At 38.4% G+C, this 128063-nt stretch overlaps 3 protein-coding genes across 8 annotated transcripts; all 3 read right to left on the bottom strand.

The window, feature by feature from the left end:
* Window positions 1-13446: 13446 nt before the first annotated feature.
* Window positions 13447-17250, bottom strand: FBXO5 (F-box protein 5). Its single transcript, XM_031504535.2, has 4 exons — window positions 16514-17250; window positions 16112-16202; window positions 14798-14959; window positions 13447-13698 (listed from the first exon to the last, which is right to left on the bottom strand). Exons 1-4 carry the CDS (start codon window positions 17233-17235, stop codon window positions 13447-13449), a joined length of 1227 nt encoding a protein of 408 aa, XP_031360395.1. The 5' UTR covers window positions 17236-17250.
* A 3228-nt stretch (window positions 17251-20478) lies between these two features.
* MTRF1L (mitochondrial translation release factor 1 like) lies at window positions 20479-32838 on the bottom strand. Of its 3 annotated transcripts, none has more exons than XM_077782165.1 (7): window positions 32820-32838; window positions 30639-30718; window positions 29286-29469; window positions 25592-25755; window positions 24254-24371; window positions 22330-22466; window positions 20479-21736 (listed from the first exon to the last, which is right to left on the bottom strand). In XM_077782165.1, the coding sequence occupies exons 3-7, from the start codon at window positions 29416-29418 to the stop codon at window positions 21521-21523; spliced, it is 768 nt and encodes a 255-aa protein (XP_077638291.1). In that variant the 5' UTR covers window positions 29419-29469; window positions 30639-30718; window positions 32820-32838; the 3' UTR covers window positions 20479-21520. The 3 variants fall into 3 exon arrangements, with proteins under 3 accessions (XP_077638291.1, XP_031360222.1, XP_021396248.1); XM_031504362.2 differs by lacking the exon at window positions 32820-32838 and adding an exon at window positions 31993-32365; XM_021540573.3 differs by lacking the exon at window positions 32820-32838 and having other exon boundaries at window positions 29286-29444; window positions 30639-30713.
* A 2565-nt stretch (window positions 32839-35403) lies between these two features.
* On the bottom strand, window positions 35404-106307 carry RGS17 (regulator of G protein signaling 17). 4 transcript variants are annotated; one of them, XM_021540570.3, is made up of 5 exons: window positions 106195-106307; window positions 65679-65822; window positions 44200-44289; window positions 41964-42198; window positions 35404-38873 (listed from the first exon to the last, which is right to left on the bottom strand). In XM_021540570.3, exons 2-5 carry the CDS (start codon window positions 65795-65797, stop codon window positions 38685-38687), a joined length of 633 nt encoding a protein of 210 aa, XP_021396245.1. In that variant the 5' UTR covers window positions 65798-65822; window positions 106195-106307; the 3' UTR covers window positions 35404-38684. The 4 variants fall into 4 exon arrangements, with proteins under 4 accessions (XP_021396245.1, XP_021396244.1, XP_021396247.1 ...); XM_021540569.3 differs by having other exon boundaries at window positions 106199-106301; XM_021540572.3 differs by having other exon boundaries at window positions 44200-44277; window positions 106199-106301.
* Between the last annotated feature and the right edge of the window lie 21756 nt (window positions 106308-128063).

Here is a 128063-nt window from a genome sequence, read left to right as displayed (position 1 = left end):
AATGTTGATCTCCTGTAAAAATATCTCAGCTGCCTTTGCTCCTCCAGTCACTGGAGGGAGTTATTGCCATGAGAGTAAAAGGGGAATACAAAAAGAAGGCAGTCATGACAGTCTGCCGGCTTTTCCTCCCCAGCCTCCAGGCTTCTGTCTTGGGCAGAATGGACAAAACTGGCAGAGCTCCCCATAGCAGTAGGGAAGAGGATGGCTGGAAGCACAGCAACTACTGCAGCCTTCTGGAGTCAGCTCTGAGTCACCACAAAATCACATCATATCATTATCACCACTTAGCACGCATGATGACCAGCACTTTCCACAAATGGCTAATAAATGTCTATCACTTCGATTTTAGCCTTCCCCTCTTATTTTATTGTGTCCAATTTCTCATGCCAGCACTTCACAAGCATCTTGGAAAGCAGCATTCAAAGTGTCTTCTTCCAGGCTTTCAGTTATACGTATCAGAGATAATTACATTTTCGGCAGTAGCCTGGAATTTGTCAGCATTGGGGCTGTATTCCAGATGAGGGATGTGTCTCTGGGCTGGCTTGCTCCAGAAGCAAATCTAAATGTAGAGCACATGGAGGTGCAGGACAAACCTGCTCTCCCACAGTTAGAGAGACTTGCCCTCTTGCCTTGCTGTGCTGGGAGATTTTTGAATGTATCTCTAGGATTACTTGCATTACTTGAATAACCACCCCTTTGAGGAGAGGTTGAAGAGCTGGGCAGAAGTATCCTGGAGTTAGATGGATTAAGCTGCAAATATCCACCTGGACTGTGCCACTCTAGAAATTTTTTCACCTTGTACAGAGAAAAACAGTAGCTGTAAGTAGTACAATGGTTGCAAAAGATACACCATGGGAAAACACCAGTTGTTAACACTGTTATTAAGGAAGCATCTCATAAAAATCTTTCACAGATCTGACAATTCCTTACTGAATTGTTAAAAACTGTAACCTCTCAGCACATTTTCAAGAGTATTATATAGTTTTCTTGCTTTGCTTTTCTGCTTAGAAAAAGATTGTTTCTTTCAATGTTCTCAGTATTTTAGCAGCAATTTAAATTTAAACTGACTTTTTAGTATTCAATTGAATTGAATAATCAGTGTTTTTTCCTCTGGAAGAGTACTAAAAAGAAAGACTTGAGTAAGTTTATTGTGATTTAGCCACAAATTTATAGTGTATTTAACATGATGATGTGCTCAATTTAACACATTTATCAATGGACTTAAATATATGCCTGCTGGGTTTTAAACTTGACAAGAAGAGCATAACATGGTCTGTCATTTATATATTTGTCACACAAATTTTGGAGCTAATTCACTTCTCATTCAATGAAGAAAAACTTTTACATTCACTGCAGTTATTCCAAAATGTGCTCACAGAATTTGCAAGAAAAAACAGCCCCATAATCCTTACAGCATAACAGAAATTATCTATACAAAATTTGGACTAGAGCCTCATGTGGTTTGAATCATGTAGGTGTTTTGATTTAGAACAGCTGAAAGATCTGTCTCACCAAACATAAATTACAGGCTTCATCTGAGAGGTAAATCCCTGGGAATCTTTGGCTGACATGGAATCTATGTGCTCTTTTCACATGCAGAGTCTGGGTATTACTAGCTAAAATCTTAACTTGCTGAATATTGCAGGTTATATTGCTCAGGCATATCTAGTGCAAGGTCAGGAAGTTAAGCCAATACTTTCAGCTCTTCACCACATCTTCTTCCTAACTTGCAGCAGGAATTTCAGAAAAAAAAAAAAGCTTTCTTTCCATTTCCTTGACATTGCTCAGGATTGAAAGTCTTTTTTCCCTGCCCTTCTATCATCACACACAACCCTCTTTATATCTCTGTTTACTCCTTCCAGAACAGGACAAAATACATCCTTTCTATGTGCCCAGGGTGAAACAGAACAGAATCCCTTCAATTCAGCCCAGTTATCTGAGGATGTGTATCATTCTTGCACTTTTCTTCCATGGCACTCTTAGAGAGCTACATCTTTCCTAAGGCAGGATCAAATCTATGCATGCATGGTAATTTATTCACTATAATTGGTTTTTAAGTTCCTACAGTCTATCTATCTATCTATCTATCTATCTATCTATCTATCTATCTATCTATCTATCTATCTGTCTATCATCTGTCTATTAATCTATCTGGTGTACTATCCTTTGGGAAACAACAGAAACTGCACACATTTGGTTAAAAATCTGAGTGTGAACTGATTGTTACCCAACAAATTATCTCAGTGCCATAAATATAATTAAGAATTTGGGGCAAATTCTGATCATTTTTTAAATGACATAGTTTCAGTAAAGATCACTCTGTATTCTAAAACCTCAGCTGATTATATTACAGAAGCTTAGCTGGTCCACTGTGGCTGTCTTGATGCAAGCAAATTATAAGGTACCTGAGGAGTTACCTGGCCATAGAAATATTGTCTTCTAGTGCTAGAACCATGCTATTAGCATGTACCAAGTAATGTTTTCCCAAATAATTCCTAGGTACTGTTCAAAAATTAATACTGAATGAACACTGCCACAAAGAGGTCTGACCACTTTTATTTTGCCAGCTTGCAGCTGTGGATATGTTCTAAACCCACTCATACTGCAAAGCAGAAAAAATTATTCTGAACACCACTGGATAGCCTTTAAACTAAAGTGTATCTTGAAAACCAGGACTAAGATAGAGTCCTGGGACTGTTATTGCACTCAGTAGTGGTTCTTAAACCTCTGTAACATACTCATCATACATTTGATGCCTAAAATTCAGCTATGTTATGAATGCCTTGTAGTGTAGTATATGTTGCTCTTATGGTGACTAGCAGTCCACAACAAATTAAGAACATACTCTAGTTAGGAAGCCTAAGCTGGGATAATTAGATGCTGAACATGGCTCTGTTACATAAAGATTGCAAAGTATCACTTTTTGAAGTAAGGGATAAGTATGCACATGTAGTCTGTGTCTGCAATTAATAATATAGCAGTGCTGTCATGGGCAATAGGATCAATAGATTAAACCACCCCCAACCTCATTATAATTCAACAATGTAGGAGGAGAAGGTCATGGCCATACTCAGGGGTTAAAATTAAGAGGAAGATTCATTAACTTTGAATCCACCTCATCATGCCTGCAAGTCTGTATACAGAGAGATGGCTTTACATTCTTAATAAGATAGGAAGCACTGGGAACTGAAAGAATTAGAAGTAACTTCAGTGAAATAGAATTTAAAACCAAACAGCATTGACTGTAAAACAAGGTAGTAATTCAAGAAATATGTGTGTTCTAAACAACACTCAAGAATGTAAATTCAATTATATTATGTTGAACTCTGATATTTTTCTGGCATTACTTTTGGAAATTAATGATAATCAACTATGTAGGAATGCTGTGCTTTAATTCATGACAAAATAGGACTCAAAAACATTATGCATGACAAATACCTAGTGAAAGAAAAATATATGCTTTCACTTGTTTGTTTTACATCCACTCAGAAACCAGGTAAGAAGATGATTCTGTCTTCTCTGATCTGATGTTAAAGCACTGATTGTTTTGGTTTTGTTTTGTTTTTTAAAAGATGTTATCCATACCAAGTATTTTCAAATTTAAAGGTGTAGTCTCCAGCTGCTTCAGGAGATGGGGTGGACACCATGATTCCAATAGTGTGAAGGTAGGTGGTTGCATTTTCCATGCTGCTAGGGAGGAAATGACCCAAACAGTGAAGCACTGCTGTGGGAATGTTTATACAGTGTTGGGAAACAGCACCACTCCCTGCCAGCCTGTTCCCACCTGTGTCTAGCTGACCAGAAATGGGGGAGTACAAAAGTACTTAAATTTTTCTTTGAAAACTCAGCCTTTGTTTGCTCTGAATATGATTCTGTCCAAGAGAAGAACCAAGTCTTCTACAGCCCTGCCTTTGGTTAAAAAAACAGTAAATGATTTTCAGTATTCCCGCTGTGAGCTTTGCATGGTAGAGTGTTGTAAGCTGAGAGCAGGAGAGTTGTGTATGCAGTACATGTGAATGATGGGACGTGAGAGAAATGGGGTGCACATGGTACATGCCAGTGTAAAGAGAAAAGCTGAGGGGCAATCCTGGACTCCCCAGCTTGCATTCAGGGTGATGCTAACTCAGTTGCATGTCTACTTTTGGATAGAACCTGTCATGCTACCTGTTTGTTAAGAGCATAGGAAGGGAAATCATAAGTCTGGAAAAATAGAAAGATAAAGGCTCTACAGGCACACCCTCACTACATACTTACACTGAAGGCAAAACAGGCATCTGAGGACTAGTTTTATATGCAAAAATAATCTCTTGGATGAGCACTCACTAATTAAGGAGAGACCCAGCTTCAACTCAGGCTTCCTTCAAGCCATACTGAGTTTTACATTCACGACGTGGACATTACACTGGTGGACTCCAAGTAATACCAACTTCAAGATGGCAACTTCAGTTTCATTTCATCATTTCTGAATTCTCTGGGATGCAGAAAGATTTACTAAAACTTTTTTATGCTGTTGGAAATAAGTGTTTTTCTTTTGGAGTTTTTTCCCTGTGGTCATTGTGAAAGTTTGAGTCTGCTGACTCAGATAGTCTTAGCTTGAAAGACAGTAAAATGTTCTGAAAAGTACTGAAATTTGTCATCAGCATTGCTAGAATAAGGTGATAAAAATCAAAGAAATATTAAACAGACAACTATTTTTAAATTGCACAACCTTTTAAATCAACAAATTTGAAATTACACAGCACATATAAAGAAGATAATAAAGTCTCATTATAGACATGTCCTGTACTCTCTGGACTAAATTCTATGATCTCTCACATCTCATAAATTATATATTATAGGTGCTTTTCATGGTGTTTAAATTTTAGCATAAATTAAAAAACCTACATGCTACATGAATTTAAGTCATGCTGAGGTTTAATACAAAAATTATCATGATGCCTTTTCATCCTCCTCAGAGTTAACATTTATTACCTACAAAACACATCAAGACTAGAATGACATTGAAAATACATATAGTAGGGAGTTTTGTGGCAATTTTGTAGCAGCTTCTAATACAATATAGCAGCATCTCTAAACTGAGTTCCTACAGAGGATATATTGTGCCTATGAGTGTTCTGACTTCACTGGCAGATGAAATCCATTTTTCAGTAACACAAATACTGGCTTAATTTACAAAGATTTATGGATCAATTTCTTGCCTGTAGGCTGTATATCACAATTCTGTATTGAGCTCCTTTCATGCCCTTAAGGGCAAGCTTATGGAGAAACCTTTTGGATCATGTTTCCTTCCATGTTAATTTTTAAAATGATGTGCTTTCTTTATGGTTTTGAACAAGTCTTGGAGATGATAGCCAAAATATTTTCTGCCTTCTTTTTATTTCTAATCCTTCAAACTTTTTCTACCAGATGTATGGCTAACTACCAGCAAGCTGTGATACTTGTGGTGGCCTGAAAGGGAACACTCTCACCTAAAGTTTAAAATCTGATTTTTTAAAGTAAATACCTCATACCATATTAGATTAAACATTTCCCCAACTATTCTGAGCTGTGTAATAAATAATAACCATGTATTTCCCCTATAACCCTAGGAAGATGGATTACAAACTGAAAGCCAAATCACATTATTTCTAGTTTTATATTTTTCATTAGAAACAAAGACATGGCATACATATTTTATTTTTCATACTTTCACAATTTGCTGTTCACAAGTTTATACAACTGATGTCTTTTCAGAAGTTACCACAGAAATTCCTGTTAAATACTAATAAAAGTGAAAGACAGATTAAACAAAGAGCAGGCATAATGTTTCTCTTTCCATTTCTCTGAAAGGATCAGAGGTAATGAAAAAAAACAAAAAAAGAGCTAAAACCCCATTCAAAAATGCAGCTTATCAGATAAAAATATATACCTGCTGTTTAGTTCATGTTTTTTATATATTTTAATAAGCTTATAAATGTTTAAAAAGATTTAATAAAATACATTTTACACCTTGAAATAGAGTCAAAAATATAAGTTTTACATGCTGCAAATTGAAACTAAACTCAGTACTTTAAAAGTTGTATTGTATAATGTCCCTACATGCAACGAAGTCCTAGCACAATAGTTTACAGAGACTTTCTAATTTCTATGTGCAATGTATTTTGTTTTGAAATTGAATAAATTTTCTGTGAACTGGAATTAAGTATACTGATAATTCTAGAATAGGAGAACCTCACTCCCTGAATAAAAATTTAGTTGCTTCATAAGAAAGAATTTATGTTCATATAGTAATGAAACCATTCAGATATATTTTTGAATTTTACAATTATATTTAATGATTTCTCTGAAAAAGAATCTACTAATTTAAGATCAAAGGAATAGAAATAAACAGTAATTTAGCTAATGGCTTTTCTTTTTTAGCGTAGAGTCCTTGTAAACCCTTATTAAATAATACACTTAATTTATTCAGGAAAGATACCAAAGGAAAAGCAATATTTACCTTCTACCATCCTCTCCATAATTAATATCTGTTAAACTTTGGAAGCTTAATCCACTGGTCAAATCACATGTGTTTTCACTTAGAATGACAACTATTTCAGCCCAGTTAACAGTGATAAATATTTATCCTGGCTCTATACAGGAGAATAAATTTCTAGTTTTGTCATCTGCATAAACAGTAGACTTATGTGATGTAGACTTAGGAGGGCTGTACAAGTGTACATCACTTACCTGCAATAAGAAGTTGCTTCAAAAGATGAATTTCATATGAGAAATAAAAATATAGGTATTTGTTACCTCTCACCTTTGCTTGGTCTTAAATGAGCTGAGCCTGGTTTTACAATTTCATACAATCTCTTTTGTATATCTATAGCTGTATCTGTCTATATATCTATATATAGATACATATTATTTCATCAATACAGTAACAAAATTCCAAACATTAATGAATTAAACGAGTAATCTATCTTTTGTAGACAATCCTTTACATTCCCAGAAGTTTCATTGCTTGTTTGAGCACCAGGTAACACAAAATACAAATTTTACTGAGACGTGCACAACCGGTTTTGGTCACCAGAATTTTAGAAATTTATATGCAGTAACGTACCAAAAAGGCATTTAATTTGCTTCAGTGTCAATGTGTATAGATAGGAAATCTGAAAGAATTTAATCATATTTGAGACTGGCATGTAAACATAATGCAATATATTGAATTACCATCTACATGAGATACATTGTGAAAACATTGCTACAGTGAGGATAAAGGGTTCTGTATGAACAATGAAAATCTTGCTCTTGATTTTAACTCCAAGGAAAGAATATGTCTTCTGTTCTGATATGTTAAACAGTAATAGAGTCATCTTAATCTTTTTAAGAAAGTCAGCCTTCAGGATATAAGCTATTTACAAGAGCGTTGAGAAAAGTGAAGATTATCAGTACTGACAAGAGAATGAATCTATGAGTATTAGTACGCTGAGAGTATAAATAGAAATACTAAAAAGTGTACTTGCTATCACTACATGGTTAATTCATAGCAGAGTGGTGGGGCTGTGTAAGACATTGAGATGTCTTATTCTATATATTTTACATTTGTATATCAAGTATAAATACTGAGACTATAACTGCTATTTAACAGAGGTGAAGAGATCAGAACAAACATGAACAGCTTATTTTGCCAAAAACCATAGAGTGTATACAGTGAGATTGGAAATCCTGTGGTATTCCTACTGATTTACTTATCTTAAACATACGACAGCTTACATGTTTTTTACCCTGCTTCAGAGGGCCCTTACGGCTACAGTTTAGAATCACAATTTTTTACACAACCATAATATGCCACAAAGAAAGGGGCATGAAGCTATTCAAACTTTCTGGATTTCTTACTGGCACACAGATTTTTTTATTGTTGAGTACATAAGTTAACATGTTGCAGAGAGTAAATGTTATGTTGCCTGCTGCAAGTATTTTTAAGGCAACACAGAGCTTTTTAATTTAAAAACAGCATATGCATTTTTACAAGCACCTGGTGTTTAAAGTATGTTTGTAAGCAAATTGCAGTTGATGTTTTCTCTGCTAATTTGGTACCGAGGGACAATCTTGGAAATTAGATCTACATATGACTAACAAAAATCTGTTGCACAATGTAATTAACTGAGCCAAGGTAGACCCTCAGAAAATGAAAACACAAGAGGTAAGTCTCAGAGCTCTTGTGTCATCATGTTTGCATTATGAGTCATGCGTCAGCCAGCTCCAGCGGAGCCTCTGGAAGCAGCCGTGATCCCTGCTGAGCAGGGGCGCTGCGCTCTCTGCTGGCTGTCTCATGCTTTCTCATGGGCAGGAAGCAGGGGGGCGTTTAGCTGTACCCATCCTAAGCACCTCGTGTGAAGGTGTCATTCCCATGCGTTAGCCCTGGAAGAGCTGTGCCTCCTCCTGAAGCACACAGGAGTGTCTCCTGAGCCCAGTCCCTCTGCACAGCAGCCAGGGGCTGCCTGACCTTTATATGGCCACAGCAAATACTTCAGGTTAGACATCCCTGACCCTTTCAGTGTGAGTCTGACTTGAGGGCCTGAAGAAGCCAGAGAGGCTTTTTAACTCCAAACCAGGATGAACTATTACTACCTTGGTCTGACTATGAGGAAACATCAAGTGCCCAGAGGTCTTTGTTTTTCAGCCCTGGCCTGGCCCAGTTATGCTTGCCAAGGGCAACAGTACTACTGGCACATCCCAAAAGCTAGCCCAGCAAATATGAGGTGGGAAATAGGGCAGTGGAGGGGCAGGGTTCCCTCCCTCTTCCCAGACATACACTGGCATGGCCAGAAGACATCTCTGGGGCTGTTCTTCAGGCCATGGCCTGGCCCTGACACTGCAGCTGGCTGAGGTCTGCAGATGGCTGGTTTGAATGCTGGACTGAGGTACTGTGAGGGCAGCTCTGGATGCAAAAAGCAGAACAATTTAAAATCCTAAAGGACAAAACCCCAGCTGCTGCTAAACCATATCAGTAGCCACTACAACATTTAAGTCCTGCAACTATTTCTGCCTGTGCCAGCAGGCTCAGAGCCTAGCTGCTTTTAGCTTGTTTTGGGAACAACAGTGCTATGTTTTGACCTTTATCCTTAAGCTCCCATGGACTTCTTCAGAGGAGAAACCATTCTGACAAGGTTATACTAAAAGTGAGTGGCCCTGACAATTTGTACATCCTTAGGTAAAAACTGACAATCCAGGAATTGTCCATCTCTGTAACTCCACATCTTCATATTTCAAATATATTAGAATGGAGATCTTTTCATCACAGCAAGTGTCTTCAAAAATCAAGCATCTATCACAGTAATGGCCTGGTCCATCCTTGCTTTCAGGTAATGGCATCTCAGCTCCAGATGCCAGCCCCTCTTAAGAACAGTGGAGACACTCTACAAGAAGTGGTGTATGCATGCTGTGACCATCAGATATTTTGCAAGTTGGCACCATTAGCTCCTGCCAGAAGACACGGCAAGGTGGCACCACAGCAGTTTGCTGTTGAGATGTTCACCAAATCTCCATCAGTCAGGAACGCTATATCCAATCCCAGGCCTAGAGCTCTGTTTGCTGCTTCCTCCAGACCTGCACCAATAACTCCATTGGATATCTTGCACCCACTGCTTAGGAGTGGTGACTCTGCTCTCCAGCTGTCACTGTGAGGGCCAAGGTGGGTAAAACAAACATCATGTTTGAGGCAGTTAATCACTCCTTGAAGAAGGCACTTGCATTTTGCAGCACAACAAAGCTTTTATGAAAGGCTCCTGTATATTTTTAAGGTTAGCAAAGGTGTACATATTCTACACAAATATGTTTGAAACAAATGTTAGAATCAGTAATGAAATTCAAGGTTTGGGTTTTATTCTGGTTGCAGATTTCATCATCTGATTCCTCATGACTGTAGTAACTACATCTTCAGCTACCGTTATTAAGGGAGAAGGGAATACACTCTCTGTGAACACAGCAAAAGGAACTCAATGAATCCAACTTCACACATTGAGTGAGTCAAGAGCACCATCTCGTGGTTTTCCCTTTCCAGAACAGATTTCATTTCTAAAAAATCTCTACTACGGCATAATTTCCTCAAAAGGGAAGTCCTTGGCTTCGGGAGGTGGGAATAGAATTCTTATTTAGAATCTTAACCTAGATTCCATCTTTTTAAAGTCTCTAAGTCAGGACAGACTTTATATTTTAGGGCTAAATATACAGCATTTTTTGAGAGTGGTCACTGATAAAACTATGATTACACACTTAAAAAAATTCAACATGCGAAAATTTTGCTTACTTGTAGTGAAACCTTTGGCTAGGGAGAACGTATCTGGCACTGCAGTTTTGCAACACGTTAGAAATCGGGCTCTGAGGTGACTAGCTGGGCTAAGGTGCCAGTAGCTGCAGAGTTGAGGGTTGTTTTTTCTCGTTTTGATTCTTACATGTCCCAGAGTCCTCAGAGCACAAAGGCTTCTGCTGGAGGACATATTAAACTGATAAGTGCATCCAAACTTGTCCCTGTTTATCCAAGTGACTACCATCACTTTCCAGCACTTTTCTTCAGCTTCTCTCCTTGCTGTGGTGAGAGCAGAAATTGTCTCTAATGACTTGCAGAAAGGTGCAAGCACCTCGAGCAGCTCCTTGGGTTTTTCAGGACAGCATCGTAAATGCAAGAAATAAAACCTGAAAAATGCAGATACTAAATATTGATTTCAGAAAGTCCTAAATGCCGACCTTTGTCTGTCTCCCAGCTAGCATTAGTATGAAGGAATAATCTGTCTTCACAGCTGTTCAAACTGGGGGGAACAGCTGCTAGACACAGCAATTTACACAGCAGAGAAACGTCCCACCCTTCCTCACCATGCTAGAGATAAGTAAGTAACTGGAAGAAATCTGTACTTGCACCAGGAGACTCTGGCAGCCTGTAGGCATTTATCACCCTCTGTAGATCTGAAAGGAGTATGCAGTGTGGGTAAGCAGCTTATCACATTCCTGCAAAGTCACTGGGGCTGCCAACTGCTGAGTTTGAAAGTGCTTTTTGACAACAGCTGCAGCAGTACCTGAGGAGTACTGATCTCCATGTGGCAATTGCCATGCTCTTGCCCTAGGTATGACTCACAACGATTGCATATCAAAGGCAAATCCAAGATAGCTGAGCAGAGACATTCACAATAATCTGCATCTAGGACTTTCACACCTTTGACACACAAATCACTCTCCTCAGCGCTCCTTGGGGCACCTACTAGTAGTAACACCCATCATCCTCACTCTGAGGACCTGCTTTCTCCCTCAGCAGCAGATGCTAGCTCGCCTGGGTGGGAACTGATTGCCCCCACAGCTCACCATTCACTGAAACGATGAGGAGACCAAACATCCTGCGACTTTCAGTAAGATGCATGGTTTTATTCAGGCTCCATGCTCAGTATTATTGGGCAAGGTTTGAAATGCTGGGCAGGATTATGATAAAGAAATAGCTGTGCTACCATAACAGATCCTATGCATAAGAAAATTGTAACTGTTGATAACAGATCAAGGTCCTTGAGATGTCACCCGCCTGTTGACAGCTGCAATCTTGAATATCTACTCTGATTAAAACTAAAGGTGGTAGGCAAGGCTCTGAGGATCATATAAATAAAAAATGGTTGGACAAGTGAAAATAGCAACAATGTTTTCAGCAGATCCGTTACAGCTTGGCCAAAGCTTCATTCAGTCAAATAATTTGACCTTTCCAACAAGGTTTCAAGTAAAAGATACTTGCTCCTTATCATTCAGAAGTTAGTGAAAAATGTCCATTTCTTCCCTCTTATCTGGAGGCAATAAGGAATTTTTCTCAAAATTCTCCATCAACAGATAAATTTCTACAGCTAAAAATGAAAAAAAAAAAGAGCTGTTCATTATTCAGTGTACAAATTGTTAGACCTACTAGAAAGTGTTGTTCCTTTAGTAAGCGCCAAAATATGAAAAGGTACTTGATTTACCACATTCAATTTGAAAACACACCATTTTAATTCACGATGTATCCTACAGTGCAACACCAGTCTGAGTGAATACCTGTGCCATATTTCTTCAAATTACTATAGGAAATAGCATTTCTGTTCATATCACATTATCTGCACTCTTCAGGACAGAGGAATTTCAGTAGAGATGAAAATTTTATCAAATTTTGCTTGTAAGATTTCTTATCTCTGTGTGCTCAGCCTAACACTTACTGTGGTTTTATATGTATCAAGATGGTACTATCTAAATACCAGAATAAAGTATAATAGGATTACAGATTCATAGAATGATGTGGGTTGGAAGGGACTTTAAAGATAATCTAGTTCCAACTCCCCCTGCTGCAGAGAAGGACACCTTTCATTAGAGCAGATTGTTTAGAGATCCATAAACACTTCCAGAGTTTCTCTAGGAAACCTGTTTCAGTGTCTGACCACCCACACAGTAAAGAATTTTTCCCTAATATCTAATGCAAATCTTTCTCCTAACTTTGAAGCCATTTCCACTTGTCCTGTCACTACACAGATTATTGTTCAAGAAGAAGGACTACAGCGCAGTACTCCCAGTCAGTTATTTACTTACCAAAGAGAGAAAAAAACCACCCTAGATAATTCCACAAAAATATTAGTCTATTTCTTGAAAGCTTGTCTTTCTTTACTGTGGCATCAGGAATATTTTGCTGACAGTGAGCTAGTTTGACAACAGCAGAATAAATCCAGCCAAAAGAAAAATTTCCATTGAAATGAAAAGGAAGTGATGGCCCTTTTGACACTACAGGCAATTACCGATAAGAGCCTTTAGGTAAGATTCAGGAATACAGCATGACAATGGATTCAGTACACTGTTTTACACAAACCCAGGAGGACTTGCCCTTTGTTGAATCAACAATTTAAAGAAGCACACACTAGAAAACTTGCAAAATGAGTATGAGAAGCACTCAGGATGATAAATAGGAAGGCCAGATTTGCCAACCAAGTTGAGAATAATCATTTATTTTCACATTTACAAGACAAATATGAATACTATTTACAAATATATACAAATATTAAAATTTCCTTGTAATTTCAAAAAAAAGTCAAAGTATTTTTTAGCAGTACAGCCAATATACAGTACTTTTTTTTTGAACTTAGAAGAGGTTCAATAAATGAAAGAAGAAATTAAGAGCAATTTCAGATTCACATAAGAGAAGCCATCAGAGAAAGTGTTATTATGAATGTCCACATTTTAAAATCAAAGGTAAAGCTTCAAAAAACCATAAAATCTAGTCTCCCTCACATTTTCACATTAAAAGGGGCTTCACTCACCTCACTCGACAGCACCAGAAATGCTTTTAAAACCTTTCTGAGCAGAATGATAAATTAACAGGAATAACAGAATTAACCATTTTCATGAATATGAATAGCAGAAAGCATTCTCTTCATGGATGACTTGAAAAACTTTTATGGGACATTTGTCAGTTTGTACTGGGGGGATGGATCACAATCTCTTTAGATTCTGTTTGCTTTTCTTAGTCCCAGGAAGTGGCCCTGGTTTAGAAGTGTGTTTCACTGGTTTGCTGCTCACACAGTCACTGGAGCTGTGGTAGCTGCACATGCACTTAGTGCAAAAGTCAAAGCCACAGCTTTCACGATTGCACGTTGCTCTTTGGAGGTAGGAGTCATACTTGGCAGGTGAGCCACAGCGATGGCAGGCTTTAAGGCTTTCAGTGTTTTTCAAGTTCCTAGCAGCCTGTTGGGAAAAGCACACAGAAAATCATGAGTAGAGGGTAAATACACTCTCCAAACATTTCCTGATATTATCTTAGTGCCACAAACATATTATAACTTCTAATATAAGGAGATAAATTAAAAACTTAGCCTAATTCTTGTTGCATAAAATTCTGATGGAATTCAGAACAGGAATAATCAGGATATAATTGCAGGTATTTTGAACTTGAATAGAGGTAACCAATTTTAAATTCTTTAAATTTAAAAGTTAAAGCACAGGCTAAATCAAGAGCAGTAAGGATAACAGCCTTCCTGAATCTTCCAAACCTCATTCAAGGATGGTGACGTAGTTGTGTATAGATGCATATATCAGGAATTAAATTTTATGACTGCTACTGAACAGTTGTACCTTTACCCTCCTAATGCTACAAAGTTCTATAAAGTAGTATTACAGCATCTTGATTATACTTTCCAGTGACCTATCACCATCTTCTCTTATTGCATCAATTTGCAGAATAAGACTTGAGCATAAAACCTTTTTCTAGTTAGGAAAATCTTTTGCTTAATAGCAAGAAAAAACTTTTGATAAGCATTTTTAAAAGTTTTTTAAGATACAGGTGCAGGCCTACATTGCAAGTATGTAGAAAAAAAACCAGCTTTAAAATAACAAGGTGAAGGGTTAAAAAAGTAATTTCAAATACCCCACAGAAAATTTGTTTTCCTAATTGTCCATCAGTTTTGAAACAAAGTTGACAGTTTTTGTGATATTGCTTATCTGGAAAATATGTGATTCATTATAATAAACCCACGGAAAACAACAGGAAATTACTAAATTTTTTCCTATCTGACAAGAAAAAATTTAAGCAAAAAAAAAATTCACTAAATGAAATTCTTAAGAAGGAAAAAGAAAGGTTGTAGGACATCCCAGTATATCAATATTCTCTCCACCAGCTTCTGACAGTGTCTTAAAATAGGCACACTAAGCAAAATTTGGCAGCTATACTAATAAGAATTACAAATACTTGAAACTGGAGATGCTACTTTCAAAAATACCCTCTACAAGGTGATTGTTTGCCAGACAACATGAGAGCAATTAAAGATCAGTGGAAATCACCACTTACCTCAGAAAACTCTGTGAGTCTGCTGTGATTCCTAGATGCTTTGGGTCTGGTGCTTTTTTTGTTCAAGTATTTTGGTGGGGTTGCTTTCTGAATGGAAGCTAAGGACACTCTGTAGAGAACGTACTCTCTTGTTGCAACATTTTCTGGCGCTTTAGTGACATTCTAATGAAAAGAAAAACAAAGACTTAAATTTGGGAAGAGAACTTACCTAAAATACAGTTTTTTGTTTAATAGATGTAAATAATGATTTTAGATTCTTCTTCCCAGTTTCCAATAATAAAGCATCACACCAAGAAGTGCTACTGATTTTACCATAACTTGCACAGTCACTTCTGTTAAAAATGCATAGAACACCTCCCTAGTCCTTGGTCAAAAACCAACCATCTTTTATTACGTAATTCTGCTTTCATATTAACACAGTCATTTAGGCAGAGCATGTAACTTATTCATCACAAGCTTTTAAAGAAAATCAGTACTTCCAATTCTTTATGGTGAACAGGAATGCTTGAAGCTTTCTTTGGGAAAAAAAAACTCTATCCACCAATTTTTCAAGTTTCCAGTTCAAGTTAAAAAAAAGCATACAATAGCATGGAAGAAATCAAACTTTATGGGATGAATATTCAATACAAATGTTTCACCCAACAGCATTGTAAAATACCACATAAAACTTAAACTGGTTAACAACCTTATCCTGTGGTATATCCTAAGCCTTTGTTCTGTCTCTCCATCTCTCAAGAAGGAAAAAGTTAATGTTTTAAGAGTCCTGATTTGATAAAACGCTAGTTTAGTGTGGATGGAACAAGTATTTTTATTTCACAGAACAAGGCATTAGGAATATCTCACAGTGCAAAAAGCTTTTCAGTTTCCATAGCAGACATGGTGGACTCTAGAGATTACTGCTATAAACAGAGACCCTGATTCAAAGAGCCACTTGTGGGATTTATCTCAGTCTTCCTCCCTTTGGATCAGTGGGGATGCTGAAGGAAGCAAGCCCCTGCAAGGAGACTCTAGGGCTTGCCCAGTGGGCTGTGCTGGCAATGACTTTCTATTTCCTGCCTTTCTCTGTAACACAGGATTTGTGGAAGTTTTTAAAAACATCTGCATTTCTCCTTGGGTCACCTTCTCAGTCAACCTTCCTTGGGGTCCCCCAAGTCCTGATGTAACTAGCAATGCTTGAGACAAGGTATCCTAACAGGACAAACTCAGACACTCCTGTGACAGATTTCAATCCAAGAAACTTTTCTGTGGTCACTTGAGTGTAGGAAGAGACTTGAAATAGCAGAAAACCACTGATGGTTCAATGCAGAAACTTACAGAAAGGTTTTTCACAGCTCTGCTATACATTTGGAAAATCCATTTATCTTCTTGTAGAATCTTCTGCCATGTTGTGCTGACTTTGGCAAAACTGCAACAACAATACAAACACATCAGTTGCCTCCTAGGAAAGAGATTTATTAAATAGCAAGAAAAACTGTAACCTGTTTCTTTTACATCAAGATAGAAGATGTTCACAGTTGCTGTCTTTAATTTGCCTTTTAGGGAAAAGAGAAATTCTCCATATGTATCATGGCTTACATTGGCAGTTCATGTTTTAATATATAAACACATAATAGTAAACCTTGAGTAAATGTCACAAGCTCTATATCTAAAACATTAAGGCATCTGTTTAGGTTTTTTTCCTTTCCCAGTGAAATACAATGATATCAATATACTTACTTTACTAAATCCATCTCGCTGAGATGCCTTAAAATGTTTGCTAATATATGCTTCAGGTCCTTTTGGAAGAGTTCAGCAAGAATGTCTATTCTATCCAGCCCCATTTTCTTTCCAATCAAGTTACAAAGTTCAACTTTTCCCCTAGAAACAATTCTGTCTACAGCAGCCCAAGACTTGAGATTTCTTTTACCATTTTTTTTCAAAGTTGAGCAAACCACTTCTTCATAATGGATTATTGGCAACAGTGTCTTCTTTGAAAACTGTTTTTGGTTTTGGTTCTTCATAAGACAATGATTTGGTGTACCACAGAGATTCCCAGCCAAAGGTAAACTATCCTCATGTTCTATTGCATCTGCATAGTGAGTACTTAACATAGAAGAATAACCACTGTCCTCATGAAGTTTACTGCTTTCCATTGCCTCTATTTCACAGATACCTTCACCAAGTCTCTGGATTACTTGGTTATTTTCTTTGTTATGTATGGGTCTTTCTGCATCTTCAAGATCTGTATTTCTGGTGGCTGCATGGTATGAGTCACTAAGGAGCATTTTCTGATGTTCTCCTGCAGAGCTTTTACAAAAGCATTCCTCATAATTCAAGGGGCAGGATTTTTCCAGTCTTGCTTTCTCCGCAGCACTTTTCAGTGGTGCAAACCCAGCATGAAGAGATGTGCAATCAAAATCACATTTCATTTTGCAAGAGCGGTTAAGGTTCGATTTCATTTTGTTGTTTGTATTCTGCAAGAGACAAGGGCAGTATGAAAACACATCATACACTAGATCACTAATTCTTTTTCTTATAAGGATTCTTATCATGCTTCCCTTCTGCTTTATGAATTTTATGCATTTATCTGACTCACCTTCTGGTGTCTAAAATACAACCAATGGAACTAAGCACTTGAATAGCCACTAATTAAATCTATGTAAGATCTTCCCAAAAACTAGGTTTATGCTGCATGTAACTAAGGAAAGAAACCTGACTGAGTGATTTGGTCACCATTTCACCAGCATAGATGAGACACACCAGTGCTTCCACTTCCTACCATAAAGGTAGTAACATAGTCAAGACACTTGAGGTCCCTGCAAGGGACACCAGTGGCAGAGGGTCCATGAGTGACCGCAGGCCTGTGCAGGCCAGAGAAGCCTGAAGTTTGCATCCAAGACCAGAAGCAATGCTGCTGCTGCTGAAGCCAGATATCTGGCATTTTTGAGAAGGGAGGAGGCTGGGTGGCACAGGAAAAGCTTGAGTGCTCACATGTGTGAGTAAAATACAAAGGAAAGAAGCCATACTTAAACAATGGTCAGGGAAATAAAGGTTTAAGCATGATTTAGAGAGGGTGGGAGATGGATAGATATCATAGGGGAACTGAGCTTTTCTTGCCCTGTTCCATTCCCCTCCCCCGCGAAATGTGGTGCTATCTATATTAACAATTGCGGGGGGATGGGCGAGAGCTGAAGGGGAGAAGGAGGTCATCTCTCCCCAGTTGAATCTAAAGGGAAAATAAGTTTCAACATGCTTTGCAATCCGTAGGAAATAAAAGACCCCGATTTGAGTAAGCATTTTAAAGTATTTAAGCACTTCCAGAAGTTTTGGAAAGAGCCAAGAGAAAAATGTACCCATGAACGACTTAGAGAAAAACTTCCCTCTTTGTACCTAGGTTCGGTGGGAGAAAGGAGCAAGAAGGCTCATGGCTTTGTATCGTGTAAGTTGGGAGATGAGGTGCAAAGCCCTTCCTAAGCCTCCTTGTCCCCTTCCCTGCGAACGGCGGGAGAAGCTTCTGGGCTGAAATCCTGATGATTTAGAAAATGTCCCCAAATCACATTTCGGTGCACCAGGGCCTGCCCCGACCCCCGAAGGCGCGGGCTCAGCCGCGGGGCCCCGCGGCGCTGTCAGGCTTCTCCCGCCCAGCGCTCAAGATGGCCCGGGTCGGTGCAGGTAGACCGGGTCCCGGTTCCGCTGTGCTGAGCACTACGGCCCCGGAAACTTTACCCATCGCCTTCGGGGGCCTCCCGCAATGGAGGATTTCCCCCGCAATAGAGGATTCCCCCTAAATCCTTGGTGGCGGGGCGGGCAGGAGCGCGCCGGGGGGATGCTCTTCTGACGGCGTGGCCGGCGGGCGGGAGGCAGCGCGGCGCGGCGCCTCCCCGCTCGCCGCTGCCCGCCGGCGGGAGCTGGGCTGCGATCCCTACCCCGGCCGGCTCCGGCCCCGCCAGTGCGGCGAGCAGCCGGGACCACCGCACACGCGGCTCGTTGGCGGGATCGGGGCGCTCCCCGACCGCCAGTGCGCCACCGTCCCGTCCCATCCCGTCCCGCCGGCGGGATAGCTGCGGGGCTACGCTAGGAGAGCAGTGGGACCGGGCGGCCACCAGGAATCCCCTTCCCCCCGTCCGTCTGGTACCGCCGCTAGCATCCGCACGGTACCGCCGCCAGCATCCGCACGGTCCCGCCACTACGTACGCCGGCAGCTCCCGCCACCCCAGCCAAAAAGCCCTGAGCGCGGAGCCCCGCTGCCCCCAAGCCGGCCCGAGAGCGGAGCCCTGGCCGTGGAGCCCCGCGGCCGCAGAGCGGCTCCCGGCGGGGCTCGCTGCCCGCGCCGCGCTCACCTGCAGGGCCGCGCCGGCGCCGCCGCGGGCAGTGAATGAGTCCCGCTCGCGCCGGCCGCTTTTTAAAAACTTTAAATTTGGTGTCCAAAACCGCGGCAGCCAATGGCGAGGCGCCGGGGCGCGTAGCGCGGCCAATGGGCGGCGGGCAGGCGGCGGGGGCCAATCCGCGGCGCGGCGGGCGGGGCCGGCCCGTCCCTCGCTTTCCCTCCTCGGCCGCCAGGGAGGGACGCGAGTGGCGCGGCCGCGGCTCCCGCGCACGGCCGCGGCTCCCGCGCACGGCCGCTCCCGCCCGCCCCTTCCTCCCGCCCTGCGGCCCCGCACCGCGCCCGGGGCCGGAGGAGCCCCCGGCTGCCCCTCCCGGCACTGACACGCGCCTAAGCCCAGCTTGGCGCCCAGCTGCATCTGGCTCTGCTGGTTTAAATGGACGCGCCTAGGATACCCACATCACCCCGGCACGCACCGAACGTGCAAAGCTCCTCTACCGGGAAAGAATTCTCACTCGCACTTTAGATATTCAAGAACTGCCCGGATGCAATCCTGTGCCATGTGCTCTAGGATGACCAGGCTTAAGGAGGGATGTTGGACTGCATGACCCACTGTGGTTCCTTCTAACTTGACCCAGGCTACTCCCCATAAAATAATTGTATTTATTTTACATAACCAGTGGTTGCAAAGTGAGCCAGAGAACTCCCGGGAGCTAGGCTGACTGGACACCAGTGCAGGAATCCCCACCACTGCTGGAAAGGCAATCTGCTCACAGCTCAAGGAGGTTGCATTTGCAGAGACAACATCCCTTGCATTAAAGTTAACACAGAGCAAGCAGGGGACTTCAAGTCTCTACACAGTAAATCTTGACATGATGGGCCAAGGACAGTGAAGTCCACCTATGTACAGCACTGTCAGACACTAGGTTTGGAATACCTCTGTCAGCCTCCTGCGAGAACTGCACAATGTCTGTTTTTTCTCACACTGGTCAAAGCCTGGTCACTTGCAAGGCAGTAACACATTTAGTGTTTGTTCAAGAGCCAGATGAGAATGTCTGCCCAGACAGAGTACAAACTGGAAGATTAGGGAAGGTCTAGGATGACGAAGACCCAAACAATTACCTAAGTTTCATGTAGAAGTCCAGTGTGCAGACCTGGTCAATGGCCCTTATTTGCTTGGAAGAATATGAAGCTGAACAGCAAACTTCATCTATCACTTGGCATAAGAAGATCTGGCTTTTAAAATCATGTATGTAGGACTGTCACAAGTGCTCTTCAGCATTCCATTTATCATACTGATCGGGTAAGAATGAAGACTTTAGTCCTAGTTTCTGCTCAAATAGGAATCTAATAATTTCACACAAAAATTGAGTCAATATTTCTTTTTACTTTTTTAATGTGACAGTTTGGAGTTATAAAACTGCTAGTAAATACAGACCTAGGACTCATGCTCATCAAAAGGAAATATGTATGCCTCATCTTATGCACACAGACATTCCTTCATCTTAAGTTAATGAATGCATCTTAAATTAAAAGACTTGGAACTTAATCATAGTTACCATGCAGAGTTTACTAGAAAAAAAATGGTAAAGGTATCAGATGTTTTAAAATGCTGTTAAATAAACAGACAAAACCAGTAAATGCTGGTCATAGCACATAACTTTTAGAAGATTAACAACTTGGGCATTCAATTAAAACCATAAAGGAGGCACTGAACTGAAGTCAACTGGACACTGAAATATCAATTGAACAATACTGTAACCATTACTTTAATTTTTGACTCAAGAACAGTAATATTTGTTCCAAAACCAATTCATATGATTCATCACTTGGCTTCCATGGCTTTTTTTCCTCGCACAAGGGATATTCCTAAACTTGTTTTGTATTTATAAATAAGGGCCAGAAGGCCTTGGAAACATGACAGAGATACACTTTGACTCCCTTTCCCATGTCACATGTAAGTGATTAATGAGTATGTGGACAGAGTGTGTAATTTATTTATCACTTTTTTCCAATCACTCAAACAAAATAGGACTTTTTGTTCTCTCAAATAAGCTATTTCACACTGTTGTGTGATGGTTAAGCCATAGTTTAAACGAAAATAGGAACTAGAAATAACTCCTTTTTTAACGCATGCATACCTTTTGAGAGTAGTGTATCAGTAGAAGTTGTTTAAAACTGCTGTTACTTCTGGTGCAATCAAGTAAACTTTTCAAAAGGACTACAGCAGCAATAATGTCTTATATGAAGATAATAAAGTCTTTTACTCAGCAAGTAAGAAAACTGTTTAATATTCATTAGGAAACAAGTTGTGATGATTTTCATGATGAGAAAAGTAGTTCCATTTTCTGGGTGGTGCTCTGAAAAGCTTTGCAGATCAAGGTCGACATGTGTTGTAAAGGCCTGAGAAAGAACAATGTTCAGGAGGAATTATTTTTTTCATTTTCTGAAATAATTTCCATTAGAGATTCATAATCAGCATATTCTCTCAGAGTTTGTATCATTTCATCTAGCATTTCTTCCCCTAGCATGAAAGACTCAACATGATGCACTGATCTGCTTATTCTGTGGTCTGTAATTCTGTCCTGCGGAAAGTTGTATGTTCTGATCTTCTCTGATCTTCCTTTAGTCCCAATCTGTTGAACAAGAAGAATCAGTTTATCATCATCTTACAAAAATGGTGAAATATTGATTAGGCATATAAAGCTATAGGTTTCTCTTCCTCACCTGACTATACAAAATTTGCTAGAGTTATATAGTACTCAGATCACTTCTACAGCTGCAATAATTGTTCTCAAACATGTAAAAGAACAATTATACTGCATCTTTTTCTAATACTATTCTGGTTCTTCATGCTGCAATCCAGTTTGTTTCACTGGATCTCTAGGATTTACCTACTACTGAAATTTTAAGTCTGGCTAATATATGGGCTTTATTGCTGCAGTAAAATGTAATGTTGTTGTTTAGAGAGCCTGGGGGACTCCACAAATTTTGCTCTCTGGAGTGGCCTAGTGGAAGGCATCTCTTCCCCATGGTAGGAGGGTTGGAGCTAGATTATTTTTAAGGTCCCTGCCAACCCAAACCATTCTGTGATTCCATTACTTTTTTTGTCTCATTTAAGTCCCTTCTGGGCTCCTGCTGTTCTATGTTTCCATTTACTACTTGCTGTTTGACAAAACTATTGAACATAAAGACACATGTTTGTATATCACAACTAAGTGAAACTTACTTGAATCTTTCGAGCATAGTTTCTCTTTTTGGTTTCTTCTTCTAATTTGGCATTGTATAGTTTAGCACACAGCATTTGCATAGCCTTCTCTTTGTTTCTAATTTGGGATCTTTCTTGCTGACATTCAGACACAATCCCTGTCAAAAATATCGTGACATTTAGCATTTAAGATTAACACATACTAAAAGAGCTCTGCAATTTCTGGAAGATTTTTTTGTATGTTATATTAGGCTGTTACATTTGGACTGGGAATGTAGAAGTCCAAGTTTATTAATAAGTAATGATACATTTTGGGAGAGATGTGTAGGCTGAGTTGTACAGGTGTTTTAAGCCATAAAACAAGAAATTTAATTAAGTGGAAATTTATTTCACCTGGATAACAGATGGATAATGAAATAAAAGATATGTGATGTGATCTGACTTATAAAAAACACCTTCATTAGTCATAAATTTTGGCTACAGTTCCAGAAAACACAGGATTTAAAGAATAGTAAAATACATAAGCAAGAGAGTGCTTAGCATATGGTCAGAATATAAAAAAGTGGGCACTATTTTATTTAAAAAAATAGAACAGTGTTCTTTGTCATCCCAAAACACACAATTAAAGGTAAGAAATGAAAAGCCCAAAAAAGGAGCAGGAAGAAGAAATACAGTACGAACTATGTTGTTATTTGGACTTGTTAAGTAGCTCTGGTAATATTAGAGGATGATTTTATAAGATTACATAGTATTACTTTCTGAAAAGACTTATTTATAAACAACATTTTGGATCGCAGTGAAGGTTTATAAAAAGATTTAGGATGAGAGAAATAGAAGAAGCAACAGGACAATTTTAAGGGAAGAGAGATCAGAGAAATAAAGAAGGGAAAGGTGGAACAGAAAAAAGTCAGGAGCTAATGTCCCCTGTTAACTTTGTATAAGTGCAAAAAATTTGCAACATACTTTAAGATTTCTATAAGACATCCTAATAACAGCCATCAGCAAAACCTAAGATCAATTGCTGGTTTTAGTTTGTTGTGTTTTTATCCAAACATACAGGCAATGCAAAACATTTTTAATCTGGGGTATCTTTCTGTCACCATATAGTGAACAGAATTTTAACCTCTCCACTGTTTGCGGTCTGCTTTACTAGAGTGCTGCAACAAGTGCAGAATGGATTGATGTTTTAAACAGATACAAAGAATTGTGTGGCAAAAATCTGGATACATGGATAAAGAGGGCTTGGGATTACCCTGAAACTGTGTAAAGTAAAGCCTGATGAATATTTGTGGTAGAGAAGAGGAAAAGTTAAAATGCAATGAAAGTCAAGAAGGCTGTTGTGAATTGCTCAAAGGGAAGTAAAAGGCTTAGGAATGGCAATAAAAAGCCCCCATACCAGAGTTAAAATCAGGTAGTGTTTGAGGGTGTATCTTATCCCTGCTATGTTTCCTAACCTGAGCCAGAGGGATGGGCCTCTTAATTATGTGTGTCATCTACGGGAAAGGAGCCAGCAGACGAAGGGGAGCTGGCATTCTGAGTAGACTCTGCAATTAAAAGTAATGTTTTAATATGAAAATAACACAATGTCTCTTTTGGAGACTAGTCAAGAAAATTCAGAACATTAGATTTCAACCTACTCCATTTTTCGGTTTAATTTTCATTATTTGAAAGTTTAAATATAATTTTTTGATAGAAAATGATCTGACTGCTTTTAGAGTGCCATGTTTAACAGCAAAATTATAGCTCACCAACTGAAGCCAGTAGTCTTCACTGTTAAAAACTGAAGTGATGATGCATTTTAGAGTAGTATGAATAGACATGAAAATTACATTAAACCTCTGCTCTACTGTTGCCCAGGTTTGAAAATAAAACCATTGTTTCAAAAGAAATTCTGACAGCAGTTTTGGAATGTGGATCTTGTACTAAGGAAAGAATGAAGCAGCACCTGTTGGAATGTGAACTATCCGTACAGCACTATCTGTTGTATTGACATGCTGGCCTCCAGCTCCACTAGCTCGCTTTGTTTCTATCCGTAGATCTTTTGGACTAATTTGCAGCCTCATCTGTCATGGGAGACAGGAGAAAAAGAAAAGTATTTTATGTTGCTTCTTTCTAGACAGATATCAAATATGCACAGTCAGTTTATTTTAGAAGGCACGATCATGCAAGATCAAACTTCTGAATGCTTATGGGTACTAATTCAAATCCTCTTATAAACGTATTAAGAAATCATGGTAATCAGACTTGAATGCATCACGATGGAACCCCAGAAATCAGCCAAATAGTAATTTAATGCATAACCACTGCTTAGCACTAATTTTCCTCTCTTTTGAGAGCTCTGCATTCTCTTCCAGCAGAGTCAACCAATATTTGAGCTTGATTAGATGGTTTTTAAATTAAATGGAAGACATTTCCTTTTTTGGCTTTGGAGTGGAGCAATAGTCTCTGTGAGGAAGGAGCAAGGTAAGAAAGTTCAGAAAGGAGTAACATCTTTGTCAATCTGCTACGTCAACATAAAACTAAGATCAAAACAAAGCAAGCAAATATAGCAAAACTGAATTATCATACATTTTAGAACAGGCAAGTAAGGACAGTACAAAAATGGGAAAGAGGAAGTGCTAAAAGAAGTAATCTATGAGCTTTGTAAAATGATTCCGTCTTTTGTTAGTTTGCAGAAAATGTAGTTTTCCACATGCCAGACAGTCACAGTTAATTTTCAAGTCATAGTTAAGTAAAGCCTGTTTACTTTATTGAAATTAGAAATATGAGAAAAGATAGCAATTCTTTATTTCATCCCTGTGATAAAATAACAAATATGACCTAGTTTAAAATTAAGATTAAAAAAGTCATTATGTGAAAATATCAAGAGAGACAGAAAACATTTGGCATCAAACATTGTTCCTGGTAATGTCTGTGTTGCTACTGGACATGAAATGAGTATACAGAAGCTTGGTAAGTTCAAACGAGAAAAAGAGCCAACTTTATTTCTGACCTCACAATATATAGAATTCCAAAAGTGACAGTGGATTGGAGGATGAAATTGCCACCTCTCCAACCACACTGGTCAAACCAACAGTCCATTAATTACTCCAACAAAGCAGAATGAAAAACAATCATTATTTACATGAACGGTGCATGAAAACGCCAGTAGAAATATTTAAACATCAGAAGGCATAGAAAACTTTTAAAAGAACTTTAAAACTTTCAAAAGAACTATAAAAGAAAACTTAACACTTTTACAAATCAGGGCAACATGTCTGTTATACTGAAAGAGAAATATTACCTCAGTGGGTTGGGGTAATATTGCAACAGTCATTGTGCTGGTATGAATGCGTCCTTGTTTTTCTGTCTTTGGTACCCGCTGAACACGATGCACTCCTCCTTCAAACTTCATGTATTTGTAAGCTTCAACTCCTGCTATACTGGCTACTGCATGTCTTAGGCCACCTTAAATAGAGAAGAAAAACAGTTGTAAACCTTTATAAACTGCTGGTACTATGCTGTTATACTTCAGTGCATTTACACAACACTGGCATTTGTTTCTTAAAATGATGAATTTACTATTTAAACATTTGGGCAAAATTATGCTGAAAATGCAAGAATAATCTTAAAACTGTGCATATTTACTCACACAGCAGTTCAAAAAGGAAAGGACTGTCAACTTCTGGTTTGTAGAGTCCAATTAAATTATTTTTATATACATTTTTAATACATTTTACATACACCTATATAATATTTTTCTGGAGCAAACAGAATACAGATTCCTGCACCTCTTACCAATACCTCCAGCAAAAAACTTGACAGCAACATCCTACAAGCACTGAACAGCTTGGAACTTGGAAGTCAAGTCCATAGCAATCACAGCTTTGGGACAGAGTTTGTTGCTCTACTACTTTATGACGTTCTTGATATTCCTTGTTTGCTGGTGTGCAGTATAAGTGAAGGATCAGAGAAGTGATGGCACTATAAATGAATATATCATTTATATATAAATGAATGAGTATATTTCACTCATATGTAATATATTATAAATGAATACATTTCACCCATTTTTGTTTTTAATGCAGCTCAATTCCCAAATCCCACTCTCAGCACAGTGGATGGTGTGCCATCACAGTGGATAGGAAATGACTGAAGAAGACACAGGTGGCCTTGAAAGAGTATTGCTCTTCAGGCCTTGCAATATGAAACAATAGCCGAGGAAAAGAAGAGGCTTCTCAGAAATACTGGTTTAAGCTATCTTTCAGACTAAGGAACTCAACCATAGGGACAAAACAACAGCTTTTTAAAAAAGTAAAATGAAGAGAACATGGAATCTGAAAATGCCCTGTGCAGCAGGAAAAAGTCATCCACCAGAACACAGGCCAGATTGTTCACCTTCATGGACATGTTCGTGTTCGTTCACTCATAACTTATATTAAAATATATATTGTTTTACAGCCATGCTTGTGAAAGATAGGAAGAGTAAGCTAGGCTATTTCACATCATTTTTATCCTTCTGCTTTTAAAATTCATATTGACACGTGCCTACAGTGGTTAGAATAGGATGACCACAAAACTGGTCCACATGACAGGTATTTAGATCATATTGCTTCAAACTGACTACTACCAACACAGGTTTACTGCACAGAACTGCAGCCAAATCTAATGAAATTTTGACAGACCTTTTATGTTGGCAGACATACGGTAGGCTTGTTAAATATAGTTAACTCTTGATAACTATGAATTTCCCCTTTCACATAAAATGTCCCAATCTATCCTGATATCTCATTTACTCAGAACAAGATTATGAGTTTGCGCTCATTTTTTTATGTGGCATCTTAGATCAGGGAAAAGGCCCACATGTGTGTCTCTGCCTGCCACTACAGGGTGAGAAACAGTGGATAAATAATGACATGTGAGTTTGTGCTTCAACATGTGAGCTGAATCTTTAACATGCTATTTTTGCACAGTGGCATCCCATGGGGTAGGTCAATAGTCATTTAAGAGTGGACTGTAACCTGTGTTTCATTGCAGCTTTATTTAATGAGCACCTTGTTCACACATGCTCACCTTCAGATTTCAAATTCAGAAATTCTCTGAAATAAGGGAGTTTGACATTTTAACATAGGACCTCACTTTTGCTCATGTAACTCAATAAAAATGGAATGTGGGTAGGATGTAACAACCTAATATCAACCAGCATCCTTAGCCCCACTCTTACTCAGCACAGCACAAACCATTTAAACCTGAGGGTTCAAATATCAATTTCATTGACCATGCCATGTATAGTGCCCCTATCTCCCAGTTTATCTCCAACATCTGTTTTGATAATATGTGGTTGTGCAAAATCAAAAAATAACCTGCAAGAGGCTGACAAAAGCTAGGGCTGCCTTTATTTTTCCTAAGATTTACATCCTAAATGTTAATTAAGGTGCATAAACAAACCTTCAGCAAAACAGACTTTAGAACAGACATATAACCATTAAAAAACCTAGCCCCTTCGAAGAGAAAATATGGACAGATTTATACTAGGTTAACATATTAGTTCAATTTCCCATTTAAGGCATTAATGAGAATATCTCTGAGGGTGTGGGCTCCTTGTCCAAGGACAGCTTTCACCAAAAGGGTAGCCAAGCCCAATTCCATTTTTCTTCTAATCACAGGACTGTAAGCTGAGTCAGACCTGACTTACAGCTATTCCATAACAGGACTTTTTCAGCAAAATCAGTGGAATGATCCAATTAGCACGGTGGCCTCAAAACTGCTAGAGCTGAGAAAGAAAATATATACAACTGGCTGGAAAATGAGACAAGCTATGCTTAAGCTGACTGAAACTGTGCCCTGAAGGTGAGGTGTATAGACTGCTGGGGTTTACCCAATCCAAGTCTTGCATCAATGAAAAGGCAACTCTCCTCCCCACCTCATATGTGAAAAAAAAAAAGACCCAGACCCCTCCTCTTTTCTGTTTACACCCATCTAACCTGTACAATGTTTATTCCATTTACTTTAAAAAAAAGAAATAAACAGATTTCTTTTGGCTTTGAAGCATTTGCCTGGTCATGAGTGGGGATGAGCATGACTTTGCTATTTCAGCAACAAGATGCATTCTAGTATGAAACTTCTTGTCCCTCTTGCCATGTAAACTGTAAAAACTTGGCACATGGGCTCTTAACAATACAAGAAGTTTATTCATATTAATAAATCTAGATAATAGAAAATAAGGAATTCAAGTGTGATAAATTTAAAAAAATATATATTAATTGAATCATTAGCAGTCACTCTAGAGGGGAATGAGCCACTCTAGAAGGGAGCCTGAGTTCACGTTCATGAACTTGAAATAAAATATTTTCTAAGAACTCTAAATAAAAATATTAAAACAAATATAACACTTTTGAAAATCAAATTCTAATAAATATTTTAACAGCTGTTACAGATGAGCTATATCCAAATATCCTATTCCCTTATATTATAGAGATATTATTACAAATAAATTTAAAATGTTTTATATTAAACTCCAAAATTTTTTTAAATAAAATTGATTCCTCTATGCTAATAGATCCATAATTAAAACCAGATTTTTCAATCTTCCACCATCCTAATCTATAAACAATAAAAAATTAGATAACTAAATAGAACACTGTAGCCAAATAGTTTACATAATCTTTATTTAAAAAAAAGCTAAGCTAATACATCTGTATCACTTTCTAAATTTCCTTCTGCCAAGCACTTGTCTTTCAATAGTTTTAAAATGTATAAGTGAAAGTACTAAAAGACAAATTTTCTTTGCAGCATTTTAGTATTTTAATAGTTTTTCTGAAATGGAGTTTCATGCCCAAATACAGAAGCTGAAGAGAACTGTACTTAGACATTGAAACAATATTCCACTTCTAAAATTAAGATAGTGCAAATTAGTCGCCTTTCCTTTGGAAATGAAAATATCATATTAATGAGTAATTCAACTTGAATTAGGAAGTTACAGCTTTTTCATTACTGACCTAGTTCACTGGGAAAGTATTCTAATACTTCAAATTTCCACTTTTTATAAGCAGCATATCGTTGATACATATCAAACATCTCCGAGGTGAACAGCATGGCTTCCTGCCCTCCAACTCCAGCAGTTACTTCCATGACAAGATCACTCTCATCTGTTTCTTCTGAAGGAATCAAAAGCAACACTATCTGTGAATACAAAAGCACCCAGCTAAGACTCCCCTCTGACACTGCTATCCACACCTGAGTCAGTGTAAAACGCCAGACACTTCTGTAACTGAGCCAGGCTGTGTTCTCCTGCCCTGAGGATGGGCTTCAGCCAGGCAAAGGTGTGCAAGGGTGATGGTGCATTGCAGGAAGGCTCCCTGCGTCTGTTCATGGTCACAGGAGCTACACAGGCCTCTCTTGAGAGCCACAAAACTTCACAGAAGTTTTCAATCCATCAAGAGCACTGTGAGGATAAACCACAGGATACATGCCTGCTCTTGCAACATAGCTGAATATCTCCGTTCTAATCAGATTCCCCTTTAATTCTATCTCAACTGCAGAGTTAAGAAGGTATGGATGTTCAGGAATACAGTCCTTCAACAACAACACAAATGTACTATTTGTTTATTAATAAAAAAAAAGCCTGATTTGCAGAAGAAAGATATACCAAAACTAAAAAATTATCAAAATTTTGCATGCTGAATCAAAATTCTGGATGATTCGCAAATGCTTTTAAATCCTCTTCCTTTACTAGCCTTAGGTGACATTTCTTTCCATAGACAACTTCTTTCGGCAGAATGAGAAATATTTACAAAAAATATTTATAAAGTGACTGCTGTGCTGTTGTTGGAGGAATAAATAATGTGACCATAACAGCTTCTACAGTAACATTAAGTTGAAACAGTATGTTTAAGATTTTTTTTTTGTGTAAAGTAACATAGACACTCTATAATGTATAAAGTAGCAGCCTAAAGTAGTTACATAGTATTATATTTTTATCAAACCCACCCGTGAGTGACAGTATGTATGTTTCCAAAGGCTAAAGAGTTGGACATCCATAAAGATACATCCAGACAAGACAAACTAGAGCACCTATTTAAAAAGATACTTTGAAACATTTTTGGGTACAAATAGGCACTTGCTTACACGATGTCTTCATAGCACCTGATTTTTTTCATTTTCCTTAGCTAACAGACACTATTTGAGGGGAGGAGAAGAACTTATCACATACATCTTGATGAGAATCATACAATGGGTTTGGGTTGGAAGCGGCCTTAAATATCACCTAGTTCCAACACCCCCAAAAAGACAATTTGGCTCTGTTAATTTAAGAATGGGAAGGAAACAGGGACTTTACTAGGGGATCTAACCTGTTGTTTCAGTTCAGCTATCTCTTCTTCACACGAAGCAATTTCTGTTTCTGCAAGCTTTCGGAAATCTTCATTCTCATCTGAAATATTTGAGTATGGTTAATCCTCAGACTTAGTGCCATTCTGAGAAAATCATGAAGAACTTACTCTACCAAAAAAAAAATAACCAGCCCAAACCAAAAGCAAATTACCACACAACCTTTCCCTCCCCCAAAACATTAAACCTGTTAGAAAATCAAATTACTAATATGCTCTGTAAAGAAGACTCTAAGTACATATTAAGTGTTTTCTAATTCTGTGCAGGTATAAGACATGAGAAAAATCTGAAATAAAAGAATTTGTGCTAAAACATCCAAAACTAAAATCCAAGCCAACCATAAAGAACAATGATTACTGTGCCGGTGGTCAAACAACAGCAACGTCTGCACAGATTGGTTATGAATTTCCATCCTCGGAGATACTCGAAACCCTGAGCAACTTGTGGGTGACCATACTTGAGCAGGACTGAATGATGTCCAAAGGTCCTTCCCACACCAGCCATTCTGTGGCTCTAAAAAACTATTTTCTGTATTTCAGGGTGGCAGGAACATAAAGGATTTAAAGAGTACAATGGCTCCAAAATTGGCACTCCTTGTTAAAAGGAATAATGCCCCCATCACGGTATGCAAAAATCAGAATACTACAGTTCTAGGGAATACTAAATCATCTAACGAATGTCAATTGATGCTGAAGTATTCCTCTTCTACATTTAGTTTTTTTAACTGTTATCAAAATGAAGTTTGATTCTCGGTAAAAAAAAAAAAAAAAAAAGCCCATTATTTGGCAGCGCTAAAAGTGTGCAGCTACTGACATACAACAGAATCAAATCAGTGTGGAGACAGCAGATCCAGGTCCTGACTTCTACAACTGCCAAAACGGAGACAGGCAGGTAGACTGGGCTGTCTTGACAGAAAGGGAAAGCTGGATTAACAAAAAAAAAAAAAAAAAAAAAAACCTTCACCAAAACTTGAGAAGTTTTCTATCCCCGATTAGTTATCTTTGTTTTATATTAAACAGGTTCCAGTATCGGCACTTCCCACGCCGGTGGAAGTGCTTCTCCCACTTGCACTCGCGAACTCGGCTCGGGCAGTTTCTTTGCCGCCGCTCCGGAATGCCCGGGGGGGCGGCCGCGGGCTCCCGCGGGTGACGCGCGTGTCACCGTCGCGGCCCCGCCCGGGGACCCGCGCGCCGCTCTCCCGCCGCCGGGCCGCGCCCCGCGCGCGCAGCCGCCATCGCGGCAGGTGAACGGCGCATGCAAAGGAAGCTCCGCCCCCCGGTGCCGCTCCCGGGCGGCGCCGCGCGCCCCGCGCCGCACCTCGCGCCAGCTCCCGCGTGTCGCGCAGCTCCCGCTCCTTGTCGCGCAGCCGCCGCACGCGCGCCGCCAGCTCCGGCGCCGCGCCGCCCCCGGCCCGCGCCTCCAGCAGGCGGCGCAGGGAGGGCGCGGCGAACAGCTCCTCCAGGCCGGGCCGCGCGCCCAGCCCGCGCCGCGCCGGGAGCGCCCATCCCGCCGGCGCTGCCCGGAAGCTCCGCGGGGGCAGCGCGGCGGCTCGGTAGCCTTGCGCCGCGCGGAGGGCCCGCGAGAGCAGCCGCATGTCTGGCCGGGCCGCAGCGCGGCCGCTCTCCTGTCGCCCGGCAGTCGCTGGCGTTCCGGAGACGCCCGAGCGCGCTTGGCAGCCTCCCTTCCGCGTTTCCGGAAGTTGCCGAAGCGTCTCGGCGCTGGCTTTGGGCGCAGTCGGAAATCATCGGGTCTCCGGTGGCGGAAATGGCCGAAATGGTTCGGCTTCCCTTGGCGCGCTGAATCCCGCGGCGGGGCGGGCGGGCTCTGATTGGCCAGCGCTGAGGGGGCGGGGCTCCGCCTCATGGTCCCTGCCGGGCGCTCCGAGCGCCCCCTGCAGGCCCAGGATGGAGGTTTTAGTCATTCTCAACCAAAAAAAAAAAAAAAAAAAAAGAAAAAAAAAAAATCAAGAAAGCGTCAAACCTCATCAAAACCTCCTTATCCCAAACTTATAGCCGGGCTTCTGAGGAAGAGCCTTGGGCGTACTGAGGTTTCTACCAGGGCGGTTTAAAGCCAGCCTAGCTAAAAGTGAGGTTGGTGGGAAGAGTGAGCCTGGCCTCTGGATATCCACTCTTACTCTTACAGACCTTCTTCCTCCAGAAGAAATCTTCCGAATTAAAGTACGCTGGGGAGGACCGTGCAAAAACTGTGGAACTGAAAACAGGTGCAAAATTAAGCATTTAGGAGAAAAGAAAATTGTCAGAAGGCAATTCAAACTGCCTTCACAGAGTAGCAGTGAGACTAAAAGACAGCCCATTTACAAAATACAGATCTGAGTACAGTGTTTTACATGTTAGTTTCAAGTGAGAAAGCAGCGAGGATGCAGCTATTTAGGAACTGTGTGTTCTGGGATGATCTGGGCAAATCCCTCCTGAAATGCAGATTGAGTGCATATTACCTTGTTTTAGATTACATCATTAAGGAGATTCTTGGCTAAACTCAAAATAGTTTCAAGAATATATTTTATTATAAAAATGTGCAACTTTACGTAAAAATTTATTAGGCAGTATTTTGTATTGCAGTCTTTGGAGGAGTCAGAATTTTGTCCTTGCCTTCCTTCTGTCCTTGTTAATGTCTTACCAGACCTAGGCATTCATATCTTACAACTAAATTGCAGTTAACAGTTACTTCCTTATGAAACATTAGTAAATTGTTATTTTCACAAATGTAATATCAAAAGCAAGAGTAATAATTGAAAACCTAAGTGGTCTTGGTAGTCAGAATACTTGAAAGTTTTTGTTCTATGATGGAAATCGAAAGGCTAGTGTATGAATTTGCTATTAAAATATTAAATATTAAAAGTAATGGTTAGATAAAAATATTTTCCTATGATTTTAAGTGCGCAACTTTAGATAAGGTGTATTGGTAAAGTGTAGCAAAATTTTTTACGTAAAAGTCACACTGGAAGACCTTTGTGGAGAATGTATAGCCTGTGTGAGTTGTCTGGCACTGATAAAAACCTCAGGCCATCACTATGAAATCTAACCCACCAAAAGCTTCCTTTGCAGCCACTACTGCCTGGCCATGAAGCTCCTTGAGATCTTCTTCCGGAAGCATAAAGGAAAAATGACCCAATTTATGCTTTAACAGACAAAATATTTTGATGTTCTGTAACAATGAATGAGCATCTAACTCTGAGTCCAGCTTGTGAATAGTCCTATGGAATACTCAGAAAACTAATTTAAGATAAAGTTTCTGAGAGAAATAAAAAAGTAATCTGAGTCAATGACAGATTGTCAGCCTTTGAATCACCTGAATCATATCCCTTTTATAAATGAGAAGGGTGGATTTCCACAGGGTGAGTTCATGGATAAAGGAAGGGGCAAAATCAGGCTTTTGGTATAAAGTTTATATATGCAGACACTGTTTCTGTCAAGTCTTTGTCTAACTGATTTTGGCACTATTATTGCTTTGTTCTTTCATCCCACCAACATCACTTGTTGGCAGAAGTATTCAAACGGCATGTTCAAACTGGGCTGATGCTTTGTCACTGCAGATGTACTCAGCATATTAGTGAACAGGATGGGACTTGCTGTGTCAAAGTCCCAGGCTGTGGTACAGCACTACTTTTGGGTCTCCTAAAAAATAACAGCACTATAGGCTGAGAAAAAGCCTTAGGAATGATTCAGATCAACTTGGAGGAGACATTGCATCTGCCTGCCTATGTACAACATTAATTTTTTGCTTTGTTGGATTTGATAAGGACTCGGGCTCTGTTGACTGGGTCAACAGTGCCAGGGAGCAGGCTCACAGATATTGTAGGAATACAGTCTTTACTCTTTGTGTTGTACTCCTTGTTGTGCTAAAATTAGAGACTTTCTTGTATCAGCTTTGATTGCTTTTGAATTGGTGTTGCGGAATACTTCTGCTAAATGGATTGTGCAACCACTTCCTGCATATGGAAGTTGTGGATTCCTAAGTGGGCTCACAGCATGGTCAGCCCAGCAAGCTGCTCTTACTGAAAAAGCCCCTTGCTTGATTTTAGATATTGGCTCCTTGTAATTGAGTCTGCTGCCTAAGGAATCAAGTTTAGCATGAGATGATGTCTTAAACCCTGGCTGTTGAAGCTGGACTGTAGGTCTCCTTTATTTGCTCAGTTTAGACCACAGCCTAGCAGCACTTCAGCATGCTTTTAATTTAAAAAGTAACTATTGCTAGCTGAAGTCTGGTTTGTGTCCACTTTCTGTTGTCCTGCAAATGAACTGTGTGGACTCCACAGGTACTCAAGTATGCTATGGACTGGCTGTGGACCTGGATGTGCTATGACCACATTTCCATAGTAGCATGCCGTAGCTGTTTAACCTGGATCACCAGCCTGTCTTTTCTCCAAACCTTGAATCTCCTTCACACCACACATGCCTGCAGGCTTATCTGGATGCTCATTATACTATCTGTGAGTTTTGCTTCATTCTGTGTATCCCAAACTACTTTAAGCTCAGTTATGTGAAAGCTGGTTGTAAACAGCTAACTTGAACACATGTGTAACAAACAATAGATTCAGTGTCTTTTCAGTCTAAAGGACAGGAGGGTACAGAAGTATTCTGCTTATTTTTGTCCCTTTGGCATTAGATTCTATTTGACAGGAATTTAAAACACTGGGCAAAAAGTGACAAAAACATAGCTCACTTTCTGTAGTGCGCTTGCTATATACATTCTCATGAAAAACTGAAATACAAGTTAAATACATACTTATTTTATTCCAAGCTATAGAATAAGTGTATTTAGGCAGTTTTTCAAAGTGTATTGTACACTGCATGCACAATAAATGAGTTTAATAGCTTGACTTTTTTACAGTTTGTGTTCAAAGACCTGTATGATAGGCAATGAGATCATGTTACTTATTGTCCATCCATTTAGACCACATCCATTTTTGCCATAAAAAAAATTGGTAAAGCCAAACCAATAAACGAAGCGTACATTAAATGTTTTAATATGAGCATTTGCTCCAAGAAAGAAATGTTACATGCTATTTTTAAATCCCTCCCAATAGAGGATTTTTGACAATAAACTTTTGAACATGATTTCATTGCAGTATTACACTGAAGATTGGTGTAATATTTTTCAAAATTATGTCACAGTTTCCAAATACAGATTTTGGAACCTTATGCTAGAAATCAAGGTAATATTTTAGGGCCTGCACATCTAGCTTTAAACCTGTCTTGAAAGGATGACTTGTCTTTGTTGACAAGAAGTTCTACCTGTGTGAAATATCTTATAAAGATAGCTTGTGACTAGCAGGTCACCATCAAATAGTAACATTAATAATATTCAAGTCTACATTTGTCAAGACTTATGCATGCAGTTTTGTCTCTTACACATTGCTTAGTTGTGTGCACCAAAGGTGTTGTGCCTCAAACACCAACAACTTGAAATTACACTACGTAAATATATACATATAGGATGCTGTATATGTTTAGTACCAAGTAAATATAACTAGTCAAATGATACTAGACATATGTAAGACCATAGTTAAATTCCAATTAAGAAAAAAGCAAGAAAAATTGTTTTTTTCCTAACAGCATTTCACAGTAGAAGGAGGCAGTCCTTTCTCACTGAATTTTCCCCCCTCAGGATTTGTAAACATCATAGCTCATATTCTATCAGTATAATAATTGAATATTTTATTCATAATTGCAAGTAGCTAACCAACATGAATAAAGTTGTCATAACACGGTAGCACTTTCAGACAAAACAGGTATTTATTAAAAGAAACATTTATAAATATTTTGTCTTGCATTTTAAACTACATTTTCATAAATAACAATATTTAAAAGTGCTGAATATGGTAGGATAGTCAGCAATGCCACTGTAAACAGATTTGTTTTTCCACTTTGCAGATTTTTGTTTTAGATCCCATTTTGTCAAACACTACAACAGTTAAAATATTTGCATAGGGAATAGAGAATAGCCCTTTTAATCATCTCCTGAATTCTATATAAATTACAAAACCAAATGAGTTTAAGAAACAGTTTGTTAAATTGTTCATATATATATCCAAAAAAAGCACACAGGTTTCAAGTAAAAAGAATGACTAAAAAATTCCCCAAACCTGCTATCTGAAGCATGTTCAATAAATTAAGAAAATGAGAGGTAGTAAAACAAAGGGAAAAAAAGAAGCCCCAGAAGATAAACTAAGACCTGCATCCTCCCAGTTACGGTGTCGCAGCAGACCTGCCTCAGCAGCAGCAGCTCCCACCAAAGCTGGCACCGGAGGCTGCCCGCAGGAAGTAACTGAGGGACTGGAGCCAACTGTGTTCAGGCCAGATTCCACTCAAGGACACAACTGCCAGACCTTCCAGGCCAATCAAAAGTGATGGGCTCGTGCCGTGTTTAGTCCTACATAAGTCAGAAGAACCGTGCCTCTCAAGTCTTAGTATGGTTGTCAGTATTAAATATATATATATATATATATATATTTAACAAGTATTCAGAGCAATTTATTGGTATATCTTTAGCAGTTTATGAGGGATGCTAACACTCATTTTGCTTATGTATGGTAGGTGTGAAGATGGGTTTTTTTTATGTTCCAAGTCACTGTCTCTTAAAACATCAAAATGTGTCCTGAAACTGGACATTCTTTGATAAAAAGGCCAAGCAAACACCTATTAAAAACACCATGGCAACCTAGTGATGGGAGTACTGTGCTGCCTTAGCTATGATTAAGGGCTCAGTACAGGAATCTCTACCCAGGAAAGATACCCATTGTGTTTCTGTAGGCATTTTGCTTGGGTAAGATCTGTGGTTTTAGAAGCCCTTAAAGTTTGGTTTAATATTACTCTCCAACCCTCTTTTTTTTCAAGGGGTTGTTCAAAATCAATGAGGCTAGAAGCTAAGATAAGTCTTCTTTAACCCGCCACCTCGTAAAATGTTACTTCATTTAAAAACATTTTTTACCGGATTTAGCTTTCAAAAAAAATATCTTACAGAACAGATGCAGTTCATCAAAATGTTCTAAAATGCTCTAAAATGCTACATGTAGGCAATCTTTTATTAAATTTCTTTATTCAAAAAACTAAATTATCAAGATTTTTGTGTTGTTTCTTGTTTCTTTTTTTTTTCTGAAGTACATAACATTATACAACAGTGTTAGAACTGGATAGCCAGTCTTTAATAAATCAATTACAGTATCTGACATCTGAAATGTACATTGAAAGTATTTCTTCTTGTAACAATTAAACAATATCAGCGCATAGCTTGTGTCACCCAGAAATGGATCCCTTTAAGTGATTTGTGCTTTTTTTTTCTCCTTTTATTTTTCTTTTTCTTTGACATTGCAAACTCTGTAATGAAAATGCCACAGTTTTGGCAGTGAACAACCAGAGGAATCCTCCGCTTGATTTATTTTAAATAAACAGTGATAAATAGCTCTTTTTCTCTATACAGAAATATTGGCTTCAAAAAGTCAGTTTATTGTACTCAGTAGAGCATGTAGAGTAATGCTACACCTTAAAAATTGGCTTTTTAGTTAGTGATGTTAAAAAATGCAAGCCTCTTTCTGGTTTGCTGTAATTGTTTCTATGTACCATAGGACTGTATTGCACAAAAAAAAGTTTTTAAATACAGCTATAATTTATGTTATTGGATTAAATATTGCAACAACTAAGTGGTAAGTGAAGCAGTTTTACCTTGCACATGCAGTGTGAGGATACACAAGGAGACTGTTCGTAAAACTACAAATACATCATTGCAATCTTAACTGCAGTAGGGTGAAAGGAGTGTGAAACAAATGTATTTTGGCAAATCCATTGATCCCCTCCTACGCCATCTTGAGCAAGGAGGACCTTGGAAAAATGTAGACAGAGACCATAATATGTATTTTTTTTTTCTTCACAGTAGCCTGAGTAGTGCTAAACTGTAGTTCTCCAGGAACCCAGCTCCAGATGTTATTAAACTAATTTTCTTCCTCCCACCCACCCAAAAAAAAATCAAGTTATTTTGTTTCAAAATTAAAACTAAGTTTCTGAAGTAGAGCCTGTAATACTTTCAACAAGAGACTTATAAATCTGAGAGTTCAAAAACCTTGGAAAAGAGTCTCTGTGCATCAAGGTGTATATCTGGAGCTGGGCATCTTCATACATGTGAGGGCTGGGATCCAACAAGTTTCTGTTGATCACTTCTCTCACCCGGGAATCAAGACTAACCTGAAGAAGATGAGCACAGAATAATAAAACAGTAACATTGAAAAAGCTGAAATATGTATCTTTATTTCTCAAGGCTCCATTGAACATGCTGAGTTTTTCAGTTATTCAAGCAATGCTCCGTGCTTCTTTCAGAACCATCACACAATTACTGGTTAATGCACTGAGAGCATCAATTCTATTTCAATTTTGACTTGGTCTTTGCATCCATCTTAAGATCTGTACAAAGAAATGCAGCTGTATAGCAGATTAAATGCAGTGCAACTGCAGTTTTCCAAAATATATTGTTTTACTTAAAAAATAATTTAATTTGTATGCATTTAAAAATGTTTCTCTTAAATTAATGTTGAATTACCCTCATTTGGAGAGCTGCAGTTTTTTTTTTTTTTTCTGAGCATTTGTGGTTAAACTTTTTGAAAATTTCTATTAATCATTCTTATCTGGCTGCCCTAGAGATTTTTTTTCTTTTTTTTTTTTTTTTTCAGGCGCTACACTTGTGCCTTACAAATTACCCAGGGATTTTCATAATTTTTATTGTGTAAATCTCCCCATTATTATTAACTATTTCAGATTTTTTTCTTCTTATCAGGACTCTTTAACATCTGATAATTCATACTTTCAGGAGATCATATATCCATATTGAAGTTGTTAGCAAGTTTCAGTTTTAGCTTCTCATTTATTTACCATTTGTGATGAACTCCTGTGCATAGGCAGAAAAGGGCATATTATGCTTGGAATGAATGCCTAGATAATTTTAGAATATCCTTTAGAAATCTGAGTGAATGTACAGTTTATCCACAAAATGCTCTAAAACTGAGTAAATTAATGCGTTCTGGATTAAATGAAATGTCATGAGCAGCAAAGCCCACTGGAACCAGCAAGGGTTTACTCAGCTAGGAAGAAAAGGGCTAAAATCCTGAGTAGATAAATAACAAGAAGAGGTCAGTTAAGATACTGTGATTTACACCAAGTTGCAATCTGACCCTACTGCTCTGCAACCGTACAAAGATATTCATATGGTGTGAAGGATTGACTTCAACCCTGGAAAGCTCCATGTATTAAGATACGTTGATACATGAAGGATGGTAACTAAGATGAAAACTCAGAATATGTTTGGATGTGTGAGCCTGTGCTTTCATACATGGTGAAGCAAGGTCTTTGAAATACGCTGGTGTGGTATGGTATAGAATGGTACAGCACTGAGAAGTAAACATACATTTTCATTCTATCTTCAGTACCAGCTGTAGGATCTGGCATTGTTGGTTTGTTGGCATATTGGAGTACACTACTGACAGAGCAGACAAGCTTTCTCCCCTAATATCTGCTGTCATTTGGTTATCAGTCACAAGGCACAACTATGAGAGACCAGTGGTGTTGCTCAGCCAGTGAGTGTGGGCAGGAATACAGTGCTATGGTAGTTTTGAGTGGCAGTGTTGCAGCCATGTGTCTTCAGAATATATTTGAATAGATTTCAAGCCCAGAACATTGCAATCTACAGCACAGAAAGGACACACTAAGATTTAAGCAATTCTCCCCCTGACATGCAGGCACACACATTTATATAAACCAAAACCAGTTTGTGCAACTATTTGGTACTTCAATATCAAACATAATATCTAGGAGAAAAACCCCTCAAATTTGGCAGATTAGTGGGGGTTTGAGCCACTAAGCATAATAAAAGTTAATTGCACTCAGAAAATGCAAAAAAACAAAATTAATTATGGAACTGTTAATTTGCATTGTATTTTTTCAGTGACTCACTGAAGCCAGATGGCAAAACTAGTTGGAATTACTAAAGGTATTTTCTTTCTAAACAGATGAATACAAAGTAACTGTTTATAACACTAAGACCTTCTGCCTCAATAACTTCTTTACTGTATGAGTCATGCTAAATATATCAGTTCTTATGTCAAAAGGTAACATCTGGAAAGGGATGCCTGGATGAACAAGAATTTTTCAGTTCCCATGCTGTTCTAAAGCATTGCAAACATTTCTTTTTTGCCTCCTAAGATTTCCAATATGGGCAGAAGCAACTAGATTGATGAGATCTGTACACATCCAGCACCAAGTTTGTGAGTAGCTTTGTTAAACTCTAGATCAAACAATGCTTGGTTAGTATTTGAATTTTAAATGCTGATTAGTCTTAGTTTATAAAGACAATTGAGCATTTATCAGATACCTATCTGGTAAAAATACAGTATTAGAAGAAAAACTTATTATTAGCTTGCTGTACTGGCAATTGTATTTCGCTCCAAAGCCAAAGTACATATTATGACACAAGAGAAGATAATGGAGCTATAATTCACTTTTGGCTTCATTCATATGAATGAAGTCGCAAATTTTTACTGAATGTAGTGAAAAAGGTAAAATGCAGGAAGAAAGGTACACAGCATAAATTAGCATAACACCATTGAGTAGAAATTCAAATGCAATGCACAAAGACAAGGCAAAGAAGATAAAGGTACATGATGTGGCCTAAGAAAAACTCTTCTACAGTGCTTATATATTTATGTATCTCTTTGTATTACAAAGCATGGTTTGATAGGGCTGCTTTTTACTACAGGTGAAGGTAATTTCAAAATTTGTCTATTTCACTTAAAAGTTTAATAAAGTCTTATAAAATTCCCTAGATATTATACATTTCATTAGATAAAATATGTCAGCTTCATTCTTGGACTCTCACATAGCAATGACCAGCAGAAATTCAGATTTTCTCCCAGACAATTGTAGCAGCGGATAAATCTACAAAGATTCTGATTTAAATTCCTTAAGTTTGGTGCTTTTTCTCCAGAAATCCACTTGCATTACTTATTTATTCTCTCTGTCAGATATGTAGCATTACTAAAGAGGCAAACCTATTTATCAGCTTTCTTTTACTGGGGTTTCTTAAGCCTTATAGAGAACCTGGATGTGTTGTGGCTGGTAATGGACCAGTGTCTGCATCTCTACTGTTTCTATCCCTTCCTTTCCTGATTTAATGTTCATATTGAGGCTTTCATCTGACAGCCTTTCAGACCCTCACCTGGCAGTCTAGTGTATAACATTTCTGCTCTGGGATTACAGAAAATGCAAATGTAACATTTACAGCTTTACCTCTTTTGGTGATAGTATAGAAATGTAATCTTCATATATAAGTCTTGCTTTTTCTTCAATAACTTTCTTGTTCTGTTCTTTCTTTAGATCTTCACATGCAAGCCAGAAAAGCAGGTTCTCCTCACTATACTCCGTTCTAAGAAACTCTCTGAAAAGGTTCCTCCCAGCTGGTGTTTTCATCATCTTGTCAAAATTCTGAGCCCAAGACAAAATTTCATCTGCAGTAGGGTTTTGGCTGCAAAAGAAAATATCATTACAAATATGCTTCTATTTTTGTAACAGTGTTTTCATACATTCATCCAAAAATTCTCCTTTCAACTGCACTTTAGTTCAAAGTGAAAACTAGAAGCAACAATGCTTCAGCAATAACAACAGGGAATTTTGTTTGCTCTTAATTTGTGCATACATTATCCCAATAGCCCACTAAATGTGTTTAACGTTATAAGATATGCACTTGGCTTTTTACAAGTTTTCTGCTGGTGCTCTTAGCCACGTGGCTTAGAGACAAAATCCTACAACAGCACTGAACTCCTGTCTCTGCAGTAAAAGGACTTTTTCATGTAGAGTTTTAGATGACACCTGATGTCCCTGCCTGCCTCTGATGATGACTGTACACAATTTGATTTAGGAGGAACAAGAAAAACAAAAAGCTCTTGGCAGCCAAAAGCATGCTAATGAGGCCAAACAAAGGCATAATTCAAAGAGATTTTAAATTAGCATATGTCTCTGTTCTTGTACCTAAGGGTTGCTAAGCTTCCCTGTTTCATGCTCTTGACATGAATGATGATTTTTTGACATGAGATGTGGTGGATTTTGCTGACAAAACAGGAAAGAAAAGAAATGGGGAGAAGTCCTTATTTCCATTTCCTGAAGGAAACTATTTGTGGCTTTTACCAGTGGATGCACTGGGTAAGTGATCAGAAGATTTACTGGCATCACTAATCCATTAATGTACCAATGAACAGTTTAAGAAAGTAATTCTCCAGATTACTCAACAACAATTAAATATAGCTTCAAACTTAATTTTGAGCACTCACCCTCTCCTTCCTGATTCAACACAAGCACTTTACTAGCTGTTGTCATTAGCTTCTGTGCAACCATGATGCACAATAAGTGACACTTGTCTATATAATTTGTACTCAAGTCAATTTATCAACTCCTACTCTCCATGCAAGGCAGACTGGATGCTGGGAAGCTATTTGTAATAAATCCCAAATTGATTAACTGAAAAGTAATTGTAAACTGAATGAAAAGGTTTAAGCACAGATTTGAAGGTGAACAGTCCTCTCAGGACTTTGCACTCTCCACTGAGGAGCGTGCAAAGAACCTGACGAGCTGAATAGGGCTGACAAACAACCTGAGTTCCCTTGTTGTCTGTTGGGAAGCTCTTGACTTATTATATTTTATAGAAATTTATGATATTGTCTTCTCATAAAAGACAAAGATTAACAATAAAGGCAATGAATTGTTTGGGTTGTTTTTGTTACCATATATGTCCTTTAAAGTTTGAATTTCCTTCTTATGGGATTAGAGAACTCAGATTACCATTTACCATTACCCTGACAGATTACCACTTTTCCCCACATAATAAACAGGGGCTCAAGTTTTAGACAGAAATAGAAGCTCAGACTTTCAGCGTGTTAAACCTAGTTTGCAAGGTATATGGTTTTTGTTTAATTCCAGTGAAACCATAGTTCAAAATATTTTATGAAAGGTAGCCAGATTAAAACTCTGATAATGAAGTACACTTGTGACTATTATTTTTTCTTCTTGTCAGGAGAGACAGGAAAAAATGCTGTCACAGGTAGCAGAGGCTTTTTATAGAGACCCACATAAGGAAACGTGTATGCACCTTCCATTTCTCCCTGTGGTTCTTCCCCACAAGTAAGAAACTGTAAATAAGCGTGACTTGTTAAATGTCTCTGCTGTCTTTTCATTGTCAGGACAGATTTTGCTTCCTTTTGTATAGAATTTTTTTGGAGGAAAAGCAATTAAAATGACATTCCCAAAGAATTAAACCCAAGACAAATGTTGATATTAGTTAAAGACAAAGCACTTATTAGATAACAGTTTGACCAACTTACCATTCTTCTATGACCTGGATACTCTCCAGTTGTATAGAATTTTTTTGGAGGAAAAGCAATTAAAATGACATTCCCAAAGAATTAAACCCAAGACAAATGTTGATATTAGTTAAAGACAAAGCACTTATTAGATAACAGTTTGACCAACTTACCATTCTTCTATGACCTGGATACTCTCCAGTTTGGTCGTATGTGTTGGCCTTCCTGCATTGTCTCCTCTATCTTCATTCCTAACAGTGAGGCTGCAATGTAGTACAACACTTTATTTTGTCTAGAGAAAGTTAATTTAAAACTATGACTATAGTAATGCAAACTTCTAAAAGATTAGACCTATATAGGGTATCATTTTTCACTCTTGTGTCCAAAATTTTGGAGAAAACTTTTTATAATGACTTTTCCCCTGAACTATGATGCATATTAATTTACAGTTGCTATTAGCACATGCAGTGTTTTAGAAGCTCACAGTTATCCACTGAAAGATGGGCAAACACTTAGAGGTCACTTTTGGAGTGATTTCACTTAGTTAACTGAGAATACTAGCTACAGTATGAGTAGGAGGATATGAATATCTGAACTGGATATTGATGGGCCTTTGATACCCCACCAGTTCTGGATAGTTTTTCAGGCTTTATGAATGTTCCCTTTTCTCTTTCCAAGATACAGTGGCAGTAGATGGCTCAGATACAGAAATTAGCATGTGGTAGCTCCTTATGATTTCCTCTTCTGACCTAAATGTGTTTTCCATTCCAAAAAGTAAAGCATATTGGCATCTGAGCAGAAAGGCCTCAATCACCCTCATATTACCACGAGCAAGGAAAAGAAAGGCTTCCTTTATGCAAAAATGTTTTTAATGTTTTTTTTTGCTTCTTTTTAGAACTGCTAACTAGAATCACTTATTGTTTTGCAAACATCTTTTTAATAAGATTTGCTATAGTGGTAAAGAGTTCCTCTCTGTGTGTTTTCTGTGAATCTTCTGGAATATGGTATTGCCAGCAAACCCACAATTCCTGATAACTACTGAAATAAAGTATCTTTTGAGTGACATAGATATTCATGTGGAAAACCTGGTTCTGATAATTAAGCTTAAGAAACAGAATATAGTAAGGAGACGGAAATTTCCTTTCATCAGGTGTTCCCTATGTGTTTGGTTGAGAGAAAACAAGCAACCAAGCAAAAAATCCCCTTTCCAATCTCAAGAGCTCATATTTTGAATATTAAGTATTCATCATACAATGATGGTCTCAGTCACTCCAAGTGTTGCTACAAAAATATATTTGTAGCATAAAGCTTCTCCCTCCCCCACTAATCTAAATAACTCCTGCTCAGCTCTAAGAAGAAATCCCAGCTCTGAGACATCTTTAGCACAAATAATCTTTTTTTATAGGTTCTCTGCATTTATGAATTTCTTCAACATTTTTTCAAGAATTTGGCAGAGCTAATAGGTATTCTCAAATACTCTTCTGAAAACTGGAAGTTTAAGCTCCCAGGTAAAGCAGAGCACATATTAAGACTTAAACATTACAGAGACGTACACTTGCAAACGAAGCTCTTTGGTACTGGTTGCTCCTTCACTTACCTGCCAAGACCTTAGTTCAGGCCCTTGGTCCTGCTTCCCCTGTTACAGCGTAGGAATGCAGCTCCAGTGCTGCTAAGGTTGTTAGGGTGTCATCAACTGCTGCAGGAGAAACAACACATCCTGAACTCTGGGGTTGGCAGGTAAAAAGCCTTTCTGTCTCCTCTGACCTGTTGTTCGTCAGTCTACAGAGGGAGCACCCAGGAAAGTCAGAAAGGAGTTCCACATACAGGAGAAAAAAAAAGGGGCCATCCACTTTCTTTCTGTCTTGTAATCTTTAAGTCCACACATGACTGCTTAGAGTCACCTTGCATGTGGCTAGAGCACAAAGTTGGAGTGAGGGAAGGCACAAAGCTCTCTCTCCCTCCCTCCTTCCTTCCCTCCTTTGCAGTCCATAGGTAGAGCAGCATTTGTCTTCTCTGCTGAGTGCAGAGAGCAGAATGTCCTTCGGTTCCACGGAAGAATTTCCTCCCTCCCACAGAGGGAGGAAACATCTTGTGCAGGTTGCGAATGCAACAGGGTGTTCATTTGAGTCTGCCTAAAAGAGAATAAAGCTGCCTGTTTTCTTTACTCCATCACATGAGCAACAGCTACGCTGCACTGAGATAATTTACTTGTCAGGCACTAGACATTCAAGGTTTGGATGCAGAGTCTTACTGGAAGTAGAAAGTGACTCATCTGAGAGCAGTCAGTATACACTGCTAATTTAATTTATTGTCTGAGATCAAATACTATTTGCTTTGCTCATGCAAAATCTCTGCTAGACTTGGGAAAATCATAATGGGTGATAAAGGGAAAGCAATGATAGTGAAATAGTGAGTGGTGAAAAAGAGAAATAGGAATAGGAGCAAGAAAGCCATGTTGACTTCATTGCAATGTTTGTTTATCAAAGGAATAACTAATAGACAGTATGCACTTTTATTTTCCTTTAAAAACCCCCAAACAACAAAACAAACAATAAAAAGTTCAGATTGTGGGCCTGGAACGTATATGCAGTTTTATGGTATCTGTACTGTAGCGACAATGCAAGGTACACACTTGGCCCTGATTCCTTCATCTCACCAGTCATAACGAGTTTAATGGCTGAAGTTAGTCAGGGCTGCAAAGCAGAGAACACTTCAAGTGTCACACTGGGTTGGGACATGTTTGGGTATTGCATTTAAAACGGTGATACTTTTGGAACACATCTTGGCCTAAATTCTGCATTATATTTCCTGTGACAACACTAGCACTACATTTCAACTTTTACTTATCTACATCTGTCAAGGCCAGAGTTCCATCAGATATGTTACTTTTGATATCTTTTTCCTGTGAATGAAACCATAATTTTTATACTGAAGGTATGTTCTGTTTTCACTCAAGGAACTGGTTCATGATCTCTTAGAAAAATAATTAAATATTTAAGCATATTTGACTGCAAAGCTAGCTTGAAAGCAGCCTAACTGATCACAATAACAGATTGCTACCTTTTAACTTGAAATGACAACATTGCACTGCTCTTTCCAATGTTGCTATATTCAGCTGGAAACACCCTATCTGATCACGTTCCTCTGTGGAATTCAAGCAGTTGGCAGCAGCAAAGGTGTTCTGCATACCTGGAGCTGATGTCATTGATACATTAATCCATCATTGAAGCTAGCTGTCTCTGTCAAAAGTATTATGCTGTATAGTTTAATACTAGACAGCCTAAAAGTAACAGGCTAAAGATTAACAAAATTATCTTAGTTAAGGGTTTAAGAAAAGGAAATTGCTCATAAATCTTATCAAAAAGTAGTTAAATGAAAGGGAGGTGCACTAGAGAGACATCTGATGCAAACTAACATCTTTGGTGCTATTATTATTTATTAGTTGGAATACAGCCAGCATATATCTTTAAAATTCAGAGATGCAAATTAACCATGATAAAAGCACAACAAGCTACTAATGCCTTAAAAAGGGAGAGCTTGGGATGTCTAAAGGCAGAGCTTAAATGAAAAGCACTAGTATGAGTTTATTCTTTGTTCATTTGGAAGGTTTGTTCTGCCCACTTCTATGCTGATTTTATTGCTCTGGAGACTACAGTAAAAAGTACTTCAGTGGCCTGAGCTCAGTGTACCTTTCGAATATATCTTGGGTTCCTGACTGCTACAAAACCAATAAGCTTCTTGAACTACTGCAGCAGTATTATTATGAGTAATTTCTGCTTGGAGCAAAGGTATTTCTATTTTGTAACTTCACATGCTTTGTAAGTAAAAAAGTTAATGATCAGGGACTACTTGAAGCAGCATACATATTGACCACAAAAAAGGGTGAGTGTGTCCAGGTTTCTAGCTGATGTGTTTTTGGGATGTAGAAAACTGATCTTTATTTATTTAAATGTTATTATTTGGCTGTTAATATTCAAGTAAAGCAATTAAGTAATTATTCTGTTGAGTAATTACATAGCTAAATTGGTATTGAAGCACCCTATTGCATGAGAAGATAAAAAAGCCAAGTTAATTGCATAGAATCATCAAGAGTTGAACTAATATAAGAGCATATATGTCACTGACTCTTCCTCCAGCTGATGGTTTTAGCCTTTTTGTAAGTTGCATCCCTACTGCAGCACTTGACTTCTACTGCCTTTAAGAAACTGAAGGTAATTTAGAGTTTGTATCTGATCTTTCATTCTCTGTATAACCAGTAAATAAATGCTATTTAATTGGTTCCCAAGAGTCACCTTCTTGTGTACCAGTAGCCTAAATCTGGTAAATCAGTGAAATTACTCTTTTCATTATGGCAAGAAAACCATGCCATTGTGAGAGGTGCCAGGATTAATATTCCACCCATGCATGGCTGACCAGGTCCTATTAATTCAGGTATTTTCTGTTATGTGCCTCACATGCAACATATCCTCACAGTATTTTGTAATTATTCTGGCACTGAAGGTAATGTGGCTATTAAAACCTCTTGCTTTAATGGTGTTTTTTTGTTCTGTTATGCAGATAAGGAGTAGAAATCAAGCTGGGTCACTGTGAATGGATATTGGTTTGGCTGTTTAGGAGATCTATGCTCAGTTTCTTATTTTTGGCTGAAACTTATAGTCTGTGGGCAGTGACTGCATTTTAAGCTGGACCTGTTTATGTCATGTAGTAGGGCCATGAGCCCTCAAGCCACAAATGTAACAGAAAAATCTTCTTTATTCTAGGTCAAAGGTCACATTAATTTATATTCATACATAGTCTGAAGGCAGAATTCTGCTTTCACATGAAAATCAGTATTCAGATAAGATTCTCTGGATAATAGAAGTGCTGATAGGTTTCCTTTGCTGATTAACCCTTTGAATGAATATATCTCACAGGCACTGCACTTCACCCTGTGCTACTCCTAGAAATTTTTATTAGCATCAGATCAAGAGACATAATATTTTTAGCTTTCTTAAAAAAACCCAATAACTCTCTCCCCACAAAACACCTCAAGAGATCAAGATTTACTTATGATTTTAAAATTACAGTAGATGTTTTAAAATGACTATTCCCCAAAAGTCTTGAAAAACACCATTTACCACATTTACCAAATAGATTCAGATAGGAAATATATTTTCTCTTCTGATTGGAAGAGGAAAAGCCTTTAAATAAACTAATTACTACACATTAAAACAAGAACATATGTTTAGTGCACTTTCCTGAAATGAGGGGAAGGTGGTTTTGAAAACTCTTAGTGTTGGTGCCCATCTTTGTCTCTATTTTGCCAACTGGGTAAATACCTTCACTCTTCACTTCAAAATGGCTGTGCTCCTTCTGATCTCCCTGCTCTCTTATTCCTTTTCTTTTATTACAAGTGTTTTGCTTAAAACATGCTATATGAACAATTCTTTTTTTTTTCTGGTTTTATTTCAGATGCAAAAAGCCTGCATGCTAATATATTTTTCATTTTTGATTGTAGTTCAATCTGATCAAACTGTTTTTAACACTGTGGTTCAACAGTCAGTCACTGAAAAATCAATTGTTCACACCATTCTATTCAGAAGCTCACTCCTAAATGCTGAGGCATGCTCTGTTAGATGTCAGAGATAGATGTAGCCCCAATAGCCCATATGCTGTGTGATAATGGAAAAGACAACTATACTGGGATTCTTTAATTTCTTTTATGAAACCTGATTTAACTTATGACTCAAAATCATTTTGTCACCTTGTTTTTTTCTGACACCTGAAATACTTAAGCTTGATATCACTGAATACTAGTCAAGACTGAGTTTGTTTATGCACAGATAATGATGATTTTTCTACACTTTGCAAAGCAATAATAATGAAAAACAGTTGCAATACTAATGTGATCCATTCAAAACGAACAACACAGCTATGTCAATCTCAAATTATTGTCTTCTATCTCCCTTTTAATGTCACAAAAATAGGATGAGAATGAAATGTTATATGAACAATATTATCCAATGATAGCTCTTTTTTTGAAGTTGAGGTAAAGGGTAAAAAACTTGCTTCTATTAAATTTAAGTAAAGAATTCACCTTTTTATTACAGTAATTGAATAGCATCCAGAATTAATATTCTGAGAAAAACTAGACCTAGAATAATTATTTTTATGATGAGGGAATGCCATGCACTAGACATTTTCAAAGGCTCAGATAAACTTGCAGTATATTCTTCAAGTCCCTGGCTGTATTAGAGAGAAAGGGGATCCATCTCTTATGTGACCCTGAGTTTATGTCCTTGTAAGAATAGTAAGAAAGACCAAAGCTCTACAACTCTTCCAATAACACCAGTATATTCAAAATGTCAGCCAACTAGAGTAGAGGCTTGCATGGATGCCTGGAGGTTTGCAAGATGAACACAAGTGATGTGTAGTAAACTTGTTATTCCCATATGTCTGTCTTGGTACCCTGTGAGAGACTTTGAAGGGAAATGGTGATGGAATAATTTGCTTGAACTGATCTTAACTCAGTCAGCAGAACATAACAATTTTTTTATAAATAAGAAACAGATCAAAAAACTGAAAGTTTTTTTATCATTACTGTCAATCCCAGTTTTTTAACAAGATAATGATTTACGGCTCTTCACTGAATTCAATAAAGAAATGTAGGATGTAAAATTTTATATTGAAAACAAGTTAGAAATTTAATGAAAAATAGCTACATCCTACTCTGAGTAAAAAATTGTCTTGTACTTGAAACTAAATTATGAGATTGTGTTTAGCAGACTGACATAGGAAAGCAGTCTGTTGGGGTAAAGCCAACAATTACCATAAGGCTATAATCAGCCCACTTGGCAGTGTCCACTGCAACTATAAACTGCTTTCAAAAAGTCCAGGTACCTGTGGTGCTGAGTCTTTTGAATGCCAGAGTTACATTTGCCTTAGGTGATAAGATGGTGCAAGAGGAATGATCCAAATTATTTTTAAAAGAAAAAAACAAACAAGCATAGACTCCAACTTGGACTCAGCTGTTTTAGAGCAGAAAAAAATATATGTTTGTAAGTTGAATTTATAACCTGGACATCTGCTTCTTTGAGTCTTACCTCATGTAACTAAAACCCCAAACAATTCTTTATTTTTTAATAATGCAAATATTTGCAAGTTAACCATCTTAGAGATTTTGTATTACAGCTAAAATGCCACCCATATTTCAAAGTATCAGGTGAGGAATGTGGAGTCACAAACATCACAGCTATTTTTCAGCTTACAGTGTAGTCTCATTGTTTTAGCCTTTAACTACAAGAGCTGCAGTAATAACTGGCCTGTTTTTTTGTTTTTTTTTTCTCACAGGTCACAAAAAGTAAGATAAGTGGTTTGTCTCTTTCAATATTTTGTCTCGGCTAGAAAGGCTACAATTTTTTCTTTCGCAATTTTTCTTCATTGTATCTTCCCCTTTGATTCAGTTTATGACGTGTGTAGTGTTGTAGTTCTTATTTTTCCTCTTTTTTCATTTCTATTTGAAGAGCACACAGCTGAGAAACAGTCTGTGACAGACAGTAGGGCACTTCTATGTGCCATGAATGAAAAAGCTTAGGATCCTCTGCTCAGGATCCAGTAATATTAAATGCAGGCAGACTTCTGGCTCCCAGGAGCACATTTCTGCATACCATAAATCCTGTGGGCCAAGCAGGAGTGCAAGGTGTAAACTTTCTGGTCTGATTTTCCCTACCCAGGATGGATGCAAAACCTGTTTCACATGCCCTTCCATCAGGGTTTTATGGAGAATGCAACTGAATGGAACTGAGTTTGTGTTTTGCACAGATTTGACATTAAAATTTATTTACTTCTGAATTGGGTTTCTAACAAAATAGTGTTTGCGGAAAAGTTTAATGACATTTCATAACTGCTTTTGATACTTCAAAAATAATTATCATTACAATTTAAAATTAAATAATCAGTTGTCCTGGTTTTATTCATTGCTAAATACCATTATTCTTACTACTCTTGTGAGTAATTCTAGTTAATGTAGTAAAATAATAGATTTAAATGAAATATTGCATTTAACTTTAAGAAGCTCTTTAGAAAAACTACGTTCTGCCATAGCATATTTCTTTTCCAGCAGGCTTTCTGATTAAGAGACAAGAGATTTTCTATTAAGAAAACAGCTTATCAGGAAATCCAGCAGCTATAACTCTTAACTTCATGATATATGGAGTGTTTGTTAAAGCCTCATCTCTCAGAGTGCTGCAAACGGCATCTCCATTTTTCACTCAGAATTATGTTTATACAAACAGCTATGGAGACAAGTGTGAAGACTAATTCCTTACAGCATTAAAATCCAAAAGCACAGCAAAAAATGCATTTGTCTTTTTTATTTGAGGTATCCTTTCTTCCCTAAAACAGTCTTGAGATTTCTAGAAGAGTAGCATTGACAGTATGGCTCTGGAGTGTGCAGACGCAGGAATAGAGATGTAGACAAAATCCTTTGTGCCTACAGATGGGTGTTTTGGCCCATTCACTGTCTTATTTCTGACACCAGTGCTATAGCAGCAATCCAGGATGACTGAAAGAATCACTTCCCATTCTCCTGTGTTTTTCTATAGTGCTGCTATTGCAGTACTATTTCAACTTTTCTGTGTGAAGGAATAGCTTTTAGCCCTGTGAGATATTTAAGAGTTCAGAAGGAACTACTACAGATTAATAAGGTCCTATCTTTCTTCCTTTTACAGACCTGGACTAAGTTCTGTGAATTCTTTTGTTCAAAGGTTTATTATAAGGCCAGATCATCTATGTTGAGGGCTGTGAACTTTCCCATGAAAAATAAGAAACTTCTCAGTTAATTTGAGATTGTATCTTTCTGCCATACTTTGAATGTAGGAGAGAGTGGGTTTGATTTCTTATCAGTTTTCAATTGCTATGCTTTCTTAATACTGTGCAGCATTCAGCCTAATTGGTCAAAAGTCAATATAGATTCAACTATAAACCATAAAAGAAAAATAAGATTGGTGGAAATCACAGTTTAAGATATCTGGAGCACCTCAGGCTATTAAGATCTAGTCCGTTAAGACGTTCAGCTCTGCCCTGATAGTATTATGTTGTGCTATTCCTCAGCGTGAGTAGAAGCAGAATTGAACCCAAATGATCTACTGCTTAAGAGTGTAATCATCCTTTGTTAATGGGAAGTCTTGGCCAAGATGTTTATGTAAGATCATTATATAAGGTTATTAAACTGCATCCCACATGGCACTGTGAAGGTAGATCATCTTTACTGAAATATGAGTGCTAAACTAAAGTAAGTCATAGAGGGATGTGTTCTGTAGAGCAAATACTTAAAAGGATTTAGCAAATCTGCAATGTTTCACTCTCTTCCCTTTCCTGTATATATAATATTTTAAAATGGAATAGACATAAAATCTGGTAACCTTTTCTCTTCATAAGGGACATTCAGATTAAGTCTCTTTGTAAAGCCAAGAGTTATATTTTCCTTCTGTATTTTCCATCAAAGTTGAAATTAGTGAATGTTTGGCAGACAAATTGTCAAATTTGTCCAAACTACATTTTCCTTTTGGACCCCATGAAAAATCTGAAAGCAAAGCCTTGTAGAATTAAAAATCCACATGTCAATGCTTCTTCCATCATAGACTGGTATTTGCAAAGTGATATTTGATGTAATTTTTATATTGATTTTTTTGTCTTTTAGAAAATGTTCAGAAGAGTATTGGTAATGGAAAAGCTAACCTGCTGGAAAACCCTTGATAAAAGGGATGCTCTCCTAAAATATGCAGAAAGACCATCTGAAATGTTTTGCAAAAATTTAAGATCTGTGTTTTGGTCTTAAAGCTGAGTTCAGTGCACTGAGTTCAGTGTTGAGGGAACCTCCTGTGTTACAGCTTGTTTTCCTTGCCTCTGGTGTCCTGTCATTGGGCACCACTGAAAACACCCTGGCTCCATCTTCTCTGTTCACTCACTTCAGGTGTTTCTATATATTGATAAGAACCTTCTGAACCTTCTCTTCTCCAGGTGGAACTATGTCAGGTGTCTCAGCCTTTCATTACAGGAGAGGAGCTCCAGTCTTTTAATCATTTTAGAGGCCCTTTGCTGGAATCTCCAGTATACCCAGGGCTCTTGCATTGGAGAGCCCAGAACTGGATAGAGTGCTCCAGGCATGGCCAGTAGTGCCACAACCAACACATTTAAAAAGAGACTGAAATTGAGGAATATTCTGGGGGGCTACTTAAAAATTGCAATTATATTTCCATTTCAGGATGACTTCAGAATGAGGGAAACAACTGTTCTCAAGGTCAGTGCAGGTTAAATGTTATGTGAAAGAAGACTGGCCCCTTTAATGGACAGCCTTGCTGAATGTGTTGTTTTCTTCCTCTGCTCTTGTGTGACTTATTTAATCTTCCTACCTGCAGATATTGCAGCTCAGCAGGAGCTCAAAGGCAGATGGAAACTACTAATGTGCACTGTACTTGAAATTCTGAAATAAAGGACAGTATCTCCCTTAGACTAACACAGAGCAAAATTTGTAACTGCAAGAGGGGAAATAACTAGTGATTCAAAGCAATATTACTTTCCTAAATTAATTTTTTAGTTACAATATTTCTCTTCTTCTGAAAATCTGCAAGAAAATATACTTTCTGCCACATTTTAACTTAAAGAGATTATATTACTTTTATATAATTTTGCTAAACTGCTAGTCCTTTCTAGGATATTTTTTTGAGATTTTTGTTCTCATATGTGGAATGTAATTTTTGTACAGGAAGAAACCTAAGGCTTGCTGAAGTTTGCTTACCAATGATTTCTAGTGGAGTTACTCCAGCATTCTTACATTTGTTTAGAGATGGTTTCTGCTTTAGGCAATATTCAACTTAAGGATGTATTTCTCTTGTCAGATCACCCAACAGATTGCTAGTCTGGCTGTCTGCTTCATTCCTTCTTTCAGAATAATATTACCATTCATATTCCATCTGTATGATGGATACATTTAATTACTAGACAAACTGCAGCATCCGTACTCCTGGCTATTTTGCAAGCAATTCCTTCGTATATTTGAGACAATTAAAAGTGACAGTTTTGTACTGTTCAAAGAAATGGAAATTGTATCCCTTCAAAGGGTAGATAGATGAATAAAAGCCCTCCAAATCACTAGGAAGCAAACCTAATGGTCTCAACTAATTCTGATAAATGAGCCTAGTCTCAGTTTCTGTAGTGGCTTTTTCTTTATTATTCCTAGTTTTCAGATATTAAAGTAGGAACAACAGTAAAGAATTGATCTTGAATAATATAGACTCCATAGATCTAATATAGACTCTAATATAGACTCCATAGATTTAGATGTAGTTTCCAATTGGGAAGGGATGCCTGGAAACATTCATACTAAATTCCCATTTTTGTTATCATAAGGTGTTGCAAAGTAATCCAGTGAAAGAGAGCTTTAGGAAATTTCAAAGGATAATTAATATAATGTTTATGAACACCATATTTTGTGAAATTAGCCAGGATTAAACTAGTTTACACTTATCCACATCACAGTCAAGTAAGATGGGGGATTTACTTTACATTCCTCCAGATAACAAACAGGACTGAGACCCTTTGTGCCAGTCTGTGTATGTTACAAACATCTGTTTTGTTCGTGCTGGTTTCCAAATTTTGTTAGACATGGCCTTCAGCTGGGAAGCACTTTCAGCATAGATGTCAACAAGAACTGAAATTACCCATTCCTTCAACCAGGTATTTCAGAAGAACCCTCTGGTTCTGCCATCCAGACAAATACATGTGCTATGGAATTATTAAGGGTGACTAGACAAGACTCATATTTCCTTTGCCTTTCTGACTCACATAATGAATGTCTGACCCACTTTTCTAGTGAGAGGATCTCCATCTAATACGTGCTTCCTACTAGGGGTTCAGACTCATTTCCATGAAATATTCTCATTTTTTCTCTTTAAAGCACTAGACATTTATTCCTGTTTTAACTGGCATTTTAAACCGATTTGGATTTATGCACAGTTAAAAAATAAACCTATGCAAGATGGAAATTCTGCTGCTGACAGATTTTAGTAGCCTAAATTTTTTTCCCTTTTGGTTTGGAGCTACAGGCTGCATTTATTCTTGCAGATAAAATGTTCTGGGAGAGTCCTGAGGTTGACTGGCACCACATAGTCCCAGCCCACTAAAGCCCATATCCAAAACAGGGTTTCTGCCACAGGTCATTGGCTGAGACTGCAGTTTGGCACTGGCCAAATCTCTGCCAGGGAGTTTAACACTTGCTAACAATTTACTGTACAGGCTGACTGTAACCCATTAGACCCTGACCTTGCTTAGTTTACTTAGTGGTATAGACACTGTTAGTGTGTTTAATTTTGATAAGGGTGTTTTGTTATTATTTTTGCATATTCAATATTAAAGTTTTTATTATTCCACAGTGAATAAAGTTCAGAGGGTCTGCAAGAGGACTTTGGCACCTTTAAAATGTCACCATCTATCAACATGCTTTACTTCAGCTGATATTTTGATCTCAGACCCATTGTGACCTTTAACGTACTTCACTGTTTATGTGGTTTTCCATGGACTTCTGAGTTAATTAATCTTTGTGTAAATATCTAATTACAAATTTGTCATAAGAAAACCAAAGGCAGCCCAAACCCTGTCAGGGGAAATTTCAAAGGCTCCAAACTCCTAGTATCTGTAATTCACAGCATAAGCTGGACTCAGGCACCCTCAGCACTCCTTAAGTTTTTTTATTTTCTCCACAGCAACAGTCAAGCTGTGCTCTGGTGGCAGAAAATCTGTCATGACATTACGAATCTTCCTCCAGCCAGTGTTCCACAGACACCAAGCTGAACAGCATTTTGGCACAGGCAGGTGGGAAATGGGTATGAGGGGTGAAGGAGAGCCAAGATGCTGATGCTCTGAAGCAATCCATCTCTTAAACAGCCTGAGAGGAGGCATCAAGCTGCTTTACACCAGTGGAAGTGAGTCTGCCACTGCTTTCGCTCCCTCCAGTCTCCTCAAGAGCAGTTGTCCCTGAATACACTCCTGTGTGCTGTGCTAGGACAGAATCAAGATCATTTTCTAAAGTTAACTAGATTTAGTCTGGTCTCTCCTTCTAAGGAGCTACTGTTGGTATCTTTTGCACCACAGAATTAGAATGAGCCTTGTGTAATCCCAAATCCCCTCTGAGAATGTATTTATTCTTCAATTTAGAAGAACTGGAGTTCTGATTTTTTTCACTGTAATTTTCTTTACAGAAATAGGACTATTTTCTGCAGTTAGACTGATCGGGGTTTGTATCTTAGGAGTACTACACACAAAGGAATCTGCACTTTATTTGTAAATCTTCAGAAACATTTATTTAAAATTTGCTAGTCTATTATGTTTACAGTCTACTCATTTTCTAACCTGCTTGTGCTATCACAGACGGGAAAAAATATCAGTAAACACATGAGTCTCCATCTGTTTCTCAAAATGAAATGAACTTTCGAAGTTTAAATTATTAAGAATAAAATCCTGACACTAAGAAAGCTTGGCACAGAAACCCCAGGGCTGATTTTGATGTTAATGAGGATTCTACACTGGCTTGTGATGAAAGTTAACAGACCAGCTGCAGAAGAAGCTGTCGCTCCACTCTTCACATTAGCCTTCTATTTTTATTATTTTATTATGGGGAGAAACAAGTTTTCCTCATACCTTTGAAAATAGAAACATTTATCAGTTTGCATGGACTTAGTTTATAGTGTTAAAAGTTTTTTCCAACCAGGGTTCTGGATTGGAAACTAATTCAGAATTATTTATATATGCTGAATGTCTGTGTAGTGTCTTGTGTATCTTTGTGATTCCACCATGATTTCATGGTAGACTGGCAGCATTTTAGTGATTACCCCTTTGCACCACTTGCCAAAATAAATGCAGTGTGTAGCTTACAGCTTTCTCCCAGAGAAGGTCATGATTTTAATTTACTTTACATGTCCCAGAAAGCAATGGCCTGCATCAAATCTACTTCCTGGCAAATTTCCTATGGAAACCCCTTTCTGCTGTGGGAGTTGGTTGATCACTGTCCTTTCCCCTACTCCAATGCTGTACAAGGGCTTGTGTCCAACAAGAATTTGGAGGTATGTGGCAAGAGGCTGAGAAGAAGAAAGAAGACAAAAGGTGGTGCATTACCTTGGGTTAAGGGTTTTCTTAGCTGCTTTTTGATGAGGGGAGGTGAGATATATTTGATTGATTCAGAAGGGGGCTCTATAGTGACCTAGGCAGGTTCTCATGACATTGAATAGGGTAACTTTAAGCTTCCTTTAGTTGTTTCTACATTAAATTTTTGTTTTCTGTAAACGTCATTTCTAAAGTCCTTTTGGTTTGCCAATAACATCTTATTTTTCTGCATTCACATCTTACTCTATAGAAGCAGATGCAGGAAAAATTACAGACTAGTAGTTAGGAGCAGTTAGCATATCTGTGAGCCCACCTACCTTTATACCTTGTGGCAAAAAAATGTGCCCTCCTCTTTTGAAAAGGCAGCATTTCACATCTGCTTCACAGGGAGGTGCAAGAAGTGGTCAAACCTGCCTTTACTTGCCAGCTCTGGAACTTTGAGATAAGCTGTATATTGAATCCCATATGAGGTAAATTTGTGGTCTGGCTCAAGGAGAGAGCAGGCTTCCAGGAATTATTAGGCTAACACTGACAATCTGGACCAGTGTCACAGAAGGGTACAAGCCCAGAGGTTGGCAAGTCAGGCTGTGCTGCCCTAGGAGAGTTGTGTAAACAAGCATGCACAGAGCCACCTGTCTCCAGCCTGCCCTGAGGACATAAACTTCCACAAATTTCCAACAAAATCACTTCCCCTGTCTTAATTGTAAAGGAGAAAGAGCTTATTAAATTTCATACTTATTAGGAAGACATGCTTCCCTGCTCTGATTTTTTTTTCAGTTTAGAGATCATTCTTTTCTTTTGCTTTAGAGGGAAAAGAAATGCTTTTCTTGGGTAGTATTTAATAAGCACTGTTAACTTACAGAAGTATGAAAAAAGAAACAACTTGACAAGCTATTTTTAGTGTGTATTCTGATTATTTTTACAAATGCTGAGAATTTAATTATTTTATTTTAAGTATCTCAGAGAACTTTGAGAGGCCCATTTCTGAGGACTAGATATTTAAATCCTCGGTCCACAGTCCCCCCATGGTACATTCCATCAACCACAGGAATGTCTGCCAGCTTTCTCTAATGGGCTCAGCACTGAGGATATGTGGATTTAAAAGACAAGGTGATTTAGGACTGATTTTCATGAATATCAGGTTCAGTAGCTTGAGTGACAAGACAGATAATGGATTTTATCCAGCTTTAAATACTATCCATCAAAGAACTGCTGCTACTTTCCTAAGAAAGCACCAGTACTGCCCATTTCACTCTGATAATAAGATGAAACTGTCCCATAGTTGCACAAAGCACAGGTTCCTAAGCCTTCTCTCCCTCAGAATAAAATTATTCTCCAGGAAAGAGATGGAATGTTTTCATCTTTGACCTCTGCAATATCAAGTAGTAAAAATGTAAGGCTGTTCAGTGATATTGTAAAGTATAAAAAGGCTCAGATTGGAACATATTTTCCCATTAAATATTTTTTAAAATATCACCTTCTATTTCAGTAGAGTACAGTAGCCTGCACTTCTGTATTCTATACTAGAGTATAAAAATTCCTGATGCACTTTTCCATATTTGCTTTTTTACAGATGTGATATTTTGAGAAGGTAAAACACAGAGATTTGAGTTTCAGATGTGCTGTCCTACGTTTTCAGCGAGGAAATGAAGAATTAAAAACAAAATTAAAAGCCAAAATGCATTTTTCAAAATCACTGCATTTGTTTCAAAGATAAAAAATTTATTTTCTTGTCAGAATCTTTAAAAAATCCTGGAGCCTGGGTGATTTTTTTGTACCAGTTCACCTCTGGTCTGCTCCTAGTCTAAAAGTTCTGCTGCAGAAATGCATGGGAAAAAGGATATGGGTTTTGTTTTTGACATACTTATGTACATGTAGCTATAATGTGTTTAATTAATTTTTTTCTTGTATAGACTCACACAAAGCCTTGGCACAATTTTTTGCTAGCAAACTAAGAAAATGCCAGGAAAATGTTATTCTTCTCAAAGTACTAGAGAGGTGGGAAATGCAAAAAAGAAAAAGTGTTTCTTTTTTGTTTTTTGGGGTTTTTTTTGTTTGGTTGGTCTTTTGGTTTTGTTTTTGGTTTTGTTTCATTTAGAGCACACTGTTTATTAGGAGGATACCACCAAACCCCATACAGAACAAATATTAATGCAATTTGAAATAGTTCTTAGAACTGTGTCTGCCATTTCTTAGTCATGGCATAAGTGACAGAAATATTTTCTTGTAGGCCCAAGTAAACTGTGAAACTCTTGCAAGGAAAATGTTCCCTTTAATAAAGAAAAATATTTGTGTAGCAACATCATCAAGAAGAAATTTCAGAATAATTCACAGCAGCCATAGACAAGTTATAGGAACTGAGGAGAGAGATTTCTTGCCAAGAGCAACTCTTGTTTACTGCCAAGATGGCAAATACCCTATCTTCCCTGGGATCTCTTGTGTGTGGGAAACTCTTCCACAAGTCTTCAGCAGTTTTAATGGTTACATTTTTGTGTAAATACCTTTCAGCTCACTCACTTCAACTGAACTACAAGTGAAGCTAAGTCATCACTTATCCTCTGGAAGCCTTTTCATGTCCCCCAGACTGCCATACTGCTAAGGTCTCCTGCAGGATAGATGTCAGACCCCTTCTGAGCCTTCTGTGTACAGTAAAAGAAGACATTGGGAATGACAGTAAAAGATTATTGGGAATCAGCGTCCCCCAGTTTTCAAACTCACTGAGCATCTTATGAAAGAGGGAATAAAAAGATATTACTCCTGCTCTGGGTTAAGAGACAAAGGAGAAAGCAAAATAAAACTGGCAGAAAAGCCAACCTCCCTTTGCTAGTGCCTGAAGAGTTTTTTTGAAGAATGTAATTTACAAGTGTTTGCAAGAAAACAACTAGTTTCATGTCTGCTCAGGAAGCTGGAGTAATGGATTTCTAAATAAGGTTGGGGACGTGAAATAGCAGGATTACTCCTCTAACCTTGTCAAACTGAGCTCAAAACTACAAAGTCACAGCTCTAAGTACTAAATGGGCAGCTCTCTGGAGAAAACATAATTGAGGAAATTGTCCTCAACTGAGGATGACTGTCATGTTAGAAGACTTACTGAAAATTTTGCAAGTCTCAGGTTGCCCAAGTCATTGAAATTATGCCTCGTAAAGAAGCACATTCTTCTGTCCTCTATTGAAATGGAGCTTTGCAGAAGCTTAAGACATGAGGTGATTCAGTCCAAGACCACAGGAACATGACTGGTACTTGTCTGTTAGCTACTTTAATTAGACAGTCTTCCTGAAAGGAGTGCCCAAAGTCTATGTCTTGTCAATGAAGAGAGGAAGGTCTACAGAAGGTCTTCACAGGGATGTATCATCTGCTTCTGCTGTAAGGGGACACGTGTTTCCTGTTGGGAACTTCAGAATCACTTTATTTTTTTCCGCTGAGGAGGAGTGTTTCCTTCACTACTTGTACTCAGAAACAAGTTCAGAGCTTAAACTAGTTGGGCAATGTCATGAGCATACTTATTAAAATTAAATTGCCATTTTAATAGTCCTGTTAATCTCCATTAGTTTTTAATCTGAGCAAACCTTGGTAATAAATCTTGCTTTGTCCCTGTAAACTGAGCAATTTACTGTCCTGATGATTTACAGTGCCAATAGATGTACTGAGTCTGGCTGAGATGGAGTTAATTTTCTTCATAGGGATCCTTATGGTGCTATGCTTTGGATTTTTGACCAAAACAATATTGACAAACACAATAAGGTTATAGCTGCTGCTGAGCAGTCACTGAACAGCATCAAGGATTTCTCTGTCATTGTCTTGTCAGTGGGTTCTCACTGGCTGGGGCTGCTTAAGAAGCTGTGAGGAGACACAGTGGGGACAGCTGACCACAACTGACCAAAGGGATATTCCATACCATATGACATTGGGATCTACAATAAAAGCTGCAGAAGAAAAAGGAAGGATGGAGGTTGAGAGCTGTAGCATGTTTCCCCAAGTCACTGTAACATGTGATGGACCATGGCTTTCCAGGACATGGCTGAACTGATGGGAAGCTGTGAATGAATTTTTTGTTTTTGCTTTACTCGTACACACAGCTTTGCTTTATCAGTCAAACTCTTTATCTCTATGAAAGAGTTTTATTGCTTTCACTTTTCTGATTCTCTTCTCCATCCTGTTGGTGAGGAGTGAGTAAGCATCTGCCTGGGGCTGAGCTACCTACAAGGATTATCCCATAACAGTAGAGAAGTCCTTCAAATAGCTGTTATCTTTAAGAAATATATATTAAAGTAAAACAACAACAACAACAAAAAAAGGGTTTCAATAAGATGTACCAAATAATTTCTCTAATTTTTTGCTCTTAACAAGGGTCTATTAGGCAAGATACTATTTCCCCAAACAAAGGTGTGAATATTTGCCTATGCTGTTGTGCAAACAGAAGACTTAATGCCTATTCTGATTTTAACATGGGGTAGAACAGAACAAAACAAGCACCACATGATTAACAAAAGATATTTTCAGAAATCTAATTATTTATTTGGATATAGGAACTACTGAACTAACTCTTTGAACAGTAAAAAGGGAACATTTTTTAATAAAACGTTCACAGATTCCTCCCATTTCTGTGAATGGTGAAGAAGTTGAGGCAATAAGTGGTTAGTGATGTAAGAGTTATCATCAGTCACACACAAGTGGAAAAAGTTGAAGAAAATTCTAATCTTTATAGAACATTGCCTTCCCCATTAATGAATCCAACAATATTTGCAGACAGGTATCTCTTGAGAAATTAATGTTACTCATATAAAAAGACCTGTGGAACTAGGGAAAGCATGTAATTACATTAGGTCCAGAGAACGTGTTACAATTGTTGATTAGGCTTTTCTATTACAGAGATCTACCCTAGAGAATTAATTAGCTAGAATCCCCTATGCATGAGAGAGAAATAAAGTTAGTTACTTCTTAAAAGTTATTATTTTTGTAATTTTTTAGTGTAGACAACTGAGGCAAGAACAATTACCTGTACTTTTCCCAGACAGTTCTGATTTACAAAACAAATTTGGCATCACAATCAGTTACTTAATTTTAACTGAGATTCTGAAACATTCCATACTTCATTTTTCCAAGTTTTGTCCCATCTTTCCTCTAATGGAATTCCTACTACAGAATCTTAGAAGTTAAAGCTGGAAAATACTTATTACATCACCTTTTCTGTCTTTTTGATTTTAGCAAACATGAGTGATGTAACTATTCCTTTGATCACTTATCAAAGTGACTTAATCTTGAAAACTAGCTAACAGGATTTCTCCATGCTCTTTCTAATCTACTTTGCAAAGAAAAATCCCAACCTGAAGCCCTGAAAAACCCTGAAAGACAGTAAAAAAATTGCTAAAGCAGCTGAAGGTGCATCCTGTGTTTTAAATCAATAATTACTCTAATTTAGGTTTAACATGCATAAGCTGTTTACATATATAATGGTATTGCCTTCTAAGGACTGGAAGCACTCCAAGGGTCACAGGAGCTTCAAAATAAGAGTATCATTGTCAAATTTAAGATTTCTTGAGTTGCAGCATCCTTAAAAAATGAAATCACTTGTTTTAGAAATTAGATAGATATTGTATTGAATACTATTAATATTATATGAATAGTATTGATATTACATGAATATTATGGATATTCTAGTATGCAAGTCAAAAGCCAGCCTTAGCAGTACATGCACAATTATGGGTTTTATTTTCATTCAGGAAAGAGATGTTGTATTCAGGGTGGATAATTCCATGAAAACATCATCTCTAGGGCTGCTTAAAAATAAGCAGAGTGCTAGGAATTAGTAACAAAACTCAAGAGCAAACACAAAACATGGTGCACCCATGTCTCAACCACAAAAGCAGATCGAGTCACGCATCTCAGACAGGAAATAGTAGAATAAGAAAGGTACATAGAGAGACACAAGGTAGGTGAGTAAATAGGACAGATAAGATCTGGGTCAGTTTCTGTATCACAGACATTAGAATAGAGAAGACTGTGGAAGACAAAACAGGTGAAGGGAGATACGAGAGAGCTCTGTAAAATCTTGACCATCCTGGGAATGATTAGTCACTGTTCTTCACATAAGAACAAGGAAGCATCAAATGAAATTAATTTCTAGTAGGTTAACACAAATAAAAGGGAGTACACATGCCCATTGTAGAATCTATTGCTAGAGGAAGCCCTGGGTGCCAAAATTTTAGGTGAGTTTAGGAAGTCACTTTAGAAAATGGTTTGACAAATTAAGGAAAGCAAATTCCACCAAAGTCTATAAACCACACAAAAAGGAACTCCGGGCCAGGAAATCCCTAAGTTTCAGATTAACAGTTGTTGTGAGATGTTTTTCTGTGGGTAGTTTGAGGAGGTTCATATCTACTTGTTTTATCATTATTTTGTGGCGTCTGATAAAGTTCACTTCCTGAAATAGGATACTGAGGTAAATGAATCTCTGGCCTCTAACAGTATAGCTGATATTGTGCACTTGTCCCAGAGCAGAAAGGAAAGTGACAAAACACCCTCTCTTTACTCCCTGTTTAATAGACTTCCACCTATTTCTCAATTTGGATTGAACATACTGCAAAGTAACTTGGTAAAATATGAGCTCTGGCTCCTCCTTGCTCCAAATACACTCTGTAACAGTAAGTAACAGATAAGGCAGGTCGACCCTGCCACAGACTCCAGGTTGTGGCAGGATCTTTGAAAAAAACTTGTCCCTAGTGTATATATACTGGTATGTATTTTTAAATATACTGAAGAAAATAGCTTCAGGTTTTAGACTGGGGCCAGATGGGTGATTGAAGTGAACATAGCACAGAATACACAGAGGAATGGTGACTGCAAACAAACTGAACTGTCTGGTTAATATGATGCACAGTCTCTGAAGAGTACTGCATGCCATTTACCTTATATTTCAATACTGTGTTCATAAAAATAGGAAACAAAGATCTGATGTATCTCAAGACACTGACAATTTAAAGCTATTTCTGAAACTGACCTTAAATCTTTGACTTTCTCCACTTTGTTGAGGAAGGGACAAGGAGCTTCTAAAATTATGCCACTCCATTTAAAAGTGGAATTTAAGGCTCATGTTTTCAGATTCACTGAATTTATATTAGTAATATAATAGGACACTACATATTCACATTTGTGACCATCTCCCTTTTATTCTCCTGAATGCAGAGAACTGCACTATCCAAAGGACAAGCAGAAAAAAAGTGTTTTGAATGCAAGCTAAAAAATATTAATTATTGAATCTCTCGCTCACAAATAAAAGTTTCTCTTGAAAGTACCTCATTTAGTTATGGCTTAAGTAGGATAAATATAGCTTGGATTTACTATTCTTTCCTCTTGCCCATCATAAGATGTTCAACCAAATCAGGGAATATTTAAATCAACTTTTTAAGTGAAAAGTTAAATTGTGTCTCCTCTCCCAGAAGTTTACATGTTCCCAGTGCTTTCCATTCTCATTGTTTACCTGTGTTGGATATGGAAACAAATATACTACAGGACATACCATGAACAGCTGCAGCAACAGCACCAACAAAAGCAACATGTGTTGTTGGGCCTTTGGTTTCCAGGTGCTTGAGACACAGCTGATGTTCCTTCATTTTGTGACTGCTGCCTCTTTCTCATTTCAGCTACTTCAGTGCCCAAGTGGCTATAAGAACACAGACATAAGAGATGTATAGAATTACTATAGACCATCATAAATTACATTCACATTTCTACAGCAAAGCCTGATGAAACTGGTTCTCACAGCACACGGCAACAAAAGCACATGACCATCAACTGAGCCAGCCAAGAAAGAGTTTCACTGTGTTAAAAGCAGTTTCCAGAAGAGCACCTCTCAGTGACACGCTTACACTCCTGTGCTGCTCAATCACACCCGTTCTTGCTGCTTTGGCTGGACTCAAAGAGCTGTTTATTATCAGTGATTTTAGCAGCAAGCCATACAGCTTTTGTAGCACTTGGGAGAGACTGCCTTGTTTCTTACCATAAGACTATTACAGCAGTTTCCATTTCACTAAATATACCACTAAAAATACAGCAGAATGGTTATCCACCTTCAAATGAGTTGGCAACTCATTTTTTTTTTTTGCTTTTTGACTTCTTTATGCTAAACCAATGAAATTGATATAAGTGATATTATATTACCAATATTATATTGAGGGCAGTTCAATATAATATTGGTAAGGCTATTGGTATTGGTATAATTGGTAAGGGCCAAGATTTTAATATGTCATAACTGAGAGGCTTGCTACTGAAGAGTTATTCTTGGCAAATAAAATGAGTAATAGATATGTATTTATAAAATACTTTTCCACCTTTGAGACAATTTTTTGGTCACAGATCTTCTTTGCTCATTGCCAGTTTTTCCTAGATTTTATTAGGCCAAGATTTTTTTCCTCTCAGTGACTTAAAACACGCTGCTGGAAGTAGTATATCATACATTATCTAGTCTTCAAAAGAAGTTAAACATTTACTGATAAGGTACATTATTTAGGAAGGTTTAGATGTCAAGATCCTTCCAATGACTCGCATCTTTCTACAACAACTTTAAGTTTCCCAGAGTAACAGCAAGTACAAGCATAAATTAGAGTAAAATTTGGTACTTTTGCCTTTGCAAAAGTACTAACAGATTACTATGGGGAGTAGCTAGGTTTAAAACAGAAGTGGGTGGAGATTGCCTGGTGTGAGCAGCATGCACTGTGTTCCACACTCCCAAGGCATCCTGCTACAAATAGGGGTGCTGGGGAAGGGCAAAATCTGACTGATTTGCCACCTGGGTACACCATGCACAAACAAGAGACATGCCACTTCTACATGCACTCAAGCAGCAGCTGTGAGAGTTATCATTTACATGGTCGCTAAAACTCCCAAGGCTTTTATTCTGCAAGTGTCCTTCCAGACAGCTTACACACAACCAAAGACAGCAAGGGTACTAAGCTTCACAACTCAAACCTGTGCTCTAAAATTCAATGTTGGTGGTTATTTTGGCTTCTTGCATAGCTACCTTTTCCATGCATACTGTCACTGAGTAGATCAAGTAATTTCTGTAGTGTTTGGTCAAATCAAACAATGAAGAATTCTTAAACCATCACTGGTAGTTGCACCTGCTTATGCCATTGATATGACTTATGGTTTATAATAAATTAAAATGACATGCAAAAAAACCCTACACCTTTTTTTTTCATGTCAAATACAAACCTCTGGTGTTTAAAAGGGATGCTCTGGTGTAACTGGATAACTGCCCATATTTTTTTCAACAGATCGGAAGGAAGGGAAATTGTTGAAGCATAATATGTAGCTCAGAGAGTAAGTGACAGTATGAAGACTTTTTCTCCAAATTACAATGCAGAACTTCTGCTGGCTGTGCATTATGCAGTTAAATTATTTCATAGATAGCTGTGTCATGCTGTGAATTGGTATTTCTTTCAGCAAGTGCAATGACTGTAGTAAAAGGAATTAAAGCCAGATATTTTCAAATGGAATGTTAATTTCTTTTAAGTAAGACAATGATTCTAGAAATATTTGCACAACAACAAAAAAAAGCCAAACAAAATTTATTAGTTTCAGAAACCAGTAAGTTATTGATATTTAAGGATTTGTTAGGGTGTAATCCCATTCATTCCACCTGTGTACCTGAAGTCAAGCATTTTTTTCACCATTTTAGCTATATATATATATATACACACATATGAAATGTACTATGGCTAGAATATGTGGTACTATAATAAAGGGGACAGGATGAAAGTTATCAATTCAGACATGATGATGACAGTTGGTGACTTTGCTGTAGTTTCACAAAAACTTTACCATATGCTGCTGCTGCTAAAATAAATACCCCTCTCCTTTTTCTCCTGCACAGCTCACAGTCACTCATTCCCTCACCTGAGCTGTCCCCCTTCTCTGTGTTAGAAGCAGAATTTGTACAGGGACCTGGTGAATTTGATAAAAGAATAGTCATGATTGAAATTTAATCTAGAGGGGAAAGAAAAAAACATAGGTTTAACTTGCTTCAAGTAACTTCCTCATTTTCCTTGGGAAGATGTGAGCACTTGGACAGAGCAGGGGAGAAAACTGAACCTCAGGTAGGCAAGGAGAATATGGGGAGCACTTTCTTCCATCACTGTTCACACTGTCAGCAAATGATGGTGAAATAGGTGGGAATTATGCAGCTGCAGAAAGGTAAAATCTGCAACTGCAGTTCCCAACACACAGAATATGGCACTTAGGGACAGTCAGAAGCGGGGTTTTACAGTAGTGGTTTACACCTTTAATCCCAACCAGCAACCTCAACCACTGAAAAGTCTCCAGCATTCATCTTTTGGTATGAACTACCATGGCCCAGCTGTTTCAGAGGTTTGCAAGTTTAGCAGGACACAGAATTGTGAGGAAATATAGGTCTCCTCTGTAGAGCATTTCAGGAGAAATGTCTTTCTCCAAGGTTGCTCAGAGACAGTCTAGCCAGTCTTTAGAACAGAACTGCTTGCTTTGCTATGTTTTAACAGCTCTGGAGTATGGAGGGGCACATAACCCCTCCCCTTTCTGGCCATGCATTATTTGGTGAAGGAAGAGGGCAGTCCTTGATTGCAGGTAAAGTCATATTTATCTATTTATGCTGTATTTGAAAAAAAAAAACAAGAGAAAAAAAAAGGGAACAGATAAAAGAAAGAAAGAAAAGAATCACAGAGTCAGAATCATAGAATGGATTGGCAGGGACTTGAAAGATCATCTGGTTCCAATCTCCCTGCTATGGGCAGGAACACCTTCCACTAGACCAGGTTGCTCAATGCACTATCCAGCATGGCCTTGAACACTGCCAGGGATGAATGGGGACCCACAACTTTTCTTGGCAACCTCTTCCAGTGCCTCACTGCTCTCACAGTAAAGATTTTTTTGGTTTTTTTCCTAAGGAAGGAAGAAAGAAAGAGCGAGCAACATCCCCAAATCCTGTATGTACATCCAAGGAGATTCTGGCTCTAACAGAATAAAGCTCTAACGGCAATGCCAGTGAAGTGCTACAATGGGATATATTTTGTCAACATGGGTATTATATAGTAGGACTATCCTTACCTGCGAAATATAATGGGGAAAAGATCTTACTGGCACAGTGGGAAACAGTTGTATTTAATACATTTCAGATCCTCTCCTTTCCACAGCTGACATTGGTGTTCACTCTGAACCTTGCTGTATCTCATGGTACAAATAAAGTGATTTTGCTTGGCATGACTGCTCAATATTCTGCTCAATAAAAGCATGAGTCTGAAACTCCAAGCAATGGGACAGTGTTCTCAGTGTATTCATGAGGTGTTCACTGGCTTAACCAGCAGCTGAAGTCAAAGTCATCAGCCCTGTTCTTCTCTTTGTGTTACTTGCTCTCACAAAGCTTTAAGCTGAAGTTTATAAGAGATATGAAAAATCCATCCTGTGAAGCAAAACTATTACATTTACTGAGGATGTAGTTGGATGGCTGGAAACTTTAATTTCATGTTTATTTTGGTTGGATATCATGTTTCATGTTTTATTTGCAAATACCAGATGTCATCTACGCAAAACAGTAATTGATTCCATTAGATTATTTAGGATGCAGAAGCAGGAATATCTTAATTCTTGGCTATATTTAGAGACTGAGCAGACAGAGGGTTTATTTTTGGTGCCTTGGTCCAAGGCATAAAAAGAAACTTAGAATCTTTGATTCAGCAAGTTACAGCAATGAAATGAACAATTTTTCTGAAGTGTGAAAGTTAGTACATAATTATTAAGGACTAGAATGTTGTGAATTTATTCTGAATAGAACTTCTAGAATAATAGTACAAATAATACACACTGTTTCCAAGATCTCAGTTTGCCTTTTATCTTTTTCACCATTTTCACTCTTCCTGAGACCCTCTAGCTTGGCAAAAGTACCAGGTGGTGAAGGTGGGCCTTTTGTCCAATGGAATGGTTTTTCTTCTTGGTACACTATATATCATCTCTCAGACCATCACTTCACAGGTATCAATTTCTTCTGCTAGTTTTGCATCTGGTTCTTTGCTTCCATTTTGTGGCATGGTTTACTAACTCTGTTGTGATTTCCGTTTGTACTGATAGAAATAAGAATAGTATTCAAGCTTGCTTGACTGACTCATTCTCTTGGGGGTGGGTTGGTATTATGGCCCTTTGAGCAACCCCATAATAATGGAGAACCTCATTTTGCATAACATCTGCTGGCCCTACTCTGTAGCTGAGGAAAGGAACCCAAGGGTACAGCAACTGTTTATTATACTAGTTATGAGACAGGTGGCTCTCATAAGTTGTAGAGTAAGAAAGTCTGTGCAACCCCTCTTGCAGTGCTGGAAGATGATGAATACTAAAAAGCCCTTGGAAATTTGGAGTAAGGTTTCCTATTAGTTCTAGTACCAATGGCACAAGGATCTATTTCTGTGCTTAGATAGTGTAATTACCACTGGGTTCCCAGGAGTAATTATTACAGAAATCCCCTTATGCACAGAGCACTGTCTTGGGAAGACTGCTCAAAAGAAATAACTGGTGGAAGAATTACTCGTTTTATTACATTTATACCTGGGAAGCCCTATTGAATACAGACTACAGTCACTTCAAATTCCACAGAGTACCTCTAGAAAATTAAAATAAGGCAATTTCTCAATTGTTGCATTTCCCTGACTCTCCACCTTCTGTAAGATTTGTGCTAAGTTTTAGATAGGTTTTTATGCCTTTTTTCCCCCAGAGATTCCCAAGGTATTTGACATGGCAAAAAACCACAGACTGCACCATTTCAATAATTTAATTTGATGTCTCTCTTCTGATAAAGATTTTTTTTTCTTTTTTCCCCCTTTCCTCAAAAGGCAGTCATTACAGTACTGCAATTTTCTGAACTTTTGGCACTGTCCCATATGACCCTTTTTGCTTGTTTTGGAGCCTCCACTTGCACATGACCCCCCTGCAATAACTTCTGTCCCCCTCTTAGCATTGTGAAGGCATCCCTGGAGAGGCTCCTGTGCCATGAAATCTGAGAAAAATCTTGAAACTCTGCAGGGGGTTGAGAAGAGTTTCCATTCTATCTTCTGGAATCATTATCTAACAGCTACTTTGAAAGAGAGAGATCATATAAGGGTGAGGATAAACATTTTATACAGCCAGGAAGTGGCATTTTGCCTTTTGTTGCAGGTAGGACACATAATGGCTAAGATTTTGGGACAGAATTGGTGCAGAATGAGCTGGAGCAATCTGTCCTTTTTCAAACTTTGCAATAGGCAAGAAAGATCACCTCACGAAAGAAAGGTGCAGTCAATGACTTAAAGATATAGAGGGTGATTTACTCTGCAGGCAAGAAACTTAGCCTTTAAAATATCTCTTTTTTTGTGATCTATCACATCAGTTCTCCCACACTGCTTTTCTTCTTTTGACTTTGAAAATAAAGAGCCAAAATCTCAACTGTGTAGTTTATATAAATTTGTACCTTATACCAGTTTATTTCAGACCCAGATGTGAATCTATCCATCTCTTAACCATACTTGTTTTCACTGTCTTTACTGGCATTCACTTGATTCCTAATAAATATTGTTTTTAAGTTTAGGGAGTTTGAAAGCCTTTAAAACCTAAGTATTAAGGTAAACAATTTCATTTAAGGCTCCATCCAGGCTTCACTGTAAGAACCAAAATGTACACTGAGGAAAGCTTTGTACCCTGTGGATTCAAGACTTCAAACTACCATTTTGTAATATATTCCATATATTTGGAAAATCTGAGTGTTTATTAGAACTGAGTTACATTAACACTTTCTTGAATATGTTTAATGAGTTATTTCGGGTAACTGGATGACCTTTACAAGATTTTGATTGGTTGCTTGGATTTTAGTTTCCTAAAATAGTAAGCAGGAAAGTGACAAAGATAACCCTGAAATATTGTTGCTTTTTTTTTTTTTCAAATAGTTCTTTTTTTTTCAGTAGTTAGTCAATTTTTAACATATAGACTTTTTAACTGGAAACACTGAGCAAAAACTCTCAGAGAATGCGACAATGTGACACATCTAATGATCTGTGATGTGCTATTTGTTTTAAATGCAGTGTGATATGCTATCTCTTTTAAATCCATAGGGCTTTTTAAGAACAGGCATCCTAGAGTAACAGAACCATGCAACACAGTCTGGATACAGCTGCCAGTTAAATAATATCACTGATGCATGTGCTGCACTTGCAATGCAAAGACAGCCCTAACACAACATCGATTTTTTTATTTGTGCTGTCTTCATTCATCTGGAGGAGTGTTTTAAAGGTACCACAAGCTAAATGAAGACAGACCACAAGATTTTACCAGATGTCTCTGAGCTACAAAATGATTTCCATACTCCCCTTGCAATGCTGAGTGAGCAGCAAAATCAAGACAGCAGTACAGCAGGCACCCTTTTGGGTGCTGCCAACCACTTAATAGCCATCATACAGCAATGGTACTCATACTACTCACTCTGCACAAGAGAAACCACAACATGGGTACATTCCCTTCATTTAATAAATCCCGAATGTACTTCACAAATAAATTCATACAAAGTACTTCACAAATAAATTCATACAAAGTAATGGAGAAGAATAAATCTACCAAAAGAACTGCAACTGAGTTATATTGAACTTTTGACATCAGAAGTTTTGATTACCTGTTGGCTCAGAGAACAAGTTATTGCACCTACTGACTTTTGCTTTTGGAGAACTGACTTGAGTTCCTACAGCAAAATATCTTCCTCTTCTATTAGTTACTGAAGCACAACAAAAAAAAATTCAAGACACATGATCTACTGCTGCCATACAAACACCTTTCTCCTGTCAGGTCTTCTGACCAGGAGATGTAGGACTCTTTCTAAAGTCTTTTGCAGCAAGCCCTGAAAAGGTCATAAAGTGGACATTCTATCCATTATAAGATAGGACAAAAGTAAAAAATCTAGTGGAAAACTGGCAAAAAGTGTTTAGACATTAAATGTTTTATATAGGGTAGAACACTCATATAAAAATATTAATTTAAATTGAAACTGTGCAATTTGGCTGAACACTATGAAATCCTTGTCTTTTTTTCAGTCATATTCTTTTTATGACTTTCCCAGACACCTTCTGTACTCATAAAGGATGTCTGAGATTTCTTTTTATTATGTTATGGGAACTTGATATCCTGGAGGAGCCTTGCTTAAATCTTTGCATCATCAAGTAGATTTGCATTTGTACTTCTGAATCAGACATTACTGTTCAGCAACAAAACATTAAACCTGACAGTAATGCATTATTGAAAAGTTTGAGATGGCTGCATGTGGTTTTTAAGAAGCATCACTAAAATTATGATTAAAACAATTTTATAGTCTCGGGGAACATTTTATAAAAAGCAAAATATAAAACTCATCAGGAAACCTTTTGTTTATTTTTAAGTATATTATTTTTATTTGTATGTGTTTGAAAGACATCTAAGAATCCTGTTTACATGACATCTATATACCTATCCATTGTAGCTAGCATGGCTTCCACTGACTTACACACAGGAAGCCAGTACACTTTAGAAAGCTGAGAAGATAATTTCCTTACAGTGCAGAAATACATACCTTGACATATTGCTGAAAAGAAATGTTTTGTTAAAGTCTCTGACATTCTTCATTAAGAAGACACTAAGAAGACACTTGAAAACCCACAGAGCTATATTTTATGCATTAACATTGTAATTTCTAAATAAGTTTTCTTATGCTCAAAACCTTTTCTCTGTATAAAAAGCCATAAATTCTGAGGTTATTTGAACTGCAAAGATTCTGCACAAATTTCTGCAGAAATTTAACAAAAAAAACCATAGCCATAGCACAAGAATTTGTAGCCAACATAGGCTAAACAGATTTGCAGATGCAATCCAAGCGTCAAACAAGCTTTATTTTTGGTGAACTATTTTTGTGCAGATAAGACCATTCTTGAAAATTTTAACTTGCAGAAATGGAAGCTTTTAATCAAATAAGTGGACATAAATTTTGTTTATGGTGCACGTGCTACTAAGGGCACAAAGGAAAGGATTAGGAAAACTCTTTTAATGTGAGAAGAGCTTTTCTGAAAGCACATTGGACATGGTTCTAGTCTCTGAAATGACAGAATCCACATTTTCACTGTAAGATGAAGACTTGCATCCTCTACTTCAAAGGTCCTTTATTTTTTCAATTTCCTTTTCAAAATGAAAGTCTCAAATTTGAACAGAAGGAGCTTCAAAAAGGCTTCCTGACTATAGGCTTTTTGAAGTAATTCAATATTTGGTAGTCATGCTGATTTTAGTTATACTGACTGACTTCTGAGATATCTTCTGACATGATCTCTGTGTCTTCCAGCCCTCCTTTCCTCAGCCACCCTCAAAAGGAAAAAAATAAAATGTAATAATAATAAACAAAATTAAGAGAGTAGTATGGTGTAGAGAAGGTATTTGGTTAATATGGTATAACAGAGGGAGAGGAGAAGAAGGTGGCATGAAGTTGAAACAGCCTTAAAGTGTTTCTGATGCCTTGGAACAATGGGAGAAGGTGAATGCAAGCTCTACACTCAAATAGGCTGCTTCCAGCATGAAAGGCAGGGGCAGGGCTTCCCTAGGTGCTATGTTCTGCTCACATTACAGTTTCTATGAATTTCATGACCACAGAACTAAAGAAATATTTGCCCTTGGCAGAGAGTGGCCAGTCTGGCCACCCATTACAGTGGGTGCATACCCACTTGCAATGAATCTCCATTTCTCTCCCATTAGCTGTGCTACTTCTGTTAGACTCATAGCAAACTCCTAATATTGTGCTTTTATAGACAGTGCTGATACTTGCTGGTCTGAGGAAGTAAGAGAAGGCCAGTTCTACTTGGTTCAAGTGACATGCTCTTTTCCACCATGTTTGCTGGCATATGGTATTAAAACCAGATACTGTTACCATACTTGGAGCAGTTTGGTTTTTGGTTTTGTTTTTTTTGTTTTTTGTTTTTTTTTGTCTGAAATCCTGTATTTCTACTTTCTGAATCTTTCACTGTACTTGCTTGTTCTGTGTTTGATACTGTTTTGTTTACCTGCATGTTGCATATAGAAACACTCATTTCTCCTTCTGCTGATACTAAGCATCATGTCCTTCATGGTCTGTCACATGTGCGGGTTTCCCACTTATAAAAAGAACATGGCTCTTTTCCTTAGTAGCAGAATGGTTCATGAATGTATGGATGTACTGGAGTGAGTGCTGTGGACACATATTTCCTCGAGGCTTTGCCACATGCTCTAATTGGTGCTCTCCTTTCCCCAGGACACCAGCTGTGTCCCTTACAGCTGGTTTTGAGACATGGATGGGATCTCATCAGTGCAGAGAGAACTAGGAAACTGCTCACAGCCACCAGATGGGACAGTCAGAAGTTATCAGGGGCTCTTTATGTCTTCCTGCTGTTTTGCAAGTTACCAGGAAAAACTGGCATGAAATAAAAAGGGTAGCTGACTAGAGTAGGAAAATGGGAAGACAATGAAAAAATAAAGCTGGAAGACAAAACCCATTAATTTACCTGACTAAATCTTGGATTAGAACCGTTTTGGAGCAAGAAATCAGAGTGGATGTCTAAGACAACACAAACTATATGGCTTGAAAAACCAAACCTTTAATGGGAAGCTTTTTTAATATGTAGAAGAACAGCCACACAGCTTTCAGCTACATTTCAGCAACAACATTTATATATGGTCAAATATATAAAAATTCTGCCTAGATCTCGTGGAAAAGACAAGCCGTGCCCCAAGCCCAACACATCTCATGTGGTGGAAGCCACCAGTCTAGGCCCTGAAGATGTTTGCCTCTAAGGTTCTCTGACAATAGAAAAAAACCCATAATTTTTAAAAAATGATGACACTGTGCTTTTGAAGCCTTGATTTGTACTCACCTGCAAACAACCCAGGGCAGTGATACAGGATGCACTCAGCCAATGGCAGAGTGAGAGGCTTTCATGGGACCATCTGCCTCCTCCTGATTTGTACCACTGTCCTAGCTCAGTTCCTTTTCCATGGCTTCCTTCCCTCTTCTAAGGTCACGTTCTTTACCTGGCTAAAGTGTCTGCCAGCTCTGCTGTGAAACTGCTAACCTGCAGAGCAACACAGCAGGCAGATGCGTGTCTAATGCTGCTGCAGCAAGACTCACTACAACTCATTAGGCAGCACAGAAAATAAAAACACATTTGTGGAGAAAAAACCAAACTCAGACTTCCAGGTTAAATCTCCTTGTCATTTTAAGAGCATTCCAGAACTTACTGTCTTTTCAGTGAGAGAAAGCAAGTTTCCTTTCTTTTGGCTTAAGATGTTCTGAAACTACTGTGGAAAATTATTTAGCATGTTGTGTGTTGGAGGGGATGTATAGAGGTTCAGAGAAAGATAACAAAGCCAATTCTTTCTTCTCCTCTCTTTTCTCTTCCCATGGTCATTATTTAATGTGTCAGTTTGAAAATACAAAATGCCAACCGTCCAAGTAAACAAATTTTTTATAGCAAGCTGTGCATATGTTTTCATATGCACAACCAGTAAAGAAAAATTACATCTTCCTGCAGAATATGACAGTTATCGCTATATGGAAAACACAATATTAAAAAACAATACAGGAGTTTCTATTTACTTTTTTCTCATTTTTTTTATCCTACCAAGTATGTGAGTTATTTTTCCTATAATTTCTACAAATGCTAAATAAAAATTTTGATAGACTGAATCCATCATTTTTCCTTCTCAGAAAGGATATTTTAATTTGCAGAACAAACAACAGTAGTAATATTCCAGAATTATTTTCCCCCCTCTTCTTTCTATGATGTTTACTTGAAGCAATATATGCCTAGGGAAGGCTGTGGCACTACTGCATTTTTTCAAAGCTTAAGAAGAGAAAAAGAATTATTAATTATTTGGTGACCAGAAAAGAGCAAAATACCTCCAAACACTGAAAATCTTCTGAATACCTTCTGAATATCTTATAAGTGAATTACAAAAGAGTCTTATATAAATTATCTACTTTTAACACTTTATTTTTATAAAGTTTAATGCCTGGAACTTAAAACTATTCTTCCACAATATGAAGTTTATAATTTTTCATTATCTTTATATTATACCAATGTAAAAAAAAATCTGCTAAACTGCAAGGAACTGAAAATATGCTGTGAAAACCAAAAACCTTCAAAATTTCTGGAAATATGTAAATTTTGTATGGAAGTTTCACTTCTATAGTCATATCCATACATTTACAGTCTCTCTGCTCTTACGTTGAGCATTAGAACAGACTGCAATCACTACTGTGTTACTGCACAGCAAGGCATTGAAGTAGCTCTTCCCCTAAAGTATGCAATGAGATAAAGTGAGTTAACTTAAAAAATAGATTTTTGAAGAATTCTTGAAACACTGCTGTCACGTGACTGAGTGGAGCTTAACGCCAATGTCTGGTGTCTCATCCCTCCTCCCATGAAAGCTCTGCTCACTGGCAATACAGCCTGATGTCCTTGTTTCAGATTCCATGAGAAAAGTTCAGAGTTCATCCTTTTAACCAATGTTTCATAATGTAAAGAACAAAAAAAAAAAAATTATAGAGCTTTGCAAAAAGAGAAATATGCCCTCTAGCCAGTGAACTATACTTAGGTGGGGGATTTTGCTGAATTTTAGAAAAAATATGCCTATAATGATAAGAAGACAAGGCAATGATTTAATTTAAAAGAACTGTGCAAGAGGAGCTTGGCGAAGCCTGCCAACTGTATGTTTGAGCATTAAGTGGATTAAAAAAACTATGGGCATGGCAGATCTGGCCCGTCCAGCCATCTGCAACTCCACCTTCCCCACAATTTGCCTCTCCCACATACTCAGATGCGATTCTCTTCACAAAAGCTTTAGTAGGACCTCTCTTGGTTGCCTGACTTTTTCCAGGCACTTGGCTTAAGCTTCTGCCTTTGAGATTGCCTTTGAAAGTGTGACCTGTCATTTGGTTGAAACTGAATGACACACAAGAAATTAGTGGAGAGAGAACAGCAGACACAGCAAGGATCATCTGTTGGGAAGCCAACATGAAAAGTCAGAAACAAGATGGATGGTGAAGAGCTTTGAGCTCTGGACAGCCCACTACTGTATTTCTGTTTTTTTCCAGCCACAACCGTGATCCAGGAGCTACCTGCAGCCATCGAGGCAAAGAAGGAAGGCTGTTACTGGAAAAGGGTGTGGAAGGAGAATAGTGCTCACTTTCTAACCCAGCTACATTGAGTTTAGCAGAGCTATATCCCTCTGTGGTTTTATTCCCTATATCAGGAGTATTTAGGTTAGATTCAGTCCTGTCGATTGTGCAGTTTCATCATGTGCTTTGGGGAGGAGAAACAAGCTATGAAATAAAACTAGAAAAGATGATTGAAGCTACCAAGCTTTGCAGCAGGTGAAGGAGGAAGCTTAATATTAGAAACTACCTAAGTCTCTTTTTAAAAAAGGCATAAATAAGAAATATGTTTCTTTAGGCTTATTTTTTTAGTCACATAAGACATAAAAATTTAAAGTTTTCTGTCTGAAGGGCCTGATCTAGCTCTCATTTCAGGTCAAAATTCTTATGTTTTGTTTTAATTTGCCTCAGCTGATTATTTTGAGTCAAAAGGTAGAGTATATTCTATATTTATATGCAGTATGGAATCAGTTGCTTTAAAATCTACCATAGCAATTTCTAGTGTATTTTCCTCTAAACCCCTTTACAATAAAAGAATAATGAAGCTTTTGTTGAGTGAGCAAACTGGAAATTAGGGCACTGTAGCAAGCAGAGCTTGTTATGGACCAAGACATACTTTCCTCTTATGAAAAATACAATATGTTCTGTATGATACGACTTTCAAAAACACCCATATTATTGCAGTACTTTCTGAACTGAATCAGGTCTTAAAAATTCTCTAATTTGAAGCAAAGTGAAGACAAGGCTGTCACTCTGAAGAAGGTGACATCTCTGAAGATACTCTAAACACCTTACTTATAAAAGATTTTAGAAAAAGAACCTAGGGAAAAAAAAAACTTAAATCACAGAAAACTGCATTAAATTAATTTTATTTACTGCAAAGCTATCTATGTTTTAAGTATTAGACATAAGATTGTTTCATAGTAGTGGTTTCTAAGGTTTCATTTTGTGGAGCAGAGATTCATCTGACATTGTAGTTTTTCATGAAGCAAAAAACATTACATTTGCTACAGCTAAATAAATCCTTATCCTTTGAGACAAAAGATGAATATTTTACAGAACTGTGCAGCCTCAGAGTTCTACTTGATGTCTTTCCTTGTTGATATCTGAATGGTGTGCAACTAACTGCAATGACAAGTAAGAACAGAGGCTTTAGAGAGCGATATTAAGCACAATATTTCTCAATAAAGAGACCACTGCTTTGTTTCAAGAGCTTTCAAACAAAATTGTTCTTCCCTGTTATGTTTTATATTTGACTCATGCCTCTTGCAAAGTTTTAGTACATTCAGCTGATGCACAACTGAAACAGCAAAACTCAGCATTTCTTTCCAATACACTTGACACAGGTCAGAATGCCTAATGCCCCTCTGCCAGTCCTTGCTAGTTCTAATACACATCTCTTGGAGTGGCTTCATTCTACATTACAGACAAGAAGAACAAAAAAAACTCAGTGGAACTACTTGGTTATGCTTGGAGACAACTGATGGACAAGAATTGCCCTGTGCTGCAGAGAGGAGCTCCCAGATGTGGAAGAAATGAGGCCGATATGGCAGGCACACACGACACTCACGGAGCATGTGGGGCAGAGGTCTCTGGACCACCATTCCACTGGAGGTCACTTGAAGCCTCTTCTGAAGGGAGAGCAGCTCACAGACAAAAAGAAAAGATGTAACAGACATAAACCCTAAAAGGCATACCTTTCCCAGCAGTACTGCAGGTTTTAGTTACTCTTCTGTTTATTGTCTAGCTGTCTTCTTGTGGGGGAAAAGTCACATGGACAACTCTTTTTCTGGTTACTTGTTACCATCTACTGATTTTCTCTCTGAAATACTGTCAGCACTAACTGTGCATCAGCATTCAACATTGGATAACTGAGCACTCCATATATCTGCAGTTAATAATCCATTCATCTTTTATTTCAGGGCTGTCTTGGACTGTAAGGAAGCATTCTTCAGCTCATTGCATTTCCTAAAATTTGCAGAGTCATCCTAAGGGCAAAGTCCAACACAGATCATTTGGTTTTTCCACACTGGCCAGGCCTACTTATGCTGTTTGTGGGGTGCTGCCCATGGTGGACTTTGACACTGCGGAAAATGAGGACATAAATAAAATGCATTTGGAAATAGACCTGAAGTAGAATGGCATTCAGAAGTCAAAGTCCTGTTTATCATTCAAAACTTCAAGCAATCTTCCTTTGCCTATTAAACACATTGATAAGAGTCAATTTACGCATCTTTCAGTAAGCCAACGGATTTGTCTCAAATTGCAGTCCTAGTGGGGTTTTTATCTAAATTCATCTTCCCCAAATTACCTTTGAAATCTAGGCCAGTCCTTAACTCCATTTTTACTTGCATGTAATATCTTGTTATAAAATTTGTTGTTTCTGGGGCTCATCTTTGTGCATTGCTCCTGCTTTGAGCATACCATAGGTCATTAGCCACCTCTACTTGAGTTGTTAAAAATAACAAAACCCAACAGATTCTTTGGTACCATCTACTTCTGGAAACATCATAATGCTCACCTTCCTTTTTAAAATAGCACTGACTCCCGTCAGAATAAAAGAATACCTAAAACTTCTCTATTAGCCTTTCCCATTTCCAGACTTCCAGCTCTCAGTGGAGGATGACCCTCTCCTTTCCTCCCCTAAGGCATTACGGTTCTGTCATCTCTGGTCTGGTGCCTGGCTGAGGTCACCATCCCTTGTGAGATCCCTCCGTGTCCTCCCTCTTCCAAACCCAACATGTGGCCCCATCCCTGCTTCCAGTCCACAGAAGGATGCTGTTCCATAGAGGGAACTGCAGGAATAAGGTCCCCCAGAATGGGCTGAGAGAACTCCATGAGCAACTCTTACTGCAGGAGGCAGGAACCTGACAATATGAGGGACATTTTTTCCTATTTCTATGTGAATACATCTGCAACCCTTCCCTCCCATGTCAAGACAGTGCTTTCAATCACAAGCTGGAAGTGGTTAAAGGCAGGTTGCAGGCAGTTCTTTTCAAGTTGATTAATCATTACAAGTAATCTGAATCTAGTTAATGAAAATTATGAGAACCAGCTGAGTACTTCATTAGTAACATGTGCGCTGACAGGAAAGCCAAATCAGCTGAACCAAAAGATGGCTTATGAAAAATTATTCAGATGCTGTTGCTGGACACTTTTGCTCAGGTTCTCCTGAAGTCACCAGGTATCTCACTTGTGAATTATTTATCCATAAACTACACTTCAAAATAACCTACTCTATCCTGAAACACTTGTGAATTACTCAATAATATTCACAACTATGACTGCACATTTTTCCCCCAAAAAAAGACTCAAATCAAGTGTTGCTGCTCATAGCACATATTAGGAAAACTTTTTGAGAGATGTTTGAGTTATATAGTTCAAAAAATACAAAAGATTCTGCAGAAGCCAACAGTTGTGTCTTGCTGCAAATTACTGAACAACATGTAATATTGTTCTACCAAGGACAAATAAAAGTTTCCCTGTGACTGCTGGAAAATAGAATTTTTTGCAACACTAAAGGTTTCCAGCAGTGTGGTAGTGTTGGAAAGATTTTGCTAGTAATGTTCTAAGTTTCTGGATGGGGAAATTCTCCCCAACCATTGTTCAGTTCAACATTAGACTGCTTCTGTCACTGATGCCATGATTCATCAATTTCCCAAATTCTGGGACCATTTGGTAGATTTATCTCCTCTGATGTACTGCTTTTCCCTCACTGCCTAAACACCACAATGTATCACTGAAGTCCCATTACTGGAAGTGCCTCGTAGGAAACAGCAGGTAGAGATCTTGGTACAATGGAAAGGTGCTATTCTGCAAGTAATGCCTGAAATACTTTGACTGGAGTTGTTATAATTAAAGGTCAGAAGTTTTGCAGAGTTATTTCAATCATCTGAAATGAACACAAATATTTAAGAAAGGCAAACTACCATTAGATTGAAATTCTAATTTTTGTGCAAGTTAATTTATGTTATAGAGCCAGAAAACATGCTCAAAAAGTCCACTGTCACTTCTATCAGCATTGTGTTATTTTCAAATTAAAATTAATCCAGAAAAATAATTTTAATGGAGTGGGTCCTTTCCTAGTCTCCTCACTTGTAATTTTAATTGCCTGTATTGAAACTATTATTTGTATTAATGAATTGACATTTTAGTGACAAAAGGCCAAATTCTGATCTTCTTGTTTAAAATGCAATTACTTTGTTGAGTCTATTGTAGGTGTTCCTCTGCAGAGATGTGGTGAGCCTGGGTGTTCTTGCACTAATCAGGACTGCCAGCCACTTCAGCACTTCTAATGATTCTGTCTCTGTCTCCTACTTCTCATTCAGCAGTTCAAGACTGCAGACTTTGTTTCATTACCTATTGAGGCTGAGAAAGTGATCTGTTATACTCTTGGTACATCCAGGGCTGTAGAGTCATCAAGGCCTATGCAAATGAGACTACTTTTGCTGTTACGGTTGAGAGAACAACCTCTGCCATTACACTAAAATCCTGAGTACCTTCTATCTTTTTGTTCTATTGTTGCCTAAAATTCACACTGAAGAGCAGCTGTTGTAGTGAACCAGGTATCCAGGTATTTTTGTCATTGGTTCAGTTCTCCTCTGGAATTACACATGATGCACACCTTCTCAAGGATAGTTTGTTTTCTTTTAGATGAAGAATTATTCACCAGAGGTTTCCAGCATAATTTATTAAAACTCCCTTGAAACATATCGATTAGGATGTTCAAAGTGAATGATTTGTGGCAGTGAATAAATTCCCCCTGAGGAACAAAGGTGTCTGCTCAAGATGAGACTTGGAGAATATCCCAAGGCATTCTCAAGTGCACAAGAAAGAGATTATTTATATCTGCTCCCCAAATGTCTGTGGCTAGAAAGGTGGAATTGCACAGGGAGACTGTAATCACTATTCTCCTGCTGTACTCTAGAAGAACAAAGAGGGGGAAAAAAAAAAGGATTTGATTTGGAAGAATAAAAGGTTTGAAATCTCTCCAGCATCTGATTTCCTCTTCCTAGGAATGCAGGAATTCCAACTTATCCTACATGTACCTAACTCTTTTGATACTGTTCTTATGATTGCACTTTTTCCACCTCCACAGGTACAACTGCTGCTGCAAGTGCCACTGCAGTCTGTGGCAGGGCACCTTACCACCGCCTCTGCTCAAGCAGCAGTGAGAAATCTGGTGGGAGGTGCAACAGCAGCCAAGAACAACTCCATTTTTTTTCCTTGAAAATTCAGCCTGAAAATGAGGGGATGCTTTATAAGCAGGGCTATTTTGTAATTGGCAAGGTAATTATTATATTAAGATATTCCAAGAGGAACAGGAAGCTCTGCAAGTCTGTTCATGTACAGAGTTTTCTGTAGCTCTGCAATTAGCAGAACATAAACTTTTTGTTGGGCATCACTGTCACAAAGGCTATGCCATGGAGTAAAGGAAAATGTAGATTTTAATTATTTTTTTCATCAGAAAGAGATACTGATGACACCAGTCTCCTGTGAAATTTCAACTTTTAACTACTGGCACTGTGCATGTTGATATATTATGTCCTTCAGAGCAGATACTATGTCCTGCAGAGCAGATGCTTTCCAGGGCAGGGAAATAGCCAGGGCATTAAGCAAGCCCACTTTGGCCATGCTACTTCCCCTTGCAGTCACAGCAAACAAAATCAGTAATGTTTTCTGCTCACTATGAGCTTTTTCTGGGAAAGAAGTTGCCTGAGACAACATCACCTTAATTTTTATGCCCTCACTCCCCAGCTTCCTTTTCTTCCTTGAGTTACACAACTGTCATATTTATTTTGCATAGTGCCAACTTCTAGCCAACTCCCATATCAATTTAGCAGAGATATGGTCAGGAATTTTTCAATTAAATATTTATTGCAAAAAACTACAATTGTCAAAATCAAAACTGACTGATGAAACAATTGTTTCTTACGGGCATTGTCTTAAAAAAAAAAATTTATAGCAAGTTTGGAAGTTGCCAAAATATCTCACTGAAATGGTTCAGTTAGTTTTGTTTTGCATCAATGAAGAATAGGTTTTAATTTAAAGAAATCTTTAATTCAAAATTAAACAGTTTATATTCTGAATTGAAATAAAGAAATAACAAAACTTTGTTTTAATAAGCCAAACCAAATACCCACATTTTCCCATGTATGAAGAGTGTTTATGTTTAAGACTTTTTTTTTACTATTCAGGGTAGAAACAGTTTTGAAAATATTACTATGCTCATGGGACAGGCTAAATCTTTCTGGCCCTAGACTGGAATCATTCAGGACTCTGTGTCAACACATTCCAAGAGATGCCAGCAAGTGAAAATTAGAATACAAAATCTTTATGATAATATAAATTTCCTACTTGCCTATAAACCACTAATTTCATAGATTCAAAAGTTTCCTTCTCCCCTGGAATCCAATTTATTGTGTTTTCAAGCAGTTGTGCTGAAAACACCCTGAGTGTTTCCACATGAATAGTGAAAATGGCTGCAGTATAGCTAAAAATGGGAGAACAATTCAGAGGAGAAAGCAGAGCTCAAGCTATAGAACTCATAAATTCTTGGTTAAGAAAAAAAGCTAAGCCAATACTTAGTGAATACATCAAGAATCCTTCCTGTACCCAAACCATATTTACTTGCTTTTTATGTTGTGAATAAATACCTTAATTTTGTCTCTAATCAACTGATTGCTACTGATTCAGTTGGGTATACCTTGTTATTTTACAGCGTAACAAGCTTAGTATTTAGCTTAGAATGAATACTAATGAAAGGGTTTTAGGTTACCAAAGCTATTCTATTTAATAAAACCATTATATTTGAATGGTAATGTACAAAGGCAAATAGTGGCAGCTAGAAGTAAATTGGTTATTCTGAGTATCTCACAGTGAGAAAAAGAAAAGACAGTATTTAGAACTTTTTGACAATGTAATCTCTTCTGTTACAGACATCTAGGCTACCTCTGCTAATTAGCTTAATTCGTTTTGAGTGCATCAGTAGACAAGTAGATGATTTATTAGCTGAAGGGATGGAACACTTTGGGCATAATGGAGAGGAAAAGCTAGAGCTTCACACAGTCAGGTAGTGTAAAATAGTCAAGAAGTATGTGGAGAAATATTATAATAATATAATACCTGACATACTATAATAATTATAATATCTGGTGTTTATGGCAAACCTGTGCAAAAAGAAATCTTACACATGATAACAAAAATTACTCCTCTTGATGCATAGAACAATAGAATGACTGCAATCACATTTGCTGCATGTTATGACAAGATATTTTGTCCTGACTAAACCTCAGCACTTGAACTGGTGCAGGTTTCTTCTCTGGGCAACAGAATGGATCAGGGATGCTACAGTGAGTGATACAAAGTGACTGGTGTCTGAAAAATTCTGGTTCAAAGATTATGAAACTACCCTGGTTTATTTCTTTCACAAGGCAGGTATCTGTTATTTGCATTGCTGTTTTCTAGTGTTGCTGAATCATAAATAATTCTAGAAATTATTAGGCACCATTTACCATCCCTTTACTTATAAACTGGAAAAGCTATATAAACTGATACTTTAAAATGAGAAAGTGAACAGTGAGCAAAAGTGAGCAGCAACACTTTACATGAACTGTTAGAGAAGAAGAATAAAGAGTAGTTGTAGTGTAGATCAAAGAATAATAATTTCAACCAGTCACCCAATAAAGCTACCCAGATGTATTTCTGGTTTAACTCCATCTTAGCCATTGCAAAGACACATTTGGTAAGAGAACAGCTTTATGCATTTGCATAGCATTTCCATCAGATTCCAAACACATGAGATACACATCAGCTTTCCAAATAACCCAAGTAGGGGTTATTCCTTCCTATTTGGTTATTCCTTCCAAGTAGGAAGCGGAGTTTTGGTTTCCTGTAACTGTCCATCTAAACATACAAACAAGTGTGTAAGGCTTTGGTAGGACATTTTGCAGAGTTATACAGTCACCAAGTATTCTATTACAGAACACAAGGTTTTCTTGAATTACCCAAAGTTTCCCAGATAGAATTTAATATATTTCATAATGGACACAACTAAAATTTTGGTGTTTTTCCTCTCTTTTCTTCTTTTTATGGTAAGGGGAATGAGGGACAAAGTTTTTAAACCAGAATGTTTTTTTTTTTTTACTTGCACCTTTTACTCCTACAAAGAATGCAGGAATGGTATAGGACTCAGATTTTTGACTTATTTTCTTGACAGTCAAAAGGTTGATAATGAGATATGAAATTGCTACAGAACAAGCAGAAGCGAAGTGATTACTTCTACCAAAAACCAAGTAATAGCTTGGATACACCGTATCTCCTAAATGAGTCAGGATTATTCCTGGGCAAGTGCAGAGGACAGTTTACTCCCCACTCTGGCTCAAGAGAATGACATATGCCATGATGGAGAGGTTTGTAGGTACTCCCCTTGTCTTCCTTTACAAAAGCAGTTCTGCCAGCTGTCTCAGCTTTCTCAGGTCACTTTCTCTATTCTCTGTCCTCCCTTGTCATCCAGTGAGTGCTTATGCTTCAGTCACAGAGATACCTACTGTGAGGCTCTAGTGAGCAGCTCACAGACATTTGGCAAAAAGAAAGACTGTTTATGCTTTATCATGTCAGGAAACTGATTTGAGTCAGTGAGGTTCAGCAGCCATGTAGTTACAACAGACTGACCCCAGATTTCAGGAATAATCTCAGCCTGGTGTCCTGTTGAAGCTATGCCTTTCCGGTATGTTAGCTATCAAAGTCCACTAGTTCAAGTGAGTTTATGAAGGATGAGCTGCAGAAAGCAATACTCAATTCAAGAGAACATGGTTATTCACACCATGTCATATTTGGTCCCCAAAATTATACGACTGAGATTCAGAGTTTTCCATCCCATGTTAAATGGTCTACACCATTGCACTTGAACATTTTCTTCAGTGGCAGCTGACATTAGTTACCCTGTGGGCACACTTGCAGTTTACATGGGTTACTTCAGTATGCTTCCTTTGGGAAAGGTTGAAGGATGATGTTTAAAATGAACCCTAACACCAAAACCCCAAACCCAAGTCTAGCAACATACTTCACATACCACAGTTTCTTGAAAAGATGAATTTCTTTAAATTTGGAGTTGCTAATCCATAATCTACCAGCTATCTTATACTAACCTAGATGCAAGCTGAACACTAATAGTTTCCTTCCGATGCAGAGGGTATTTTTTATCAAATGGGGGCAACAAATTAGTTTTTAGATATGATAGTGAAGACATAAATGAAAGAAAATCAGGAACTGCAATAGAAGGAGAAACTGAAGTAATATATAAACAGTTAATAATTATTTAGACATGCTTAGCAAATTTTCCTGGCAAGAATGCTATCACTTTGGAAGATAATTTAATAGGCAGAGAAGACAGGAAAAACAGTTTGCTTCTAATGGCATTGCTATGGTGTAATGGGGCTGAGATGGCTATATTCAAGACAGATGCTATTATTTCTTCTAGTTTTACCATAAGTGACACTATGACAATTCCAAAATCAAGCCTGAAAGCCCATTAAAAACATTTTGCTGGCTTGACTCATAACAAAATGTAGGAACTGCTTTTTTGAGTCCTCATGAATAGAGAAGCTTTCAGAACACTCAGACGGATGATCCCTAGCTTTTACAACAAAGTGCAAGGCAAACTTAGTGGTCTAGGATATGCTTTTATCACACTTTCTCTTTTAATGGTGTGGCCTTTTCCATCTAAGTTATTGTAGCAATGGATAGAAATATTGCTTTCCCATTTATTTATTTATTCCAATTTCTGTCCATTTGTGTCACTTTCATGAGAACCTTCAAAAAATTGGTCAGTCTGCTTCTTAGACTCACACAAAGATGCTTGCATGTTTTTTAACTGAAGAAGTAAGTTCTGAGCTCCTAGTGCAATCCTTATAATTAAAGTTTAATTTAGCATAAATAAGCCTCTCACTTATTGCACTTTGGTTTTATCAGCGTTCTCTGCTGTTGCATTCCTGTAACAGACCACACAGTTCTTTATTTGATTTGTCTTTCAGTGTTCATCTTCACTGCTCTCTCATATCCTAAAATTTGTCAGTGTATAAGCAAGACATTACTTCAAAGAAGAAAAATATCCAACAGCATACAGTTAATGTTTATATTAACTAAATAGAAAATCTATTTATGGAGATGCGATCACTTTCTCAGTTTTTGCAACTCTTCACATCTGGCAGTGTCTCAGTAGAAAATCCAGAGGCATTTTCAGAGCAAGTGTTCAGATTCCCCTAAAGAACATGAAGCATCAAACTTTCTAGAAGAGCTGGCCATTCACGACTAGATACTAACAAAGGAAGTAACACTTGTGCCTGTAGCACATTGAGCAGAGATAGTCAACAAACTGGAGAGGAAAGATGATCCAATAGCTGAGGACTATCCTAGAATTTAAAAAATCTGACTAAATTGTTGCTTATTGTGATTTAGTAAGCTACTTCTTTCAATAAGAGTTGGACACTATAGAGATTGTTAAATCATGTATTTCAAGTATTCTCACAAAAACTTAATTTTTCCCTTTCATGAAACTTACATATTATTTAGAAATCTTTTGAGGTTTTAAGTGAGTGGCTCCAGACTTCTCTCTTGTGTGTAGGTTGCACCAAAGGGGATGCAGCTATTAGCAGATACAAAGCTAACAGGGGATACAAGAGATGTAGGTGTAAGTACCTTTTCTGCTCATCATGAACCTTGCTTTCTAAAACCAGTGACTGATGATGAGGAGAAAGATTTTCTTTTTGATTAGATAGTCAAAAAGTTGAGCTCGGACTTGAGCAGAAGATCTTTAAGATTCTGAGTCACTTGGACGAGATGATAATGACAGATACAAAAGAAATGTAAATGGCAAGAGAAAAGCTTCAACTTGTAAAAATTTATTAATAGCATTTCTCTAAGCTGCTGTGTGGGAGGTGCCTGTCTGTATTAAGGGAGCCCTGTCTGGAATTACCAAAACTGATGTACATTATTTGTTTCAGCCCTACAATAATTTTTAAACAACAGCTTTTATCTCCCACATATGACACCTGTCATACTGATAATTTCATGGACTAGGGGAATATTCTCTTTTCTCTTCCATGGGTCTCTGGAACCAGGGACTGATAGATAATTCAGAAATGCTAAATGGAGTTTTCTAAATCCATCCACATTCTACTTGTATCAGAATGGGTCTTGACCCCAGGAAGTGATTTCCTTACAGTTTTGTTTGATGTTCTCATGGCACTTGAAAGATTAAAAAAAAATTTGTTTTTTTTACAGAAAGAAGCAATTTCAAAATTGTCTGACACAACTCTGAGAAGAATTCTTCTTCACCCTGACTAAAAGCTGTTGTAGATAAAATGCTTAGAAAAGGTCTGCCTTCAATTCACCCAGCATCCACGTTTGGTGAATATTTTCACCCAGGTGAGGTTTAAGGGACTTGATTGTAGTATAACAAGTAAACAGAAAAGATAAAGAGGCTATAGGATAAGAGGTGTAGGATAATCACAGAGCTGCCAAACTTCTATGGAAGGATAAACACCTTTTAGGATGTCCAGATTTTTGAAGAGAACATGGTAGTCTGTCTATTCCAAGCAACATTTACTGTAGGTTTAGTCTTTGTCCTATGTAGGCACCTGTGCCAGTTTTAATGTGTACCCTAATTACATTTTTCTATTTATTTGGTAAGTTGAGCACTCTTTTTTAGCTTTTGATTCAGTTATTTATTATAAGTTAGTCCTATTGCATATGATCATATTTTTTGTAAGATAAAAAGCGTAACTGTGAAAGTTATAACTGGAGCCCAATAAACAGAACACAAGAAGAAAAAAAAAATCAGTTTACATGCAAACTTTTATCAAAAAAAGGAAATAAGAAAGCCAGCGTGATGCTCCTTCTGCTTCTAGTGTGCACTGTGCAGAGTTCTGGGTTCTTCAAAGCTGCTCCCACTCAGACCAGACAGCTCTGGGTCCAGAGAGGCTATGAGACATTTGCTTTTAGAGCTGTTTTTGTGGGGTTTGGAGGTGTGTGTGTGCGCGCGTGTATGTATATTTCTGTAGGTCTTCTGTTGGATTTATATTTTTTCCCCTCTCATAGAAGACAACAGGCTTGTGTAAGGTACCTGTGAATCTGCAATACTTTGACAACATGAGACACCTCAAAATGAATTCTGAAAAGCAGCACCCCAAGCATGGCAACTTCGGTCAAATTAAGTTCAAACCATCAGTCCTTCAACTCCTGCTTTCTGGTTGATGTGTTTCTACCATGTGGTAACACAAATCAAGTAAGTTTTGTGGCAGAAAAGAAACTCTGTAGAAGCACTGATTAGCTGTCAGGAGGATTAACTCCAAATTTATTCACTGCAGTCACTTCTATGTAGCAGGAGGAGAGGGGCAGCAGGTCTGGCTTAGACTAGCATAACATGTTGCATAACTAGGAGGGGAGGATAACTAGGAGTGGTGACCAAGAGAGTGCCTTGCCCTTGTCCCTACCCAGGAGAAACCCTGCCTGGACTGCAGAATGACTGAGATTTGCAGCCATGGCCCTCACCTAGATTTAGCACCCTGAGTCATTCCTTAAAAAAAATACATTATGGACTAGAACATGCTTTGTAAAATGAGATGGTGGATGTGCTTTCTTGCTTTTATTCAATATTGCAAAGATTAAATAATGTGGCACCCACACTCTTTAGCACTTAGAAAAAGGCAGAAATCAAGGTGTTCCTGCTTCTCTCCTCATTGGTGATGCTCTGCTGTCTCCCTGGCTAATTTCTCTTTAATTGTTTGATGGTGTTTTGGGTAGATTTTTTTTGCAAAACAGCACAGTGTCAATGGTAACAATGGAGACTATTTCTGCCCTTGAATATCTTCAAAACTGGTGATTAGGGCAGATGTTTTGTGGTGGGAAGGGGAAGGTCTGAATTCCCCTTCACATTGGATGAATGCAAATGTATCACATTCTGGCTGAACCTGACCCTCCTCCTTTATTTTATGAAAGAAAAATTTTGAAAATGGCAAGAGTTTTGGTGAGGGCGGAAGGGATGAAATAACCCCAAACCTTACATCTGACCAGCCTCCTTTTCTGGCTGTGTTTTGGACCAACAGTTCATTTGTGTCCAGTGTTTTGAGATGAGTTCAGCTCTTTTAGAAAATGAGAAGCACACTCTCAGCGTGCCCTGTGGACCAAGCTCCTCTGAGATCTCTGGCAGACAACACATCCTGCTGAGAGCTGGTTGTGACCTAGTTAGCAGGATGTCATTTCAAGCGTGAGTAATAGGCACTCAATGCACATGACTGGGGAAATTTGGGTACCTAAGGGTAACAGGGGAATGGGACATTGTGTTTTCTTAAAAACTGAGTCCTCTTAGAGGAATGAAAGCCTCTAAGTCCTAGTTTGGATGCCTAGGATATATAGCAGTTTGGGGTTGAGGTGCATACAGCAGCTACTGTCATCCCAGTCAAGAAGATAAATTCCTCCTTGTCTATCTCTCTGCTAGGCCAGTTCTAGGTGCACAAATAACTTGCCCTGGAAGACTGCATGGGAAGAAGGAGCTACAGAAGATGTTTAAATTAAGAGAAATATTTTAATCACATTTTTTAATTCTCATCTGAGCCCAGTGCTTTCCTCAAGAAAATGGCTATTAGAAATGCCTGTATCCTCTGATTATGGAGTTCTTAGATTTGATCCCTGAATGTATATTTAGGCTTTACTGAAATTGCCACTTTTTATTTACCAGAGTACACCAGTAGTGACAATAAGTATGCTACTCTAATATTTATACATATTCTGTAAATAGAATTGCTGAAAATAATTTTAGGGAAACTTGGGATAGTAGAAAATTGCCTCTTTTTTTAAAAAAAAAAAAGCAAAAACAATTAAACAAAATTAGTTTTTAAATGATAAGGATACTGATCAGGATACAATGAAATTTCAAATTATCTGTAACAGCAATAAAATCTTTTGGAGACTTGCAGTTGACTCAACAGTACCTTCCTCATTAGGACAATAGTGTTGTATTAGAAAGTGTGCTGCAGGTAAGAAAGGCCTTCAGTAGATTTGCCACATGCAGCAAATACTGTGAACTTTCATTGCCATCAAAAGTTGTCTGCCTTCTTTCCTCTTCATGTGCAGATCTCCAGATCCAATGAACACACATCACTGGGAAAGCTGATCTCCTTTCTTTCCAAGATCATTTGCTCCTGCTTAGACAGAGGCATTTTACTTATTCTGATCCTATGGTATAGGATCAGAAAGGAGGACCAGGAATAGAAGCATCATCTAATTGTTGGCTCTTATCTCCTGTTGTCTCTAGATGAAGGAAATTTAGTTGAATGGCACAGTTTTGAGTGTTTCAGAAGCAAATTCTAGTTGCAGATAGAAAGAGAAAACAAGCTGGGTTTAGCGTGGGTTTTTTGTTGTTGCCCATATGCCATTATCTATTGCATATAAAGGAATTATTTTAATTTTTAACACTTTTTTAAGGCAGGACTTCTGTAATATCTCTCTTAATAATCAGGCTGAGCAAATTTCTTATAAGACTGAATTCTTCAAATGCTACAAACATATTCTAATAATCAAAAACTATTAGAAATCAGCTTATGTATTAAAAAGTGTCTCTAATACATTTATTTTTCAGTGTCCATCTCTGCTATTCCATACTTCCAGATTTTATCACTGTAGCTTTTTAATTCACCTGTTCTTTACTAATTTTCTTCTTTCTTCACTAACTAGCATCCAGATCCATGTTACATTCAGTACTCTTCACTGCTATCTACTGAGATTTCAGTCTCACTGTCTATTATGCCTGCTCCTTGCCCCTTCAGATTTTAAAGGTCCTTTTCAATTTCTCTGTGTTCTCTTAGTCTGTGGTCGTTATTCCTTCTGCTCTTGAGATTTGTCCCTTCACCTGGAACATCTGGATAACCAATTCTGGGGTCTACACACTCTAAAATTGTCTGTTCCTGTCTATAATTCAGTCTTCCTTCTCCCCAAGTTCAGCAGTTCTTGCCTCAGGATGTAAGCAGGAAACAGCTGGAGAGCCAGGGGCAAAAATCTCACAATGAATATAAATGTGTCATAAAAAGTTCTTTAGATCTTATGGAAAGGCTGTATGGAAAGCAATGAAACAACATTTAGCATCTCAATAAAAGATTCATCTCAGCCAGTGAATAGGATAAACTTCTGTTCTCTGTGGAGCTGACTCAAGCACTTCTTCCTTCAGGGAATTTTTTTTAACTTTGTGGAAAGAATTAGTGAGAATTAAATTGAACCACCTGCATGTCTGGTCACAAAGTAAGATTTTGCAGATTTTTCTGCTAGGGTGAACGCCTGTGTCCATGTTAATTGTTTCATTGGGGGTAAATGTAGGAAAGAATTTTGGTCTATAATTACTGAATTGGAATAACATGTTTTTTCACTGGGGCAGATCTGTAGGCAAGGATTGTGATACTTTCATGGAGAATATTTTTCAGTGCTTCTCAAAGACAGTCTAAATGTCTACAAATGTCTCAAAACTCCTGGAAGTTCTTTCTTTCTCTGGCTTCACTTCAACTTACAGCCTTACTGCTATAATTGTGCAATGACCCATGACTTCTGGATGATGGTATGACATACCTGCTATGACAGGTTAGACAAACTTGCCAACAGTATTCTGTTTAGATAAATACCTGACATTTTCTTTTTGGAGAGTTGCAGATTAGAGTCCTAGCAAGAATAAGCATGTGCTGAGGAACCCTTCACTCTCTGGGGGACAAGCAGAAAAGATTAGTTGTGCCTGTGTGTGGCATCACAACAGCAGCAGGACCAGGGAGGCCCAGCACTTGAGTGGGATGTGCAGTGCCTGATGGACAACCATCCACTGGATATTCAAAAGCTAAAGGCTAATTTTGGGCAGCCAGGCCATCTCAGTGTTGTCCCAACTTGCTTGTTGGGAGTCTCTGAGATCCATAATGCCTTTAATAATTGTGTGCATGCCTACAACCTTAGAGTAGCTACTCCTTCTAAACAGGGAACACACATAGATAATACATGTGACACATGTTGCCTCCGGTATTTCATCCATGCAACATCTCTAGGAAGGAGGTGCGGATGTAAATGTTGTCAATGTCAATGTGTTAATAGCACTGACCTTTCCATTTCCAATATACATCACTCAGAAGCACTGACCAGGCATTCAAAATCTGAGTCTGAAAGCCAAATTTAGACATTTTCTGAATGGTTTTATTTTTGTTTGAACAATACAATTATTTTTAAATAGAAAAAGTAAACTGAATGTTATAATTGCAGGAGAGCGTGGGAGGCAGAGCTGCCTGCTGATCACATTAAATGTTTGATCCTTATTCAGCCATCAAAGGCTTGGGTGCAGCCAACTTTTTTCTTCTAGTTAAGTGCCTGTCCTGAGATGGTGCTATTTTTCACAGTGCATAGTTAACAGGTAGGATTACAGGCTAACAAGTGGAATAAAGGACATGGTGTGGTTATTGTCATTTCAAACCTCTCCTTGGCTCTAAAAACAACTTTTTAAATATAACTCTGAAACTCTTATAAAGAAGAATGATCAGTTTCCATTCAAGTCTGCAAGTGGGTCAGCATAAGAGAACTGAAGTCTGAGAACAATCATCAACAATCACCAATTCTTCTTAGTGGCTCAGATTCTTAATTTCCTTGACAAATGTTTAATTTTCTTTTGTGATCTGACTTCTCTTTAGAAAGTGAGTCATGCACAACAAATCAAAGTTATGATATTTTTGTCTGTCCTGTGCAATCTCATGTAGGTGAACCAATGCATTTGCAATGCAGTTGCTACTGCTGGAACGCTTCTCTTCTAGACTAGGACATGTCTACACTAAAATTTTACATCTTTATCTAGTTCCACAGGATACCAAGACTGAGAAGCACTTTTAAGCAACATACAAAAGAGTTTCCTGAAAGAGTTGTTTTGAATCCAAATCAACATGGAAATGTATTTTGATGATAGACCAAAAAAAAAAAAAAAAAAAAAAAAAAAGCCTTTAGGTTGCCCCAAAGTTTATGTGGGTATGTAGGTGAATCTTTTCTTATACACATGACCTTATGTCTTTTGCTGCCACTGTTCACAGTGAGGATCATAGCAGATCACACAGCACTGAAATTCAAACAGTACATTTCTAAGATCGCTGCAGGTGTGAGCTGCACCTTGAATATTCCTTATTTCCTTACTAAGGGATTCCTCTTACATAAACAGGAGAACATGCTCATGGAGCAGTCACACAGGCTTTATTGTCTTCCTACTCCAGGGAGCTCCACAGATGAGTTTTGAAGGGAAAAGGCTGGAGGAGGGTTGTGACTGGGAGGAGAGCTGTTGCCAGGACATTTGAGCCCCCTTGTTTCGCAAGATACAGATTCTGCATTCTGAATGTTCTCTCCATTTTTTCATGTCTGTTTGATCTAAAGAGAGTCTCTTGGACAAATGTTTAAAGGGAAGGGATATGAATATGTCAGGTGAACAAATGGAAGGGAGGAAGAACAATTTAATATGGATCATTGCACAAGTGCAAGTGGAGAATGAGCAGTCTTTGAGTGAATGTGACCAGAAATGAGAAAAAGGTTTTCAAGAGGAGATCTGGAACAGCCTCTGGGTAAGAATAGATGTAAAAACAAACAAACAAACAAACAAAACCCCCACCAAACCAAATTAAATAAGAAAACCCAAACAACCTTCTCCTCTCTCCTCCCACAAAAATCCCCACAAACCCAACCCAACAACAAAACAAAACAAAAACCACTTCCTGCATTTAATACCAACTTGATCAAGAGAAGAGAAAAAAGTTAAGAACTGGTTGATGGAAACAGAGTTTGGGATTAAATTAGCTAGGGTTTTTCCCTCAGCATACTTTCCTATTTTCCAGTGTTGTTACTGTGGCACCTGCTGGAATCGGCCATGGCACTGAACAGCAGCCTAACCCAGAGTGCTGCTGAGCACACACTGCCTGGTTCAATAGCAGCTGATTTCCTTGGCACCCTGCTGGACACACTCTCTACCTCAGAGGACAGGACTGTAGCATAATTTTAAACAATATGTCAATTAAACAGCTCAGGGTTTAATGTAGAAACAAACCAACAAAAAAAGTCAGTCTGCTGTATGAATAGCATCCAACTTAGTTTAAAAACATAAAATACTATCTTTAGATTATTCCAGATGGTACCTCACCAAATATTAAGCAGTCAATATCAAGGTGTCTCTGGCATTCAGTCCCCTTGTGTATGATCTCACTGCCTAGCAGGACAATTTCTATTAACAGAGCCTAAACAGAGCCTTACAATCCTATGTTTAAAATGTGAATGATGATTACCATTACATATAAAAATAGTTTCTGCCATAGAAGTCCATTAAATTTAATGGAAAAATGTCTTGAACATGAATAGGAATTCAATTATTTGGAGTCTTAAAACCCCTAAGAACTGTCTCCCATCTGTAGCTGGATCTGCAATAAATTGTGCTTCCTGATAAATTTAGTCTTCTTACATTATAGCTCTTTCAGACCATATTTTCTGGAATTCAAGGAGGCCTCTCCCCCATCTTTCAAGGGACATACAGTAATTTATTTATTTTCTTTACAAAATAAACTAAATTGCATTTACTTGGGCCATTAGCCTACTTCACAAGAAATTTACTAGAGAAGCTGATTGTTGGTAGCTACAGCCCATGGGTGTATCCTCTCACCAGGATAACCAGAAGGCAATTAATTAAAAGTTTCTAAGGCTAAATTACAAATGAATATATATAAGCATATATAAATTATATGCTGATATGGACTGAGTAAATCATTTCCCCTAGTCCTGATTGCATCCAAGATTGAGGTGTTGATAAAATACAGAGTAATTTGGGCTTAGAAATTGTATGCTGCCTTCATTATTAGAATTAGGTATGCAATGTTCTCTCTTATGTTTATATATGAGCATTACTTTGGTAATAAGGAACCTGGAGTAGGAGACAAGATTCTTAATGTAAGATTTTAACCTTTGAAATCAACAAGAATTTTGCCCTGTATGTTTAACTTCTGCATCTGCCAGTATTTCGTGGTGTGATCCTCTAATTGCTTAATTGATATGTATCTGCATTTCTGTTCTGTGAAAAGCAGTGCTGGTGTCTTAGCATGCAAAGGTAATTTAGTGGTTGCTTGAAAGGTGAGCTTGTAGAAAAGACAGCATGATGGAATGATTAAAAAGCACTAATTAGGTCTAAATTGCAAAATCTGGAAGGACAGGATTAGTCTTTTCATAATGTGTTCTTTATTTATTCTTAGTGCTTGCTAAATTGCTAGATTCTCAGAATAATAATATGATGATGATGAGTAGTCACCTCTTCTGTTACTGTTTTCATCTTTCTGGATTCTCTATTTTCTTAAAAGTTCCTGAAATGTCACACTGCATGAAACCAGGACACTGTATTTGCCACAGCATTATATACCTGACCAAGAGAAATGCTCAGCAGAAGCAAGGTCATACAAGATATATAACTTTCCTATTACCTCATGCACATACAGATACGAGCAACTCACCTTCCCTAAACTTCACACTTTCTTTAAAAATATGTTCAAACAATTCTCTCTTCTTTTACGCATAAACAAAATTAATATTGAACATAAATCATAACCTCCCTGTCCCATGGGTTTGATAGAATATTAACAGTAATAAATGCGTGAAGGACTTGAGTGAACTCAGTATAGTTAAAGCCATTCAATATGAGTTATGTTAAATGGAATTTTTAAAACCATGTATATTTGAGATGGGTTTGAGATGGTGATATTTTATATATCAGATTTCCAAATTGATGGTATTGTCAATATAAGTATGTTGACTTCTGTTAGTGAACACAACATTGTGATTCTAGAATAAACATGGTAAAAGTCAACATAATGAACATTAAATGTATTAAAAGCTGATAAATCTCAATCTGAAATTAAGCATGAGGAATAACTATTAAGTAGGTGTGTTAGTAACTGGATGCTTCAAGCATATGTTTATTTATACAATTTGACAATGTACCCCTCTGTTGTGAACAAAACAGAAAGAACTATAAAAATCTGCAGTGTTCTTGCTTGTAGTAGGCAAATATCAAGGGAAAAACATAAACTCAAAAATCTCAGCAAACACTGTTTCCTTTGGTTAACACCATATTCCTGAGAAGAAAGAATGCAGGGCAGAGGTAAAGGCCTTCCTGAAGAGATGTGATGGGCCTGTACTGTAAAGAAACAGTTCCTGGGCTTGTTCTTTGGCTCTGAGCCTAAATGGCCAATTTACTTTCATTTGTACAATTAGAGTGACCTGCTTTGCATAACAGGACGGTCTCATATTAGTGTTTTATTGGGAATGATCCCTGAAACGTGGTAACTTTCCAGTCAGGTCTAGAACCATCCTAAAAACTCACATAGACAATCAAGTTCTGGTGCAAATGCTCAGGCTTCTGTTAGTTTGCAGAGAAAAACTCTGGGACTCTTAATAAAAACAGAGTCCTGGCAACTAAAAGAAGTGCTCACTGCAACCTTGCACTCACAGAAGTTGTGCTACCTTGACTACATAAAGTCAGAATCTTAGACAGCCACGTGAATGATATGTTACTTCTGTATTTTAGCACTGACAACAGTTGTGATTTCCTTGGATGGTTACTGATCAATTGAAGCAGGGTAAGAAAAGCTAAGACAATGATTGAAGGAGTATAGAACATATTTGGTGGTAAATGTCTTCAGGAGCCATTTAGGTTAAAAATAGAAAAATTTCAGGAGTGTATTTCTCCGTTTCTGACTAGTCTGTACTGCAGGATGCAAGATGACATACAGATAGTAGAGGTAAAATAAGGTAACTTTCTTGTTAGTTCTTTTTTGAGTAGATTTTTTGAGTGTCTGAACTTTGTCAGCTATCTCTATCCTAGTCTGCAATTAGCAGTGTAGGCATAGGCTTTGAGACAGATGCTGGATATGGGATGGTCCTTCCACAGAGAGAGCTGAGAACAAATTCAATAAACAGTCAGATTCCTGTGTTCCCAATCACTGACCAGTGCCCAGTCCTACATGAGCTATCAGCTCAAAGCTGCTACCTTCATAACTTCATAGTTTACAAAATAGCTGCATTCACTGGTTATAGGTATTCCCTCTATCCTTTCAAGATTCTCACCACATGAGTTCTTATTTCTTTTGTGGTTGCTCTGTGACTTAATTTTACATATCAAATAATCAAAAATTTGAAAACCGCCTCGTCTATTCTGGTCAGCACAATGCTTACCATATAGCTGAGATTCTGTTTTTTAACATCATCTGGGGTTTGTACATTGTGAGGGTCATTAAGTGTTCATAAAAATACTTTGGGCAAATGTAATACATATAATAGTGAAAAAATTTTACACATGACGTTCCAGTTATCAGATATATCAAACTGTATCCATTAGATTATCAGACCATTATAAAACCACTGCATTACAACACAGTAGATACATTTTTAAACCATTCTACATGAATGATAAAAAAATAACTTTTACATCTCACTCTTCCCAAATCCATCTTGAAAGCTATGAAGCATCCGATTAATATTTTAGGACTTTGTAATTTCTGAAGATAATAAGACTTGGAAATAAAAGTACCTTTTGGACACTGAGTAATTAGGATGACACTTCCCACCTACATTCATTAAATCAAGGCTACTTGTGAAGCTCTTGTACAGGAAGTTATTATTCACTGTTCTCAATTTTCATATGATGCAAATCATTGAGAGCAGAATCTACACTACCCAAAGGTCTGGTGCAATGTGAATATCAGAGAGCATGTGCTGTCTGCAGTACTGTCAAAATAAAGCAGAATGGATAAGAAATTCTTTACTTCAGAAGGTTGTTCCCATTAAGCAAACCATAACAGTAACAATGATATTAAAAATTTACTATACATTTCTCCACTATGAGGCCAGTGAGGCATTAGAATAGGTCGCCCTATGAAGCTGGGGATGTCCTGTCCTTGGAAGTGTTCAAGGTGAGTTGGATGGACCTTTGAGCAACTCAGTCTTAGTGGAAGGTGTCCTGGGCCACAACAAGGGGACTTGCATAAAATATATGCAGGGGCCCTTCCAGCCCAGACATTCTATGACTTTCCTCTGATTTAAGCTTCTATGAGAGCAGCAGATACACAGTGATGCTAATCAAGCAGTGGTACTGTGAGAAATGTCAGGGCTTCCTGCAGCTCCTTGCCACAGCTGTGTGCCTAGGACACGCTGCCTCTACTGTGCTCACTGTTCTGAAGTCTCTCTCTTGAAAGCTGTCTGAACTACAGCATTAGACAATCACAGGATCACGGAGTGGTCTGGGCTGGAACAGACCTTAAATATCACCTAGTTCCAACCCCCCTGCTAGGTTGCTCAAAGCCGTGTCCAGCTTGGAAGCAGGTATAAAAGTGCTGTGCTAAGGATACCATGACATCCTTCATCCATGCTTTCTGGGCTTTAATTGCTATCCCTCACAGGATTATTTAACTTCGAATGGCATGAGTTGCTGATAAATAAAGACATTGTTACAGCATACCATAGCACAGGAAAACATATACAGCAAAACTGCCCAAACCATATTCAGTCTCCCTAAAAAAAACCCAAAAAACAACAAAAAAAACCCCCACTCAAGTCTTGCTTAGCAAGGTATCATAATCAATTAATCAGGGATTGAGACAGAGTGGCTGTGTCCTGTAAAGGCAGCGCTACTGTGACATTCCCCCTGCTAGCCTATGTGTACAGAGATGGGCTATATACACTGGTTCAGCTTGTGGTCTCTCATATTTCAGCAACCACAGAGCTGGCATCACTGGAGAGAGCAGACAAACTGCTTTAAATGAAGCTGCTTTGGTAGCAGAGGCCACAAAGCTGCGTTAATGCATCACTGTCTAATTTACCCCTTTCTAACTGAAGAACCTATACTAGAAATATATTGATTTTGTTTGGAGAAAGATTATGCAGCACAGATGTAGTGTTTAAGGTATGTGCATGCTCTTAATGCTTGGCTGCTGGATTTAAGATTTTATTAAATTTTATTTCTGTTCTATCTCCCTACCTGTAATTTCCCACATACATCCTACTTAGATATTTATGGATTTCTAAGAACTTGCTGCTATTTGCTCACAAAGTAAATAATGTATGAAAATTTCTATTGTATGGATGTTAAGATGCATTTCATTTATATTTTATAAGCAAAAAATTTAAAGACAAAGCTATGATTCAAATTTTTTTATGATGCTATGATAGAATCAACCTTAAATTGATTAAAATACTCTTATATTTAAGTCCACATTCATTAATATACTAGAACAACACAAGTTTATCAAAGCACACAAGTCATTTAAATTGAGTTTACATCTATTTTGCATCACTGGAGCAGTGCAAATCAGAGAAAGCACACTAGGGAATCGAGCCCTTATATCGGTGTGGTCAAGGCACAGGTTACATGGTGGCTGGGCAGGAGGAGCAGAGCAGACCCCCAGTGCATCAGTTTGTGTGCTTTAAGCATTCCCCAAAGTCCCTGCCACAGTCACACCGCTTGGCTGCTTCCTCTGTGCACGCTAGAGACAGCAGCCATGCCAAGGAAAAGCTTTTGAGAGCAAATACCCAACTTCAAGTAGAGACACAAAATCTCTGTAGAAAAGACCTCTCTGAAATGGTTAACTTTCCAGAGAATCAGAGTGAGACGCATATGCAGCTCACTTTCTCAGACCCTCTGTAGCCAAGACCTGCAGAAGTGCCAAGCTGAAGTGCTTTGGAGGGTTCAGTGGACACCCAGGAGTCAGCAGCAAAGCTATTCACACAACTCTACTTACAGCCTGTATAGCTATAGCCATTAGCTGTAACCACAAATAGATAAACTTAATTACAACTTAATCTATTCATTTGTTTTTATACCTTATGCACAAGCTTTTAATTAATTAATGGTATGGAAAATTTGATTGCATAATTTAATTATAAAAACTACTTAGAGCAAAAGGGTATGTCAATAGAAATACAAAATTTTGTGAAGGATTTAGTTTTTAATGAATTTTAGCTCAGACCAATTAGCACATGAATTTTATGTTCATCTGGTATTCACAGAATAGGCACTAATAGTATGGTAGGGATATATTTTCACTAGAAAAACTGAAATCTTGGTACAAGTGCAAAATAAATGCCTGACATCATGAAGAGATGATCAGGAGGGAGCTAATGGAACAGTAATGAACATCTCTGTAAGAGCTAATACTGTTTCACTTAGTTACACTTCTGGTGTATTCCTAAGAATCTCCATATGTTCATACTTAAAGGCATGCATGCGAAGAAAACAAGCAAGAAAGTGCTACTTAAAAGTACTATGATTGTAAAATTTGTTTAGGATAGTGTATTTTTAGTGAATAAAAATGTATATACCATATATATATCTACATATGTATCTACATATATGTGTGTTTTGCTACATATACACATACAGACACACATACACTACTTGTAAGTAGAAAATCATGTCTGAGACTGGCTTAAGTCTGAGACTGGCTGACATTCCTCCTATCCTGTCCCCATAACAATACCACTGAGCCTCTCCTTCTTTTAGTCATTTGGGAGATGGAGATTAACACATCTGAGATTTCAAGCATTTTATTTTTTGTGAAGAATTTCACAACTCATGGGTTTCTACCCTTCTCTACTTCATCACGTTCTGCTGTGTATTGTGTTGCTCCAAGTAGTGTCTGCTGCCAAATTAAAACTGTAAAGACACAACTTCTGTGCCTTTGGGTCTGGGTTGTGTTTTGTAGTTGTCTGGTCTCTTATTCCTTTATTATTCTTATGACAAAATCAAAGAGTGGCTACCACTGAGATCAGGGAAGTATTCTGCAATGTTGATCTGATCAATACCTCCTCAAGCAGGACTGAACTCAGGAGTACTCTTCTGAAGAAGAATTTGTTTTATAGCTCCTTACAAATCAGCTACATTTTATGGGACATTTATACTTTCCTTTTGAAACTGCATGTTGATGCACATCCTTATAATGAACATTACACAGAACAATTAGAAAATGATGCTACTTCAAATGCACAGAGTTTATATATATAATATATATACACATACATACATATATGTCCTTGATATATAGTTTTCATTTTGTATTTAATATAGTTATTAAAAATAAGAGTTGAAATTAAGAATAAAATATTTCATCTTTTTTTCAGGGTAGGTAGAAAACTGCATTGGGATAGGGAATTTTTCACCAAGCTGTCAGTCAGATTTCAATTCAAATCAATAGTGGAGGGAGTATTTTTTCAACAGACAGCTTTTCAGTAGCCTTCTTGAAACAAATATTTTGTGCATAAGTGTCCATGTTGCATAACAAGAAGAAGAATAATTATCCTTATCTGTAGATGTCAAGATAAGACATCATATAAGGGCTGAGTACAGTTTCACACTCCTGGGCAGGCCTCTCAGCTTGGTGATAGGTAAAATGAACGGACCTGACCTGCCAGGGCTGTACCTGCTCTGGTTTGAGAGGACACTCCTGGCACCTTACATAGACACAATATGTGCTCCTTGTCAGCTCAGGAGCACTGAGCGAAATTACCAGGCAGCAGGTTCATAGCAAACAAAAGGAAGTACCTTTTCACACAAATCATAATTAAATTGTGGTGCTCATTGCTACAGAAGCAGGTTGAGAATAAAGCATAAACAGATTTTTTTAAAGGGAGTAGGAAAACTCAAAGTTTATTATACATGATGGTCAGAGAGCAAACTCCAGTTTAAGAAATCCATGTTCTGTGTGTTGCTGAAACTTGAAAGGATATGCCAGGAAAAGATCCCTGTATGCCAGTCCTGTTTCTTACGTTTTTCTCCTTCAGCATCTGCTAATGGCTGTAGTCAGAGCCAGGATATTGGACTAGATGTTCAACTCACTATAGCAATTTATTTGATCGTATTCTTTTAATTAAATTATGTTCTTATTTTGGCTACTTAAAAGGATCTAAGGCCTTGATGGAGAAAGGCATTTAAATGCTTTAATACGTTATTTCAGGGAGGTGAGTACTTGAGTGTATCATACCATTTGCATTTTAGGCCATAAACTTACTGGGGTGGGGCTCACTCATCTTTTAATAGGATTTTGCTTTTTCTGGGTATGAGCTAGAAACAAAATATATATCTGATAACAGTGCATAACACTGTTTTTCTATAAGGGTTAAATAGTATGTTTGCCTAAATGGCTTATGCCACAGGTAAATTTCCCAGTGATTTATGTAAGAATGATGACACTAGCATCAACTGATGTGAAAAGGAATCAACTTCCTTTATATTTGTAATGCACGAATATTACATTTATAGGAAGGTATTTTTCACCAGTTACCCATAATAGTATTGCCAGCCAATATGTAACTTACTTATATTTACCTAGAAAGGTATTTCAGATTTCATCCATTTTGCAAAAGCATCTGGCTGCCACCTATGTCACACATTGGTGAAAATCCAGATACAGACATGAAAGAAACCAAATACTGAAAACCATAAATTTCACCCCTGCTGCTTCTAAGCCTGACAGCAACAGTAAGGTTTCTTTCTACATCAACAAGAAGAGATAGAGATGAATGTTAGGTTGGCAGCCGAGCGAGCGAGGCAACCTCGGCATTCTTAATTGCGAGCGGCTTCATCCCGAGGAGAGGCGCAGCCCCGCAGGAGCAGCACACGGCGGGTCTCGGGCGCCGGGCAGCGGCTCCGCATCCCCGCCGCACCGAGCGCGGCGGCGGCGGGTGTTTCCCCAGCGGCGCAGGGAAGCCCCGCTCCGCTCGGGGCCGGGCACGGCGCACCGGGAGCATCCCTGCCCCGCCGGCCGCGCCCGGCCACCTGCTCCTCCCGCGGCCCCCGCCCGCGACATCTCCAGGGGAGGGGCGGGAAGGAGGCCGGGGCAGAGGGATGGCCGTGCCGCAGGGTACGGCGGGCGGGGGAGGCTGGGTGCCGCCCGGGGCTCCGCGGCCGCTGCCCGCGGGGGTTCCCCGGCCCCGGTGCGGCCGGCCAGGAGGGGCAGCCGGGAAAGGGGGCAGAGGGAAGGAGGGATGGGAAAGCAACTCCTGATCTTAGAGCAACGACTCGCTTGTTCACCCTCACCGTCTGCCGGCTCCTCGGATTGAAACAACAACAACAACAATAATAATAAAAATTACACCACCTCTCCTCGCGCGAAGGAGACCCACGTTACAGGCAGTGGAAGGTCAAGAGGAAAGACAGGAGGAGCGCTGTCTCGCCTCCGATCTGGCGGCTGTCACACCGCTAGCCCGTGTCCCCGGCTTCCCCGGGAGCGGCCCGATCCCTCCCCTGCTCGGGCTGAGCAGCATCGCCCGGCGCGGCGAATGCCCCGCGGCACCCCCAACACAAACCGGGGAGCGGCGGAGATTGGGGGCGCGGGTAGAGCCCGGCGACACCTCTTCCCACCCCTTTGTGCATCGCGGGCAGGACATACACACATACACACGCACACACACGCACACACACGCACACACAGACACAGACACACACAGACACTCCACCTTGCAACCTCGGCGCCGAAGCCGCCCGTTGTTACACACACACAGGCACGTTTACACACACCCTGTCACCCCGGTGAATACATTTTCTGTTGCGCTCTACCGCCCGCCATCCATCCATCCATCCATCCATCCATGCATCCATCCATCCATCTCCCTCCTTCCTTTTCCTCTTCCCCCTCACCCCCCTCCCCCTTCCACATCCCTCCCTTTGGTCGGTATGGCTTTCCCCACACACACACCCTTTGCATCACTATAAAGCAGACATTTTGGTGCCGTTTATCACGGTTCAGGCTGAAATGAGCGCGGAGAGCCTTACCCACCCCCGCCCGGCTGCGTGCAGTTGGCGCTGAGCGATCCCGGGAAGGGCTGGTGCTGCTCGTCCCCTAGCGCAGCTGCTTCGCTGCCATCCGCCCAACTTCAGCACCCAGCCGGCGGGGAGAGGGAGGGAGGCGGCGGCAGGCAGGCGGGCAGGGAGGGAGGAAGGGAGGGAGGGGGCAGCGAGAGAGGGGGAGAGAGGGAGGGAGGGAGGGAGGGAGAGGGAAGGAGGGAGGGCGGCGGAGAGGAAGAGAGGGCGGGAGGGTGCGAGGAGCGGCGCGGAGCAGGGAGCCCCCGCACATGCGCTCTGCCGGCGGCGGCGGAGCCCGGCGGCAGCGGGAGTTCCCCGCTCGCCCGGCGGGTGAGTCACGGCCCGGCCCGGCCCGGCAGCGCCCCGCCCCGCCCCGCCCGGCCCGGCCCGGCCCGGCCCGGCAGCGCCCCGCCCCGCCCCGCCCGGCCCGGCCCGGCAGCGCCCCGCCCCGCCCCGCCCGGCCCGGCCCGGCCCGGCAGCGCCCCGCCCCGCCCCGCCCGGCCCGGCCCGGCCCGGCAGCGCCGCGCCCCGCCCCGCCCGGCCCGGCCCGGCCCGGCAGCGCCGCGCCCCGCCGCGCCCCGCCCCGCCCGGCCCGGCAGCGCCGCGCCCCGCCGCGCCCCGCCCCGCCCGGCCCGGCAGCGCCGCGCCCCGCCGCGCCCCGCCCCGCCCGGCCCGGCCCGGCCCGGCAGCGCCGCGCCCCGCCCCGCCCCGCCCCGCCCGGCCCGGCAGCGCCGCGCCCCGCCCCGCCCCGCCCGGCCCGGCCCGGCCCGGCCCGGCAGCGCCGCGCCCCGCCCCGCCCCGCCCGGCCCGGCCCGGACCGGCAGCACCCCGCCCCGCCCCGCCCCGCCCCGCCCGGCCGGGCGCCGCCGCCGCTGCAGGGACGCTCCCCCGGCTGCCAGCGGCGCGGGTCTCCGCAGGCGGCGGAGCGGCAGCATCCCCGCTCGTGGGCTGGCAGCGTGTGACGGCGGGAGAGACACGTCGCCCTGCTGAGCAGTGAAGCGCTAGAGGTGCTGGGCTGCGGTTTTGTTTTCACTTTGGCCCCCACATCGGCATGTCCAAATAGATTTAAAAAAATAAAATTCCATAAACCACTATCCAGCACTTCATTATCCTCTGAAGCCAAGGGAGAGGCAGCGATTTAGTGGCCAAGTAACTTTTTGAAGTTGGGCATCTGAAGCACAATTTCTGGAAGAAAGAACCAGAGTGGATCTGCATGGATCTGTCGATGTCAACCATGAGACTCAAAATCAGGATGCTCTGGAAATCTGACTGTGAATCCTGAATCCTGACAGGTTTTGTTACTTAGTTTGTCCCATCTTTTTTACAAATTTTGGCTCAATAGAGAATGTTGTTTAGCTTTCCTTCTGCACCTTAGAAATGGGGAGCCTGATATATCTCCAGATAACAGCACTGGAAAAATACATATTTGGCATCTCGATCCTGTCAAATCATGACATTAATCCAGAAATGTTAATATCTCAGGAGAGGATGCATTACTACATTTACCACTTCACTAAAACAGTCTGGCAGGGTGGTACAAAAGACACAAGGCTGCATTAAGGTGTTTCAGTGGCTTGCCATCAATGTGTACCAATTCTCTTTGCAAAAGCGGTCAACATGCCTTTCTATCTCATCTAGAGCCCAAAGTGGAGTGCTACAAAAACTGAAGCCAAAATCACACATATGTTAGTAGGGCTGAAATTAAAAGGATTGAAAACAATCCAGAAGGGCTAGCTTCCATGATAGCTGCAAGAGCACAGGCACATCAAAACAAGCTCGGCTCTCAGGAATCTGTATTCAAAACACAACTAACTTAAAACATGACAGTAGCAGCCATGGTTGTCTGGCTTACTTTTTGTCTTCTGGGATAGAAGCTTCAGATTCTGAATCTCACAAGGACTAAAGTCAATGTAATCTCCCTGAAAGTCTCTCCCCATAAAATCATGACTTCTCTTTTCTTCTGATCTTGATCCTTGTGGAGAAAAAGTCCTTGAACTGCAAGCTACAACTCTGCCTGATTACCAAAGGTTATTGGCATGGCAATTTGGTAGTGCTTATGGAAATCTAAGTTATATTCCCTATCTCTAGAAACAGTGCTGAAAAGAGTATTGTAAAGGATAAAATGTATCTCTGAAGCATTAACAGTGTTTTTATAAGTTAATTGCAATGCTTAAAATCTTTATTGACTATCTAAAGCTTTAAAGAGCCCCACAGCTCTTCTACGGCCTCAATAAGGAAAAACCTCCATATTTAGGAAATAAGAGTTGTTTAACTTCAAACTCATATGTTGAAGCTTAATGACATTCAGTAAAGAATATGAGCCTTCATGCCTGCTTAATATTAGGAAGATGGCTCCACTCTGACAAAAACTCTGAAACCAATCAAAGCAAGTGTCTTCTACAGATTTAGGAGCTACATAGAGATGTTCAACTGAAAAGGGAGACAGTAATGGGTAGAATTGAAGTAAAATAATTTTATCTCTATATCAGAAAAATATAAAATTCTACAAGTTTTAAAATGCTGTGCTTAAAATGTTTAAATTAATAAAAGACTTCTGCTTTTTATTACTCTCTTAATGTTTCCCACAGCTCTGAACAAGCCATTCCTATTTACCATAGTTTCCTGCACTGAAGCCATTCCTTGTTTTTGCTTGAGCTCCTGTTTATAAACCCACTTCCTTTCAATAGCTGTTTAGCTGCTGTGTTCTGGCCACTGCCTAATCTTTGTGCCTACTTTAGAGCCCTGCAATTGCTCTCAATGACTTTTTCTTCCAGGCCTTTCAATCCTGTCTTCCTGGTTTATGGGTTTTGTTCCATGCTTCTTTGCATTTCTTAATCCACATGGTTTCCTTATTACCATTTTTTTTTTTTTTTATGAAATAAAACCTATTTGCATTGTTCTTCCAAAAAAACTTCACTGTGTTTTGACAAAAGGAAAATAAATGGAGAAATGTATTATAAAAGAACATGTGAAAAACTATAACATGTACTTGAGAAGGTCATCTGGAACAAAGACTCCAAATAAATTGAACAAAATCATTTTACTTTAACATCGTGAGGTTAAATGTGTGTAAAATTCCTATTGAATTTAATGGGCGTGAAGCTAGGTTCCTTATTTTCCAGTATCAAATCTACACTATTGTTAGTTGACTATATAATTTCAGCCAACTCCATATTCTACCTGCAGAAATGCAGACATTTAAAACTTGTTATGGTCGTGAACTCCTCAAGATTACAGTTAGTTAATAGTATTCCCTGCATATCTTCAACATAAAAGAAATCAAAGGCTAACATTAAAACAACTCAATAGTTGAAGACCTAATCTTGATCATAAAGCAATAATCTTCTTTTGTGACCCCAGCATGACTTCAATGTGATGCAAAATGAAATATTTAAAATGTGTTTCAAACATAGATCATATACTTCTTTTTTCTCTGTAAGCACCAGTACTGTAACAGCTTAAAGACACTTACACTTGTAGTATCATCTGGGAAATGGGTCAGGAAAATGACCTGCAGTTACAGAGATGTATTTATGTGTATTTACGGTCTACTTCATGCAAAAAAAAAGAATCTTGAATTCTTCTTATTTATGTCTGTGTAATACCATGGTCCTTTTTCAGTTGTGGAGTTTTTAATAACTCTCAGGCTGTCTAAAGCTACTTGACACTATTAAGATGCATTTAAAGAATTAAATAGACCTTTCTGTGTTGCTATACATAAAACTATAAAAATTAAAAAAAAAAAAAAAAAAAGAACAGCCACCAACCCCCACACCTAACTCTTCTTTGCCCCAAAGCAAATGAGTTGAAGAAATTATCATCTTCAGTTGGTTCTTTGGATGGAAAGCTCCCTTGTAAATGTGATTAGAGCTACAGCATCTCAGTAGTAGGGAGATATTTTTTTTCAGTAGCAGCAAATTGAGCAAACACAGAGTCTGTCTCTGACAGTCCACTTTTAGATTTCCCCAAGCGACATTTATAATTGGCTTGTTTGTATGCAGAAACAAAAGCTTCAGAAGTCCCCTTATTAAAGAACTGCTCTTTACAGATGGCAGTGCTCTTGTAGCTTACTCAGAGCAAGACCCAGAGATAATGGCATCTTGTTTTGCAGCTGTTTCTGTTAACTTTGGCTGAGCAATCAGTGCTTCAAAGGCTGGTATTATGTGCCAAAAGGCACCAAAACCAAAAGTCTGTTGACTGAGAAGAAAAATGTCACTGCTACTAAACCAAACTGAGCTGTAGATGTATTGCTTGAGATGACTTCATATGGGCTTGGGCTACCCTGGTGGTCTCTTCATCACAGCTCAGTAGTAAAGTGCTATCATTTTATCATTTCACCAAATATATTATTTCATTGCAAGCTAGGCAAAGATTCCTAGCACCATTCCTAGAGCTGAATGTATTTCATTCCTTTAACAGCTAGAGTGAGCAGATTTAAAAATGTTACATTGCACAGAAGCAGGAGATGGAGATTTACTTCAGCAACCAGCTGATCTTTGCGCTCTTCAGCAAAACTTTTCGCTTCACTGAACAGAAAGGACCAACAATAAGATTTTAAGACTAGGAGTCATAAACTCCGCTTGTATCTTTCAAGAAATTATATTTAGCATGAAGTATTTGGAATATGTCTGTTTCTAATGATTGATAATCCCAAGGTCATTAATTTTGGCAAATTCACAATAAATTACCAAGATTAAGGTTAAACAATGACATGCTAGTTTTTAGTTAGCTTGCTGACCCACAAACTCTTTAATGTTTCTTTTCAATGTTGACATTCACGGTATCATCCCTACCTTTATAAGTAATGGGATTATTGTAATGTGATATCCCTAAAACGTTGTTTTTTATTAGTAAATGATTACTTTTAAAAATTGATCTTGAGTCAAGAAAGTCTTTAAGTACATGCTTGTTCTCAGCAAATGAGACTTATGTAGAGATTTAGTGGTAATTCCATACTTAGGAAGTTTTGTAAAAATAGCACATTGATTGCTTTCACAATTTTCATTGTATTTTATTTAGTTTATAGTGTCATATATTTTTCTGAAGGTAAAATGAAATCTCAAAGACTTGTGCTTTATATATTTTTAACTTAATTGGCCTGCTTCATATTTCCGTGAAAATCTTAGTTAAGGTGAAGCTAAAAGTCAGAGTATAAATAATAGTATTTAAAAAGTCCCAAATCCCCTGCAACTCATAGCACAAGAGTGCCTATAGGAACTTATACTGCTGAAATTCAATATGTTATGGTTTGACTTAAAAACTCTGAGCATTTGAAACCACAGAACATGGGTGAATACAAATCCATCTCTTAAAAGAGGCAAATATTTCAGGTAGAGAATTAAAACTAAATATGGAACAAGGTAGATGTGTTGCAATAAAATTGGTTTTGTTATTTGTGAGAGGGTGATGTCTCTATTATAAGACCAGGCAATGTGCTCAGTGTAATGTGAAGAAATTAATTTTATGTCTAGTAATTAAATGAACCCATTTATTTTAAGAAATGTATTTAATTCCTCTTCCAAAGTTGGTAGCAGCAAGACTTAGGATTGGGAGCACGTATAGGTGACTACTTGGAGTTTCTAAGAGAATCAAGAATTTTTTTTTGAAGGAGAAAAACCATGATATACCATGGTAATGATTTATGTTATGGAAAGAAAAGGTCAGGGTATATCTTTAAAAGTTGTTTAACATGAAGCTTTTGAAATTTATGTGTTTTTAATCCTGTATATTTCTACCTATGCTATGCAGCTGGTGGCAGGGTGGTGAGGGTCTGATCTGTGGCTGAGACTTTCCTCAGCACTCTGTAAGGCAGGTTTTACAGCTCTCAGCCTCAGAAGTTTTATTATACACTCAAAGGAGCAGGGTGAGCAGTTTCCTGTTTTATGAATGGTGTATTACTCTGTCAGTCATCGCCACAGGATGACAGGAGGTTTGAGAGGAGTTTTTTAACTCAACCCAGAGCCAGCTGGCATCAGAGAGGCAACTTTTCCCACGTGGCTCTGGTGCCAGTCACAGGCGGGTGTCAGGGGTTTGTGTGTTCCCACCACCTCCAGACACATGGGGTAGCCTTGGTTCCAGGCAGCTGGGAAGTCTCCTGTGCCTATCATCTGCAGCTGCACCCCTCAGTGCTGCAGCGAGGATTCAGCTTTGGCCTTTCTGCTGCCAACCTTCTTGGCTTCAGCAGTACATGCCATATCCCATTGCAAAGGCACTTCTCTGTTCTTATTTCCTCTTTGTTACTGCATATTGAATAATCCTGGCCATTTCATATGGGTTTAAATGGCCAGGAATCAGTATCTGATAGTAATTTGAATTCCTTACAACAAACTAGCTACCTTCTTCCTCTTTTCTTGGATCAGCACCACAGCCTCTGGTTGCAGTTATGGTGGGTGCCCCAGCAGTGGTGGGGAGAGAAGCTGACATGAATGAACCTCTACTCATGCTCCCCTGTGTGTCACAGCACAGCTGTCCTCTCCCTTCAAGCATCTGTTCATCTGGCTTTGGGGTCAATGTAGAATCCAGATGCAAATCTTCCCTGACTGCCCTTCCTCTCAACCACCAAGAGATGGAGGCAGAGCTCTCCCTCTCCGGGGCCTGAGCACTTAGAGCCCTTCATGTGGGGGCAAATAGCTTAATTAATTATATGATTCAACACAGTAGATTACTTCTAACCCTCCTCTTTAGGGGATGTCAGATCATTCTAATGGTGTTTTTATTTGCATCCAAACAACCATGTAAGTGCTATTGTCTGGTTAGTGCTGGCTTTTTCCTCTTTGTGCTGTATAAGGTGAAACTTTTCTGAAGTAACATGGCACGCAGACACAGATAGTCCACACAGGGTGGCTTAGGTTAGTAATGTTAGCAGATGTTGCCAAGAGACTAGGCAAATATCCTTAAATTGTCCTTGTGAAGGATACCTTATGTATTCTATAACATATCCTTTTGGGGTATCCCCTCTTCAAGCCAATAATAAATGGAAATATGAACTTAATCCTCTGTCTTGTAAGCACTTATACAAATACTTTCAGATAATGTAGTGTATTTTAAGAACTTTTCATAAAGACTGACAAAAGGGATTGGAAGATTTTTATGAAACCAGAACAAGCCTCAAATAAGCCCTACTGCAAGGGCTTATTTAGTCTGACCGCCACAAGAAAGTTAGAAGCTCTTCTTGTGTCATTTTCTTAGCAAATTGCTTTTGTCTGTCTCTGATCACTTGTCTGAATATTGAAAAAACACTGTCTTGTCAAAATTTGTGTATGATTCAAGAACAATGAACTGGCTATTGCTCTAGCAAGATAACTTTAAATTTGCATAACAAAAAATTAATTATTTCTATTTGAAAATAACCTTTTAATAAAAAGTTATGAAAGTAAACTCAATCGGTCCTTAAAAATCAATGACTTCATTGAACTTAAGATACAACCCACAGGTTAGGTAGCCAACAACAGACTTTGTAGATGGGCATGGATTTAACCTGGTGAGAGGTCACAGGTAGAATAGAAGTATGTTTTTCACCTGCTTGAGCAAGAATAGTTTCAGTAAGTTTAATCATCCTCACAGAAGGGAAATGTCATGTGCAAGCACTATGGCTTTTGTTGCAGTTATCAGGCAAAAACTATGACCTGTATTTTTTTTGGTTTTTGTTCCTCCTCACCCATTTTTTTCTTCTTTTTGCTTTGACTGAGAATAACTGGTAGTAAAGCGAATACAAAGAAGCTTTTGTCAAATCTCCATTAAAATAACAATTTTTTTTTCTTCCAGTTTAAGTTTTATGCAGGATAGTGTAAACTTAGTGGTAATTTTCTGACTTCTGAAATACTCTACTGAAAATCAAGAGACAGTCTCCCTGATGCATTTTCTTGCATGATAAATTTACTGTTTAGTCTGCAAAGAAATGGCTTTATCCAAAGGCTGAGAGATTGGGACATTTTTTACCTCAACATCCTTCTCACAGAACAATAGAATAGTGTTGATCAGCAAATGACATATGCAGATGATCAGAGAATTGTGCTTCTCAAACTTTCCTATTAAAGATCACTTAAAATTTTTTGAAACGTCCCAGTGCCTGTGCAGTTTTGCTGTACTCAGCCCAAAATTAGCATAAATTCTGAATGCTTTTATATAGCTTGCTTTTCCCAATTTAGTTTCTTCCTCAATTGCAGGTGTTAGGGTATGTAGGAAGTGTTCCATTTCTTCTTTTCCCAGAGTCATTTTGTGTGGCAATCCCAAGCTGATAAGCAGTGACTTTTACCAGGCTTTCCTTGTCCAGCATCACTGTTGCAAACTGCATCAGGTTTTGGAAATTTTCAGGTGAAAAAAGTGGAATGGGTGTGAATCCAGTGATTTGTAAAGAAGATTTGAAAATATGCTGGCTTGTGCAAAATGACATTTTTATGGCTCCATTTGGACTTGTTTGGGTTTTTGTTTTTGTTATTACTCTTGCAATCTTATGGACCTCTAGATTTATGACTCTGCAAGAGTGGAAACTGTACTCTCACTAACAAGAAAAGGAAGTGGTCCTTTATTTCAGCTATGTATAATTTTTAATGATACTAAGTCCTGAAGACTTAATGCTTAATTTTTAAAGTAATATTTTATGTCCTAAACTTACTGTTCATTTAGAGGGTAAAGGAGAAAGGTGTTTGCCTTACTTGCAGAACTGAAAGCATTTATATTTGAATATTACAACATCAATCCAAATTATAAGAAGACTTGTAAATTTGTCACCCAAATTTGTCATTGTGTTTCAATGAGCTGAGCACCTAACTGCAAATCAAGGGTTTTCATGAGGTTACTCTCATATATGCTTATTTCTCATATATAGTTATTATGTATCTATCAAAACTCACTTCCATGAGTAGATCCCTGGCTAAGTCTTTGTTTACTTGAAGACTTTTAGACAGGTATTTATTTCTTTAAAAATGATAAAGCAATTCTGAAGTTAAAACCAGACAGCCACATCACCTCATTATTTCATTTTTAGCCACCCTCCCTCAATAATTTACTGTATTTATTTTCTTCTGTCACCCATGTTTTGAAATCACTTGTCATTTCTCTTAAGCAAGACTCCATCCTTACTTTCTTACACATATGCCTACAGCACTTTATAAAAGTGTAAGAGTTTGCTATTATATCAGTTGTTTAATATTGTGCAGTTTAATGAACCTAATCTATAAAAATGACACAATGACATTGCACAGAGAAATGTGAACTCACTCTTTTTTTCAGGAAAAATCACTGCAAGCTCCTAAAATGAAACCAGTGAAAACCTCTCCCTTTTAAAATTGTAGAATCTAATCTAGGGTATTTTACTGTAAATCTTTAGAAACTGTTTAATTTAACACAATCCAGAATGATAGTGTGGTAAATTAGATTTCATTATATTTTCTACAATAAAAGATAATTGATAAACTCTGGGAAATTTTTATGTGATCAAAGTTGCTTCTTCTTCCCCACAATGAAAACCAACATATTTTCAACTCTAGTTTGTCTAAAAACAAAGAAGATAGAACTATAAACATGCTGTGCATATCATCACTGTTTGCAAGTATAAAAATCAAGCTTTTTAAGACCAATCCTTTGTTTGGTAAGTCTCTCGGAGTCTAACAATTCAAAAAATTACATTTGGCTGGTATTGCCCAATAAAATACTTTAGACACAAGAAACAAGAGAAAAGAGATTCTTTTTTTTTTTTTTTTGGAGAGCAATTTTTGTCACAGCCCAGAAGGCAAGAGACCAGAACCTGAACAGCAAATTATGCTTGAAAAATGAATGCCTAAAACTGACACCCTCTAATCAAAAAGGACTGTTCCCAAGATATAATCAGAGCTATAGTGGAGGGAAAGCATCTGGAAACATAGTTGAGCTAAGGAATACTACAAAGAATTCCTAACCACCATTTTATGAATCAAATCAAAGGACATAAAATGAAATAACATCAAAGCACCTTAAACTCTAGGCCATTTTTTAGGCTGACCAACTATTTATGAGATCCAGGTATTTCTCATGGCTGATGTGTTGTCAAAACCAGGTAGCTAAAAGTTGCCAACATTAAAAATAATCATATTTCAAACATTATTCATTATTTTGTCTCAACAACCTTAAGTACCCCAAAGCCTCTCATTTTTAGAAAGAGAACAGGGAAGAAGCATGGTTTGTTCTTGAGTTTCTGTAATGCTGACCTTCTAGAAACATCTAAAATTGGTTCCTCTAATTCACTTACTGTTTTATAAAAGTCATGGTCATAATTTGATCTTAATTAAAAGGCTATAAATTAAAAAAATAAAAACAAAACACCAAATTTAATAGAATTCTTTGAACAGTAGTGTTATTTTAATTTAGATCAAGATGAAGATCACAGGACATTTAGGTCCCATAGCCAGTAATATGAAAATATTTCTTTTTCATATAAATCCCTAATGAATAAGAACATAACCCAAGAAAGGGGCCTTGGGTATACAGCCTTAAAAAACAAAACAAAACAGAACAATAAAACCAACAATGAACTATAAAATGCCTTTTTTTTTTTTAGTAGAGGATTGATATTGCCAATAAGCAGCAACATGAGTAAGAAAGGAGTATAAGCAGTGCCTGTGTATTTTAAAAATGATTTCTGCCCTGTTTGTCACACTCTTGTATGCAGTAGCAACCTCTGGCTGTAGAATATAATACAAATGGTATTGCACATGCATGCACAGACATAATGCCTTTGGTGCTGTGGGCTTTCTGTGAAAACATTTTGATGAAAAAAATCCCTCAAGCAACTTATCCAGGTCATTCTTTTAATAGTCCTTTATAAATTCAGATCTTTGGATAAAGGTGTTCTTTCAGTTATACAAGCTCAGTCTGGGAGTCAATTGCCAAATTTAGTTCTGCTTCACAGCCGAGTAGATCAAGATGTAGTTCAGTTACATAGGACAGAGCAAACTGCTTTTATGTATGGGATTTGCTCACATGTGCTTCCTAGACCTCATCTAATTTACAGCAAACCCCATCTCCCCAGCTCTGACAAGGCTTGGGAGCAATTTCTTCAGCAGCATCTTTTAGGGGTCACGATATCTTCTTATAAAATTTAGTACAAGGAAAGGTGTCTGACTTTTCCGGTGATGCTGACAACTGGACTATAATTTGTAAGAATCTCTGCATCTCCATGTAATCTCTTTGTGCATACAGAAAATGGCAGAGAAGTATTTTAATTACCAAAATCTTAAGCCCTGTCCCCATCTGTCAGTTTTCTGTGGGTGGAATAATAGAATCAGAAGCTGGAAGAGACCTTAAAGATCATCTAGTTCCAACTCCCTTGCTATGGGCAAGACTGGGTTGTTTAGAGCCCCATGGAACCTGGCCTTGAACAACTTCAGGGATAGAGCAAGTGTAAATGTAGTAGAATATGAAAAATCCTGACTGTGAAACCAAAGGCTATTGCATGTGATTTCTTTATAAAATATATGTGTCTAAAGTGAATCTGGTGTTTTATTTCTACCCACTCAGAGCTCCCCTGGGTTTTTCTGTAGAACTATTGTTTTGGAATTGGAAATGAAGTTTGCTTTTCAAAGTAAATAAAAAGGCAAGGGTTGAGAACATCCAATTTAAGAGAATAACAACCTGATCAACACACAAGAAATACAATTGTAGGAGTGGGATAATTTTGCTGATGAGGTGAGAAAAAAGGAGAAGAAAAAAGCTGAGGCCAAAGCTTTGCTGATGGTAGCGAGCTAAACATTTCTGTATAAAGGACTTTCATGGTTTAAGCCCAGTCAGGAGCCAAACCCCAGGCAGCCCCTTACTCAGTCTCTCATCAGCAGTATCAGGGAGAGAATCAGGGGGGTAAAAGCTACCAAACTCATATGCTACTCATAAGCTACCAAAGAAAGTTTGATAGGGAAAGCCAAAGCCACACACACAAGCAGAGCAAAACAAGGCATTAATTCCTTGTTTCCCAAGGCAGGCAGGTGCACAGCCATCTCTGGGAGAGAGGGCCACGTCATGTGGTGACTTTGGAAGACAAACACCATCACTCCAAAGGTCCCATCCTTCCTCTTTCTTCTCCCTTCATAATCTGAGGGTGATGTAATACAGTCTCCCTTTGGTGAGTTTGGACCACCTATCCCCACTGTGTCTCCTTCCAAGCTCCCTGGTACCCCCGATTTTCTCACCAGTGTGGCAGTATGAAAAGCAGAAAAGGCCTTGGCTCTGTGTAAGCCCTGCTCAGCCATAGCTAAAACATCTCCATATTTTATTAACAGTCTGTGTTCAGCAAAAGTCCAAATCATGCTATGAAGAAAATTAACTCTACACCATCTGAAACTAGCACAAGGAGCAGCCAGCATAGACCATCAGGATTGACAGCTGTGCACATCTGTGCTTGTCTTATGGAGAAAGAGCTGTTATTGCTGAAATTAGGGCACCCAGCACTAATCAATTCAGTGGTAAGTGTGGTCACAGAAACCAGGCAGAGTGCAGAGTTTATACCGAGACAAAGAGCTGTTTTAATTCTCTATAGGAACTTTGTAGCGTCCCTGCTTTCTGCCTAGCTAAGACAATGCTATTTCAGTATGATTAGATATTAGCCTATATTCTATTTAAATATTCCAGCATTTTCCATGTTTAGAGCAGCAGTAAGATGATCTGATTGGTAATGTGTATTGGCCTGGAGTATGGCAACCATGATATCAGTCAATGGATTCACAGGGACATTGAAATCATGAGATTAATTAACATAAGGTTAATTAACATCAGCAGAAGATTTGGACCTAGAGATTGTGTAATTCCAAATATTGGTATGGATGTCTTGAAATATAACTGACAAGATTTTCATCTGCATTGATATTGGTGGCCCCAAAAATGAGGTGATGCTGCAGGGTTTCCCTGTCCTATGGATCACTGATTATATTTTGTAATTTACTAAACAAATATAAACATTATCACTATACATTTTAGTGAATAACTCAAATTATTAAAATATGTCCTTTAAATTTATATTTTTCTCTTCAGTGTATAGTAATGATATTTACTGTTAGGTCCACATTCATAGACTTCCCATCTTGACCTCAGTGTTCATTACTGAAACTTTACAGTGAGAAAAATCTGAAAATCTGTTTCAGAGAACAGTATGTCAACAAATTAGAAGCCTTTCTGGCTCAATTATAAAGCTCATTTATGTAAGCTTTTCTTTCCCAACAGGCAGAAAATAATCATGTCTGCTGGTTTTCCTTTTTATTTTTTATAATATACATTTACCTTTTTTGTTTATGTAATCATCACAACATCCCTCCTACACAGCATTCACATAACTTTACTCGGTGGGGGAGGAACAGAGAGGAAATTTCCCACCACAGACATTAGTCTTCTTTGTTTAGTCTTAATTTGGGAAAGTGTTCAGATGCTGTGATAATTGGCACAGTATGAATAGGAAAGGACAACAGAGTAATTCTGCTCCTTATACCACCCTCTTACTCCCACAGAAATCCATAGGGTACAACTGAGGGCAAAATTTGTCTGACAGTTTCTAAAATTAACTTGGATCCTCCTCCTAAACCTCATTGGAGTAGGACTTTCAATACATCCTCTGAAGGTAGGATGTATTGAAAAGAAATGAGTGTTGTTTCCATTTAAAAAACATTAAGTTAAGTTTCTTAACCAAGAATGAGGAGATAACACTGCACACATAAAAAAATAATGAGTGCTGAGTCCATTAAACAACATTTACACTTTATTTTAATCCCACTGTTAATTCACTGTTAATTCACAGTTAATTCACAGATTTGTTTGTGAAATCCTGAGCTCTCACATATTGTGTTTGTAAGGAAAGGAAATAAGTTGGTTTAAAAGAATTGTGTAAAGAAAAATAAATCACTCCAGTTATACCAGGTATACTTGGAGTACATATTTTGCTAGAATTTAGCTACACTAACTTTAGGTAAAAAATACTAGATTCAATGCGTCCTGCTCTCAGTTTGCATTTTATATCTTCATTCTCCTTCTGTATATGGAGAAAAAGTGCCAGATGTTCTCTAATATCCATGTCTCGAGCTATAAGACCTTTGCCAATTTCATTGCAAAAAGTTGTAAAAACAAGCTTTGTAACTATATAAAACACCTTGCACTGTCTAAATAAAAACATTTTCTAACCTATTTAGATTTGGCATTAACATCACATTTGCCATCTGCACCTTAATCTTCTTGGACCGTGAAAGTGAATACAAGAGTCCATTCAGTATTTCTAATAGCAATGTTCTTACACTTTTTGCTGCAACGCAATTGATTTCTAGTAGTTTCATCCTGCAAGTACAAAGTGCCTCCTCCAGAGCCTTAAACTCTTTAAACCCTGCAGTAATTTGAGGGAGTAAGGAGAGAAACTGGAAAATAAACAGGTTTCAGTTTCTCAGTTATCACAGCTGACTTCTCCTAAGCATTATGTAGTAGATGCTGTATTTGACGTAGTCCTTGCAGTTCTCTGCAGTCCTTGTAGAGGTCGTTTGAGCTATTAAATAACTTAAGCTTTAACACTATGAATTAACAAAACAGTGAGGTGGGAGAAACATGCGCTCCCTATTAAAGTTTTGTCCCTGAAAGAGCCCCAGTACCTTCAGAAATGAAGCCAAAAAGCAGACTGAGAAAAATGAGTGAAAGCAGCAGGGATTTAAAAAGCAAATGCTACATCAAAGGGACAGGAAGGAACTGCTATAACACTGCTGTGATTGCAACTGGGCACAGTCCCAGGAGGCTGAGGAACAAGCACCTCCAATAAACAGAGCTGTTTCTGTACCAAGTACTTCAGAGCCTTGGTGAAATATGGAAATATGTTTAGTAAAAGGTGATGAGCTTGCTGGTTATCTCACCTTCACAAGCATTTACTCAATCATCAGCAGATAGAAAGCTCAGTAAGGACACATCTTGTTATCAGCATATGAAGTCTCTGTGAACCCCAGTAGAAAGGATGCCTCCATTAAATCATTCTCAGCTAACCAGACAAAGGCATTCAGATATGCCAAAAGGCTCTGTGTAAGAGCTCAAAGCTTTGAAATGGATTAGGGAAGAAAGAAAAAAAAAAACAACCAAAAAACCCCATAAGCCTTTTTTGCCCATTATTTGCCAACTGAGTGAAATTACAAACCCAAGGGTAGTTACATTGACAGTACAACACCAAGGCAAATTACTAATTAGCTATTCATTCTTTACTGAGTACTCCAAGAAAAGGAGAGTATTTAATTCTGAAAATCACCATCCAGTCCTGCCTTGCACCCTGATGATCACAATGCAAACAACCACTGTGACTTGGCATAAGTTACTTGTCCCGCTGTAAGCATTCCCAAACCTCAATCTGAGAAACAGAAGCACAGGAAGAAGTGCCTGCATTTCTCTTTTACTGAATAGGTATGTGCTTTGGGATGCAGACCACTCCTAAAAAGCAAGGAAAGGGAAGTGTCTGATGGCTCCTTATTTGCCAGCCATTTGCATAGCTGCCTAGCCCAAGCCACAGACAGCTCCTTCCTGATTCATGATGTGCACACTGAAGCTAAGATTCTTCAAACAGTTGTGCATGTATTTACTTTTAGACAAATAGGCTGTGTTATTGGTTAATTTTGCATATATCACTGGGTGATCTGTACAAGTAAATTTAAAAATATATAAAGAAGTACACAATATCTGAGAAATAAAACACAGCAAATCTCAGAGGGTCGCAATCAGTGGCACAGGGTCCAGCTGGAGACTTGTCACTAGAGGTATTCCCCAAAATTCAGTACTGTGCACATGATTGTTAAACTTATTCATCATTGACTTGGAAAAAGGGACAAATGCATCCTTTGAGAGTTTGCTGATGACACAAAGCTGGGAGGAGTGGCTGATGGCCCAGAGGGCTGTGCAGCCCTTCAGAAGGACCTTGACAGGATGGAGAAGGGGCAGAGAAGAACTCTCTGAAGTTCAGCAAAGGCAAATGCAGGGTCCTGCTCCTCAGGAAGAAAAGCCTCAGGAATCAGCACAGACTGGAGGCTGACCTGCTGGGAAGGACCAGCTCTGCAGAGAAGGACCTGGAGGTCCTGGAGAACAACAAGCTGTCCATGAGCCAGCAGTGGGTCCTTGTGCCTAAGAAGGCCAATGACATCCCGGGTGATTTAGGAAGAGCACTGCCAACAGGTCAAGGGAGGTGATCCTGCCCCTCTGCTCAGCCCTGGTGAGGCCTCATCTGGAGAGCTGTGTCCAGTTCTGGGCTCCTCAGCAAAAGAGAGACATGGAGCCCTTGTGGCAGGTCCATCAGAGGACAATGAAGATGATGAAGGGACTGGAGTGCCTGTCTTCCAAGGAAAGGCTGAGGGAGCTGGACCTGTTCAGCCTGGAGAAGAGACAACTGAGAGAAGAATTCACCAATGTATAAAAATATCTGAAAGAATGGTGTCAAGAGGATGTTTCCAGGCTCTTCTTGGTGGTGGCAAGCAAAAGGATGAGAGGAAACAAAAGAGAAGCTGATGCACAAGAAGTTCCACCTGAATAGGAGGAAGAACTTCTTTACTGTGTGGGTGACTGTGCACTGGAACAGATTTTCCAGAGAGAGTGTGGAGTGCTCCCTGCTGGAGATATTCAGGAACCATCTGGACACAATCCTATGTCATGTGTTCTAGGATGACCCTGCTTGAGTACGGAGGTTGAACAAGATGACCCACTGCGGTCCCTTTCAGTCTCACCCATTCTGTGATTCTGTGCTTACTAAGGAAAAACAAACAAAAAATAATGTTGAAGTCACCCCAGCCACAACAATAGTAATAATTAAAAATAAAACAAAAACAGCTAAAAAAACCCTCAGTACTCACATGCATAAATTAAGACTTCAAGTGCTTTGGAAGGATCAGAACTGAACAATAGGGCCATGCTATTAATTTTCAGAGAGATACAGAAGGACTAATTTCTAACTGACAACCATCTGATAGGAACAGACTTGCTGATGTGCGTGTTCAGAGTGCAGAATGGGAGCTGATTTGAGGTGCTTGCAGGGAATAGCATATCTTGTAGAGAGAACTGGGTGAAAGAAGATCAGTGTTGATCTTAAACTTTAGATACTCAGGTCTCCCATCTGTGAAGGGGATAGCAGAACTTTCATGTCTCACCAGAGAGAGCATGATAATGGAAGCCATATATAAGCACAATGAAAATAGAAGCAATATATAAGGACTTAATGGGCTGAAAAATAGTGTTGTGTGACCCAAAGCACAGTAAATGTTTTAAATATTGCTGGTGTGGATATATATTTCATGCCTCTTCAGCTGTTTTGTAATCAAATTTAAAAACAGAGTAATTTGGCATGATAGCTCTCTGAATAGACAACAGAAAGTGAGTTTTCCCCCTAGAAGCTCATTGAGTCAGCCTTCTTTCAGAACCCTTGTTAACCAAAGACATAAGTAATACAGTAAAACACAACTGACAAGCCTAAACACAACATTCTCCTCTTTGATCTGTGCTCCAGATCTCTTATGTGCCATTTGAATATCAATCTATAGCACACCTTTCTCTTATTTGCTTTAGAATATGCAATGTACTGTGATTTGTGATGTTGATCAAAGGAATTACTTGACTGGGATGATTAAAGTAGGAAAAGAGACCCATGTGTTTCTTTTTTTCAAAAGTGCATATGAGGGACAGAAATTAATGAGAACTATGTTAGGAGCTGAGAAAGAATTATACCACCTCCCCCCTTGGTCTGCAGGACTGAGCACAAAAAGGGCTTAAGAAAGAGCATGCGCATCTTACAACATTCAATTCCATTTTCAAATGCAGAAAAAGCTTTGCCACATGGATCATAAGGAAGGCAGGAGGACTGGGTTAGTATCTCCAGATAGAAATTTTGGTTTGGATTCCTTTGACCAGGGAGTCTGTGACAAATAACAGCATAGTCCAGGAAGTTAGAATTACTGCAGAAAGCTTTAGCTTTGCACACCTCCTAGTGTGTTTTTTTCTATAGTTCTTGGAAGGAGATTTTTTTGTTTATTTCTTTGTTTCATTTGGTTGATTGAGGGGTTGGTTTGCTGTTTGTTTGGGGTTTTTTTAATGTTTCTCCACATTGCTGCCTACTATTTGTTGTGTGGTATGTTCATGTGAGATTTGGTCTTCAGGACATGGGAAATGTTCAGCAAATTTTCCTTGACCTCCTACATCTCAGGGAGCTCCTTGACATTTTAATCTCTATTATTTTTCATAGCAGCTATTGAGGTTTTTAGAAACTAAAATGACTTTCCCCATCCCTGAAAGAAAAAATCTAATGAAGGACTCCATGTAGGCATCTCACATACTAGCTCCTCACAGTAATTTCCCCCAGTCAATTTTGGCACTTTATTTTGTGTGTTTGTGCTTTTTCTTTTTTTTTTTTTTTTTTGCTTTTGTTTGTTTGCTTGTTTGGGTTTATTTTATTTTTTAAGGAACATGTGCAGCTAATTCAATTCAGAGGTGAACACAACAGTCATAGTGAGAACTATCAGTACTCAGCTTTGTGTATTCAGGGAATACAGCTTAGGCATTCTGGGCTTGTTTATGGTGTGATTCCCACAAGATGAAGCCAGTCTAACAGGCTCTTGCATAACAGTCCTTGAAATTCAGATGTCATATTAAGGGCAGAAAGACTTAAAGAAATACTGCTGGTTGGAGCAACTAACACTGAAAATGGAGAAAGCATATTGTAGCTTTTAGCCACAGTGTTATTAGAAACTTCTCACTTGTCAACATAGAGGAAAAAAAATTCCTCTCCATGGAGAAATGTAGCCTCCTCTACAGGCTTGTGTTAAGATGTAGTTTTCAAGGTGTTCTGCAGTGGCTCCTCTTCCTAACGTGAATTTGCATTCTTACAAAGAACTCATTTCTTTGCATGAAAATGAGGGCATTTGGGTATGGGTGAGACTTAATGGAGTTCAGATTTGCATACAGCTTATTAAGATGTAACATAGAAAACATTGACATAAATGAATTTTTCTGTCATCTAGATTAAAATTGATCATTTTTTTCCTAACAATGTACTCTAAATCTCATCTCCCTCTATTAAAGCACAGATTAACAATTTTCAGGCAATTCAGGAAAAAAAATTCTAAAATTGTGTTTTAATTGAGATTTTTATAGCTAAGTACTATGTTATTAGTAGATTATAAACTTAACAAACCCAAATATTTGGGTCAGACACTTTGCTGGTGCATTAGATAAAAACTACCTGAGTATAAACAGGTCATAATTTACAGGTTTTGATTAACAGCATGGCTTTGCATAACAGATTTATTTTTTAGATCACTATGTGCAAATTTAGCTGTCACAGAAAACACAGCTAATTTGTTTATTTAATGGCACATATTAACCAAAAGGAATTTTCACCTGATTTTAGATCTGGAGAACATGTTGGATTTTTTCCTGAAACTTATGGAAAGTTTTTTTCAATGAAATGTGAATCTTTTTAATAAATAAGAACATGGCATTTAGAGACTGCTGAATGTTTTAAATCATAAGCAAAGCAACATAGAGAGTGCAACCCGCTTGATTCCACAAAACATACTGAAGGGTGAATTCTCATAGTAACACAACCATAGTGTACCTACCCATGATATGCTTGCTATCATAATGCAAATCTGGCTCTTGGAATGGGATGAAAAAATCAGAAGTACAACTAGACCCTTTTCTGCTTTTCTGCCACACACTACTTTTTTTTTTTTTTTTTTTTTTAGTTGGTATCCATTGTCTTTGGCCAGCTAGCAGAGTTTTATTTCAGGTTAATATATTCTGATTCCAGTTTTCTTCTCCAGTCCCACTATTTAATGGAACAGCCTTTTGGAAATTCAGCAGAGACAATATTCCACAGCATGAGGCACCCACTTTTAAAATCAGATGGCTTGGAAAGCTCACTCATCCAAGCACGCTAATTGGTTGAACACTCTTGAGTGTTTTATCACATTATTTTCAAGGACTGCCCTAAAAACTAGGAAACAAGCCATGGTTCCGGTGATTAGTGCCAGAAAGCTGAATGTTAATTATTACTAGTCTACATTAGTATAGTGGCTGATTATCTGTAGCAAATTTCAGAAATGGACTATTGAAAGAACTAATTAAAATCCAATTGTTTATATTATGAATTTCAGATCACTTCAGTACAAAAGTCGATCACACATTCTTTTATAATTGTTCAGAATAGCATGGAAAATTATCAGTTTACTAGAAAGATTTTATCAGTGCAGTAGAAAAGATTGTGGTAATGAAATAACATAGGATGGGAGAAATAAATAATAGGCATTAATTTGATTTCTGTGAGAGCAGAAATTTTGGAGCAAATTTTCTTCTTCCTGGAAGATCTAACTTTCCTGCAGGCTGGCTTCTTCTGATAAAAGCAACCGAAATATATTTTCAAATGTCTTCCTTTTAAATTGAATGTCACCTCCTTACCAAATTGTTACTGCAAATTACTGTACATATATTGCTACATATTTTCAACAATCTGAGACTGTGCATGTTAATTTTGAATATGTGTATGACCTATGCTTGATTACACACTCATATTATAATTACTATTATTCTATTTTATTATTTTATTTTATTTCAGTTCTTAAACTGCTATTTAAGACAACAGCTGTTGTCTCATCCTATTGGCTTTACCTTTTTTTTGTTCCAATTATCCTCCCCATCCCACCTGGGGAAGTGTGTGAGTAAGCAACTACATGGTTTTTAGTTGCCATCTAGGACTAAATCATGACAGCCACAAACTCAGTTCATTTGTATTGGTTAGTCACTTCCAACCAAAGCAGGTTACTTTAAGGAAGCAGATGAGGAAAAAGAAACAGATCACAAATGTAATGGTTCTAATGGAGTATTATCAGGTGAATAATTGTATCTCCAAACAGAGTTGAGGTATCTCATTTGAGGGTTTTCTAGAAGTTAATCATATATCCTTTAATGCAGGATCTAATGAGTTTATCAATGACAAGGACTCTCCTATGGTCCTCAGGCACTTTCTCTGCAGTGATATCAAGTATACTTAAAATGTAAATCTAATAATAAGAACATCAGAGTATGGCCTTTGCTGTTTGAGAAGTGGGACTGAGAAGACTGGCAAGTTACTTAAGAATGGGCACAATTCCTACATGGGAGAAATGAGAATATTACATTGCACATCTGTCCACCAGTGTGCTTGATAATTGCAAACACTGATTTCTTACAGATATGTAAAAGCCATGGTTCTTCATGAAATCATACAGAAATTTCTTTGTTATATTGACCTGAATCAAATCCTTAAGTTTTAGTAAATAAAGTTAATGAACTTTATAGAATTCTAAACTTTTCTACAGTTTGAAGAATAGTTTAAAGAAAAGTTACTCTTACTGGGGAATCAGGCACTTCATATGTAAACATTAATTTACTAACTAGTGATATTTACAGCATAATATCTCTGTCATATTAGTGAATCTTAGCGGTTTAAATTTCTTTGAGGTTTAAAATGTAAAGAACTTCTAAAAATAGAATTGAACCTTCTAAATTGGTGTCACTTGCAATGATAAGAATAACACACAAATAAATTTATAATAAAAATACATTTATTTATACATTTATGAAAGCTGTAAACTGGTGACCTTCCCTCTATGGTCTCAGCATAATGATGACTATTATGCAAGTGGGTGGTTTATCAATAAAATCAATCTGTTGGGCCAAATGATTCAATAGATTAGACAGTCACCTACTACCTTCAGGGCAGGGTTTAGTGCTCTAAATGGGGCAAGCATTAGTGATTTCATATCAAGTGTTGTGCAAGCACAAAGTATTATCATCAGCTGGAGAGTGTTAGACAGAACTTAGGATAGAAATGTGTATTGTATAAATGAGAA

The sequence above is a fragment of the Lonchura striata genome, chromosome 3, assembly GCF_046129695.1.
Source record: "Lonchura striata isolate bLonStr1 chromosome 3, bLonStr1.mat, whole genome shotgun sequence".
Taxonomy (NCBI): domain Eukaryota; kingdom Metazoa; phylum Chordata; class Aves; order Passeriformes; family Estrildidae; genus Lonchura; species Lonchura striata.
The sequence above is the reverse complement of the archived record's forward strand: the minus strand, read 5'-3'. Positions and strand labels throughout refer to the sequence as shown.

What these genes read in the sequence shown, in the direction of transcription:
- FBXO5 (XM_031504535.2), bottom strand. Translation starts at nt 17,235, where the DNA reads ATGAAATCGAACCTTAACCGCTCTTGCAAAATGAAATGTGATTTTGAT. An exon ending in AGCGAGATGGATTTAGTAAA is followed by an intron (nt 16,203 to 16,513) that starts GTAAGTATATTG and finishes TTGTTGTTGCAG; the next exon opens with TTTTGCCAAAGTCAGCACAA. An exon ending in GAGCTGTGAAAAACCTTTCT is followed by an intron (nt 14,960 to 16,111) that starts GTAAGTTTCTGC and finishes TCTTTTCATTAG; the next exon opens with AATGTCACTAAAGCGCCAGA.
- MTRF1L (XM_031504362.2), bottom strand. Translation starts at nt 32,269, where the DNA reads ATGCGGCTGCTCTCGCGGGCCCTCCGCGCGGCGCAAGGCTACCGAGCC. An exon ending in CACGCGGGAGCTGGCGCGAG is followed by an intron (nt 30,719 to 31,992) that starts GTGCGGCGCGGG and finishes CAAATATTTCAG; the next exon opens with ATGAGAATGAAGATTTCCGA. An exon ending in TATTACCCCAACCCACTGAG is followed by an intron (nt 24,372 to 25,591) that starts GTAATATTTCTC and finishes CTCCCATGACAG; the next exon opens with ATGAGGCTGCAAATTAGTCC.
- RGS17 (XM_021540570.3), bottom strand. Translation starts at nt 65,797, where the DNA reads ATGAGAAAGAGGCAGCAGTCACAAAATGAAGGAACATCAGCTGTGTCT. An exon ending in TGTTGCTGCAGCTGTTCATG is followed by an intron (nt 44,290 to 65,678) that starts GTATGTCCTGTA and finishes ACTACATTGCAG; the next exon opens with CCTCACTGTTAGGAATGAAG. An exon ending in CTATACTATCACCAAAAGAG is followed by an intron (nt 38,874 to 41,963) that starts GTAAAGCTGTAA and finishes CATCTTCTTCAG; the next exon opens with GTTAGTCTTGATTCCCGGGT.